At 43.2% G+C, this 140,771-nt stretch overlaps 2 protein-coding genes across 2 annotated transcripts in view; one reads left to right on the top strand and one right to left on the bottom strand.

Annotated features, from left to right (window-relative positions):
- Window positions 1-28,344: 28,344 nt before the first annotated feature.
- angpt4 (angiopoietin 4) lies at window positions 28,345-111,900 on the bottom strand (the record flags this gene model as incomplete). Its single annotated transcript, XM_079510711.1, has 10 exons — window positions 28,345-28,505; window positions 31,721-31,854; window positions 34,250-34,416; window positions 34,579-34,680; window positions 35,610-35,722; window positions 36,022-36,169; window positions 36,722-36,806; window positions 44,140-44,261; window positions 44,864-45,019; window positions 111,481-111,900. 10 exons carry the CDS (start codon window positions 111,898-111,900, stop codon window positions 28,345-28,347), a joined length of 1,608 nt encoding a protein of 535 aa, XP_079366837.1.
- A 23,935-nt stretch (window positions 111,901-135,835) lies between these two features.
- The window catches only part of LOC306929975 (delayed-rectifier potassium channel regulatory subunit KCNS2), a gene marked incomplete at both ends in the record, with an annotated part of 13,940 nt that continues 9,004 nt past the window's right edge, over window positions 135,836-140,771 (top strand). The window contains 3 exons of the mRNA XM_079510710.1: window positions 135,836-136,006; window positions 136,485-136,618; window positions 137,976-138,140. Of these exons, the coding sequence (XP_079366836.1) occupies window positions 135,836-136,006; window positions 136,485-136,618; window positions 137,976-138,140 (470 nt within the window). The remainder of the gene's footprint in view (window positions 136,007-136,484; window positions 136,619-137,975; window positions 138,141-140,771) is intronic.

The raw sequence follows: 140,771 nt of genomic DNA, 5'->3' as shown, positions 1-140,771 counted from the left end.
CACGCCGGTGGCCCGGGCCACCACGACGGTGGCCTGGGCCACCACGCCGGTGGCCTGGGCCACCACGACGGTGGCCTGGACCACCACGCCGGTGGCCTGGGCCACCACGCCGGTGGCCCGGACCACCATTGCTCCATTAACTGCTAATGAATCATGTTCTGTACGGTATAATGGAGTAAAAATGAGAACAAGGCCGCACACACGTAGCCACGAGGCTGTATATTTATTGACAAGAATCCAACGTTTCGACCTAGGAGGTCTTCTTCAGGGAATAATGAATGAATGAATCATTATTCCCTGAAGAAGACCTCCTAGGTCGAAACGTTGGATTCTTGTCAATAAATATACAGCATCGTGGCTACGTGTGTGCGGCCTTTTTCTCATTTTTACTTATTTATTTACTGGCTTAGGCCAGCACCTCACCAACACTGGTGTGCGCCCTTCCCTGTTTTGTCTACCTGTACGGTATAATGTACGCGTATGTGACTCTTGCAGATCAGATTCTTTGTTTCTTTGTTTCTTTGTTTCTTTGTTTCTTTGTTTCTTTGTTTCTTTCTTTGTTTCTTTGTTTCTTTGTTTCTTTCTTTCTTTCTTTCTTTCTCCAGACCGTAGGAGCCATGATGTACACAGGTACCAGAGCCAAGGTGATGACCCCGATGACAAACTGAGGTTATAACAGCCTCCCGGACGATCCACCTTTAATGACAACATAAATAATTTACTTGAAATACTAATTTTAGGCTCATGGGACAACATGACAGGGCAAAACCTTTAAAGTGAGGAATGTGCGTCAATCGAGGGCTCTGAATAGCATCTCCAGTATATTCGTAACTCCAACCTTCCATGCCTTATGAAGCTCAGCTTAATCTCAGCAACTATAGTCTGTTCTCATACGTCTGTGAATGTTGGCTCTAAAGCCTGCCTTACAAAAGTCCCTGGATTGGCTACACCAGAATGCTATGTGTGCAGCGCTAAACAGGATGTGCATGTTATCAACAAGCGTATATGGGGGGCTAGCACAGGTGAGTGATAAGATACTGGCCAGTAGGAGAATGAGGCTGATCATGCTATTGACACTGGGAGCTCTCTCAGCCAGCAAACTAGTGCTATTGACTATATTCACACAGGCAGCGGCCATCTTGCTCTCACGTCATATTTGCGGGTTGGGAGGAAATGCCACCCCGGGTGGCACTTTAAGTATGACTTACTGTAAGTCAAGTGCAAAATGGCCACCATGTGAAATGTGAATATGGTGAATGGGAGTGAAGACACAGGCATCGATCAACGATCACAAGAGCATAGAGAAATATGCAGGGGAGAAAAGTACTGGTAAGCTAGCCTGATGTATATGGAGGATGGAGATGACTGGAGACACCGCTGTAGGGCTCGTCCAAAGATGAACTAGAGAGACAAGCCAAGAAGAAGACATCTCAAGGTAGGAACCTGATTTCTTTGCTGTTGAAGGCTGGTGTGAATCTACAGTGTGCCTGTTGTTGTTGTTGTTGTTGTTGTTGAAGTTTGTGACATGGCTACATGCACATACTAGGCTGTGTATGTTGAAAACAAATCACACCCATGTGAAGTGAGTGGTGCCTTTTATCACGATGATGTATGATGAACATGTATAGACCCACATGGTCTCACATGTGGGTCTATACCAAAGTAACCATGCTGATACCGACTAATAGACACCCAAACACACAATGTCACATGTGAGAGCAGTTAGCACCGCTCAAAAAAGTGTTGTGTTGTGACTTGCCGTTGAAGGTTGTGAGTTAACTTGTAACAGAGTGGCTGTATTGGTTCATATATTAATGGCTTCATGGGAACACCTCTGTATATTCCTCCATGCCATTATTCATCTTTAATTTCTTTCTTTCTTTCTTTCTTTCTTTCTTTCTTATTATTGGAAGCTGCAGCTGATCTCTTGATGTAGTTTAAATCATGTACTGTATTTTCAACAGAGGTTGTTGTTGTTGAGGTAGTCGAAGGTAATTTTTGTTCGCCAGTGAAAAGTAGCCATATGAGCCTTTCGTCTGCTGAGTCAGACAACATTTATTGGTTTGAATACATTTTATTTTATTATATAAAATAAAACTACTGTACTTCTGCTTACACTTGACAGGACAGATTTTCATCCACATAGACAATATATATATATATATGCGTTAAGAGAGGTAGAGGTTTTATATATATATATATATAAAATCTCTACCTCTCTTAACGCATCTTACAATACTACAAACAATGAAAGCAAAGATTAACCACTATATATGTACCTCACTACTCTCTTCATAAAGTGCATCTTTTAAGACCAAAAGAGAAACATATCTTCAATGTAACATACAGAATGTGGCGGCATGTTATAGATTCATACAAAAAAAGAATAACCCGGAACGTCACGTGATACAAAGCACAAGACACAGAGAAATAACTTGTTTCAGAACACAAAGCTTAATTAATACTCCATCGCACAACGGTATGAACAAGGTGTGAATTCATATTTCAAATCACACTTGGCATCATTGAAGGCATTGGTCTCGGATGGAGAAAACATTATCACACACAGATAGCCATTGAATTGCAAATTAATTATAAAATGTATGTGTTAATGTCAGTGGATTTTTTGGTCTCTCTAAAACGTAAAAACACAAGTAATCAATATAACAACAACCTTGTTTATGTCATCATGCGAGAGAAAAAAAATCCATACGACACATTCATGCAAGCACACGTATGCGTACGAGCAAATCCAATCCAGTTCTATCACAAACTGCTGTTACTGTAACAGTAATAGTAGCAATGACTGGATATTTGAAACGTCTGGACAGTTGGAAAAATGAACACATATCGACATTTTTCATCACATTCGTGTTTCATGGCATAGTGTGTGTACTATGATTACTATCTATGTGATGCTTCTTCATTGCCATCGAGGGGATGCAACATTTCTATATGTGGGACTGCATGCCTGTCTGTCTGATTTAGTCATTTCAAATTTGTCCAATAAAAGCTTAAAAATAGTGACGAAAGCAACAAGTGTCAATCAAGGAAAGTGGATGATTCATGCATTGATACTTCACTTTCAAACCCTGCACAATGTTTATCTACTAAAAATTAAATCCGCTTGAAGAATGATTGACCGGCATAATGTCCAAACTGTCCAGCTTCCTTTAGAATGGAAACATCACTGTCCTATAGTGTCCTTGAACATTCCAGTGGTTCTGTTCCACATTCAGTGCAGAAAGGCAGGAGACAGGCCATAGAAGAAACAACTGATAGCACAGTATGCACAACTCATTATGGTTCCCATTTGGTCCGAGTATTGTATAATATTGTTCACAAATGGGGTTCCTAGGGATCTAATGTTTAGAGAAGATTGGTTACAGGCTATCATGGGACCACCATACCATCATCCAAAAAGGACACAGGATCTTACTGTGCAGTATTTCAGAAAGTTGTTACAAGTCCTATACCATCATGGCAGAGTATCAGTGCGTTGTTCTGAAGTCATATGTGCGTCTGTGCCATCATTTCAGTGCTAGAAGCCGTGAGCTTTTGATGTCCTTGTTCAAAATGTTTTCACCCCCATAGCATAGAAATATGGACAAAGGGACCCGTTTCTACAGACCCGTTTTGAACGCTTTGAAAGAATGTCCACGAGTGCCACCAAACCCAGAGTACTATTGGTGTGAAGGGGAGCGAGGGGTGGGTTTTCACTCAGTAGACCCAATCACAAGCACCGAAAAACGCGGCCGGTGTGCAACCACCTTTATTGTATGTGCCACATACTGTACACTGTATAAAACAAAATCACACACGTGTGAAGCGCTCTTATCATCGTACATCATCATGACAGAAAATAGACACGCCTATTTGCTCAGACACTATAAATTCTCCATTGTCAATGGGAATTTGTGTAGGACAAAAATAGACACTAAGCCGATTTGCTCAGACACATATGACGAAAATTCTATATTCATTGTCAATGGGAATTTAATGTTTGTGTAAAACGAAAATCTACACTATAATAGCTGAATATAGGAGGGGCTAGTGCCCCTAGCTGATACTTATTTTGTGTAATTTCTAACCTAATGGCAATAACCTAAAAAGCAGCACGCAGACAAAAATCATCTTGACTACAGAGATAATGTGATGTGCGAGATGTTTGGACAAAATATGTAGGAGTAATATATATAGCACGAGCACACAATAGTTCTCTAAAGTCTATTTTTTGGGGCATCTAACTACTTCCACATACTTTGTGCTAGAAATCTAGGTTAAACTTCAAAATGTTCAGCTTTATGCAGGTATTTGTGCTTGTATTTTTCTTGATGAACATTTTCATTTTGTAAAAGTTTTTGATCTTTCTAGGTTCACACAGAGGTGCTATCTGTGGTTGCTAACAACGTTGCTATAACAACACATTCAAACCTGGACTGTAGGCCTATATCACATACATTGCGGGTTTTCAGCGAGCCCACGCAGTTTCTGTAGGAACTGCTTTTCTAGTTGCAAAATGGGCCTCATGGTGGCGCTGTAACAGGCCGAAGCGAAACATTTGGGGGCAGAGGTTCTGCTCTGACACTCACTCAGGGAGACGGGGCCACGGGGTTAGTTTCACGTCGATCGTGCCAACGGTGCTGGAGATGAGCTGTTGTTAATCTCGGCCTGGCGGAGACAATGAATAAACTCTCTTAATTGATGGTTGATTTTTTGCATCATTGTCTCCACCAGGCCGAAGGCATGGGGAGAGAGTATGTTTTGCACTCCGTCTGTGTGTGTGTGTGTGTGTGTCCGTCGGTCCGTCCTTTCTTCCGTCCGTCCGTTACCAGCTAATCTCCGGCACCATTCCATCCAATCCATGCCAAACTTTGCACGCCCACTCCCTGGATGCCAACGACAAACCTCTGCCCCAAATATTCCTCAACGACCTGTTATAGCGCCACCATGAGGCCGATTTAGGCAAAACACATTTCTGTAGATTACTCGTACACATTTTATCCATACATCACACAATTCGGTATACACTATCTCCATAGTCATGTGATCAACACGGATGTGCACCATTTCCCATCTTCCATCCTGATTGGCTAAGATTGGCTTCCAAAGCTCACATGATTGGTCCGTTTCGAACAAAATGCCACAAATCACAAACGCACGCTCAACAGGGGCGGGTGGAGGCGCGCTCAAATACGGAGCCTGTCAAACAAAGCACTGCGCACAATATTTACATGGAATAGGCTTGCTGATTTCTGTGTCATTTTATTTCACCTTTGTTTTATTGGGAAAAAAATGTTGCTGTCGGGAGGAATCAACTAATATAGAACTAACTTTGCCATTGCGACTTGACAGGAAATTGGGAGAGAGATGGGGAGTGACATGCAGCAAAGGTCATCAGGATCGTACTAATTCAAACCCTTGACACTCTGTCAGGCTGGCATTGCAGCCTAGGGTGCCCGGACCACCACTACTCCATTAACTGCTAATGAATCATGTTCTGTACGGTATAATGGAGTAAAAATGAGAAAAAGGCCGCACACACGTAGCCACGATGCTGTATATTTATTGACAAGAATCCAACGTTTCGACCTAGGAGGTCTTCTTCAGGGAATATTAATAATGATTCATTCATTCATTATTTTCTCATTATTTTCTAATTTTTACTTATTTACTGCCTTAGGCCAGCACCTCACCAACACTGGTGTGCGCCCTTCCTTGTTTTGTCTACCTGTACGAGTGTATGGTATAATGTACGTGTATGTGACTCTTGCAGATCACTTTAATTTCTTTCTTTCTTTCTTTCTTTCTTTCTTTCTTTCTTTCTTTCTTTCTTTCTTTCTTTCTTTCCATGATGTACACAGGTACCAGAGCCAAGGTGATGACCCCGATGACAACAAACTGAGGTTATAACAGCCTCCCGGACGATCCACCTTTAATGACAACATAAATAATTTACTTTAAATACTAATTTTAGGCTCATGGGACAACATGACAGGGCAAAACCTTTAAAGCGAGGGCTCTGAATAGCATCTCCAGTATATTCGTAACTTCAACCTTATGAAGCTCAGCTTATTCTCAGCAACTATAGTCTGTTCTCATACGTCTGTGAATGTTGGCTCTAAAGCCTGCCTTACAAAAGTCCCTGGATTGGCTACACCAGAATGCTATGTGTGCAGCGCTAAACAGGATGTGCATGTTATCAACAAGCGTATATGGGGGGCTAGCACAGGTGAGTGATAAGATACTGGCCAGTAGGAGAATGAGGCTGATCATGCTATTGACACTGGGAGCTCTCTCAGCCAGCAAACTAGTGCTATTGACTATATTCACACAGGCAGCGGCCATCTTGCTCTCACGTCATTACATTACATTACATTACATTACAGTCATTTAGCAGACGCTTTTATCCAAAGCGACTTACAATAAGTGTATTCAACATAGGTAGGGAACAAAAACTACTAATCACCAGAAGTCTTTAGTGCATTTTCTGCAAAAACAAGCAACCAAGAGTATACCTAGCGCTAAGGTAAAAGTGCAATATATCAGCTACCTATTTCCTTAAACAGATGAGACAAAATAGCTAAATCAAATGAGCATGAGCTAAAACAATTAAGTGTATCGACTAAACAAGATCCAATAAACAATACAACAATAGAAAACAAGCGTTCGTACAACTAGTTAACAACAAGTAGGTCAGGCAGAGAGGAAGGGTAGTGTTTCCTGAAGAGGTGGGTTTTCAACCTGCGGCGAAATATGGGCAGTGACTCTGCTGTCCTAACATCAGTGGGAAGTTCATTCCACCACTGTGGGGCCAGAACAGAAAAGAGTCGTGACCGTGTGGATCGGCCAGAAGGACCCTTGAGTGACGAGGCAATCAGTCGCCCCGAGGTGGCAGACCGAAGTGGTCGGGCAGGGGTGTAGGCATCGACCATAGCCCGGAGGTAGGAAGGAGCTGTTCCTTTCACTGCCCTATAGGCTAACACCAGGGTTTTGAACTGGATGCGAGCCGCTACGGGGAGCCAGTGTAGAGAACGGAGAAGGATGGTTGTGTGGGAGAACTTGGGGCGGTTGAACACCGTCATATTTGCGGGTTGGGAGGAAATGCCACCCCGGGTGGCACTTTAAGTATGACTTACTGTAAGTCAAGTGCAAAATGGCCACCATGTGAAATGTGAATATGGTGAATGGGAGTGAAGACACGGGCATCGATCACAAGAGCATAGAGAACTAGAGAAAGTGCCCTTCTGGGCACAGGTCTCCACCAGGAGGATAGGAGTGTGTGTGATGTTTGGCAAAATGTTTAGGAGTAATATAAGTGTGTGTGTGTGTGTGTGTGTGTGTGTGTGTGTGTGTGTGTGTGTGTGTGTGTGTGTGTGTGTGTGTGTGTGTGTGTGCGTGACACGGCTTGGCCTGTTGTAGCGCCACCATGAGGCTGATTTGAAAACTGTCAAGTGGCATTTCTTCCTCAGCCTAGTGGGAATATGCATGCACAGTTTCACCACAATCGGACGCTGCGTTGAGTAGTTGTGGCGATTTGTACAAAACGGGTACAAAGCGGGCTACTCCTGAAAAGTTTAGAAGCCAATCGTAGGCAATGAAGGTGGATTATGAGAAATCAAACAAACCCGTCTTGATCACATGACTATGGAGAGCATGTGTACCGATTTGCGTGAAATTTGGATAACATCTGAAGGAGTAATATTAGAAAATGTGTTTTACATATGTCGGCCTCCTGGTGGCGCTATAAAGAGCAGATGTGAAAAATTCCAGGCAAAGGTTTTTCCTTGGCCTCTAGGGAGTTGGCATACAAAGTTATCCACAAATCCGTGCAGTTGGAGGTAAAAAAACTTTTCGGCCAGTTATAGCGCCACCATGAGGCTGAGTTGAAAATGTTAATGTGGCATTTCTTCCTCGGCCTAGTGGGAATGTGCGTGCGCAATTTCACGGAAATCAGACAATGTGTTCATGATTTGCAGCATTTTGTTTGAAACTGAGCACTCCTGCAAACTTTGGAAGCCAATCTTAGCCACTCAGGATGGAGTCTGAGAAATCTGAAAGACCCGTTTCGTTGAATGGCTCTAGAGAGACTGTGTACCAATTTGCGTGATGTTTGGACAAAATCTGTAGGTGTACTGTCCAAAAACTTGTTTTGCACAAAGCGGCCTCCTGGTGGCGCTATAACAGGCCGTTCTGGAATTTTTGGGGCAGAGGTTCATCGTTGGCATCCAGGGAGTGCGTGTGCAAAATTTGGCATCGACCGGGTTAACGGTGCCGGAGATTAGCTGTTCACAGACGGACGGACACACGGACGGACGGATACACGGACACACGGACGGACGGACGGAGTGCAAAACATACTCTCTCCCCATGCCTTCGGCCTGGTGGAGACAAAGATGCAGGGGAGAAAAGTACTGGTGAGCTAGCCTGATGTATATGGAGGATGGAGATGACTGGAGACACCGCTGTAGGGCTCGTCCAAAGATGAACTAGAGAGACAAGCCAAGAAGAAGACATCTCAAGGTAGGAACCTGATTTCTTTGCTGTTGAAGGCTGGTGTGAATCTACAGTGTGCCTGTTGTTGTTGTTGTTGTTGAAGGTTGTGACATGCATGCACATACTAGGCTGTGTATGTTGAAAACAAATCACACCCATGTGAAGTGAGTGGTGCCTTTTATCACAATGATGTATGATGAACATGTATAGACCCACATGGTCTCACATGTGGGTCTATACCAAAGTAACCATGCTGATACCGACTAATAGACACCCAAACACACAATGTCACATGTGAGAGCAGTTAGCACCGCTCAAAAAAGTGTTGTGTTGTGACTTGCCGTTGAAGGTTGTGAGTTAACTTGTAACAGAGTGGCTGTATTGGTTCATATATTAATGGCTTCATGGGAACACCTCTGTATATTCCTCCACGCCATTATTCATCTTTAATTTCTTTCTTTCTTTCTTTCTTTCTTTCTTTCTTTCTTTCTTATTATTGGAAGCTGCAGCTGATCTCTTGATGTAGTTTAAATCATGTACTGTATTTTCAACAGAGGTTGTTGTTGTTGAGGTAGTCGAAGGTAATTTTTGTTCGCCAGTGAAAAGTAGCCATATGAGCCTTTCGCCTGCTGAGTCAGACAACATTTATTGGTTTGAATACATTTTATTTTATTATACAAAATAAAACTACTGTACTTCTGCTTACACTTGACAGGACAGATTTTCATCCACATAGACAATATATATATATGCGTTAAGAGAGGTAGAGGTTTTATATATATATATATAAAACCTCTACCTCTCTTAACGCATCTTACAATACTACAAACAATGGAAGCAAAGATTAACCACTATATATGTACCTCACTACTCTCTTCATAAAGTGCATCTTTTAAGACCAAAAGAGAAACATATCTTCAATGTAACATACAGAATGTGGCGGCATGTTATAGATTCATACAAAAAAAGAATAACCCGGAACGTCACGTGATACAAAGCGCAAGACACAGAGAAATAACTTGTTTCAGAACACAAAGCTTAATTAATACTCCATCGCACAACGGTATGAACAAGGTGTGAATTCATATTTCAAATCACACTTGGCATCATTGAAGGCATTGGTCTCGGATGGAGAAAACATTATCACACACAGATAGCCATTGAATTGCAAATTAATTATAAAATGTATGTGTTAATGTCAGTGGATTTTTTGGTCTCTCTAAAACGTAAAAACACAAGTAATCAATATAACAACAACCTTGTTTATGTCATGCGAGAGAAAAAAGATCCATACCACACATTCATGCAAGCACACGTATGCGTACGAGCAAATACAATCAGTTCTATCACAAACTGCTGTTACTGTCTGTAACAGTAATAGTAGCAATGACTGGATATTTTAAACGTCTGGACAGTTGGAAAAATGAACACATATCGACATTTTTCATCACATTCGTGTTTCATGGCATAGTGTGTGCACTATGATTACTATCTATGTGATGCTTCTTCATTGCCATCGAGGGGATGCAACATTTCTATATGTGGGACTGCATGCCTGTCTGTCTGATTTAGTCATTTCAAATTTGTCCAATAAAAGCTTAAAAATAGTGACGAAAGCAACAAGTGTCAATCAAGGAAAGTGGATGATTCATGCATTGATACTTCACTTTCAAACCCTGCACAATGTTTATCTACTAAAAATTAAATCCGCTTGAAGAATGATTGACCGGCATAATGTCCAAACTGTCCAGCTTCCTTTAGAATGGAAACATCACTGTCCTATAGTGTCCTTGAACATTCCAGTGGTTCTGTTCCACATTCAGTGCAGAAAGGCAGGAGACAGGCCATAGAAGAAACAACTGATAGCACAGTATGCACAACTCATTATGGTTCCCATTTGGTCCGAGTATTGTATAATATTGTTCACAAATGGGGTTCCTAGGGATCTAATGTTTAGAGAAGATTGGTTACAGGCTATCATGGGACCACCATACCATCATCCAAAAAGGACACAGGATCTTACTGTGCAGTATTTCAGAAAGTTGTTACAAGTCCTATACCATCATGGCAGAGTATCAGTGCGTTGTTCTGAAGTCATATGTGCGTCTGTGCCATCATTTCAGTGCTAGAAGCCGTGAGCTTTTGATGTCCTTGTTCAAAATGTTTTCACCCCCATAGCATAGAAATATGGACAAAGGGACCCGTTTCTACAGACCCGTTTTGAACGCTTTGAAAGAATGTCCACGAGTGCCACCAAACCCAGAGTACTATTGGTGTGAAGGGGAGCGAGGGGTGGGTTTTCACTCAGTAGACCCAATCACAAGCACCGAAAAACGCGGCCGGTGTGCAACCACCTTTATTGTATGTGCCACATACTGTACACTGTATAAAACAAAATCACACACGTGTGAAGCGCTCTTATCATCGTACATCATCATGACAGAAAATAGACACGCCTATTTGCTCAGACACTATAAATTCTCCATTGTCAATGGGAATTTGTGTAGGACAAAAATAGACACTAAGCCGATTTGCTCAGACACATATGACGAAAATTCTATATTCATTGTCAATGGGAATTTAATGTTTGTGTAAAACGAAAATCTACACTATAATAGCTGAATATAGGAGGGGCTAGTGCCCCTAGCTGATACTTATTTTGTGTAATTTCTAACCTAATGGCAATAACCTAAAAAGCAGCACGCAGACAAAAATCATCTTGACTACAGAGATAATGTGATGTGCGAGATGTTTGGACAAAATATGTAGGAGTAATATATATAGCACGAGCACACAATAGTTCTCTAAAGTCTATTTTTTGGGGCATCTAACTACTTCCACATACTTTGTGCTAGAAATCTAGGTTAAACTTCAAAATGTTCAGCTTTATGCAGGTATTTGTGCTTGTATTTTTCTTGATGAACATTTTCATTTTGTAAAAGTTTTTGATCTTTCTAGGTTCACACAGAGGTGCTATCTGTGGTTGCTAACAACGTTGCTATAACAACACATTCAAACCTGGACTGTAGGCCTATATCACATACATTGCGGGTTTTCAGCGAGCCCACGCAGTTTCTGTAGGAACTGCTTTTCTAGTTGCAAAATGGGCCTCATGGTGGCGCTGTAACAGGCCGAAGCGAAACATTTGGGGGCAGAGGTTCTGCTCTGACACTCACTCAGGGAGACGGGGCCACGGGGTTAGTTTCACGTCGATCGTGCCAACGGTGCTGGAGATGAGCTGTTGTTAATCTCGGCCTGGCGGAGACAATGAATAAACTCTCTTAATTGATGGTTGATTTTTTGCATCATTGTCTCCACCAGGCCGAAGGCATGGGGAGAGAGTATGTTTTGCACTCCGTCCGTGTGTGTGTGTGTGTGTGTCCGTCGGTCCGTCCTTTCTTCCGTCCGTCCGTTACCAGCTAATCTCCGGCACCATTCCATCCAATCCATGCCAAACTTTGCACGCCCACTCCCTGGATGCCAACGACAAACCTCTGCCCCAAATATTCCTCAACGACCTGTTATAGCGCCACCATGAGGCCGATTTAGGCAAAACACATTTCTGTAGATTACTCGTACACATTTTATCCATACATCACACAATTCGGTATACACTATCTCCATAGTCATGTGATCAACACGGATCTGCACCATTTCCCATCTTCCATCCTGATTGGCTAAGATTGGCTTCCAAAGCTCACATGATTGGTCCGTTTCGAACAAAATGCCACAAATCACAAACGCACGCTCAACAGGGGCGGGTGGAGGCGCGCTCAAATACGGAGCCTGTCAAACAAAGCACTGCGCACACAGTGGCCTCTCCAATATGGCACAGTGTATGTATCATCTATATGGCAAAGTGCTGATTATCAAAACATAAAACTATAATAGTAAATACTAAACAGTGTGTGCGTCGCAGCTGGTACACAGACCAGAAAAGAGAACACAACAGGAGAGGTGGCATCATTGGCACACAGCGCCAGCAGCAGCAGCACAGCGGCCCGAGCAGTACACAATACAAAATATAACATTAACAATAGTGGCAGTCCCGACCTTCAGAACACAATATAGAAGACATAGGTCTATATATTATCATCACAGCAGCCAGCAGCAGTTTGGCACATCATCAGAATACAATCTGCATTACCTTCCACGTGAACCTTCTCCTCCTCCTTCCCCTCCAACTCGATAACATTCTCATGTTAGTTTGTTACTTATTTTCTGAGCCATGCAAATAAACAACAACCCGCACGGCACTGACCGGAGACGGAGAGGTTCATATGATGTGCCCTGCGCGTAAAGCTAAACCAGAAACAGGAGTCATTGCGTCAGCACGGATGTAGCCTCGGAAAGCCAGACGTTTTATTTCCAGCATGGAGGTGAGGGGGATATCGTTTGGAGATAAAGTTTGCGCGCTTCTGTTACCTCTGACACAGCGCAGTTCAAACTTCAAATTCAGCCAGTCAATAGTGGGACACTACACAGCCACATACACAGCTGCAGTTGGTTTTTAATTAAGGGCGCGTTCTGAACTTCTGAATGCAATGCAAACGAATAGACCAATTATTTGTTTACAAACATTGGGACTGGGCACACGGGTGACAGTGTTGCGCACAGAGAACAGCTGATATACAAGCTCACATCGCATCGCAGATGCGACTGTTGTGAGCGTAGAGGTCTGCGTGCGCGACACCATCGCGGGACGAAGCATAAATTATACTTGATGGGCTGCAGGTGCGCGTGCAGCCGTGCACAAATAGGCTCTGCTGCCGTGTTCATGAGCGCACCTCCCGTTCTTATGACAGCAACTGGAGGTTCTGTTTTGAATTGCTATTATTGTTCAAACACAACAGAAACCAAGGATTGACTTCTGTCCGTGACAATAATCAATGCTACAGTTTGAATTATGTACGCACGCACACAGAGCAAAAAATATGATATGGGGAAAACTTTTTAGTGAATGCCCTAGAACTTCAGACGGATCCAGATCGTATACTGAATAACTGCTAGCTTGCATAACGTCTTCAGACTCAAGTCTAAGATACAGCTCAGATAGAATGTGTGCTCTTTGTATCCTCCAAAGAGGATGATACGATCTCCCACAGGGCGAGGGGGCCACAATGCAACAGCACATGTTACGCATTGGATATAGTCCTTTAATTCCCCTTCGTCTACTCTCAACCTTCTTCCAGGAGAAGGTCTTTAGTCTGAATTTCCACAGATCATTGAAGGTCTGGTTATTGGGGTAGTAAGTTACCACCAAATATGTACAACTCTCCATTGTATGTATGTATGTATGTATGTATGTATGTATGTATGTATGTATGTATGTATGTATGTATGTATGTGTGTATGTGTGTGTGTGTGTGTGTGTGTGTGTGTGTGTGTGTGTGTGTGTGTGTGTGTGTGTGTGTGTGTGTGTGTGTGTATGTATGTATGTATAACACACACACACGCACACAGCGTCTAGCAGAAGCAGATCTCAGGTTATAAGCAAAATACTATTCACTATATGATCCAGTCTGGTTTGGTTCTTTGGTGACTGCTATTGTATGCTGCTATATGACACACCTGAATTCCCATCATCATCATCATCATCATCATCATCATCATCATTTATTTAACTCACGACCATGATCACATGGTTTGGAGCACAGATTCATAAAAGTATACAATCAACAGTATACATTACATTACATGATATACATAGACATATCGAAAGGCTTTCCCTATTTGTACAGTGGAAGAACATTTTTCAGAAAAGCACCCAATTTATAGATTACTTTTTGTTTTTCAGATTTTAGTAATGCAATTAATTTAAACATAGGAAGGGCGAGTAAAAAAATAAATTGTCTGTCTGTCTGTCTGTCTGTCTGTCGTGTAGTCAATTTTATTTATATTGCATATTTCATACAAAATAAAGTAATAAGCAAAAAAGCAAAGAAATTAAACAATTGAAAATACTAATATACAGTACACAACTACACATACACTTAAAAAACTGCCTCCCCCTGGCAAGCCGGGGCACCTGATAGAGGGGAAAGGAACTGGTTGGAATAACGTGTTCCTTCCACACACTATGTCCAACCAGGGAAACTCCCCCCTGTTAGGTGTAAAGGAGCAACTTGGACACTCAGGCATGCAGGAAGCATGAGTTCAAGTCCGTTGCTCTCCCCATGTCCCCCATATATGGGGACTAGGTTGGCGGAGGGTGTGTAGAGCCCAGGATCACATTAGATAATTGACACATAATTGAAAAATGGGTTATAAAATCGTGGGATAAAAAAAAAAAAATGTAATCCCTATATTACATATATACAAAAGCATACACATTACAGTAATAACTCCTACACACACTTAAAATCTAAACAACACAAATCTACACTAGCCTTGTAGCGATTCTAATAAATGCATGGCATGGATATTAAATCTGCCTGGGGCAATATGCTTTGCAAAGGCAGATGAAGGCTGGCTATGCGAGGCTAATCTACACATAACATCACACAACATCAGTGGCAGCCAACCCTACCCACACAGCTCACACAGGATACCACAATGCAGCGCACGCGCACACACACACACACACACACACACACACACACACACACACACACACACACACACACACACACACACACACACACACACACACACACACACACACACACAGATTGAGTAACTGCCGTATATATGAGAAGACAGGAAGGTCTCAAACCTGCCTTTAAAAGATTTAGCAGTTCAAAGCAGATCTCAGGTTATAAGCAAAATACTATTCACTATGATCCAGAGTCAGTAGGATCAGAGTGACTAAATGCACCATTGCCAGATTTATTCTCAGTATACAGTTAGTTAGGAGACCACTCAGACCAGTGTCTGTCTAGTTATTTTGCGGGGCTTTTGCTGAGCTGTCATTGACAGATACAGTGTAGAAAGACATGCAACGGAGAGAACATGGGAGTAACATGCAACAAATGGCCCGACCAGCCACGAGTAAAACTAGGGACTTGTTATCAGGCATTATAATCCGGCAGCCAACAGGCTTCTTTTGTTTAAAGTACAACATTTGGTATAGTAGTCTTTTTTATTGGCCTAAAATATTGTCTATATACATACATTCATGAATCCACTGCTGACCGGCTGTCGATATTGAGCAATTGTTTTATATGGGTTTATATGTGACCCTACCATTAACATCCTAAAAAAATGAATGTCAAACTTTCCTTATGCTTAAACTAGGGGGTTTCGTGCTTCTGAATCCATTCCAAGCATTTGTTTTGCACAAAAAACACTAATTTTGGGCATATTTGGGCAAGTGGCTATGGCTGTTTTTAGCCCCAGAATCATGAAAACCACCTAGTTTGACATGTTACATGCTACTTAAAGCATAATGAAAGTTTGACATTTTTGCCATATATAGGATGTTAATGGTATAGGCCGGGTCACATATAAACCCCTATACAAATTGCTCAATGCTGACAGCTGGTCTGCAAGTGGATTCATGTATGTATGTATATAGACAATATTTTAGGCCAATAAAAAAGACTATATACCAAATTTCCCACTCCGACTGCCGGACTCCGACGCCTTAATATGCACCTGAATCATATGGGAATGGCGGCAGGATTTTGAATGAGATGGTGTTTTCCAACAGTCTTTTTGGGAACTCTCAGCTCTTTTTCTCTCTCTCTTTCTTGCCCACGCCACTCACCTCACCTCTCTCTCACATCACATGTCTCTCGCCTCAGCTCAGGTGTGTTTGACAGAGACAGTGATGTTCACCACATAGTTACTTGTTGACGGTTCAGTAGAATTCAGAGGGTCCTCCCATCTTGTAGGGCAACTTGCAGCAGACCATGTTGGGCTTTGGTTGACTGTACAAACGTCTGCATCAGTGCCATGTCCCTCTTCATCAGAGCTGCGTTGAAAAGCTGTGGTGCTGTAGTGGAGAACGCCACACTGGTTTGTGGGAGCTGTGATGAAAACAGAGGCAATGGGAGTCGCTGTTCCTGCGTCGGCTGTTAGGGGGCGCTGCGGTATCTCCTCATACTCATGAAGGCTCTGAGGAAGCATACAAACTCTTGTCTGAACAGAGAGACTTGACATACAGTATATGATGTGACATCATCATATACATTCAAAACACAGGTCTGACTATAGGCTCCGATAGATTGGGATCCAAACTTGGTTTTCTATAGTGCAAATATTTTGGGCCTCATAAATATGTTATTTAACTTTTTCTTTGTTGTTTTTTAGCCCTTTTCTCCCCAATTTAGTCATAATGCCATTTTTGTGTGTTGTCACTGCTGACAGGTTCTACCCTAACCCTTATGGCATTTGCATGCACGGACGGACGCATGCACACACACGCACGCATGCACGCACACACACACACACACACACACACACACACACACACACACACACACACACACACACACACACACACACACACACACACCTCCCGGTTCATCCTGGCTGCTGCATTCTTTGTGTTTTTTGAAGCCACAGCTCCTGGAACAGAACGCACAACAAGAACAACACATGAGTGACAGAGAGAAAAGAGACAGGGAAGAGAAGAAAAGGGAGAAAACAATTGGAATACAGTACACAAAACTCAAATGGTGCTATATCCTATATTAACATTGTCGTCATGGCATCAGGTGCAATCAAATCAGTCAGCTCCATATTATTATGGGCACAAAAGGTGGGATTCCCATATATGGGCATATATTGATATCATCAGCAATCTGCATTCATGGGCATAAAAGGGACAAGCAGGAAGAACTGCTAGGGTGCTATATACAGTAGTTATAGCTAAAGTATAGTTATAAGCCTGTATGAAAAATGAAATAGTGCTGTGAGTATGTGTACTGTGCGTGCGTGCGTGCGTGCGTGCGTGTGTGCGTGCGTGCGTGCGTGCGTGCACAGATGGAAACTTACGTCTGCAGACGTGTGTTACAGTGGCCACAAGTAACAGCAGTAAACTGGCAGATACAGCTACTATAGCAACGGTCTGCCATACAGCCATAGTCTGGTGATTACTGGTACCTGAAAACACAAACAACAGATATGAAAATGTTGACGTCGACTACATTGCTTGGCACGAGGATGTGGTTGTGGTCAAAAATAGCAGCACTGTGGATGAGAGCAGAGATAACACCTGTTGGCCTGCTGTTTCAACACTGCATCAAATGTTATGACTCACAGTAAGCTGCAGAGATAGGATCCAAAAGGAAGCACGCACATCTTAAGAAATTCTACAGGTGCTGAACAAAAAAATATATATGTACAATAAAAAAGAAGGGTTGTCCGCACACTGTGTATCTGCTCCCAGGAAACTTTATTAAGCAACAACGTTTCGACCCTTACGGGTCTTCGTCAGGTACAATGTTTCGACCCTTACGGGTCTTCGTCAGGTACATCAGGTACCTGATGAAGACCCGTAAGGGTTGAAACGTTGTTGCTTAATAAAGTTTCCTGGGAGCTGATACAGTGTGTGGACAACCCTTCTTTTTCATCACAGTAGGCTGCAAACACAATGCTTTAAACTCCACCATGCACAAAAAGGTTAAAATGTTAAAATTGTTAAAATGTTAAAATTTCAGAACACATACACTTTATGCTTTGTTAACCGGTGTCACCAAAGGGTCTGTACTTAGCCCACTCCATTTTCCCCTCGACACCAAAACTGTATTCTGATAAGTTTGTATATCTGTAGAACGTTAGAACAATGCAAGATCTCCATCTCGATGCAGGGACATCCTAAATTAATTTGTTTTACTTAGGGATTTATTTTGGGATTCTCAATATAAAATAGATTACAATAATGTCTATGGGTGGCAGTGGTTCAGGGGGTAGAGTGGCCGCTTGGGAATCCGAAGGTTCCCTGTTTGATCCTGAACACTGAACCGCTTACTGCTCCCGATGAGCAGGTTGATGAGCAGGTTGATGCCTTGCATGGTTTACTCAGCTGTGAATGGGCCTCTATTCTATGGGGACCTACCACGTGCCACGGGTCAAGGACAAGGTCCGAGAGAGAAGAATGATGTCTGGGCACTGTGTTAGGCACCCGGTATTGGTGGCAAGCAAACTGACACTGTGGCAGCCAACCCAGGGCACAGCCAGGAAGGAAAAGAGGGCCACCACTACTTAAGACTTAAGTGACAGTGGAGCTAACAACACTGCAGAGCTCAAGACCCTGATGCTAGGAGGGTGGAGGGCAGTGATTCAGGAGTCCTGAGTGTTGGCTAGTCTGCAGCACATCATGTGAATGGATGAATATAATGCACATTGTGTTTTATCCTCCATGTTGAGGAAGCTCAAAGTAAATTATTTCACTGTCTACAATGTTGCTACAAGCTGTATACAGTACGTGTGCGTTACAAGAAACATCTAACCCTCTGAACTTTGACGGGACAAAATGCAGGTACACATTGTGATAAGTGATAACATACCTACAGTCAGATGACAGTAGAATTCAGTTCCCTCAGAATCCTCCTCACCACACCAATATGTCCCAGCATCCTCCGCTCTCACATCGCTGATATAGACATCTATCTTTTTTCCTTTTTTCCTATCCACCATTGAGAACCTCCCTTTGGTCATGTTGACATGCTTTGTGTTGTTTAAAACACGGTGACAGTTGAATGCATCTTCTCCTTTACAGATGAATCTCAGCTCCTTTGGGTCATTTCCATATTCACACCAGAAAGACAAAATATGTCCCAAGTCAGCTGACTTTTCAAAGGATGCTACAGCTAGACAAGGTAGAAAGAATGTGACATAGTGATTAACATAAAGCTTTGTAAATTATCACAATGTTACACCATTTGATATATTTGATTATTGTTATTTAATTACAAACAAAGTCCTACTCAGGAATGATACTTGATAAACCCTTCTTATTATTTGTGGGAACTAAATTTGGGAGTTCCTACAACCACTACGTTTTGTTGTTGGATTTTGTGCCATCCGCCACCAAATTATTTCACTCAGTTTCTTCATGGCGCCCGTGTCCAAATAAATCAGAGCTAAAATAGTATAAGCGTTGCTGCTTACTTTGTAGATGGATGTTTTTTATCAGTACGCTGGAGGTGTTGTCAGTCGCCTGTACCCCACACCAGTACAACCCCTTGTCGGTCTTATGCACATTACTGATGCTAAGATTCAGGACATCATTTTTACTTGACAGAGAGAGGCTGCTATGGTTTTTTTTACAATTCTGTACATGGTCTTCTTTACAGATGTACTTGAGGCCGTTTTTAAAGCCATCTGGATAGTGGCAGGTAATGATGGTATTTTTTTCTCTCAGGGCAATTTGATTGGATTTGATTGGTGATGGGCAGGTCTTGTTCTCTGTGAATGAAAAAAGGAGACATTATTTAATTTACAATGTTCCTTATTCTATAACCCCAAATCTGTGTGATCAACATGAAAGCAACTGGATGTAAAACAAATGTTCATGTAATGAGTTATTCAGTGCAATGTTATTGCTCAGTAAAGATTATTGACATAGTTTAGATTTAGATGATGAAGTCTCTTACCATTGTTTATGTCCACTTCCACAATTACTTTTGTTATGTTCAGAGGACAATTACACTCATAGATCCAACTGCCTTTCTGAAGATTTCTGATGGTCACCTGGACATGTTTCTCTTTTGTGTCGTGAAACCACGAGACTGTGTCATTATGTTTCCTCTTTTTGTTTTTACTTTTTAATAAAACACAGGGGTCCTTCATCATATTTTGTCTGCAGAGTTGTAGGCCTACTTCACTAATTGCCTTCTCTGCTTGACAGTAATTGCATGTGAACATGACAGATCCACCAGGACACCCCTTCACCTTGAAGGAAACGCCACAGCCTGCCGTTTAGGATAAGATAAATCAGGGTGTGTTAATGTCCGAACCAGTTCACTCATCATCAGTGATACAACAGCTGGGTTTCATCCCCCTTCAAGAGTAAAGTGACACGAGGGCTTCAGGATATAGCCACTACAGTATTATCCTATTTGTTTCACATCACCCCTGACCATTTATTATTTTCAACTAAAAACATTAAGACTATTGTCTTTACATAGTAAACCTATTCGGTGTATTACACAGTATGTAGGCCAACACAACTACAATTCAAACTTTTAATTAAAGCTAATCCAAATGTACTGTAAATATGTCAGTAGTAATGAATAAACAAAATGATAATACAATGTTTTTCATCTTCATTATCATTATAAACGTTCATCTTCTAACATTTCACTTCATTGCAATTTTGAGAATTGCATAATTTGTGTGCTTCTATGATATTCTACATGATTCCAAGCCTAGTTTTGGTGGCGATAAGTGACACATTTCCCCCAAATGTGTAACCTGCATTTAAAATAAAATTAAACAAATACAAATCAAGATTTGTTTTTATCTGTGATTTTGGATTAATTTAATAATCACATTCAAGTACCCAGTTTTTTTTATTTCCATAATGGATACATTACATGTGTAGTGTTTAGTTAAATTATATTCTTAGTAAAGTGAGAGTAGGTAGGCCTACTAGGTAAGGCTATTTACCTGTCATTGTGTACAGAGTGATGAACAGCAGCAGTCTCATGTTGGCAGGCTGCTGGACTGTGTTGTGTTCCACTGCTTTGGTCCAGCTGTGTCAGTCCTTCTCTGTGCTTCTACTTCTTAAGTTCTGCTGCTTCCTCATCTTCTCTTTTATATCTAAACCCAGCCCTTTCAGAGGTTTCATTTCAGAAAAGGGTTGAGAAGGGGGAAGAAAACGTTACTGTTGATGCAGTACATGCCCTTTTTCTTTTCTCCACCCATTTTAATGAAAGGTCATAAAATGTCTTGTCACTTCACTGGGAGTAGGCAAGGCGGGCTCTTTTGCCCCCCACACACACACACACACCCTGCGCGAGACACACACAGGTGTTTGATTACAAGCAGCTCAATTAATTATAATGTAAAACAGTGATTTGTAATGTAACATTACAGTTCGAGTATTAAAACCATAGATTAAAACTAGTAAAGTTGTCAGGGAGAAGAGTTTTTGTAAAAGGCGTGTCAGGTGAGTTAGCTACCTCTATAGGCTAGCTGCTTTAGCATAAATATTTACATGGAATAGGCTTGCTGATTTCTGTGTAATTTTATTTCACCTTTATTGTTTTATTGGGGAAAAAAGGTTGCTGTCGGGAGGAAACCTCCTAACTCAATTTTTGAGGTTTTTGAATTTGTTTCAGCATAAATCAGTGCCATTGAACACCCCTTTCGTCTGTGTGTTGTTTAGAAAATATTGAACCAATGTAAAGTAGTAAAAAACGCTTTGGACAAAACCTCTTACAGTTCTACATTGGACCCTCAAACTGTCTGCTAAAGCAACTAACTCTACCACCTCTTGCCCCTCATGCAAGTAATTGACAATAGTCACAACACCAACTATAAGGTTTTCTTAATTTCCTGACATTTTTTTATTTTTAATTTCCTGAAAAATGAACATTCTGGAGTTAGGTTAGGTTAGGTTTCTTCCTGACAGCAGAGATATGTTGTATTATACTAGGATTTCATGTTACGTTACGTCATGATGATGTACGATGATAAGAGCGCCCTTCACTTAACACTTTTCGGATATAAAGCGGTTAAATTGATCCCCATTTTGCTGGGGACCCCCTGGAACCCCCCTCAAGGACCCCTGGAGGTCACCAGACCCCACTTTAGGAACCACTGAAGTCGAGGATCTTGTCAGCTTCTATTGTATTCTATCTATATCCTTCAAAAGGTTCTGCTCCCACCTAGTGGGCACTGGGGTGAGTACAGTTGCAGTAGATCAACAGACCAATCTGTCTTTGAACTAGTGTACATAGTGGGACGAGGTCCCCCAGGGTCCGCTCCTTTCTCTCTGCACCAGATCTACAAGCTCACAGCGCATCACATTGACATGTTTTTGAGCTATTTTCAACAAATCTTCACCTGAGAATAGGGATGCTCATTCGGTTTAATTTTTTTTGAATATAGTTATTATTACTATTTCTAATCATAATAGAGAGTGCTTTGTTTGGCCATTGGCCCCTATATATGTCTGTGGTTGAATATCATTCTTTATCAACTAATATAAAACTAACTTTGCCATTGCGACTTGACAGGAAATTGGGAGAGAGATGGGGAGTGACATGCAGCAAAGGATCAGGATCGTACTAATTCAAACCCTTGACACATGTCAGGCTGGCATTGCAGCCTAGGGTGTCCGGACCACCACGCCGGTGGCCTGGGCCACCATGGGCCACCACGACGGTGGCCCGGACCACCACGCCGGTGGCCCGGGCCACCACGCCGGTGGCCTGGGCCACCACGCCGGTGGCCTGGGCCACCACGCCGGTGGCCCGGGCCACCACGCCGGTGGCCTGGGCCACCATGGGCCACCACGCCGGTGGCCTGGGCCACCACGCCGGTGGCCTGGGCCACCACGCCGGTGGCCTGGGCCACCACGCCGGTGGCCCGGGCCACCACACCGGTGGCCTGGGCCGCCATGGGCCACCACGCCGGTGGCCTGGGCCACCACGCCGGTGGCCTGGGCCACCACACCGGTGGCCTGGGCCACCACGCCGGTGGCCTGGGCCACCACGCCGGTGGCCCGGGCCACCACGCCGGTGGCCTGGGCCACCATGGGCCACCACGCCGGTGGCCTGGGCCACCACGCCGGTGGCCTGGGCCACCATGGGCCACCACGCCGGTGGCCTGGGCCACCACGCCGGTGGCCTGGGCCACCACGCCGGTGGCCTGGGCCACCACGCCGGTGGCCTGGACCACCACGACGGTGGCCTGGACCACCACGCCGGTGGCCCGGACCACCATTGCTCCATTAACTGCTAATGAATCATGTTCTGTACGGTATAATGGAGTAAAAATGAGAACAAGGCCGCACACACGTAGCCACGAGGCTGTATATTTATTGACAAGAATCCAACGTTTCGACCTAGGAGGTCTTCTTCAGGGAATAATGAATGAATGAATCATTATTCCCTGAAGAAGACCTCCTAGGTCGAAACGTTGGATTCTTGTCAATAAATATACAGCATCGTGGCTACGTGTGTGCGGCCTTTTTCTCATTTTTACTTATTTATTTACTGCCTTAGGCCAGCACCTCACCAACACTGGTGTGCGCCCTTCCCTGTTTTGTCTACCTGTACGGTATAATGTACGCGTATGTGACTCTTGCAGATCAGATTCTTTGTTTCTTTGTTTCTTTGTTTCTTTGTTTCTTTGTTTCTTTCTTTGTTTCTTTGTTTCTTTGTTTCTTTCTTTCTTTCTTTCTTTCTTTCTTTCTTTCTTTCTTTCTCCAGACCGTAGGAGCCATGATGTACACAGGTACCAGAGCCAAGGTGATGACCCCGATGACAAACTGAGGTTATAACAGCCTCCCGGACGATCCACCTTTAATGACAACATAAATAATTTACTTGAAATACTAATTTTAGGCTCATGGGACAACATGACAGGGCAAAACCTTTAAAGTGAGGAATGTGCGTCAATCGAGGGCTCTGAATAGCATCTCCAGTATATTCGTAACTCCAACCTTCCATGCCTTATGAAGCTCAGCTTAATCTCAGCAACTATAGTCTGTTCTCATACGTCTGTGAATGTTGGCTCTAAAGCCTGCCTTACAAAAGTCCCTGGATTGGCTACACCAGAATGCTATGTGTGCAGCGCTAAACAGGATGTGCATGTTATCAACAAGCGTATATGGGGGGCTAGCACAGGTGAGTGATAAGATACTGGCCAGTAGGAGAATGAGGCTGATCATGCTATTGACACTGGGAGCTCTCTCAGCCAGCAAACTAGTGCTATTGGCTATATTCACACAGGCAGCGGCCATCTTGCTCTCACGTCATATTTGCGGGTTGGGAGGAAATGCCACCCCGGGTGGCACTTTAAGTATGACTTACTGTAAGTCAAGTGCAAAATGGCCACCATGTGAAATGTGAATATGGTGAATGGGAGTGAAGACACAGGCATCGATCAACGATCACAAGAGCATAGAGAAATATGCAGGGGAGAAAAGTACTGGTAAGCTAGCCTGATGTATATGGAGGATGGAGATGACTGGAGACACCGCTGTAGGGCTCGTCCAAAGATGAACTAGAGAGACAAGCCAAGAAGAAGACATCTCAAGGTAGGAACCTGATTTCTTTGCTGTTGAAGGCTGGTGTGAATCTACAGTGTGCCTGTTGTTGTTGTTGTTGTTGTTGAAGTTTGTGACATGGCTACATGCACATACTAGGCTGTGAATGTTGAAAACAAATCACACCCATGTGAAGTGAGTGGTGCCTTTTATCACGATGATGTATGATGAACATGTATAGACCCACATGGTCTCACATGTGGGTCTATAGAGCGTCGCAGTCCCGCCTCCTACCCGGGACCAGGAAATGAAATCCAATGCATTATTCTCATAGACATTTCGTAAAGTATTTATTTAAAGACGGTTACGCCGCGGACAAAGCCAACTCGAGTCGTGACAACTCATGACAACACAAACAATATTTTGGACCAAACAAATAATTAGAAAGAAGAAAAAAACGGCAGGTTACAACACTTTTTTTGTTGTTTTTCTTCTTTCTAATTATTTGTTTGGTCCAAAATATTGTTTGTGTTGTCATGAGTTGTCACGACTCGAGTTGGCTTTGTCCGCGGCGTAACCGTCTTTAAATAAATACTTTACGAAATGTCTATGAGAATAATGCATTGGATTTCATTTCCTGGTCCCGGGTAGGAGGCGGGACTGCGACGCTCTATACCAAAGTAACCATGCTGATACCGACTAATAGACACCCAAACACACAATGTCACATGTGAGAGCAGTTAGCACCGCTCAAAAAAGTGTTGTGTTGTGACTTGCCGTTGAAGGTTGTGAGTTAACTTGTAACAGAGTGGCTGTATTGGTTCATATTAATGGCTTCATGGGAACACCTCTGTATATTCCTCCACGCCATTATTCATATTTAATTTCTTTCTTTCTTTCTTTCTTTCTTTCTTTCTTACTTTCTTTTTTAATGTCTTTCTTTCTTTCTTTCTTTCTTTCTTTCTTTCTTTCTTTCTTATTATTGGAAGCTGCAGCTGATCTCTTGATGTAGTTTAAATCATGTACTGTATTTTCAACAGAGGTTGTTGTTGTTGAGGTAGTCGAAGGTAATCTTTGTTCGCCAGTGAAAAGTAGCCATATGAGCCTTTAGCCCTCGCCTGCTGAGTCAGACAACATTTATTGGTTTGAATACATTTTATTTTATTATACAAAATAAAACTGCTGTACTTCTGCTTACACTTGACAGGACAGATTTTCTTCCACATAGACTATATATATATATATATATATATATATATATATATATATAAAAAAAACTCTACCTCTCTTAACGCATCTTACAATACTACAAACAATGAAAGCAAAGATTAACCACTATATATGTACCTCACTACTCTCTTCATAAAGTGCATCTTTTAAGACCAAAAGAGAAACATATCTTCAATGTAACATACAGAATGTGGCGGCATGTTATAGATTCATACAAAAAAAGAATAACCCGGAATGTCACGTTATACAAAGACACAGAGAAATAACTTGTTTCAGAACACAAAGCTTAATTACTTCTCCATCGCACAACGGTATGAACAAGGTGTGAATTCATATTTCAAATCACACTTGGCATCATTGAAGGCATTGGTCTCGGATGGAGAAAACATTATCACACGCAGATGAGATAGCCATTGAATTGCAAATTAATTATAAAATGTATGTGTTAATGTCAGTGGATTTTTTGGTCTCTCTCAAACGTAAAAACACAAGTAATCAATATAACAACAACCTTGTTTATGTCATCATAAGGGCGGCTGTGGCTCAGGAGGCAGAGCAGGTCGTCCAATGATCCCTGGGTCGGCGGTTCGAATCCCGGCTCCTCCTGTCCACATGTCGAAGTGTCCTTGGGCAAGACACTGAACCCTACATTGCCTCCAATGAGTCGGTCGGTATGAGCTCGCCACCATTGGTGTGTGAATGTGTGAAGTGAGGACGCTGGCGTTGACTGTTCGCCGCTTCACCTCCCAATGTATGAATGAATGAACCATTGTAAAGCGCTTTGAGCACTTGGAAAAGCGCTATAAAAATGCAATTCATTATTATCATGCGAGAGAAAAAAAATCCATACCACACATTCATGCAAGCACACTTATGCGTACGAGCAAATACAAACCAGTTCTATCACAAACTGCTGTTACTGTAACAGTAATAGTAGCAATGACTGGATATTACTGTTACTGTCTGTAACAGTAATAGTAGCAATGACTGGATATTTGAAACGTCTGGACAGATGGAAAAATGAACACATTTCTGTATCGACATTTTTCATCACATTCGTGTTTCATGGCATAGTGTGTGTACTATGATTACTATCTATGTGATGCTTCTTCATTGCCATCGAGGGGATGCAACATTTCTATCTGTGGGACTGCATGCCTGTCTGTCTGATTTAGTCATTTCAAATTTGTCCAATAAAAGCTTAAAAATACACAGTGACGAAAGCAACAAGTGTCAATCAAGGAAAGTGGGTGATTCATGCATTGATACTTCACTTTCAAACCCTGCACAATGTTTATCTACTAAAAATTAAATCCGCTTGAAGAATGATTGACCGGCATAATGTCCAAACTGTCCAGCTTCCTTTAGAATGGAAACATCACTGTCCTATAGTGTCCTTGAACATTCCAGTGGTTCTGTTCCACATTCAGTGCAGAAAGGCAGGAGACAGGCCATAGAAGAAACAACTGATAGCACAGTATGCACAACTCATTATGGTTCCCATTTGGTCCGAGTATTGTATAATATTGTTCACAAATGGGGTTCCTAGGGATCTAATGTTTAGAGAAGATTGGTTACAGGCTATCATGGGACCACCATACCATCATCCAAAAAGGACACAGGATCTGCAGTATTTCAGAAAGTTGTTACAAGTCCTATACCATCATGGCAGAGTATCAGTGCGTTGTTCTGAAGTCATATGTGCGTCTGTGCCATCATTTCAGTGCTAGAAGCCGTGAGCTTTTGATGTCCTTAGTCCTTGTTCAAATTGTTTTCACCCCCATAGCATAGAAATATGGACAAAGGGACTGTCACCCATCGGTTTCTACAGACCCGTTTTGAACGCTTTGAAAGAATGTCCACGAGTGCCACCAAACCCAGAGTACTATTGGTGTGAAGGGGAGCGAGGGGTGGGTCTTCACTCAGTAGACCCAATCACAAGTCCCGAAAGCATTCCCTGCTTTATCATCAAATAAAAAATGAATGGACCATAATTTACAAAAACGCATATAATGCTGTGTGAAAGACTTCAGCAGGAGGAGGATTAGCGCCGCAGTTGCTGGGTCATTAATGACAACTGCAACGCTTTCATTGGCATGGCCTCATTTTCAAGATGGAGTCCTTGCCGCCTCCTGCCCCGTGGCCGTGGAGGTCAGAGCTCATAAGGCTGAGGAGTCCTTGCCGCCTCCTGCCCCGTGGCCGTGGAGGTCAGAGCTCATAAGGCTGATTCACAATTTCGCAAAACCAATGTTGTTGTGTGGCGTGTCGCAACACTTACATTGTGTGACTTGTAATTACAGTATCCACCGTACCAGTGGACTGTGGATGGAAGTCACACGTAGACAGATTAGAACGCTTCCTCGAAGACCATACCATCAGCAGTGTAGTTGGGGGTGTCTTTAGAACTTGTATGGATCGTCAGAGGGCTGTACCATCCCAGAATAAATTGGGTTTTTAATGTTCTGTGTGGGAACTCTTCCAGGGGTGTGCACAGGGCGGAAGCGTAGTTTTCAGAAGTCGTAGGGCCGTAGCATCATGGCAGTGTAGCGCAGAGAGTAACTGGGACCTCGGAAGTGATGCCACTTGATGCCGTTGAGCTTCCTTATGTTGTGGCCCACGGTGTAGTACATGCCGTTCAGGTTGGAGAGGCCGCAAGCGTCGAACCACCAACCTGAGAGAGAGAGGGGGAGGGGGAGGGGGGGAGGATGACAAATTGAAGGGAGGATACGGTAAAGTGGAAAGACTTTTCAAAGTTCTAATGATGAAACCATCTGAAAGGCAATAGCCTGATTATCAGACTCTGAGCAAAGAAGCAGTTCAGTTCAATGTAGTGCTATTTCGGCAGCCTACGGACAGTAGGTTTGGCTCTGTTACTTGCAATAGTCCGGCTTTTCCTTCTTTTAGGCCAGGCGTTTGATGCCCCTATGCCTACTGATAGTGTGTTTGAGCCCAATTAAGTTTAATTTTGTGTTTTCAGCACCCTCTGGTGGACAAATGTGCAGATTTTGGTAAGACGTGTGTGTGTGTGTGTGTGTGTGTGTGTGTGTGTGTGTGTGTGTGTGTGTGTGTGTGTGTGTGTGTGTGTGTGTGTGTGTGTGTGTGTGTGTGTGTGTGTGTGTGTGTGTGTGTGTGTGTGTGTGTGTGTGAGTGAGAGAGAGAGGTTCTCAAAGTGGGGCCTGGCGACCCTCAGGGGTCCTTGAGGAGCTTTCAGGGGTCAGCAAGTTTACAATGGATCGAAATGCGAGTCTGAGAATGTGCAAAAGTAAGGTTACATTATTCTGTACAAGAGTTACAAGTGCATAAATGAACACTGAGGATTGTATGTACTCTGGCCCAGGTCACTCACTGCAAGTCTGTGAATGTTTTGTCTGAAAATGAAGGCGATATGCACACTGTGTCCTTGTATTTCCATACCGGAGAACAGCAGACCACAGTGCACCAACATCGTTTTCCTCATTTTCCCACTTTCTCTCCCTGTACGTCCCTTTGAGTTTAAAGGACTATTATGAGCAGTAGAGGTTCAAGTTTGACCACAGTAATTACATTTAACAGTTGCCATGCTTGATTCGTACAGTACAGTACAGTACAGTACAGTACAGTACAGTACAGTACAGTACAGTACAGTACAGTACAGTACAGTACAGTACAGTACAGTACAGTACAGTACAGTACAGTAAAAGTAACTTCATTAATGATAAAGCTGAGGAAAACAAAAACAATCCTCATGAGCTCTGGAAGCTACTAAACAATCAACTAAGCTATGGTCAGAAACTAAAAACCAGATTTTCGAACATAAACATCAAATCTGACAACACTCTCATCACTGACAACCTTGATGTGGCCAACTACTTGAATATCTTCTTTACAAACATATCAACAACTCTGGTTAACAAACTGCCCTCCCACTCTGGGCTCTTTGGTGTAGAGCACATTACAACCTTCTACAAAAACCTAGGTGTTTGTAAAGACGATTTTAAACTAGTTATGGTAACAACTGATGAGGTAATTAAGAAACTGAGTGCCCTCCAACCCCACAAGGCCACAGGCCATGACAACATTCCCTCCAAATTTCTCAGAGACTCAGCCATCTCTATAGCTCCAATCATCACCCACATAGTAAACCTCTCCATCAAACAGGGACAGGTCCCCCAAGATTTCAAACTGGCCAAAGTAACCCCCTTGCACAAGAAAGGGAGTAAATTAGACCCCGGCAACTACCGCCCTATTTCTATTCTTAGTTCCATCTCGAAAGTGATGGAAAAAATAGTCTATGAACAGGTTGAAAAGTATCTTGCCACTAATAAATTATTGTACGAGTTCCAATCTGGCTTCAGAACATCCCACTCCACTGACACATGCCTCCTCTATTTGAGCGACCACATCAAACAAGAGGTGGACGCTGGCAAATACTGCGGCATGGTCATGCTGGACCTCCAAAAGGCTTTTGACACCGTGAACCACTCCATACTGGTTAACAAGCTAAAAGCAATTGGTTTCGATAGCACATCAGTGAGCTGGATGCAATCCTACCTGGAGGGGAGAGAACAGATGGTGGAAGTGAACGGAACACTGTCCCCCCCCCTCCCAGTGAGCTGTGGCGTTCCACAAGGAAGCATACTAGGGCCTCTACTGTTCCTAATATATGTAAACGACATGACTTCAGCCTGTGACTGCAACTTGTTCCTGTTCGCAGATGACTCAGCACTGCTGGTCTCGGACAGGGACAAACTGCAGGTTGAAAATGCCCTCAGCTCTGAACTCGGTAGAATCTGCACCTGGCTCGCTGATAACAAACTATCTTTACACCTGGGAAAAACTGAATCCATTCTCTTTGGCTCTATTAGTAATCTCAGCAAGGCAAATGGCTTCTTGGTTAGAGTGGGTGACAATGTTATCACACGTAAAGATGAAATTACCTACCTAGGTTCCATCCTGGAGGCTAATCTTTCCGGTGATAAAATGGCCACCAACGTAATCAAAAAAGTCAACCATAGAACAAGATTCCTCTACAGGATCTCCTCACTGGTCAACAAAAACACCTTGAAGACCTTAACAGGAGCCCTTGTACAGGGTTTCTTTGACTATGCATGCACCTCCTGGTACCACAGCACCTCAAAGGCCCTTAAAACCAGGCTCCAGACTTCCCAAAACAAACTGGTCAGGCTCCTACTTGATCTAGCCCCCCGAACCCACCTCACCCCTGCCCACTTCGACAGGCTGGAATGGCTTAGGGTCGACGACAGAGTACAGCATCTTGCAATGGGTCTGGTCCACAAGATTCGATACACCACCAAGATACCCATGTACCTGTCTAGATACTTCCTTAATGTTAACGAAGTCCACACCCACAACACCAGAGGGAGTGCAACGAACCATGTACAACCCAGATTCGGCACAAACAAGGGACTAAATTCTTTTCGCTCCTATGCCACCAAAATGTGGAACGCCCTACCAACTGTCATTAAGACATGCGAATCCCTTGACTCCTTCAAAACCGCTCTCAAAGGGCACCTACGGATGGCTGCAATTCGAAACTGGCCCCCGTAAAATCTGAATCCCCCCCCCCCGCCCCCCCCTTTTTTCCCCTCACTGTATATATTTCTTTTCCCTTTTTACCTCCTTTTTGATGAATTCTTTTTTGATGAATTCCTGTTCTGTCTATAGAAGTGTCTATTTGTACGTCTCTAAATGTTTTGATGATTTGAACATGGTGGACCCTGTTGGAAACAAGTGTAATGCTTAATTGGGTCGTCCACTCACAGTTAACAGCCTTTGTATTGAGTTTGTGCTTGAAATGTACTGTAATTCTGCAAACTGTTAATAAATTCTTCAATCAATCAATCAATCAAAACAGTACAGTACAGTACAGTACAGTACAGTGTTTACCTCCTGTGAGCATTAGAGCACATTTGCAGTGGTCACAGTTGTCGTTGTCTTGGTCTCTGGTGCTGAAGCCAGTGCCATGGGCAGCCAGACTGGTCTGCTTCCCCGCTGTTCCACTGTAGCCTCGCAGATACAACCTGGACACCGCAAGACAGGGAGGACACTGTCATCTTTCACATTCAGTGGATTTGTCTGTTTTACAAGACAACATCTGTATTTGTTTGTTTAGAAAACTGTTACTTTTCAGGAAATATATGTGGGTCCATTGTCCAGGATGGGTAACATATCCATCAACATGATGGGCATAATGTTCTCATGTTTGTGAAAGATGTATATATCAGCGAGATGACGTCTTACATAGTCATTTACTACCCTAAAAAACCTTAAAAGTCCATAGAATTGGCTGGCATATGACGTCATTTCAGAAAGCCATTCATTGGAGGGGCTAGTGCGCCTCAAAAAACATGAAAAGTTGGAAGAGATGGAGATATTGATTGATATTCTGCCAGAAACACGTAGACCAGTGGTTCTCAACCAGAGGTCCGGGGACCACCAGTGGTCCTTGAAGGGATTCCAGGTGGTCCCCAGCTAAAGAGAATTGGTAACCAAATGGACCCTTATGGATCTTTAACTCTTGAGAGTTAAAGTCAAATGAAACCATTTGGTTTCATTTTACGCTCTCAAGAGTTCAATTATTGTTAAACATCTGATCAACGTTTTTGCCTGTTATCTTCTCTCCTACTACCAACATCAACACAGCATGGAATTGTGGACAAAATCTTATCAACAAAATATTCTAGGTTTTGGGTCCGAGAGGCTAAATCTCGTCACATGGTGGTCCGTGGCTCAAATGCCCAATAAAGAATGGGCCTTTGATGTGAAAAAGGTTGAAAACCACTGACGTAGACCAGGGGTTCTCAACGTTTTGATCCGGGGACCCCCAGAAATGCTTTGGCCGTGTCTCCTGGGCCCCGCCCCGCCCCCCTCCCCACCCCAATACAAATTGCCCACTACAATAACCATAATAATAGTGAAAATACATCATGAATAAATACTGGAACCAGATATAATCATTAAGGAAAGTTTATGCATGTACTATGTGTACTATGTAAACTCTTCATTTCTCTTTTCCAGCCATTTAGTTGGAAAAAAAAAATAATAATAATTTGGGGACCCCCTAAAATTATTTGGCGACCCCCCGGGGGGTGGCGACCCACGGGTTGAGAACCCCTGACGTAGACCATAAATCGTCTACACTGTAAAATCCTGAGTACAAATGTAACTGACCCATTTCCATTTGGTTATAGGATTGTATACTGTGCAAATTATTCTGCTCTTGTGATGTGTGTAATTATCTGGACATGACACAGCATATTGTGTAAAGTGCATTAATGTTTTTACGGTAATCCTTTCTAGTGTGGGTTGCTTTATACAAAGGCTGTTTAATCTCAGTGGAGCTACCTACTGTACCTATACTGTAAAGGGCCCGATTAATAAATCAACATGGAAACCATTAGATAATACACAAGTATGAGCTAGAAGTAATTAATCTCTAAACTGTTTTTTATTTTCATTTTGTGTGTGTGTGTGTGTGTGTGTGTGTGTGTGTGTGTGTGTGTGTGTGTGTGTGTGTGTGTGTGTGTGTGTGTGTGTGTGTGTGTGTGTGTGTGTGTGTGTGTGTGTGTGTGTGTGTGTGTGTGTGTGTGTGTGTGTGTGTGTGTCTGGGGCTAACCTGGGGCAAATCGCTGAACCAAGTTTCTTGCACACAGTGCCAAGTAGGCCACATACTGTTAAAACTGTAATTATGCCAATAGTGTTGGGGTTAGGCTGACAGCCGGACACCTTGCCCAAATAACTGAAGTCATATAGGATTATACAGTAGATGACTGATATCATGGAGACCTTACGTCCTTACCACACCTTACTGGACCACAAAAAAGCCTTTGGCTTTTTTTTGGGTGCGTGACGCGTGTCTCACGATCATCCATTTGGCGTTTTTAACCCAGGCATGGTACTGCTGTATACCTCAAAATCATAAATATTGAACCGATGAAAAGTATTAACCTGCATCTTGTGACTAAAATAATAACCACATGGACGTAGTTATGGATCCACTGAACACAAGTTGTTCATTTTCCCCATTTCCTGAAAAGTCACAGTTTTGGACACTCAAGGCTCCTGCTCGATAGCAACGATATGCCCATATATTCTCATAGTGGGGTTCTAGGGACCCCAGGGGTCCTTGAGGGAGTTTCAGGGGGTCACTAGGTTAGATAGGAGTTAAATCAACATAGATTTTACAATATAAATTGGGGTTCCAGAGATATTAAATGGGGGCCCATAGACTAATGCATGTCAAACTTGGAGTCCTTGAAATTAAAATGGTTGAGAATCACTGCTAGAGCCATAAAATTCTTCTCTTATCATATCTTTTCAAATGGAGGTCCGTGGGCTATAATAAATGTCAATTGGGGGTCCTTGCCATGAAAAGGTTTGCGAACCACTGGTCTAAATATCCCAATGACAGTATACCGGTACTGCTGTCTCTCGCTGGCCAGGCTGAAGCGGTCGAAGTGGGAGTGGGCGTTGTTTCCCTCCCAGTCCCTCAGCTCCACCCGCAGAGAATACTGGCCCTGGACGCTCAGCTGGTACAGCAGTTCGTTACCCAGCCAGTGTTCACCGGACGCATCCCCAAAACCCTGCAGGACGGACGGAGGTTACATTTATACTTCGGTTTTCCTGTTTCGACTTTGACATAAAAAAAGAGAGGAAAAAACAATTTTTGTTTTAATTATTTTTTTTAAAGCTATTGACAAAGAGACACAGAGAGAGGACATGAGAGACAGAAGATGGATGCCCACCATCTTGTATTCCATCCAGGACCTCTGGAAGTCCACGCTGCCATTGACTCGTCGTTGGAACACCGTCCATCCACCCCCAGCTGTCTCCATGTCACAGTACACCTTCATATTATAGGACACACACTTATAGACGTAAGACCATATATATTAATATGAATAATTTGTTCCCCCACAATTCCACAGCTCTGCGTTTTGGACTATGACTGTGCCTTTTTAGCTAAGCCACATGATAATTTCTGCATACGGATGGTAGGCCTATGACATTTTTATAATGCAGCCCTTTCTTTCTACTTTCACGCAAGTAGAAAGTAAAACAACAAGTGTTAAATTGAGCGGTAATTCAAAATGTACCTATTATTTTAGAATGGACGTTTTCCTTTTTGCACAAGTGGGCAAGACCTGTGTGCAAGTAGAACATGACTTGTCCGACGGGCCAAGTGCTTCTGAGACCTTATTGTCAACCCCTGGACATATACAGAGATCGGAGGAGCGCATGCGTCCCCAGCGGCCATCGTTCCCAATCGGTCTATCTAGGTAGGGTTAATTGAGGACGTTTCTTTGGTTGTGGACTCCGCAGGGGTGTCGAATGTGTGGAATTCATCAAGGGAAGATTATGTCAAACTAAATCAGGGTAAGTGGTCCAGGAATTGTGTTAACCCATTCAGGCCTGACGTCGAAAATTAAAAAAAAAAAGTTTTCTAAATCATGACAATTTTCGGAAAGATTTGAGGCACATTTTAACGATTTTTCAAAAATAGCAGACCTACAAGTTCATAGCGCGCCACTCGGTGGCGCGCTATGAGCTTGTAGATCTGCTATTTTTCAATAGCTAAATTATAACAATGTTTAAAACACCAAAAGGGGTTCCCGCCCCAAAATGGGTTAATGGTTAATGTGGTTAAACGCTAACGTGACATGGATGCGTTCCAGGTCTCAATGGATTAAGACATAAAATAGCATCTATTTAAATGAAATGATGATCACCTGTGTGTACAAGGGAACATGTAGCTCGATGGTATACAGTACAGTACCTGTATGGGCTCTGTCATGTTTCCTATGTAGATGTGGTACAGACCACTGAGGGAGTGTCCTGCCTTGTACGCCTCCGCACAGTCCCTCCACCTCTGGCCCCCAACCGGAGGCCCTGCACGCACGCACGCACGCACGCACGCATACATGCACACACACACACACACACACACACACACACACACACAAACATGTAAAAATGACATTCTGTATGAGTGTATGTGGCTTGGCTTTATGCATAAAAGTGTGTTTATCTGCATGCACGCATGTCTGTGCATGCATGTGTGTGTGTGTGCGTGTGCGTGTGCGTGTGCGTGTGCGTGCGTGCGTGTGTGCGTGCGTGCGTGCGTGCGTGTGTGCGTGCGTGCGTGCGTGCGTGCGTGCGTGCGTGCGTGCGTGCGTGGACATCCTTACCTGTCGTGCTAGCCACCATAGTGATCAGAGTGTTAACAGACTCCATGAGCTGAGCCTGCTGTCTCTGCAGTGCAGTGTTGTTGCTGCTGGCTGCTCTCAGCTGTCTCTCCAATGACTCAATGGCCGCCATCTGAGTCCTCACAAGAGTCTAAATACAAAGCGCCACCTTTAGTAGTTAACCTGAGGCCGATTCACTTAGTAACATGCTGTGAGCTTGTAAATCTGCTGTTTTTGAATAGCCAAGGCTAAAATCTAAAATGACAGATGCTTTCCCGGTTTTAATTTGTTAAATTCCACCATTTAATAATTTATTGGCACGTATAACCCTTTATTCTTATAGCACCATGTCATTGCATGTCATTGCCTGTATCTCCGTTGTCAATGTTTTATTTTTTCACAAGTTAAGTTGTACAAGAGTGTCCTGCAGCGGAAATAGCAGAACTACAATCTCACAACGGGACCTGTTGTGAGCTTGTAGTTCTGCTATTTATCTTACACTACAACATTTTTGAATGTGAAAGTGGAGGTGAGGGTTTTTATAAACAATGAACTAATGAAAAGTATTAACAAGAGCTTGTGACTAAATAATAACTACATTTGACAATGTTTCCTGACAGCGACGATATAAAACATTTTAAACATCAGTTACTGATGGTGAAAAGCGCATGTTTCTTTCTCTGACTAATGTGTCCTTTAGTACCTGTAGTCTGCTCTTCTCCTCTCTCATGTCCTCCAGCTCTCCTCTCTGTTGAGACTCCAAGATCTGGACCTTACTCTCAAGATTACTGAGAGAGAGAGAGAGAGAGAGAGAGAGAGAGAGAGAGAGAGAGATAGGGAATCAAACAAACGAGTGGGGTGACATTAAAATAATCGTTTAATTAAACTTAAATAGCCCAGTTCTAGTTACTGCTCTTAAATGACAGTACAGAAATCAGGCTGTATCTGTGCCTTTGAGGCCCCAAATTTACAGCCATTTTAAACCAAAAACACTTTTGTTCTGGAACTGGTTCCATTCTAGATTCTTGGAACCTTGGTGCTTTCACAGAACCGGCGGCCATTTCTTGGCCGAACCAATTCAATTCAACACTCTGAACTGGTTTAATATTAGACGGGAAAAAATAAGTGCTTCAACCCCAGTTAAAATTATACAAAATATTTTCAGATGGGTGTCTGCAGTCAACTACACAAATGAACAGCCTGGTCTTTATTCCTGCCAGTACAGACAGACATTGGCCTTGGTTATCTCCTCAGCTGAACTAAACACAGCTGAAAATAGACTTTGAGCCTAGGTTGAATCAACAAGCAGGGAGCCAAACAAATGAAACCTGATCAGAACATGAGAGGAGTCTTCAGAGGAACACGGGAGACAGTGAAGCTGGCTGTGAACGTAGACAGAGGAGTGCAGTAGTGGTGCTTGAAGATGGTATATCACATTGGCTGTTTATTAATATCCAGAGCGCAATGAATGGACTGTTATTGGGAAGAATGTTCCAGTTCCCGAGGACAGAGAAGACATCAGATGTCTTCTCTGTCCTATTAGCTATTAGCTGACAGACTTGTACTTGAGATCACATGATCTTACCGTTCTGTACTGGTTCTCAAACATTTTCATGTCAATTCCTGTCAATTCAATTCAATTCAATTCAATTCAATTCAATTCAAGTGTCAAATCACAACAAGTTGTCTCAAGACACTTTACAACCAACAAAGATCCACCCAGAGCAAGCAATATTGCGATAATGGTAACGAAAAACTCCCCTTTAGGAAGAAACGTCAGCCATCTACCTCGACCATGTCGGGGGAGAAGGGGGGGGGGGGGGGGGGGGGAATAGGAAGAAAGAATAGAAGAGAGATAGACAGGGTGGGCTTCATGGAGGGGCCTGGTCCACATCTGGTCCAGGTCGTGCACTGTGAGGCCGGGTCCACGGTCACACTTCTGGTGGGCTCCATGAAGTGGTCAATGACCACCAAGTTAATGTGTACAGTATTTAGCCGCGGACCCCCATCTGATAAGATTTTGTGACAGGGACCCCTGTACCAGATTTGTGTAAAAATATATACAGTATATTAAAAAAGTCGAGATGTTTTGAAAATAGCATATCTACAAGCTCACAACGCGTGTTGCAATGCGATGACGGGTGGCCTAGTGTAGCCTAGTTTTGACGCAGTAATGGGATGTTATTCATTTATTTTTCATTTTTGAGGTCCTTAAATTGTCACTTTAGAAATGTGCAGATACCCTAGTCTGGCATGTTCACACTAATATTTCTTTCTTTGTCCTGGCAGATTTATCTGGTTTCCAGGCTACAAATACACTATACTGAATGTTGGTTTGTTTACTGTTGAGTGAAACAATGTTGCTCATTAATTAAGCAAGTACATTTTTCAATTAAAGTACATTTTTCCTGCCTTGACTACAAACATGGAAATGTTATTACAGAACCAAACAAAACATTATCTTATATTCTAACTAGAATATCATGTTGCGTGCGTGCATGCGTGTGTGCGTGCGTGCATGTGTGTGACTGTGTGTGTGTGTGACTGTGTGACTGTGTGACTGTGTGTGTGCGTGCGTACGTGCGTGCGTGCGTGCGTGCGTGCGTGCGTGCGTGGGTGTGTGGGTGCGGTTATTTACTCCAGTCAGAAACACAGTATCGGCTCCTGGTTGTGATCACTTCAACATGGTGAACTCTATATGAACAAGGAAACATAAATTGAGTCTCTGTTCCCAGGGAACTGTTTTCATAATACAGAGTTATGGGGAGTCAATGACGCTTATGGTGCTGTGGCTTAGAAAGGAAGGACTTCTCTGTGCATGTGTCTCTGTGCATGTGTGTGTGTGTGTGTGTGTGTGTGTGTGTGTGTGTGTGTGTGTGTGTGTGTGTGTGTGTGTGTGTGTGTGTGTGTGTGTGTGTGTGTGTGTGTGTGTGTGTGTGTGTGTGTGCGTGCATGCATGTGCGTGTGTAGAGTATACACAGTATAGATGTGTACAGTATGAATGTCCTTGTACTGTATGACACGCATTAACGCACATGTGTAACTAAACCGCAGCTTCCCTACAATAAAACTGTTAAGTCTTCTTCTCTGGAAAGAATCAAACAAAGATCAAAACTAGAAAAAGTGCCCTTCTGGGCACAGGTCTCCACCAAGAGGATAGGAGTGTGTGTGATGTTTGGCAAAATGTTTAGGAGTAATATACATGACTACAGAGATCATGTGTATGGATTTACGTGAGATTTAAAACAATGTGTTTTGCAGAAATCATGGTGGCGCTATAACCGGAAGATGTGGAGGGATGCAGGGAAAATGTTTTTCCATGGCCTCTAGGGAGTGTGCATACAAGTTGTATACAGATCGATGCAGTTATAGGTAAAAAGTTTTTACCTATAACTTTATCGATCTGTATACAACTTAGGAATTGCCCTGTTATAGCGCCACCGTGAGGCTGATTTGGAAAAGAATTTGTGGCATGTCGTCCTCAGTCTATAGTGGAAATGTGTGTGTAGAATTTCACAGAAATTGCACACTGTGTTTGTGATTTGTGGCATTTTGTTCGAAACGGACCAATCATGTGAGCTTTGGAAGCCAATCTTAGCCAATCAGGATGGAAGATGGGAAATGGTGCAGATCCGTGTTGATCACATGACTATGGAGATAGTGTGTACCGAATTGTGTGATGTATGGTTAAATTGTGTACGAGTAATCTACAGAAATGTGTTTTGCCTAAATCGGCCTCATGGTGGCGCTATAACAGGCCGTTGAGGAATATTTGGGGCAGAGGTTCGTCGTTGGCATCCAGGGAGTGTGTGTGCAAAGTTTGGCATGGATCGGGCCAACGGACGGACGGACGGACGGACGCACGCACACACGCACACACACACACACACACACACACACACACACACACACACACACACACACACACACACACACACACACAGTCACACACACACACGGACGGAGTGCAAAACATACTCTCTCCCCATGCCTTCGACCTGGTGGAGACAATGAGTCCATTTCAGTTTTGGCCTAAAACACTGAAAATAATTAATATATCTCCTACTGTATTTCTCATAGCTCATAGCCTGGTTGCTCTGTCTCTGTGGAGTCAGGTGTAGTAGCCTACATGCTCTCAAAAACAACATTGTTGTTGGCTAGAAGGCCCTAGTTCTACAGTAGTTGGGAATGGGCGTCCTGAAAAGAACAATGGTTGTTGCTACTGTTCTGCCATGGCTTGCTTTTGTGCATTGTTCTTCACACCAATGATTTAAGGGCTTTCCTTAACTGCCTAAGAGAAGTCAGTGGGACAAGGAAGGAGTATTCCATGTCATGACACTTTAGTGCTCCCAAAGAAGAGAACTGGACAAGATTGGATTCCTCTTTCTGCACAGGATCATTTGCTTACACTCGCTGGGCTTGAAGGTGACCTTCCAAGCATCAGCCCACTTTCAGATGTGTTTTTGTTGCTGCACAAAAGCAGTTGTGCCAGATCTGGCCGAATGTGCCCTTTATATCAATCTCACACGTGTGTAACAATTCACACGTTCACCACATGTTGCTCCACGTCTGAGACAGAACTGTGAGGAGGACAGCTGTGCTGTGATTTCTTCAGAATCCGTGTTGGATTGGATTTACGGTCATGGCGGAGGACATGGTAAATGTTTATGAACAGCGGACAGTCAGCAGGGATATGGGACAGTACTTAGATTGATCTGACTTTGAGTCCCTATTATGGACTGGGACCACTCTAGCAGTTTTCCATTGTTCTGGGAACATGCCACGAAAGAAAATGAGTTAATGAGTTGAAAGAGACGGCTGATGGGACAGGACAGGGCACTGGAGATGAGGTTGGAAGAGACGGCTGATGGGACAGGTCAGGGCACTGGAGATGAGGTTGGAAGAGACGGCTGATGGGACAGGACAGGGCACTGGAGATGAGGTTGGAAGAGACGGCTGATGGGACAGGACAGGGCACTGGAGATGAGGTTGGAAGAGACGGCTGATGGGACACGACAGGGCACTGGAGATGAGGTTGGAAGAGACGTCTGATGGGACAGGTCAGCTAGGGCACTGGAGATGAGGTTGCACAAATACATCAGGCAATCAACACTTCTCCACAGACGTTTGGAAGAAGATGTTGGCCTTTTCACTAGCTGTGACGCAACACTTACAGTTTCACCCTTGTTATGGGGTTTGAACTACAAACAGTAATAGAATGTAAATGTAATATATTATTAATATTAATATTAATATTTTTTACAAAGCTGTGATATTGTTGTTAACAAATACTTCATTTACAGCCTAAACAATAAACACACTTTACCACAACATGCAGTGATACAAGGACAAGTGGACAAACAGATGTTATGAAATAGCCTCACTCTACTTGAGAGGTCAAAGCAATTTCTTTAATGGGTCTTTTAGGAAAATCAAGAATTTATGAAGTAGACTTATAGGCTGCTGCTCTTGGGGGCCAATCATCTACTCTGGCGCATTATCTGGTTCCCTCATGACAAATGCATCTGTCCTGAGTTCCTGAGTTTGTCATTGAGAAACACGCCAAAGATACATCCACTGCAGTGGTTTTCAACCAGTGGTCCGGGGACCACCAGTGGTCCTTGAGGGGGTTCCAGGTGGTCCCCCAGCTAAACGATGGAGAGTAATCAAATGGACCCTTATAGATCTTTAACTCTTGAAAACATAAAATGAAACCAAATGGACCCGTACGGGTCCATTTGGTTTCATTTTAAGCTCTCAAGAGTTACATTATTGTTAAACATCTGCATTACTTAATTTACAAGAAGTCTACACAATTAGAGAATGTAGAAGAATTGTTATTATGATCAACGACAACAAAATATTCTTTCGTTTTGTGTCTGAGAGGCTAAATGCAGAATAAATAAATAATGGGCCTTGAAATGAAAAGGGTTGAAAACCACTGATCTACTGTATAGAGAGCTGTTAGTGTATCGTACGCACGCACGCACGCACGCACGCACGCACGCACGCACGCACGCACGCACGCACGCACGCACGCACACACACACACACACTATTCAGTTCTTTCACAATCTGGAAAGACTAACTCCTGGCCTTTACATGTATACTATAGACATGGCCACATGCAAACAAGCACACACACATGTGCAACGATAACATGGTCATATTTTTTCTCAATTACACTGTCTTTACTCTTCACACTCGACACTGCACTCCCTTGGGGTACCTGCCATATAGACGCCAAATGTGAAGACGATTGGTTGGAAGGTTCTCATGTGACTGTCACACCCAGTGTCACACTCGCGTGCGTGCGTCAGTCACGTGCGCTCCCCCGCTGGGAAATGACTAAATTAATGGTCTAAATCTACCCCGGTAGGGGGAGTCACAGTCTACTCGCAATGTAGGTTACTAAAACATGAGACCATTTATAATTTATAAACAGACTAGAAAATGTCCTCTGGACATATTGCTGTGGTTAATAGAGAGAATAGAGATTGAGAAGCTGGGTAAATGTCACACTGAGACAGCCACCCTACTCCAGGGAAATGACAGAAAACGGTCAAGTGCATTGTGAAAGGCTGTGTGTGGGCCCTATTTTGACTTAACTTAAGACCTAGAGGCGTGGTCAATGCTATTTGGCTGTGTGCGTATAAATGGTTTCATTTCAAGTATTGGTATCAATTCAAATGTAAAATTAATGTTTTGAAAATAGCAAATCTACAAGCAACGCACTATATTCTTGTAGATCGTCTATTTCCAAATGGCCGAAATGTATATACAGTAGGGCTGAAGTGGTTAATGTATGCTTTGTAATAATAATAAAAATCTGCAAAGTAACTAGTAACTAAAGTTTTCAAATAATTGTAGTGGACTATAAAGTATCTCTGAGATGTAGTGGAGTAGAAGTAAAAGTACTGAAAATGAACGACTTCAGCACCCAGCAGGCACAGCACATCCCCCAGTCGTCAGACTATAATCATGGCTTGTGCATGTTGTTTATTATTGTAAGATTTTGGATTGCCATGGGCACACTTCCCAGACATTGCTCCTGCTTTGACGTATAGCAAATGTTGGTCCTCTTGCTTTTTAGTTTATTAGCAAACGTATTCGTTTTTATATATTAGCCACTATTGGTTGCGTTATTAGACGCTCCTGTTCCCCTTTGAGCTTCTTTGTTAGTGGGTACTGTATTTATGAATGTTATATGACTGTCCTGATAATTGTCTTGTAATTATTGTTAGTCTGAAAGGAAGGAGGCTCTTGTGTAACAACTATTTGTCCATGTGCCCGTGCAAAGTAATCATGTTTAAAAGTTTTCACCAACTCACACAACCGCCCCCTCCAAATATTTCACCATTTGGAAGACTTACTGTGTTTCGTCCGTAAAAGTAAGCTTTGAGAAGACGTGCACAAAGATGGAAGAAATGAGCGCAGAATGCTCCATCCATATCCGTCAGCACACACCCCAGGTGCAGGAGTGAGGTGCATTGTTGAAAGACAAACACCAGTGTGGACAAACACACGTGGACAAACACACACACACGCACACACACATACCCTTATCCTGCCTTCTCATTCTGTCTCACTCCATCTCTCTCTCACAGCCTTTCAAACTCTGTGTTTCTGTCTGTATTTTATCGCTCGCTATAAACAGAGCATGTTGGATAATGACTGACTCCACACGTTGTGCCACGCACGGCTTCATGTGACCTCGCCTCACCATGACAAATTCCCCAAAATATTGTGATTCCAGATATTGACATTTCTCACAGCTGTGGACGTACATATTTTCCATCGCCACTAATGACTGCTTTGTTTCATGTAAAATGTCTCTCTCCAGTCGTGAAATTTCAGATAAGAAAGCAACTTTTATTTTGACAGAGGTGCAAGCATGTCAGGCAAGAGGCCTGTGTAATCGCCACTCATCTTTCTTCTCAGTGCTCAAGTTTGTTGAAATTATTCCAGTCCATCCAGGGCCTTATATCAGTAAAAGTTGCGACACTGTGTTTGAGTTTGACATTTACAAGACACGAGGGTCTAAAAGGCATTTTTCACTTAATATGGGCTTCACGGCTACACCTTACGTAGTAAAAGAAAACAATATTATGGACTTTATACCTGTTCTTGTCTCTCAGCCGGCCGATCTCAGAGGTCTGCAGTAACAGTTCCTTCTCCAGTTTGTTGGTGGAAAGAGAGTTCTCCAGCAGCTGGATTTCTATCCTTGATGTGTGGTTCAACACCTGATGAATGAAAACGGAACTAGCATTGCACTGTAACAGAGCTCGCTTCAAGAATGTCCTTGTGTGTGAGAAGTTTGGTTTGCTCTCATTCACTTTCATCCATTCAGACTCACTCATTCACTCACTCCTATCCTCACTCCTTCACTTAGGCTCTCAATACTTCACCCTTACCCCCCCCCCCCCCCCCCCTCGTGTCTATGTTCTGTAGTATGACAGCAGGTAATTCCCATTCATTCATCTATTCATTCACTCACCCATATACATCTATTCTTCCACACTCAATTTTCAATTTCAATTCAATTCAAAGGGCTTTATTGGCATGAGAAAACATACGTTTACATTGCCAAAGCAAGAAGTGCAACACCCACTCACTCACTCACTCACTCACTCACTCACTCACTCACTCACTCACTCACTCACGCCCATAATTCCGACTCCGGAATACTCCGACTATGTGGCTTTGCGTGCGGTTAGGGGGTTAGGGTTTGGGGATCTGGTAGGGTTAGTAATGGACTAATCAAGGACTAACGGAGTAACGGACTAACGGGATGTCGTCCCAGAGCCATGTTACCCTCTTCCTCTCCCTCTGTGTTCCATCTCACCTGGGCCTCCACCACGTTGAGCTTGCGTGTCTGCTCGGCAGTGTGTGACAGCAGGTTGGTTCCTATCTCCAGCATGGTGGCTGTCTGGTTGTGGACTGCGTGGCTTTGATAGGGAGACATCTCTGGCCGTATGCTCTTCTGAACGAAGCTCTCCAGCTGTGGAGCACAAAGGATTGTACGTGTTGAGTTACTTAGCGTATATCTTCATTTACAGCTACAGGCCATAACTTAAAGATGGGTTTTGTATGTGTCTATCCCAATATTTTCCAAAAGATTGTAATGGGTATACTTTTACTTTTGTACTTTAAGCATATTTTGATACTTTGGTACATTTGCTCAAGTACATTTTGATTACCGGACTTTTACTTGTAACAGAGTGTTTCTACTTTGCAGTATTGATACTTTTACTTAAGTAAAGACATTAAGTACCTTTTCGATCACAACAAAGACTCACTGTAGCACACTCTTCCCATAGGGTAAATCCTACCCACGCTGTCTGTAAAATTAATTAAATTGAGCCCACAAATCGTCCAGTTTACGTGTAGGCCCAGTCAGCCAGTCTCTGGGGTTTGTCTAGTCAGTGTCATTGCCATAACCCCACTTACACTGTGTCCCAAGTGGCCAAAATCAAATGCACTCATCCTTAAACATCTCACATGTTCCAGAATATATACTGTAGTATGCCTATGCTGGTCGCATTTACTATGAAATCGTAAATCTTTTGTCCGTCAGTCAGTCAGTCAGTCAGTCAGTCAGTCAGTCAGTGTATCACTCAAAATCCCCATACATGGGGAAAGCCCCCCTATATGGTGCCCAGGTCTCGTGACATCACGTGACATCATCAGTGATGTAGATCCCAGATGTCATAGTAAATGCGACCTGCTGTCGCAATTAAGCCCATATAGATCCCTGATGTCATCAATATTGGCCAGCAACTCTACATCTGACCTCAAACTCTTAGATCTCCATATGGATATATGTCAGAACCTGTTCGATGTCTCCCTTTTGACTAATACCAGTCCATTTAAACTCTAGACAGGCCTGCCCCAAAGATATTAGTGCCTGGCAGCCGGTGAAAACTAGAGTTCTTAACAGGCCCGAAAATGATGGCCCGGCCCTACCTGGGCCCTCATCAAACCCTGTACACTCAACATACTGCCACCCTTAGATCTCCATATATGGAGCTGACCTGTTCTGACATTCCATATGTTGATTTGACCTCATCAAACCCTGTACACTCAAGACACGCTCCATATATGGCCAGTACAGAATTCATTCCATATGTTGATCTGACCCCCCATTCCAAAGTGTCAGCGGTCGCCCAGCAGTCTGCTGTAACCCAAGCAGATGCTTCTTGCCCCCAGGCGTCCTACTGGTATACAGTAATATGTTTGTACAATTAAGACTAAACTTGTCTCATATGGGTCAATGGTTCCATTAAAGCAGAGGTTCTCAAAATGGGGTCCGGGGTAAGATATCGTTGCTGTCTGGAGGAAACCTCATAACTCAATCTTTGAAGTTTTTGATTTTTTTTCCATAAATCAGCACTATTGATTTACTGTGTGCTGTCTGTGTGTTGTTACGAAAAGATTGAACCAATGGAATGTATTCAAAAACGCATTGGACAAAACCTCTTAACTCCATTGGACCCTCAAACTGTCTGCTAAAACAGCTAGCTCCACCACCTCTCTCCTTCTCATGCAAGTAATTGACAATATCTAAACTGAACTTTGATGAGGCACAGAGGCAGTATTTGCATCGTTTAAAAAATATAAGGCTTTATTAATTTCCTTACAAATGTATATTTTTCATTTCCTGAAAAATGAACATTTTAGTTATGAGTTATGAGGTTTCCTCCGGACAGCAGAGATTGTCACAGCTTTATTGTCACATCACAGGTTTACAGAAGTAAAGCTGTGCATCGTTCCCATCGTATTGTTATTTCGTAGAAGTAAGAAAGGGAAGAAGAAAGGGAGATCAAACAAGAAAAAACAAAATACAAAATATCTACAAGCTCACAACAAGATGTCGCAATGAGAACCGTATTTTATTTATTCTTTTTCCAACGATCTGCTTATTGAAGTTTACAAGAAAGACATGGTGAAAGTGTTAAACCAGACATTCAGATCTTCTTTTTTTTTGTTGCTTTTTAAAAAAAGATTGGGGGTCCTTGACAAGAAAATGTTTTAGAACTACGGAACAAACCCCACTCCAGTCCACAGATAATGAAATCAAGTTCGTTCAAACATCAAGGTCTGGTATATACTGTATGAAGTAAAGTCCCATTACGGTCAATCTCTGGGAATATCAGTTGTGCCAAGTCACACTGCCAGGCCTTGACCTTCTGCCCCTGGCAAATAAATAATCCATCCATCAATGCCCTCTTTCCTTCCTCTCTTCCTTCCTTCTTTCCTTTCTTCCTTCCTTCTTTCCTGTGTTTCTTGAGATATCAGGGCCTACGCAGGAAGTTTGTAAATAGACCCATATATTCCAACATATTTGACATGCACACAGGAGGACAGTTTATAGTGATTGGACCATTGGATGTAAAACGCATGTACAACAAATGTATGTAAAATAAAAACGTTTTTACACACAATGTGCACGGTGCAGTGACGTACGTGCATGTGCACATGCATGAATGAATAGTTTATTGCTTTACCATTATCAATGTATAACCAACATTTGAAGTGAACAGACCTCCTGACCTGTCTAGTTGAGTAAGTAGCATTATTCTGTATTTTAGCAAACTGCTGTTAGTGTAACTCTAAGTGCTTTTGTATTAGTAGTATATTATTAGCTTGTGTAGTAGCCAGTAGTTTATAGTTGTATTGTTTGTGTTGAAACAGTAGGCTAGTAGACTAGTTTAATTAGTTTCACCCTGTAATAGGCCACTTGATAAGTAGTATAGGCCACTTGATTTCCTTGGGAAGTGTGAAGTGAGTGCTTTAGCCAGCACAACTCAAGGGTTAAGTAGCCAGGCTGGGAGTATTCTCTTCAGTGTATAACCAACATTTGAAGTGAACAGACCTCCTGACCTGTCTAGTTGAGTAAGTAGCATTATTCTGTATTTTAGCAAACTGCTGTTAGTGTAACTCTAAGTGCTTTTGTATTAGTAGTATATTATTAGCTTGTGTAGTAGCCAGTAGTTTATAGTTGTATTGTTTGTGTTGAAACAGTAGGCTAGTAGACTAGTTTAATTAGTTTCACCCTGTAATAGGCCACTTGATAAGTAGTATAGGCCACTTGATTTCCTTGGGAAGTGTGAAGTGAGTGCTTTAGCCAGCACTCCTGGCAGACGATTAGCAATCAGTTGGATTGGCCTTATACCACCAGGTGAAAGCGTCAGCTGTTAAGCGGCGTCCAGCAAACGAAGGCCAGGCGAACAAAGGCGACAGGCGACTTTGTCAAAGTCCGACTTCGTCACTGAACGACAAGCTGTAGCATTGATTAGTGACATATATAGTAGTGTGATAGATATAGTAGTGTATTGTAGTATATGTTTAGTGATCTACAATGTGTTTTCTTCCTATTCCTGTCCTCTCTTCTTCCTGGCGGTCGCACAAACACTGGGTTACACCCAGATGTCGCGGCACAACTAATCTCATCTATCCTACTCTTTCAACTCACGTCGAGCAAGTGGTAACGGGAGGGCTTTGGAATTGCCACTCGGCTGTGGTGGAAGGCAAATCTGCTTTCATCTCAGCTTACGCATCCTTGCTCTCCCTTAACTTTCTTGCTCTGACTGAGACCTGGATCAGACCAGAAAACACTGCTACGCCCGCGGCTCTGTCAGATGTGTACGCTTTCTCTCACACTCCCAGAGCCGTGCGGACAGGTGGTGGGGTTGGTCTGCTCATTTCCAGAAAATGGAAATACTCCCCTGTTTCACTGTCACTATTCTCTCCTACCTCATTTGAATTTCATGTGGTCACTGTTTCTCATCCAGTCAAGCTCACCATTGCAGCTGTTTATCGCCCACCGGGCCCTGCTGGTGGCTTCCTGGAGGAGCTGGACCATCTAGTCTCCCACTTCCCTGTCGATGGCTCTGGATTCATCCTTCTGGGTGACTTCAACCTCCCGACTGAGAAGCAGCTAGACCCACTACTTTCGTTTCTCGCCGCCTTTGACCTAGTTCTTTCCCCATCTCCTCCTACCCATGAGGCGGGCAACCAACTGGACCTGATCTTCACCAGAGGCTGCTCTATTGCTAACCTGTCTGTCACTCCTCTTTCCAGTGAAAAGGGTAAGAAACTCTCTGATCACTACTTCATGTCCTACTCTCTCTCTCTCTCCTCTCCCCCCTCACAGCCCCTCCCTACCCACATGATTTCCTCACGTCACAATCTTCGCTCACTTTCCTCCACTGATCTTTCCTCTTCTGTTCTCTCTGCTCTCCCTGCCCCTGAATCCTTTGCTCTTCTATCCCCTGATACCGCCACAGATCTTCTTTTCTCTACTCTATCCTCTTCTCTCGACCATCTCTGTCCCCTCACCACCAGGCCTGCACGCCAAACTCCACCTGCCCCCTGGTTGTCGGACTCAGTGCGGACTGAGAGACGGAGCCTGAGAGCGGCTGAGCGCAAATGGAGAAAGGGCAACCTCCCGGAGGACCTTCTCACCTTCCAATCTCTCATTTCTACTTTTTCCTCCTCTCTATCAGCTGCTAAAGCTGCTTTTTTCTGCACTAAAATTCAGGCTTCTGCTTCCAACCCTAAAAAACTCTTTGAAACTTTCTCCTCTCTCCTACAACCACCACCCCCTCCTCCCTCCTCGTCCCTCCTCCCTGACGATTTCGCCAACTTCTTTGACAAGAAGGTGAACGATATCCGATCCTCCTTCCCTCCTCCCCCGGCTGGTGCCCTGCGCACTGCCCACACCCGTCTGCCTGCCACCCCCCCCTCTCTACCTTCATCTACTCCTCTTCCCCCCCCCATCCCCTCTCTATCCCACTTCTCTCCCCTCTCCCCTAACGAGGTCCTTCTCCTTGTTACCTCTAGTCGCCCCACCTCATGCTCTCTGGACCCGGTCCCAACCACTCTGTTGCAGTCTATTGCACCTGAACTTCTTCCCTTCTTAACCCACCTTATTAACACCTCTCTGACATCTGGCTACTTTCCCTCTACTTTCAAGACTGCCAGAGTCACCCCCCTCCTGAAGAAACCGACACTTGACCCCTCTGAGATCAAGAACTACAGACCGGTTTCCCTTCTATCCTTCCTATCTAAAACTCTCGAACGTGCTGTCTTTAAACAACTGTCCTCCTATCTCCACCAGAACAACCTCCTGGACTCCAACCAGTCTGGTTTCAAAGTGGGTCACTCGACAGAGACTGCCCTGCTGGCAGTGACGGAGTCGCTCCATGCCGCTAGAGCGAACTCTCTCTCCTCCGTCCTGATACTCCTGGACCTGTCTGCAGCGTTCGACACGGTGAACCATCAGATCCTCCTCTCCACCCTCGAGGGGATGGGTGTCTCAGGCTCTGCACTCTCCCTGTTTGCATCCTACCTGACGGGTCGCTCCTACCAGGTGATGCTGAGAGGGTCTGTGTCAGAACCACACAGGCTCACAACTGGGGTTCCCCAAGGCTCGGTTCTGGGTCCTCTTCTTTTCTCTCTCTACACTACATCTCTGGGTGCTGTCATCCACTCCCATGGCTTTTCCTACCACTGCTATGCCGATGACACCCAGCTGATCCTCTCATTCCCCCCCTCTGATACCCAAGTGGAGGCACGCATTGCTGCTTGTCTGGCTGACATCTCGGCGTGGATGTCGACAAACCACCTGAAGCTCAACCTGGACAAGACCGAGCTGATGTTCCTCCCGGGGAAGGGCTGTCCGCACCGAGACATGGCCATCACCATTGATAATGCTGTGGTGACCTCAACTCGGACTGCGAAAAATCTGGGTGTGACCCTGGACGATCAACTGACGTTCTCGGCAAACATCGCATCAGTGACAAGGTCCTGCAGATTCCTCCTCTACAACATCAGGAGGATTCGCCCCTTCCTCACGGAGAAGGCAGCCCAGGTGCTCATCCAGGCTCTCGTCATCTCCCGCCTGGACTACTGCAACTCCCTCCTTGCTGGTGCTCCGGCATCTGCCATCAGACCTCTGGAGCTTGTTCAGAAAGCTGCGGCTCGTCTGGTGTTCAACCGCCCCAAGTTCTCCCACACAACCATCCTTCTCCGTTCTCTACACTGGCTCCCCGTAGCGGCCCGCATCCAGTTCAAAACCCTGGTGTTAGCCTATAGGGCAGTGAAAGGAACAGCTCCTTCCTATCTCCGGGCTATGGTCGATGCCTACACCCCTGCCCGACCACTTCGGTCTGCCACCTCGGGGCGACTGATTGCCTCGTCACTCAAGGGTCCTTCTGGCCGATCCACACGGTCACGACTCTTTTCTGTTCTGGCCCCACAGTGGTGGAATGAACTCCCCACTGATGTTAGGACAGCAGAGTCACTGCCCATATTTCGCCGCAGGTTGAAAACCCACCTCTTCAGGAAACACTACCCTTCCTCTCTGCCTGACCTACTTGTTGTTAACTAGTTGTACGAACGTTTGTTTTCTATTGTTGTATTGTTTATTGGATCTTGTTTAGTCGATACACTTAATTGTTTTAGCTCATGCTCATTTGATTTAGCTATTTTGCCTCATCCGGTTAAGGAAATAGGTAGCTGATATATTGCACTTTTACCTTAGCGCTAGGTATACTCTTGGTTGCTTGTTTTTGCAGAAAATGCACTAAAGACTTCTGGTGATTAGTAGTTTTTGTTCCCTACCTATGTTGAATACACTTATTGTAAGTCGCTTTGGATAAAAGCGTCTGCTAAATGACTGTAATGTAATGTAATGTAATGAATACTAGATATACTATATTACTTCCGTTTGGTTTACAGATACAGATGTGACACTGAACAGGTGTAGGCTGAAGCTGGGGCTTATTGCGAACGCAGTGAGCATTTACTATGAGACCCAGCAGATCATGTCTGTCTGTGTGTGTGTCCGTGTGTCACGCTGTAACACCACGCGCCCGCCACCAGAGGGCGCAGCTGTATCACACACAAAAACACACACACACACATATGCACGCACACACGCACGCACGTGCATCGCATGCACGTGCATCGCACGCACGCAAAAAAAAACTTAAAAAACTTAAAATAAATTTAAAAAGAATAAAAAAGAATAAAATAAATAAATAAAATAAAATAAAAATTAAGAGGAAAAAAAAGCTCTGTGTGTGTATGTGTATGTGTGTCAGACTGCCACAACAGCTGCGTTCGCTTCACGCGTCTTACTTGTTATGTCTACCCTTTTAGAAGAGTAACTTCAAATAAATCCCTCCTACCCCCTTTGTATCAAATGTGTGTGCAAACTGTGCATGCGCACAGTACACACACACACACACACACACACACACACACACACACACACACACACACACACACACACACACACACACACACACACACACACACACACACACACACACACACACACATGCACAAAACGTGTACTGTGGTTCTGTAGCTATACTGATTTTGTATCCACTATTGCAAGTTAATGTGGCGCTATATAACAGCTACAATGTCTGAAAGCAGTATTTTGACAGTAAGCTACCCTGTTGGAGCTACAGTCATGGAATGATGTCCATATATATGCTGCATCTGGTTAGTCATATGGACCTTTAACCATTAGATTGTCCATTAATTGTACGTTTACAGTAAAACAGCTTAGAATGGCATGAGACATGAGTCAAAATGTTCCTCATTAGAGGCTCATTAAACCAGAGAACACTAGAGGTGCCAATTAAGACATGCCAAGACATGCTTGACTTGCTGCAGGGAGGGGCTAAAGGTCCTTTAAGGACGCACAGAGTCGGGTATTGCCATTGATATTAGCCTCGTTCTCAGCCTTTTCTCATCTACGAGGAGAAAAGCCTGGTCACGACCTTATGCAGAGAGTAAAAGGGTGGGACTTCCGTCGTATTTAGTTTCCCCGGGAACTATCTTTTTCAATCAATCACACAACACTTGTTTCATGCGTGGGGGATGTAAAGAGATTTGTAAAGCCTGTAAACGTAATTTCCTTGGACGGTTCTTCCACTAAAATCCGGTACTTCTGTTCAGACACTCAACCAGCTGGTCTTGCCCGGCACATGTTGTGCACTGGTGTCGTGGTGAGTGCACTGGTGTCGTGGTGAGTGCACTGGTGTCGTGGTGAGTGCACTGGTGTCGTGGTGAGTGCACTGGTGTCGTGATGAGTGCAGAGCCACTGGTGTCGTGGTGAGTGCAGAGCCACTGGTGTCGTGGTGAGTGCACTGGTGTCGTGATGAGTGCAGAGCCACTGGTGTTGTGGTGAGTGCAGAGCCACTGGTGTCGTGGTGAGTGCAGAGCCAGCTGGGTCATGGTGTTGTGGGGAGTGCAGAGCCAGCTGGGTCATGGTGTCCTGGTGAGTGCAGAGCCAGCTGGGTCATGGTGTCCTGGTGAGTGCAGAGCCAGCTGGGTCATGGTGTCGTGGTGAGTGCAGAGCCAGCTGGGTCATGGTGTCGTGGTGAGTGCAGAGCCAGCTGGGTCATGGTGTCGTGGTGAGTGCAGAGCCAGCTGGGTCATGGTGTCCTGGTGAGTGCAGAGCCAGCTGGGTCATGGTGTCGTGGTGAGTGCAGAGCCAGCTGGGTCATGGTGTCCTGGTGAGTGCAGAGCCAGCTGGGTCATGGTGTCCTGGTGAGTGCAGAGCCAGCTGGGTCATGGTGTCCTGGTGAGTGCAGAGCCAGCTGGGTCATGGTGTCCTGGTGAGTGCAGAGCCAGCTGGGTCATGGTGTCCTGGTGAGTGCAGAGCCAGCTGGGTCCTTGACGGCATTTATAGTCCTGCAGCCCTATTTTATATTTCGGGTATACTGTAGCAGTAAATAGCAGATATACAGTACAAGCTCACAATACATTGTAGATGTACAGACTCTACAGAGCACATGTAAAACCGTCAGTGTCAATTTGTATATGTGTAACTCTGAGAGTAAGAGCTAAAAGATTGTAACCAAGTGGAACCATTGCAGGACCCTTTACAGTTCCATTTTGGATCCATTTGTCTCATAGGTAAATGTACTGATTTTACAGTGTACTGTATGTAGTACAGCAGATCTACGTATCTGAATCTGTAGTATTTGGTTTTATTTCAAAGTCCCGCTTCGGCGACACAGAGAGAATTGGTGTATTGAATTGGTGAATTGAGTACTCCTTTCATTGACTTTTATTTAGAACATTTTTATTGTATTTCATGATATAACTCATAAACCCTGTGTTGACATGAATAGCGCCTCCTGGGGGACTCATCCAGTCTAGTCAGCCTGACCTTCTGCTCGTTAGAACAACCAAAGTAATGACATCAGCCTCACACAATCCCCTCCTAGGACCACCGTTCTGTCAAAAAGTCTTCATTGCTCTCTGTCCAAAGGTCACAGAGGATGATGTAAGACACATCCAGCGTTGATGGGAGAGTTGGACCAGACGCAAGAGAAGTTCACTACTGATGCTTTCTTACAACGGTGATGATTTCAACCTCCTGGGCGTGAGACAAAAGGGTCCAGAAAGGGTCAGCCAGTGGGCAGAACAAGCACAGTAAAATGCACAGTGTGTGTACGAAATGTGTGTAATGTGTGAAACAGACTCAAGATGGTGAGGAGAACATTTTGCTGGCTTCGATGCTGAATGCCATGGAGGGCCCTGAACAGCATGACCAATGTATGGAACTCCAACCTCCCCCGTAAAATCAAACTCAGCTTCTTCCATGCAACGGTAAATAGTCTGTACTTATACGGTAGTGAATGCTGAACCATGCATGAAGCCAATCCTGAAGTCTCTAGACAGGTGCTACACCAGAATGTTACATGCAGTACTTAACATCAGCAAGCGTGTACACACGGCCAAAGACATCAAGAATTGCCAGCCAGCAAATTGGTGCTGTGGGAACCAACACATGGGCATCGATCAAGAGGATGTCCCACATTAACATGCGTGGATGTACTCAAGAAAGACACAGTGCAAAGTACCAACGAACTGGCCAGATGTATATGGAGAACCGGGATGACTGGAAGCGACGATGGAGAGCCCGTCTGAGGATGACCAAGAAAGAGAGGTTGGCTGTGAGGTTTTCTCAGTGGTGGAAGAAGTACTCTGATGTTTAGTCAAAGTGTTTTTTATTTGTATACATGTGAAATCCATCCTCTGCATTTACCATATGTTATAAACTAGGAGCAGTGAGCAGCCATTGTGCGTGTTCACTGTTCAGGGACAAATTAGGGGTTAAGAGTCTTGCTCAGGGACACACGTTGACAAATTGCTGGCCTGGCCTGAAATAGTACCTGGGACAACCAGGGGCTCTGGCTCCCCAGGTGGGCTCACTAAGCACTCAGCTATGACCAAAGGCTAAAAATACAACACCAAAATACAGTGGGAGCGTGTGTTTCTGCATGGTAAACACACCAACACTATTCCACATTACGATGACTGCTGGAATAGAGAGAAATGATGGGTAAACTAAAAATATATTATTTTGTTATGTAAAAAACACAGGGCAAAGTTGCGTACTATGCCTTTAACAAAAAACATCTCTCGTCAACCCTTTGTATCATTCATTTCCCAAAGAAGCCATATCAGTTCATATACTTTAAATATACTGTACCAGTGGACCAACATCTCTCTCTCTCTCTCCGTCTATCTCTACACCCCTCCCTGTGTTCCGCAGGTCATCACTGGCACCGAGACAGCTGGCAAATAATGTCCATTTCAACTCTCATTCTCTCTTTCCCCCATGACCCCCCCCCCAGCCCCTACCCTCCACTCCACCCCAGGGTATTGGTGCCAGTGAGAAAGACAGGCAGTTGATAAATATATCAGAGGACCAAACAAACAGCTTGTCCCATGGGGGAGGGGGAGGCCCGGTCGCTGAGCAGGCTGTTTGATTTGTGGGGCGCTGGATAGGGAGAAAAAAAGAACGTCAGGCCAACAAGTGAGCCTCAATGACTCTCCTGTAAGGGGCTGAACCCACCCACCCATTGGGATTGATTTTGACAGCAAATTTTGATTTAGTTTAGTCTTTTGAATATAATTTTATTTAGTTCTCATCATATTTCAGTCATCTGAAAAGTTTTAGTTTGAATATAAGATTTTAGACTACTGTAAATTAGATTTTGTCTTGATGGCGTCGGAATGCTTGATTTTACACTTGGTTGCAGGCTGAAAATAGCAGATCTACAAGCTCAAAACGCATGCATGTTGTGAGCTTGTAGATCTGCAACACCCGAGCACAACCATGCATGAAATGACTTGCCTTTTGGTTCTACTGGATCTCTTCTCCAGTACATTTTAGTCTAGTTTTTGACTAAATTGTTTTAGTTTTAGTCTTAGTCAGCATGGCTTAGATTTTAAAGAAGGTAGTCAACATTTTTCGTTAACATATAAGCACCCCACTTCGAGTGTCGTAGACATACGTGTACGTGTCACTTGGCACAGCGAAAGGGTTGTCCTGATCGGATCGGGAGATCGGAAATCGGCTCTGATCTAATGATTTTCAAAAGATCGGAATCGGGAGAAAAGTTCGGATTTTTAATTGTCTAATGTAAATCTCAAAGAAAGATGTATAAGCAATGAGATTTAGTAAAAAACTGTTGTGTATGCTAGTTGTTTTCCTTCTGGTCCCAGTCAGAGATCATCAAACAAAGACTAGTCACACTCAGAGAGGTGAAAGACACCTATGATGGGATAGGTGTCTGTAGTACTCTCTCTGAATGAGAGAGATACTCTTTAAGAGTTTTAACTTAACTGTATTCACTCTAATTAACCAATACATAATTTTGCTATGATTACATGCTTTCATAGAAAGAAAAAAAACATTATGACAGTCATTCTAATAAAAGTATAGTCACATTTTGCCTTTCAATAATTGAAAGGCAACACAACAGACTACACTAGAGTCACATACATTAGGATATTTGCTATTGTGATATGGCATATATAAAAATATAAAGATCGGATCGGGAAAGATCGGTATCGGTCGGTATGTCTCAAAATAAAATGATCGGAATCGGATCGGGAGCAAAAAAACGTGATCGGGACATCCCTAGCCTCAGCGTCAAGGTAAGTTACTTTACAACACTGGTCAATAGTTTTATGGACTAGTCTTCCAGGTGATGCTAGTGATGTCAAAGGAAAGGCTTGTTTTAACACTGACACTTAAACTTTATATACTCAACACTCAACACATACAATAACATCTTAGTTCACATGCTAGTTTGATGGTTGGCGGACCTTGCTACTTTGTCTATTTAATTTTAAATACTAAATACTAATACTTTGTCAGGTGAAACCTGACTAATGAAAGCTCATGAAATGTAGATGACTTAGTCATCATAGTAGCGACCTCCTCGTGATTGGTTGCCCATCATAGTAGCGATGTCCTGATTGGCTGCTGCTGGCCAAAGAGACAGCAAGCAACGGCAAATATCTCTGCCAGCCACGCAGGCTGCAAACAGTGCAGAGCAAAGCAGCAGAGCAGATCACACTCACGGGGAAGAGCTCACCCTGAGTCCCCGACACGGCGCATACTACAGTTATTTGACACGTTTGCAATGTTCAAACGTCACTCGCTATAAACAGCGCAGTGCAGCCAAGGTGGGGGGGTGCGTGGCACGGTGGCAGACAGACAGCTCACAGCTAATGTTATGAGCTAACTGCAGCAGCAACAAAGCCACAACAAAACACAATGATTGAACCACGAACAGAACGTCGGAAACGAATGCAAATGGCCGTGAGGTTCTGACACAGAAACATACACGTTACGGGGGGGAGAAAAAAATAACACAACAGAGACAGCGCTTCTTTCACCTGACAAATATTACTATGTAATCTTCTGCTCACTGTGCAAAGTCCACTGTAGCCTGGCCCAGCCAGCGTGCTTTCTGGTCTAGTGGGGCGGGCGCGCATGGAGCAAGTGCTGGAGAAATATTGGTTCACCGATCAGAGCCCCCGCGCCCCTGCCCCACTCCGCCCATCCCCTCCCTGGTAGAAAACAGCGGAGAAAACCGACGTCACTATATTGAGAGTGACGCCCCTCTGCACTGTAGTTCACTCCCACTCCTAGACCAGGAAATGTCTCACGTTCCCCCAGGCTTTCATTTTTTGAGCCGTAGCGAACGAAAATAAAAGCCTGGGTACCGAGGCTAAGTCCACTGTGACTATAGACTAGAGGCAGAGGAAGCCTACACAGGGCAAAGACCTTACCTTTATGTTTTTTAGCTTTTATAGTCCCTCTCAGTTGTAAATATTTAGATTGTTCTACTTGCTCTCCCCTCTTATTTTCTTTTCTCTTTCTGAATACAACAAAAACTATGGAGCTTACACAAAAACTATTCACCCACTTCTTAACACCTGTAAACCTGTAATGTGATATCATTTTGATTGTAATTCATTAGCTTAAGAAGAAATACAAATACAGCACCGTGATAATAGAAAGTAGCTTTTATAGGTGATATCTCTCTGGACCGGTTGGTACATAAACTTTAGTGCTCCTGACATGCAGCACACTTTATTATAAAGTAAATCCTCAGTAATAATGTAACTGTCTGATGATTATACTTCAAATGTTTATATTTCTCACATGGGTTAGAAAATGAAGTTTAGATTCAGGTACATTCATAGATATCACAAATACCATAAATCTTGACTGTCATCCTAATGGAGCCAAGTTTTCTCTCTCCATCTCTCTCTGCTGTTCATAATTCCATATCTCTAGTGAAGAAAATGTAGTCTATTAAAGTGTTATGATTTTGCAAGCCAAGGACTTGTCACCTGCTATCTTTTTGAAGTACCATAATTGTGTTTACTTTTGTAGGGTCAATGGTTTTCACAAATGGTCAATGTCTCACTTTGGAACCAAACCATTCATCATTTTGTTCAACATGCCTTTGTTCTCTGAAGCTCTTGACACAGTGATAACAGTTTAAAACGTGGGCTGGCAAATCTCCAACCATTTATGACCAATAGTCCTACAAATTAACTTTGTTATCCACGTTGATATTATTTCTATTGGCCAAAAACTCTCCGTACTGTAGGCGATATTTCCCATTTCCACTACTTGCTTGCAGTAAGTAAATGAGTCCATGTATCGTTGCCATTAGTCTGAGCTCATTCAGATTAAACGTTCAGATTAAGTGTGTATTGCGCCATTCACTTGGAAAATGATTTAATGCAGTTTAATGGAAGATGCAAATCTAGCAGCCACAAATATGGATGCCCTATTGGTTTGTATAATTACGTAGAAAAACTGTGCAGGGCAACCTGAAACATGCAGGTCTTGAAAATTGCATGATTCATTCAGAAAACGATTAAACAATGTTGTCAAGATGGCAATCTCGCTGATGCCCTTTTGGAATGGATCTTGCATATGGAAGCAAATTGCACCATGTGCATAGGGTGGAGGGGTAAAACACAAACACAGTAACACTGTGACGCAGCAAGGAGTTAATCAGATAATGGGAACAAGAGAAGGTAGCTGGCCAACACTGCTTCATTTCCTCCCCCGCCACGGTCCAATTTCTCTGCTGCTGGAGCGATAGAACGTGACGATAGACACAGCTTCCACCTGGCTGGTATTGGTAGAGCTAGTGCTTCTCAAAGTGGGGTCTGGGGGACCTCCGGGGGTCCTTGAAGGAAGGGGCTCTAGGGGGTCCTCAGCCAAATGAGTTAATATAGCCTCACAATCAGTTTATTTTATACTTCGGATTGAGAGAGAGAGAGAGATAGAGAGAGAGACAGAGAGACAGAGAGAGAGAGGGAGGGCGGGGGAAAGAGAAGGGTACGGAGACGGAAGGAGAGTGATTCTCTTTAGTACAGGTTGTTGAGGTCCCATATTGTTAGCCTGTGTGTGTGTGTGTGTGTGTGTGTGTGTGTGTGTGTGTGTGTGTGTGTGTGTGTGTGTGTGTGTGTGTGTGTGTGTGTGTGTGCGTGCGTGCGTGCGTGCGTGCGTGCGTGCGTGCGTGCGTGCGAGAGAAATTGAGATTAATTGAAATAAACAAGAAACCCCAAGTTCAGCAGGTTCTTTTTTCAGTGTATTTCTTTTTTGTTTTTTTCTCGGGTCCCCTGGGACACAATGTGCTGACTCTTTAATTGACCCTTGCTTCCTGCCGTTGGATTACAACTACACACACACACACACACACACACACACACACACACACACACACACACACACACACACACACACACACACACACACACACACACACACAATATGGGACCTTAACAACACGATTATAAGTATACAAAATAAGCTCCAATTGATGTACACTCAAACACATACTATACTGCATTCATGAACGCACGCACGCAACAGACACACGTGCACTTAAAAATATACCCCCCCCCCCAATTAATACAGATAAACTGCATGCACATGCGTCTTCACAATAAGATATACGCTTTCTGTACAAATACACACGTACTACCTTCACATTAAGAGCTCATCTAAATTTACTGTACACACATGCTTGAAATAAAACAGAAGTGGTGTACACACACACTGACACAACTTCAAATGTACACTACACACACACACACAGACACATACACGCACACATTATGTATCAGAGCCCACGTACGGTCTACTTGGGTGAGGCTAAATCAAACCACATGTTAGCTTTTCTCCACGATCTGGCCTTCAGCCAGTCCCCCCTTCGGCAACTGAGATGGGACTGAGACTGGGACCGACCGGGGTGACCAAACAAACCAGGATGAAATGAGCGACACTCATGGAAGTGGCTGATAATGATCTCGAGTAGAAAGTGCCCTGCAGGTCACTGCATCGTGTCTGGATGAGAACTGGAGCTTAAAGACATCATGAAATTGCTTTTTTTTGTATAGTTTTTAAGTGAAAACAGAGGCGTGTTGTGCCTCAACCAATCAAAGTAGCAACCAGTACTAGCAACCGACTGTATCGTCCCCTCAGGCTATGGGATTGATGAGACACGTCAGGAGAGACATATATAGGCATATAGGCAGTGCTGGTTGAGGCACGTTTATTGCCGGTTGTTCACGTTAAATGTTTTCAGATACATATTTTAGTGTACTGTTTAAGTTTAAATTAGTGCACTGTAAGGCCGTCGTCTTGAATTATATTTACAGATTAGCAGAACTAACAGCGTCTCTGTAATTAAAAACACCTGCGTTTTGAGGAACATGGGCTATGGGGAATCATGAAATGAAATCATGATTCATATTTGCTGATATAATAACACAGCACATTTGCGTTTGACAGGAAGTATTTCCTTTTTGACTTTTGGGGATTAACCATGGATTTTTTGGCATCTGTTAAGAATATCCTCATTATAAGCACTGATATGCTCTAAATGTATTGTTTTCATTTCATTAGGTCTTTAAAGAGACTCAATGTCTTTACTTGGAGTTGAGTAATATTTGACCAGGAGTATCTATACTTTGACTCAAGTAGTATTGTAGTACTCGAGTCCTTGACTCATCATGAGTCCGTCTCGAGTCGACATTTTCATTTACTTGGACTTGGACTTGACTCGGTCTCGGACCAAGGGACTTTGGACTCTACCCCCACAGAGTTCACTCGAGTCACTACAAAACAATGAAATAAATGTATAATACCCATATTATGAGGAGCCCATTCACTTTAACATTATAAGAGAGCTGTCTGGCACGTATAGACAGCTACAGTATCTTGTTACGTAACGGAGTGCAGCTGACACACCTGCCTGCTCTCGCAGTGTTATCTTTACCTATCAAATGAGAAAAAATAAAATAAAATCTGGTCTCGACTCGGTCTCGCCTCCCGTCGTTCTCGGTCTCGACTTAGCCCTCAGCGTGTTTTCCGAGAATAAAATAAAGATTGAAATGAAAGCTGTTGCTCCCAGTCGCTTTGTCTCACCCCTGCCGGCGTGAGCGCAGGATTACAGTGAATTTTCATTAGTTCCATGTGGAGTTAAGTTCATTCGGTACCTCTGATGCTGCGTTGACAGTAAACAATGGCGAGAGAAAGAGTGAGAATTCCTTCTCTTTCAAGACTGGGAAACTATCCTGAGAACTCATTTTCAGCCCTGATAATTTTCACTTGCACCTGTCCATGTTGTCATTATGCATGATGAGTGACACGCATAGAAGGGGGGAAATGGCGTAGTTGCATCTCTCACAGGCCTATAGTTTCATATCATCTCTTGGAAAGAATCCAATGTCGTTATTATTTAGTCACAAGCTATTAGAGCATCCTAGGATGTGTCTTTCATTCGCTAATACTATTCATTGGTTAAGGATTTAGCAGCTATCAGGGCACACTGCTATCTTATTCAGTTTGCACTCGCAGAGGAAACTCAGAGCACCATCTCCACAAACTCAGGGTCGTACAGAGAGAGACCACTGGAGGGCATCAGGGCCGGATTTAGCCAGCCCCACTCAGGTGGGCAGACAGAATTGTAAGGGGGGCGACTCCGCCGGCGCGGGTGGGGTGTCAAACCCACATTGGGTGGGCAGGACGCACGTTTGGGTGGGCTATGCCCACCCCTGCCCCCCCCTAGAACCGGCCCTGGAGGGCATGTGCTCAAACCTCATCAAAAGGGCACGTCGGCAATATTCGTAAACAGCATACAACAGGTTCGGTGCATGGCAAGGTCACTTTGGGCATGCAAGTGCTCAAGCACTCCACACCCCACACCCCACTCTCTCACTGTGGCGCAAGCATTTCCTTATACTATTTAGGCAGCGCATGATTGCGTGCCCTAGGTGGGGTCGCAATGTGCGCACACTTGCTTCTATTATAAACTAACCCATGGCTCCCGACATGTGTGGCAGGCTACAACTAACCTGTGGCAGGTTAAAACTAACCCGTGGCTTCCTGTGAGGTTATAGGTTTAGGGTTGGGTTTTGGGTAGGGTGTCGGACTCATGACTGTAGGACTGTAGGACCAAACACATGCACCTTGGCAAGTGTGCGTTGCCATACTTTCATCATGTGTTTCTTATTCCCAACCATGGACGATGTGTCATCTGTTGCCATTGCCACACTGACAGCATATGCCTCCAGTCTGTGCAGAGCCTCCATGAGGCTAGGCAACACATTGTTGGCCATGGTGGTGTCATGCATGGGCACCATCTCCACAAAGTCCTCCTCTTTGACGTTCAAGATGCATCAACGCCTCAATTAAAACTTCCCCATTGAACTAAGTCAGTCTCTTCTCATGGCACACCAGCTCGGCTGCCATTAGCCGGCATGGTTTGATGAATTCCCCATTTGACCATGTCTTTGATGAGGCAGCCATTTGTTGTCAATATTATAGCTGGTCATGACAGCTTCATTATGAGTCCCTCGGCTTTTGGTGAACACTGATTGCTGGTTTATTTTGTATTTATTTATTTTCCAGCCCGGCTTCAAACTCGTTTAACTCTTTCGAGTCATCTTGTGTACTTTTCTACATGTGACATCTCACAGTGTTAGTGTTAGTGCTTACCAGAGTACTTATACTGTTTGTGTGTACTGTCTATCGATATAAGTGGGGCCAGGGGCTATTCTAAGTTCCTGAAAGATTGGGGCTTAGCTGAATTCCCATGAGTGGCTGACTGTCCGGGGCCCTTGTGGTGTTCAGTGCAGGGCTGGTGTGCAGGCTGGTAGCTACTTTATACACAGCCTATACACATGGGTATGTACTGTACTATAGGCTATAAAAGACTGGACTGCATGCATCTACACTCTTCAAAAACAACTTCATACTAGAAAAAGTGCCCTTCTGGGCACAGGTCTCCACCAGGAGGATAGGACTGTGTGAGATGTTTGGCAAAATGTTTAGGAGTAATATAAACATGTTTTTTTGTTTTAGTTTTTTGCAACAATTTTCTTAATTTTGTTGAGGAAATGCAGAGTGCCTGGTGGCACTATAATAGGCCAATGTGAAAAGGGTGCCATTTCTTCATACGCCTTTAATGGCAATTGGATGATTTGAGGCATTTTGTTCCAAAAATGTGTTTTGCAAAAATCAACCTGTTGGTGGCGCTATAACAGGCCAATGTGAAAAGGGTTCCTCAGCCTAGTAATAAAATGTGTGAAAGATTTCACGTAAATTGCATGCTGCGTTCATGATTTGAGGCTTTTGTTCAAAACGGGGCAATCTTGCAAACTGTGAAAGCCAATTATAGCCAATTAGGATGGAATATGAAATATCGGACAGATCCGACTTGAGCACATGACCATAGAGATACTGTGTAACGATTTGTGAGATTTTTGGACAGAATCTGGAGGAGTAATATCAAAAAATGTGTTTTACAAAAGTCGGCCTCCTGGTGGCGCTATAAAAGGCAGATGCGGAAAATGCAGGTCAAAGATTTGTCCTTGGCCTCTAGGGAGTGTGCATGCAATGTTTCACGCAGATCGGTGCAGTTTTAGGTAAAATTTTTGAAAAGCTGCCTCATGGTGGCGCTATAACAGGCCGTTCTGGAAAATGTGGGGCAGAGGTTCATCGTTGGCATCCAGGGAGTGTGTGTGCAAAGTTTGGCATCGACGGGGTTAACGGTGCCTGAGATTAGCTGTACACAGACGGACGGAAGGACGGACACACACACGGACGGAATGCAAAACATACTCTCTCCCCATGCCTTCGGCCTGGTGGAGACAATAATGGTCCGTGACACAGGTGCGTAGTTAAATATGAACAATATTACCAAAAAAGGAATGGAATCCGTCCCTCCCACGAGTAGTCATATATCTAATCCAATGTAATTAACTGTAAGACAGTTGCCATGCTGTGTGCACATTTCCCAGTTGTAGATTTGATGAATCGTTCATGTTAAAAACAAGAATTCCAATCATTGTACCAATTACAGAATAGAAAAGGTGATTCTGATTATAGCCATCATACTCGTTTGTTTTTTACATTTCTAGACAATTGTTAATTTTTTGGAATTTTGATACCAAACAGAAGTATTCCTAAAGCAAGTAACTTCAGGAGTTATATACTTCGACTCAAGCAAGTTTGGGATGGACTTTGAACACCACTAACTATTGTTGTGTGTTGGTTGTCTGGACCACCGTTGTGTCCCTGGGGTTTCCACAGTGTGTCTGCGGCACTGACCTCAAGTCAACACCGCATGGTTTCGACACAACCAGGGCAACCAAAGCATCTTGATTCAATAGGATTTTATATAAAACACATTTCTTTACTCAGCACTTCTTCACAGTCACTCAGCGCCTTTATGTTGGCTGCGTATAGCTCCGTCTCTTAAAATGACAAACGCTGATTTACGCAACTGTAACCTTTTACGCCATTTATTTCTGTCCTTCACGTTGTCATTCCCTCTCTTTCCCGTTTCCCGCTAATCTCTGGCACTGTCGGAGCGGTCGGTGTGAAACTTTGCACGCACACTCCCTGGAGCAGCACCTCTGCCCTGCATTTTTCATAGTGTAACCAGGGGACCGATTTTCGCGAAATACATGTTCTCATATTTCTCCTACATATTCCATCCCGATTGGCTAAGATTGTTTCCAAAGTCCCATACTGTTGGGTGGGCCGTTCATATTACAGTTCAGGTATGAAGTCGCGGACCGCATAAAATTCTTCCCCAGGCTGCATTTGGCCCGCGGGCCACACTTTGGACACACCTGCACGAGGCCAACGAAGAAATTCCACCCTACCACACACCATTTTGTCTTCCAAATTTTTCAAATCTCCTCACCTTTTGACCAATAACTTTTGAACTTTAGGTCATACAATCCACATGTTTCCCCTGGATTCCTTGGATCATAACGCTATAGAACGTACGTTTGTGCCAGTTTACATTTTCCTTTTTGAAACTACTACTACAGATTTTGTCCAAGTCTAGTAGTCAAGTAGGCTATATGGGGTCATATGATCAATTCCAATTGACTATGCCTTCCAAAGTTTGCGGGTGCCAGTGGGTAGGCAACTCGGCCTGGGCGGAGACCTTTGCTCCGAGGAGCCCACTTTTGTAGTTGTTACTGTATACTGTATGTCAAGGAGAATTCTTGCTAACTCCAGAATATGAATGCTGGGGTTCAAGTGGTTTAAGATGTTAATGATAATAATAATAAAATAAACTTTACACGCCTGAATACAAGAAGAGAAAAATGGCATGTAGTTCTTGCAGGGTGCTGTATGTACTGTATCTTTGGACAAGTGCAGATGTTTTGGGTGAATTCATGAGGTGTCCAGCAGAACTAGCACCACGAGCCAACAGCCACAGGATTAGCTTGTGAACCTCTGCTCCACTTGACACAAGAATCTCTGCATGGTGCACATGCTTCTCTCTCTCTCTCTCTTTCTCTCCCCCCCCCCCACCCCCCCCCCCCCCCCCCCGACCCCCTGCTCTCTGTCGTCTGTCTCTTTCTCGCTTTTCACTATACTGGCTCTCACTCCCTCTCTTTCTGTCTCTTGTCACTTGTTTCACTGCAAAATGGTCTGTTCTCTCTCTCTCTCTTTGGCTCTTGCTCCCTGTCTTTCTATATAGTTTCTTTCAATTGCTCTCATTGGCTGTTGCATCCTCTCGTTCTCTCTCTCCATTTCTCTCTTTCTGTTTTATCTCCATCTGTCTGTCATGGGTCTCTCTCTCTCTCACACACTGACACTCTCTCTCTCTCTCTCTCTCTCTCTCTCTCTCTCTCTCTCTCTCTCTCTCTCTCTCTCTCTCTCTCTCTCTCTTTCTTGTCTGTTATTTGCCCTCTCTTTCTGTTTTCTCTCTTTAGCTTTGGCAGTGTGTTGTTTGTCTTTTATTGGCCTGCACCCTTTTTCTTCTCCCCCTATTCACCCTCTCAGCTTCTCCCTCTCTCTGGCTCTACCCTTCTCTGTCTATCTGTCACACTCTTCTCTGTGGTCATGTCCATCTCCCTGCACTGCCTGCGGTGTCACCCTCGTTGAACTCAGACAGAAAGTCCTTCAGGTGGTTCACTTATTGAATGATTCATTTCCTCATGAAACAACAATAAATTCTGGTATGTAGGCGGGCTTCCTTAACCACGTACTGTAAACCATATAGACTTAATTGAGCGGGGTCCCTCAGGGGTCTGTATGTGGTCCCCTATTCTTTTCACCTCTACACCAAATATCTTTGCTTACTGTAAAATAGTCATCTGCAAGCTCACAATGACATGATGTATACATGTGTCTGTGCGTGTGCGTGTGCGTGTGTGTGTGTGTGTGTGTGTGTGTGTGTGTGTGTGTGTGTGTGTGTGTGTGTGTGTGTGTGTGTGTGTGTGTGTGTGTGTGTGTGTGCGCGTGCGTGCGTGTTACCCTCTGCATTGAACCCTTCCTAATCATATAGGAACATTGGACAGAAAAATAGAAAACAAGCACATCTCAGCCTTGCCAAAACATCACATATTTCTATGTGTGTTTTAAATAAACTTGTGATTTATTAGTGTTAGAGTGGACAGACACAGGAAGTTGAGGGAACACAGTCAAATCCTTAGTGTTAATTCAACTTGAGACTATACAACTGGAACCAAAATGATTGACTTGATAGTCAAGTTGGTGAAGATAATGATGATAACACGTGACACAGGTCACTGTATGTATACCTGTCAATATGTTCCATACTTCGGTCTCATTTCGACATCACACTTGCGTCTTCTTGGCTACAGTATATTCACCACAGTTGGTTTCGTAATTCGTATCCAAACTAACCTGCTGAGTGATATCTAAAAACCATCGAGACTCGTGTTGCATTCCACGCTTATTGAATTTCCTCTGAGTTTGACGTTTCATGTGTTCCCTAAGAGCCGATTCCTGCCCTGTATCTTTCTGTACACACCAGCTCAGTCAGCTACATAAAACAAGTCGGCTCAGCTGATAATTCCTCGCATACCATGCTTACTTGATTTCCTCTGAACTTAAACTTAATATTTAAGCTTGTCACATAGTTTCCTTTCTGCTGAGTAATGTAAACAGTGGAAGCAGCCTCAAAGCAACCGCTTCCCCGCAAATAAAAGGGTTGATCTGGTTATTATTGTTGAACTTATGAGTTCATCAGGATGGTAAATGACGTACAGACTATGTCACGTGACGTGATGTTGTGTTTGTTCACCTATCAAGTGTATTTCTCAGCATATAGCTGCTCTGTTAGGCTAGCAGGGTTTTTAAACCAGTTCAATGTCAAGGACCCCCAAAATGATATATTTGGCAGTGAACCATCATCTGAATATATACTTTGTGCCAGGGAACCCTAAACAAGATTGTGTTGTTAAAATATTCAAATGCGGGGGCATGGTGGCACAGTCGGTAGTCCTGTCGCCTCACAGCTAGAAGGTCCTGGGTTCGTCTGAACTGCCCACAGCCCTCCCATGAGACACAGACTGAGTAGAAAAGAATTGCGCTATTTTTTCATGATTATTAGTGAGGACCTATAATATGAAGATGTTGAAAAGTGGTGAAGTGGTCCTTTATTAAATACTTCAATCAATCAATCAATCAATCAATCAATCAATCAATCAATCAATCAATTTACAATTTAGGCATTTAGCAGACACTCTTAATCTAGAGCGATTTACAGTAAGCAAGAACAACACATGGTAATACATCAAATACAACATCTATAATGTTTCTGTTTTTAACACATCGTCCTGACAGGTGCTGATAAAACCACAGCGGACGGTGTGAGAGTTTATCTTGGAGAACAGAAATCTTGAAATTGAAAAACTGATGTCTGAAACTGGACTTGAGGAAGAGTTCAACAACGTTGATCTCTCTCCCTCTCAGTCTCTTGTTAGCCAATTTCAGGTCTGTAAAAAGGGGAAACTTTGCAGATTTTTAAACTAAATCCCATTGTTCTGGTGTGAGGAGTTTATACAGTATACTCTCAGTCTCCGTCGACCCTTATCCATGCATTCATCACCTCCTGCCTAGACTACTGTAATAGAGTTCTGGACAGAGTGCACTATGTGTTGAACTCATGCAGCTGCTGGTTCTCAGTCACTCATACCAAGCCTATAGGCAGTGCATCACCCCCACCCCTGAAGAATACCAACCAACTCGGCGGGTTGTACAGCAGGCGGAACTGCTCAGGCTGGCATTCCTAAACGTTAGCTTATGTATGATTCATGATAACTACTTTTTTTATGTATGTGATGTATTGCCAAGCTTTTTGTTCTTGCTTAATGTAAATCGCTCTGGATTAAGAGTGTCTGCTAAATGCCTAAATTGTAAAATTGTAAATTGTTACCAATACCTAAATAAACTGCTTAAACGGTTAAACCTAAACATATTCCTAACCTTAACCTCAGTAAAACGGTGCCAAAATCTAACCCTATTCCTAAACTTAACCCCAGTAAAACTATGAGTAACCCTAAACTTATTTCTAACCTTATTCTCAGTAAAACCTATACAAGAATACAAGAACCGCCCCACTAAGCGGTCGGTGTGAGGTCGGCAGAAAAATAACGAGCGTGTTCTAAGGTGAGCATTTCCGGGTACCACCCTGACCTCCTACACTGACTTCTGGTTAAGTTCCACATCACCTACAAACTGCTCCTCCTCACCTATCGGACCTCCTCCATGAACATACCCGGTTGCGGAACCTGCGGTCTTAACTTGGTTCCCCTCTCTGTCCATCGCACCAGCAGGCCAACCTAGAGCCTTCAGTGTAGCAGCCCCGCCCCCTACCCTCTCCCCATGGAGATATGCCAGGCGTCGACACCAGACTCTTTCAAGTCTGTTCTGAAGAGACACTTGTTCGACACAGGTTTTTGGCAGCTAGTTTGTTTATCTGTCGATGTAAAGAGTCCTTGGGTCTCTTGAAAGGCTCTTCTAAGTTATTATTAGTTAACGTTTTTGGGGGAAAAAAATACTAGACTAAACTATTTACGCGGAAGGTGATGTCATTTTGCTTCATTTTATGTTCAATGTTGATAGAATTATTAAGGATTATTACGTTTTGTAAATGTTGTCCTATTAACCAATTGCCTAGTGTGAAACATGCATGGATAGGGGAGGGGGCGAGCAGCACATTTTAAAGTGGGAGGTCGTTTCCACACATCTAGGAGCAGCTTGAGGAGGGCAAATCAACATGCACGTTGTGCATATCATCCGGTAGCCTCACTGTAAGTCTCAATGAATCTTCATAAAGCACATATTAGTTGTTTATTTACTGTAGTCAATGGAGCTTTAACCTGACCTGAGGCTGATAAAAAAATGACAGTTTTCTGGAAAACATATGTTGCTATCAGTGGTTCTCAAAATATTTTGTTCCGGGGACCCCCAGAAGCAAAGATTTGTGTTACAAATGTTGTCTTTAAAATATGTATAGCTATAACTAAAAAAGACATTGCATGGATGCACCTGGGACGTATCCTCAGTGATGTATCCTGAGGTCAACAGGGTTTCGGGTCTACCAACATCATACCCCTCACTCAGGCGACCCAGTCGGGGTGATCAAGTCCCGACTTACGTCCCAGTAGTACCCTCAAGCAGATCACTAGAGGACCACCAGGACCTGTGTGTTGCACCAGAGTCCCAGCACCAGACACTTCATTCAGGAGTGGTGGGCAATGGTTCCGCAGACTCCACCTGAGTGAGAAGGTGGTGCTGCGGGCTCCGCTTGCTGACTTGTTATATTCAAAGATTTGCACGAATTTTCACAATTAAAAGAAAAATAGCAGAACTACAAACTCATAGCGTGGGTGGGATTAATTGTAAACAAAAAAGATGAAAAAAGAATCGGAGTCATCCAGACTACATAATGTAGACAAATACAATAAATAGACTTTCTGTTTCACACTGACTGACACCGCATGGCGCTGCTGTGTTGTTTTCTCTCTAATCCTGCCTGGAGCCCTGCAGTTGTTTGTTTTTGGTGTAATGTGATGTACTGTGAACACTGTACACTGTATGCAACAAAACAAAACTTTGCCTCTAAATACTGTGTAATAATGTCAAACTAATGTGCTGTTTTGTCACACACAGTACTGTGTGTGACATCTACTGAAAACATGAACTGTACGTCTACACACAGTTATTACCAGTAAGACGCTTAAGGGGCGAGAAGCGACCTCGCCCTTTACGTGTGCACACATCCGCCTCGTTGACGGCAGACTGCTGGGCGAGCGCTGGCGCTTTGGCATGGGGGGTCAGATCAACCTTCTGTACTGGCCATATAAGGAGCATGTTTTGAGTGTACAGGGTTTAATGAGGTCAGATCAACATATGGAACGTCAGAACAGGTCAGCTCCTTATATGGAGATCTAAGGGTGGTAGCGGGGACATTCTCTTGAGTGTACACTAATAACTTTGGGGAAGGCCCATCTAGAGTTTGAATGGACAGGTATCAGTCAAAAGGGAGACATCGAAGAGGATGGATGGATGGGGAAGGATCAACATATGGAATGTCAGAACAGGTTCAGACATATATCCAATCCATATATGGAGATCTAAGGGTTTGATGTTTGAGGTCAGATGTGGAGTTGCTGGCCAATATTGATGACATCAGGGATCTACATATGGGCTTAATTGCGACAGCAGATCGCATTTACTATGACATCAGATGTCATGAGACCTGGGCACCATATATGGGGGCTTTTCCATGTATGGGGATGGGGATTTTGAGTGATACACTGACGGGAATTGCACGTTTTCATTTCACTTGTAGAATGCGCCACTTTGTGTCATGCTATCGAGCTTGTTGAACTGCTATTTCGAAAAAATCATGAAAATGTGTGCAAATCTTTGAATATATATATTTTAAAGCAAACATTTTAAAATCAAATGTTTGCTTCTGGGGGTCCCTGGAACAACATATTTTGAGAACTTCACCAAACATTTTGTAGGTCCTTGACATATAGCGAAATAGGTTTTTCAGAATATTGATATTCAATACAGTACTATAGTTATCTCTTATTAACACTCTACCATACCTGGTTGAAATAAAGTTACAAATCATATCAGAATTATTATATATTTTGTCACACTGACTGGCATGGTGTGGCATTTTTATTTTGCTACCATATGGGCGAGAAAACAGGAAAAGTACTGTACTGGAGACAAAATGTACCGTGACAAATAAAACAACCTTTATCTTTAAAATTCATTTAAAATAGATAGAGGCCATAAATAGAGGCCATAAATTTCAGAATGAAAAAATAAAGCATTTTTAATCCAAATGCGTACCACGTTGCAATTACACACTTTGATGGTAAAGCTTAAATGTACTCTTCTGACCTGCATACTATCTCCAGCCTACATAATGGAACTGACAAATCATTCCAGAATAGACGCTGTCACGCTGACTGGCACGGCAGGGTGTTGTGTTATTTTCTGTTACTTCCTACAGAGGCCCGGTTGGGCCCTGTGCTTGTTTTGGGGCCCTGTGGGCGACGCAGTGGAAAACTTCATTGAATAACATTCACTTTTACCCTCTTTAACAAACCGCCACATGTTTATGTTGGGTGGTGTGGGTACATTGTCACCCCATCAAACATCATTGTGAAGGTTTATTCCATATGCAGTAACTATGGTAATAATAGGCTTAATGATTAAACTGTGATACTTTAAGCTCCAGGACCTTGAGGACCTAGTCTCTTTGCCCTAATTTGTACACTCTCAGAGTTAAATTACCCAAACAAAACCAGACTTTATTATCAATCAATATAATAAGAAATGAATATAATGAATATAACAATAATCTATACTTCATCTATACTGTACTTTCATGTTACTGCCTCGCAGCCATTTAAATGTCCCATCTGTTTGGTACTTTGGTGGCTTAGATTTTTTGAAATACCGTAGGAAAGACAATTGTGTGAAACAGAAGGAGTGGGAAGCTGCAGTATTGTAATTGACAGGAGGCCCACAAGAAGGTTCTGAATCCCAAAGGCATTATGGCTTCATTGTATCTCATGTTGTTGTATATTGTCTTGTCAATACATGATAATTGCTTACCCTTCCTAAGTTAGGGTGCCCCAACTTCATAGTGGAACCCACCTATTATAAGTTTGTCCCTGACTGTGAGGTTCAATCTGGTTCATGCTAATCCCTGAAGAGGACCTCAGCTGGTCGAAACACCGGCTCGTCAATAAATGTAATGTATTGCATCGTGGCTACGAGTCATGCAGCCTCTTCCTTCATCTCTAATTCTTCTGAATCCCAGAAAATTATCTGCTAAGATACTGTACAGGCTATGCGCGTCGGGGGCCCAGTAAATACACAGGCCCCTGGGCCTCTAAACGGACCCACAAGGATCCATGATGGTTCCAACAAAACTGTACACGCACGCACGCACGCACGCACGCACGCACGCATATTATACAGATTCATATGTCTGTGGGCTGACATGGCTATATGTGTCACTGACCAACATATTCCACTATAATGAGCCGACATCTGCTGTGTGTCAGACAGTCACTGTGCACGTATGAATGCTCAGCTGTGTGTGTGTGTGTGTGTGTGCGTGTGCGTGTGCGTGTGCGCGTGCGCGTGCGCGTGCGTGCGTGCGTGCGTTTGATTGAGAGAGACTGATGATTTCTGCGGTGCTGTGTGTGTGCGTGTGCGTGTGTGTGTGTGTGTGTGTGTGTGGTGTATGGTCGCTACACCCCCGCAAACTAGCCACGACAAATATCTCACTCATCTCACAACAATCAGGACCAGATGGCCTAAGTCAACACATATGTACGTGCGTGTGCGTGTGCGTGTGCGTGTGCGTGTGCTTGTGCGTGTGCGTGTGCGTGTGCTTGTGCGTGTGCGTGCGCACACGTTGTGATGTTTTAGAATGTCATTTAGAAACCCACCAGGGATGAAAAAAAATCACCAAAGGCATGGATTTAAAGATAACCCCACCTCCATGTTCATGTGGCTCATCAGCAACTACACTGGTTTGGTTACCTGAAGAAGTTCAGAGTAGTGCCATGCATCCATTCTGAAGAAGTTCAGAGTAGTGCCCTGCATCCATTCTGAAGAAGTTCAGAGTAGTGCCCTGCATCCATTCTGAAGGAGTTCAGAGTAGTGCCCTGCATCCACATTCTGAAGAAGTTCAGAGTAGTGCCCTGCATCCATTCTGAAGAAGTTCAGAGTAGTGCCCTGCATCCACATTCTGAAGAAGTTCAGAGTAGTGCCATGCATCCATTCTGAAGAAGTTCAGAGTAGTGCCCTGCATCCATTCTGAAGAAGTTCAGAGTAGTGCCCTGCATCCATTCTGAAGAAGTTCAGAGTAGTGCCCTGCATCCATTCTCAAGAAGTTCAGAGTAGTGCCCTGCATCCATTCTGAAGAAGTTCAGAGTAGTGCCCTGCATCCATTCTGAAGAAGTTCAGAGTAGTGCCCTGCATCCATTCTGAAGAAGTCCAGAGTAGTGCCCTGCATCCACATTCTGAAGAAGTTCAGAGTAGTGCCCTGCATCCACATTCTGAAGAAGTTCAGAGTAGTGCCCTGCATCCACATTCTGAAGAAGTTCAGAGTAGTGCCCCTGCATCCACATTCTGAAGAAATTCAGAGTAGTGTCCTGCATCCACATTCTGAAGAAGTTCAGAGTAGTGCCCCTGCATCCACATTCTGAAGAAATTCAGAGTAGTGCCCTGCATCCACATTCTGAAGAAGTTCAGAGTAGTGCCCTGCATCCACATTCTGAAGAAGTTCAGAGTAGTGCCATGCATCCACATTCTGAAGAAGTTCAGAGTAGTGCCCTGCATCCATTCTGAAGAAGTTCAGAGTAGTGCCCTGCATCCACATTCTGAAGAAGATCAGAGTAGTGCCCTGCATCCATTCTGAAGAAGTTCAGAGTAGTGCCCTGCATCCATTCTGAAGAAGTTCAGAGTAGTGCCCTGCATCCACATTCTGAAGAAGTTCAGAGTAGTGCCCTGCATCCATTCTGAAGAAGTTCAGAGTAGTGCCCTGCATCCATTCTGAAGAAGTTCAGAGTAGTGCCCTGCATCCACATTCTGAAGAAGTTCAGAGTAGTGCCCTGCATCCACATTCTGAAGAAGTTCAGAGTAGTGCCCTGCATCCATTCTGAAGAAGTTCAGAGTAGTGCCCTGTATCCATTCTGAAGAAGTTCAGAGTAGTGCCCTGCATCCATTCTGAAGAAGTTCAGAGTAGTGCCCTGCATCCATTCTGAAGAAGTTCAGAGTAGTGCCCTGTATCCATTCTGAAGAAGTTCAGAGTAGTGCCCTGCATCCACATTCTGAAGAAGTTCAGAGTAGTGTCCCTGCATCCACATTCTGAAGAAGTTCAGAGTAGTGTCCCTGCATCCACATTCTGAAGAAGTTCAGAGTAGTGCCCTGCATCCACATTCTGAAGAAATTCAGAGTACACACTTATCTACAACAGCTCCGTGGACAGCTGATGTAGATGTCAGGATGTGTTACTGTCAGGTACCACCACCGCCCACAAACAGAAACACCTACACCGGGTGGTACGGACGGTCGGCCGAGCACATTATTGGAGGTGCGCTTTCCTTCCCTAAGTTCCCTAACTGTACAAGAAGAGATGTGCAGTCCAATCCAATCCACTTCATTAAAGCACATTTAAAACAACAGTGTTGAACCAAAGTACACCCTGTACCAAAATAAAGGAAAGAAAAATACTAAAATACCAAGAGCAAAACAACAACACTGTATAATAAGGGCAACATAAGAAAAGAACGCCAAGGAGTACAAAACCTTTGTCTGTGATTTAAACACAGGCAAGGTTTGGGATGGAAGATCGTTCCACTGCGTGGGCGCTACAGCGCCTACAACAATCTCCCATGTGTGTGTCTGTGTGTGTGTGTGTGTGTGTGTGTGTGTGTGTGTGTGTGTGTGTGTGTGTGTGTGTGTGTGTGTGCGCAGACGCACGTGCACACACATGTGCACGCACGCACGCACGCACGCACGCATACAATTTCCCATGCTAACGTGCACAGGATCTCACATGTGTGCTTACACAGACACTTGGTTACATGCATACACGGACACACACACACACACACACACACACACACACACACACACACACACACACACACACACACACACACACACACACACCCATTGCACACATTTATAAGACACTGCATATGAAGTCAATATCAGACTAATTGATTGTACTAATAATAAACCACAAAATGTCCTAACCCTCTTAGTTACTGGTAACGTTTGTCTAATTCTGAGAAAATGTACTTTGTAAATATTTCCAGACATTTCTCCGCTCTGACAAATGTCTTATTCTGTTCTCTAAACATGTTTTATGTCCAAGATTTGTCCACAGAGCTCCATCTGAAAATATTCAATATTCTTTCATGTTTTGGGGGAAAATAGCAGATATATAAGCTCATTAATGCATAACATCAAGTGTGAGCTTGTATATCAGTTATTTTCAAATAGCTGATGTATATAGAGTTAAAGTGGTTAACTGATTTAGATATTATATTAACACATTTTGCTGGTTATCCCCTTCAAGGAACCCTGTCACTTTGAGACTGTTGTACCCATTGCACCCATTATAGTAGTCAGAGCCTGTTTGTCTGTGTCCCTTTTATGAGATCACTGTATCTGTCCGATGCAGTTGCCAATAATTGGGCATAACATCAGATCAGCGGTTGTGTACAACTGCCTGTCCGACCGGCTCCACACTGGGCACCGCGCTCCCATGGACCCTCAGCGATGCACGACCCAGTTTGAAGTCAGTCAGTCAGGTGGTTCTCGAGTTACGTCAACTAGCTGTCTCACATGCACGCATGCATATATGCCCAGATTTAGCACATTTGTAGTCGGATCATGTCCTCTAGCGATTCTCTCACCTTGAGAGAATGATGTTGATTTATACTTTGTTGTACAACAGTTGATGCGCCGCATTGTCAGCTTGTAGATCACCTATTTTCTGTGTTCGACACAGCATTAATTAGAGCATAAGATTTTCTCTAGCAGAAAGACAGTTTGTCAAGAATTGGCATCCACTTCACCTCTATCTTGACACAAATCTTGTACCACTTCCTTTATTAGAGTGATCCATCGTGTTGTTGTTTTTTTATGTTCAGGCTTTCAAGATTGATTATGTTTTTTGTCTATCTATGTTGTAATTGTAAACTAAAAACACATTTGAACTAGAAATCCCTTTGTAAGAGAGCGCAGTTGGACAGGAAATTAATAATGCATTTTACTGGGGGACTTAGTTTACTACTATGAATGGGTTTTATTACTGCCTATTCAAGTCACAACAAAATCATTGATGTGCACATTTTCTAGATCATACAGCAAGAAATGCATTTCAATTGGAAATGAATGTAGCATTTCATAGCATTTGGGGCACATAGCTTTTTACTGATATTGTATAATGTACTGAATTGATTGATATTCCGGCGTAATTACAACTATTACATTGCTTTTATTAATACTGTCTTATAGTATCTGATTCATGTTCTCTAATGCAGTGGTTCAAAGGGGGTTCTGGGGACCCCCAGAGGTCCTTGGGGAGGTTCCAGGGGGTCCTCAGCCAAATTAGCTACTATAAAATCAAAATCAGTTCAACCACTTCAACCCTACTGTATACAGTACATCATCTGTTTTAAAATAGACAGTCACAACAAGACAGTCATATTGCATTGTGAGTCAGTTTGTAGATGTTTTAAGGAAAAGGGAAAAAAATATCAAAAACATTTACAAACAAGAAATGATGACATGTCATATTATTACCAGCTGCTTTTATATTTGCGGCGGTGGTGGTTCACAGTTAAATATAGTGTGTGACACTGCTATCGCAGCTGACCGCAGTGCAGCCTGGGTACACGGAGACTCGACATGAATCACGATACATTATTTGATTAGATAATAAGATGAACCTTGTGTTTCTGTGGAGAAGTGTCATTAAAGTCAACGTGCTCTACCACCTTTGCATGAAAGGATTGCAGCACTGGTAAAATCCAACCACACTTGTGTTAGTTCGACATGCTGCCGTTTTCGCTACTAGCCTACATTCGTCTCCGACTCTCCGTCTCGCTTGAAGTTTGCATGCATACTACTGATCCAAGACCAGTGGGCGTATCCACCCCACACACTCATATAGGTGGGGTGCCGTCACCACAGCCACTTGCAATGCATGGTCAGACACAGCTCCACAGCGGAGCCAAATTGAAGACCCCATTGCCCAGAGGCCGCTTTTCCGTCCCATTGGCTAGAAGCAGCCAATCAGGAGTAGGGATTCAGTACACTAGCTGATGACGATGTCGCGTACAACATTCTGAAGGCTTTCATTAACCAGCTGGCAAGCAGCTGGTAAAAAAATGAATTAGTTCTGAAACACAAATAGGACAAGTTGCGCCACAGGGGGCTAATTCAAAGACAAACATAAAAGTCAGGTTTGGCGAGTATAAAAGAGGTACCAGAGTTTAAACCGTGCACAGCATATATATTGAGTGATGATTTAATTCTGGGTCTGTAAATCATCCTGAAATGTTCATACTATCAGAGTAAAATCAGGATTTGACTGTGTTAAGTGAATTTAACGAGCTTGGATAAGACCATTCAGGGCATTAAGTAACATACATAGTGAAAGCATCAATAATATGAAACAGATGAAAGAATGGGGAGGGTTCCTGTCACAGGCTAATAATAAGACATTTATGTAGTACTTGTTGGATATGGTTTGCATTATCCATAGTTTCCAACAGTTTTCAACAGTTTTCTGAAAAATGTATGTTGCTATATAATCAGTGGTGTTTTGTTCAAACATGAAAACTTGACTCCAGTGACAGGAAATACATTTCATAGAAGCGTCTGCAATGCAAAACTGCATGAATTACAGGATAGATTCATGATGAGCTCGACTCGTCATATTGACATTGAACCTACCCTTGACCAACCTAGGGCATTAAATTAAGGTATGTCTCAAAAGGCAAAAGCCTACAGTGTGAGATTCGTACAAGGACATAGCATTACACTGCGCTGACACCAGCAGCGACAACAAGCAACAAAGAGGCCGCAAGTCATTAATTTCCAATGGTCAAAAACAGACCCATAACAAGTTAACAACTGACGCAAGGCTACAAGTATTATTCCCATCCCAAACGGGAGGTTATCGCTGGAGGCAAACCATCCAAGTCATATTTAAAAGCAAGAATGATCATGTCACCACCCCATCATCGACCCGAATGTGCTGCCAAAATGCATCATTACAGTCACTGTATTGTGAGTAATCTTTAGCTGCTGAAAGACAAGGACCTAACCTTACCGTATGTACATGTTGTAGGCATGTATCTATTACCAATGACAATAAATAAAGCGGTTGTTTAAGTATTAGTGACAGATGCGGGGAGAAGTGGTTCTGTTTTAACAGATGGTGTCTATACACTGTGGAGTCATCGCTACAGTGTGTCTATGGAATAGAGTTGGTTGATAGAAAGTGAGAGAGAGAGAGAGAGAGAGAGAAGAGAGAGAGAGAGAGAGAGAGAGAGAGACACTAACAGACTAGAGCAGGGGTCAGTGTGCCATATCATAAGTTTAATTATGACACCACATCAAAATAAAGTATTTCCAACTGATTTTGAGTGTCCATAAAAAACATTTCTTTCTTTCTTTCTTTCTTTTTGAATGATCAATAACCGTCCCAGGTCCCATCTCCCAGACTCCCTCCCCAGAGTACTGTAGCTAGAATTATGTGCGGGATGTAATTTGCTTACAGATGTGAGGGGACTTATTTTAATTTATTATTTTATAATCTCTTCTCTCACACACTTGTGCCAGTGTTCCCCCTCCCCTGTGCCAATGTTGACTACCGACAGAGGCATTGATTAACAAATATGTTTGCATCTTAAAATAATAGCCTAAAATGCATTCGCAGTATAATAATAAAAGATAAAAATCTAGATCAGAAGCAGATATTTTGAGGAGCAGAAGTCCATGCGGGCAAAAACACACAAATTTACATTTAGGGAGGGACAGAGAGTAGACTTTTCATGGATATCCTGTATCATATTTGAATAGAAGCAAATGTAAAATACATCAGGAGCTTGTGGGTGGCTTCAAAAGTTGAATAATGGTAGGGAAAAACCTATAAGCCAATCAATCTGGAGTTTCATTCCTGTCAGACCGCTACATATTGTGCAATTTGTAGTAGGCCTACATGTTGTATTAATTGATCCATTTGTAACCTCTATGTTTGTAACACAAATGGATACAAATGGATAAATGAACATTGAGGATTTTCACTGTGTATGCGGTCCCATAAGAAACCTAATCTTGTCACGTGAATATGACTGTTTGCTTTCCCTGCTGACAGAGTTCAGATGCTGCCATACCAGGCCAAACATTGTTACAACATCAAACTTTAAATGTCACACAGTAGGCTACTCTCTCTGCAATAATAAACATTAATTTCTGCCATGTTGCAAGCATTGCAAGTTGTGTTCAACATGTCACCTACACAAAATGCCACTGAAAGACCACAAAGTACGTTTGCTTACCAGTTCCTGTCATGCATTCAAGATGTTTGAATGGTACACAATGAACTAAGAAAACAATAATTGTAATTAACTGTGTGTTTGGCTGGAGAGCCGTGCCACATGTCCTTCCCCCTGCCCTCATTTGACTGACTGCAGTGTACGCTGTCTGAAATAAAATACAAAGTAAACTGCCACAAAATAACAACAAACTAAACAACGGCAATGAGTGCCAACAAACATACATAAAAATACTGTGTTTGCAACTTTCTAAGCGCCTCTTGACATGGTATTTAAATCAAAGTAACCAATAGCCTTAACAAGCTCAGTTGCCTTGTGGTTGGAGTGTCTGCTCTGAGATTGGGAGGTCAGGGTCCTATAGAGCGTCGCAGTCCCGCCTCCTACCCTGGACCAGGAAATGAAACCCAATGCATTATTCTCATAGACATTTCTTAAAGTATTTATTTAAAGACGGTTACGCCGCGGACAAAGCCAACTCGAGTCGTGACAACTCATGACAACACAAACAATATTTTGGACCAAACAAATAATTAGAAAGAAGAAAAAAACGGCAGGTTACAACACTTTTTTTGTTGTTTTTCTTCTTTGTAATTATTTGTTTGGTCCAAAATATTGTTTGTGTTGTCATGAGTTGTCACGACTCGAGTTGGCTTTGTCCGCGGCGTAACCGTCTTTAAATAAATACTTTAAGAAATGTCTATGAGAATAATGCATTGGGTTTCATTTCCTGATCCATGGTAGGAGGCGGGACTGCGACGCTCTATTGAATATCGTTGCTGTCGGGAGGAAACCACCTAACTACATTTTTGAGGTTTTTAATTTCTTATGCATAAATCAGTCTTCTGCATAAATCAGTGCTATTGAACACCCTTTACGTCTGTGTGTTGTATGGCTACCAGTAAGACGCGAAGCGACCTCGCCCCAAAGGCCGAAAAGCGACCTCGCCCGCCCCAAAGGGCGAGGTCGCGTGCACGCAACCGCCTGGGTGGCGGCAGACTGCTGGGCGAGCACTGGCGCTTTGGCATGGGGGGTCAGATCAACATGGAATGTCAGAGCAGGTCTCTTTCTAGGGTAAAATATTTAACCTTGAAATTCAGAATCGACTTTGTGGGAATCAACCGAGTCTGTCTGGTTGCAATAGTAACTATTTACAACCGCAACCATACATGAGAAAATGATGGGGAAAACTGTAAATTGTAACATTAAGTTAATGAAGTCTTGATCTCCAGAAAAACCCGTAAACTGGAGCTCAAAAGCTTTAGTTCTTACAGGTGAATAGACTTCAAAACCAAGACTCTATTATCTATACTATGACAGGACTCTGTCAAACCTATCTCTGCATATTTTGAAAGGAACTTAACCCGGAGCACCACTGGTGACTGTTAACCCACCACCACTCGTCATAAATCACCTTCAAACGGGCAAAAATGGAAGATGTCAAATTGTTTTCATTAGGGTGTGAGAGAGAAACGGAAGAGAAAGGACAATGAGGAGAGGAGAGGAGAGGAGAGGAGAGGAGAGGAGAGGAGAGGAGAGGAGAGGAGAGGAGAGGAGAGAGTTCTGGGTTCACCCTTTCAGTGACGATAAAAAGGGAATGTTTTGAACCTCTTGGTGGCTGTAGCTCTTGGCCACGCTCCAGGGATTGTAGTGTGCGTGTGCGTGTGCGTGTGCGTGTGCGCGCGTGTGTGCGTGTGCGCGCGCGCGCGCGTGTGTGTGTGTGTGTGTGTGTGTGTGTGTGTGTGTGTGTGTGTGTGTGTGTGTGTGTGTGTGTGTGTGTGTGTGTGTGAAAGACAAACATTGTGTAAGTGAACGACAGTTTGTGTTGCGCGTGTGGAGAGAAACAAATGTGTACACATCTGAAATGTATGTGTGTGTATGTGCAACGTACTGTACGTGTATGGCTAGTTATGCAAAGCGTGCGTGTATGGTTTTTGCATGTAAAAGCAACATTTTAATTTGTCATTGTGTGAGAAAGTGTGTGTGGGTGTGTGTGTGTGTGATTGTGTGTGCGTGCGTGCGTGCGTGCGTGCATGTGTGCGTGCGTGCGTGCGTGCGTGCGTGCGTGCGTGCGTGCGTGCGTGCGTGCGTGCGTGCGTGCGTGCGTGTATTTATGTAAGCGCGTGGGTTGAGAGAGAGGGTGGGGGGGACAGGAGGGTACAGAGGAATAAGGAGGAACTTGCAGCCTACAGGGATCTGTGTGGATGTGGGCAGTTCTGGCACTGCTCCACTTGTCACTGGGAATCTGTCCCTCCATTCTTCGTTCTCTCCTTCCTTCTTTCTGTTCATCACTCCATCCACCCCCCCCCCCCCCCCCCCGCCTCCCTATGTCCAAATGATACACTGTTCAAGCTCTCCTACAGTATAGTCATATATGTTTTCCCACATTGCCTGCCTGCCTGACTGCCTGCCTGCCTGCATGAACAACACCCTTCATCCACTTTTCCCATCCATCCACCTTTGTTTGTTTGTTTGAATGTTTAGGATGTATGCTTCTTTCTTTCTTTCTTTCTTTCTTTCTTTCTTTCTTTCTTTCTTTACTTTCATCATACCAGCCTCACAGAGATAAATGAGTCCTGAGCACGCACGCACGCACGCACACACACAGAGCTGATAACAGGCTGTCTGTTCTGCAAACTAATGCTGTGGCCTTTTGGCATTGGGATAAATCTCACTTCCACTGTCTGTCTCTTCCCTCCGTCTCAGTATCCATCATGTAATGGAGCGTGGTTCAACATGTGGCCACAGGCCGTGATGATGGCTCTGAGAAAAATGGGATATTTGTCACGGAGGTATTCTGGGGACATTTCTATCTTATCTTCATCATGCCTGTGTCAGTGGAGGCATAACAGCTGTTTGGGTCGTCTGGCCCTCCCAAAACTTGTGAAAGGAATGCCTCGAGGCAGTGGTTCTCAAAGTGGGGCCCGGGGCAGTCTCTGCTCCAGTATGACATGGTGAGGGGGGCACTATTTGTATATAGTAAAACAATATGTACATAAAACTTAAACTGAGGGGCAGAATTTGCAACTGAGGGTGCCAGGCCCCCTCTGGCACCCCTGTGGCTCCGGGCCTGGTCCGGGGACATGCACCCTATGGGTCATTGTGGTTTCAGGGGGGTTCAGGGGGTCCCCACTCCCAGCTAATTGAGTTAATACAGCATCAAAAAGAGTTTAACCACTTGAACCCTATATGCACTTTCTATTTGAAAATAGCCTATATCTACAAGCTATTTGCTATATTTGCATTTCCATCAAATGTCTTGCTCCACTTTGTCTCCCAGTGAGTGGAATCTGTAATGCACACCAGCCATATTGGCAAGAATTTAGGCATGCTTTCTTACGGAGAGGGAGAGATTTAAATTTCTGCCAAGCAGCAAGCTAAATGTTTCGAATAATTAGATTTACAGTAGGACAAATTTACACAACTGCAAAGACGAGACGGAAGCGGGGGGAGGCGGTCTAGTGGACATGGGCCCTGATTGGTGCACCACAACTTTGGGGGCAGGGCAATCCAATCACAACCAAGCGAGACCATTCCAAATCTATTTTATTTATTTGCACTGGCAGATTCATCTGGTTTCCAGGCTACATCAGATCTAGCCCCGGATTGTTTTCCTGGTCCTGACTGTATGACGGAAGTCGGAAGCATTCGAAAATTGTGCGAGGCAACAGAACACTAAATGGAACAGTCTTTATTAACACCTGTGAAGGAAGTAAGGAAGCAACCCAATTTCTTTCTAATATAGCTGCTGTGCTGCTGGACAAAGGAGCTGATGTTAATCACCTTCCTTGGTCTGAGCAGAAGGAAGCACATAGGAACCTCCTAGGAACCACCTATAGGAACATATGTGTAAATCGGTTGCCAGGAGACCTGCCAGCTGTGTCCAATCAAAAAACAATTAACCATGCAAAGAAGGACGTTCATGAGCCGTGAGAGAACTTCAAAGTTCAACTTTTTCTTTACCGCCTCTGAACCTTGATTGATTGATTGATTTTATTTGACAATTTCATCATGAAAACAAAAGTATAGGATAACACAATAAAAGCCCATTTTGGTTCCTTTGGTGGAAGATGGGAAGGGGAAAGGATGACTCACTTTGTCAGGAATGACAAAATGAGTTACACAATCACATATCGGGCAGAGTCTTTGTAGGCTATGTTCCAATACATGTATGTTTTTTGAAGAGTGTCATGCAAAAATAGCCAATCTACAAGCTCACAATGCATCGTATCACGACACGTGACCTTGTAAACAGTATGTGTCATATGTTTTTCCACCTGTCTGTCTGTCTGTCTGTCTGTCTATCTAGTCGTTTGTCGATTATACAACTTATGGTTCAAGAGTTATATACTAAAACGCGAAGTGACCTGTTATAGCGCCACCATGAGGCTAATTTCTTTTTTTTAAACATTTGGGGTGGAGGGTCTTCCTTGGGCTACTGGGAGTGTGCATGTAAAGTTTCACATCGGTATTAGCTGTCCACAGTAGGACAAATACAGACACACAGACAGGGGTGAAAACATAATCTCCACCCAGCCTTTTGGCGAGGAACAATGGCATTAAGTTCAAGTAAAAAAATATATAGAATCCCTTAGTTAAGACCAGAAGCTTAACTACAGTAGGAGCATATTTTGCTTCAGAGGAACATGATGGGACAGAAGGTTTGCCAATACTATGGTTCTCCGTAAGGGCTATGTGAGAAAGAAAAAAGGTTTTCCCCTCGGTTTATATTTGGGCTCTGAGTTGAAGTTCTGAGTATCTGGGTCCCCGGAGGGAAATCTCAAATCTGACTGTTTTGAAGTTGCTGTGCAGTTTGATGAGGAGAGATTCCTTGAGCCATGCATGTGGGCACTGGGCAGTCTCACACAGTACGAATCCTTGAGCCATGCATGTGGGCCCTGGGCAGTCTCACACAGTACCAATCCATAGTGATAAGTGAACTCAGAGAGCATGCAAATGGACCCTTTAAATGAACTGTTTGCCTTAGAGCTCTATGCATCTATATCTGTATCAGAACTGTACTGTAGCAGTGGTTCCCAAACACTGGTTGACTTGGGACCCATTCGTGGCTCACAGACACATTTTTATGGGTCACTTTATATTTTGTTTCCTTTATGTTATTATAATAATTATTCATTATTGTAGAGGTTTCTTAATGTTTCTTATGATCTTATTATTAAGTAATTTCATTAATAAATATAATAAAAATCTAAGAATTCCATAAATTAGAAAACAAATATTTAAGAAATTATGAAAATAGCCGATCAACAAGCTCACAATTGTAGATCTGCTGTTTTCACTAGTTTGGGTCCCAGGCAGACGTCTAATTTCTCTTTTGGGTCTCAGGCTAAAAGGTTTGGGTATCTATCATTCTTCACATATCCTGTAGCCTGTATTAGCCCTGGTCAAAGGGAGTGATATAGAAAGACAGAGAGGCTGTATCAGCCCACGGGCAAAAACACAGTTTCTGCAGGATAGTATGTGTTGTGTATGTTATGCATCATGTTTGAGAGCGAGTAGCATATTGTTGTTGGGTGTTGTAGTGTAGTGCGTGTGTATGTGTGTATAGGCCAGGGTCTTTCTGTTTATTGCATCTGTCTGTAAAATGAGGGGAAAGACTGATAACCATGATGGAGATACTGTAGTGAAAATGTGCTGAAGCCAGCGATGGTTTTGTCATTTGCAGAGCCCCTGTTGTGTTGGAGTCAGAACATGGACATTCAATACCACGCTTCACACACCAGACAAAAGGTGGGGTTCTGCAGAGGCTTCCCACACAGAGAATAGGCTTTCAACATCATAAAACTGCCATTGTTTACATACTGTACGTATAGCGAAAATGCTTTTTACCCCTTGGACTTTTTTTCTCCCCAATTATACGTTATGCCAATTCAGTCAGACAACTCTTAGAATGAATTTAGAATATATATTTATTGAGCATAATTGAGCATAGATATTATGAAGCATAGTTTGGCGTCCCTATTCATCCCCTGTAACATTAACATTTTAGTTAAGTTATAAGCCAAATAGAATTACAGGGAATGAATTAAAACCCCCCCAGGGGAAACAGAGCCTACAGGTGGATGCTGGGGAGGTGGTGGGATTTGCAAAACTTCATGAGCAGCAGATTAGCAGCAAGCAAGGGCAGGGAGGCAGCAGCAAGGCCCGCGACGCACGTCCGCACAACAGGAGAGAAGCCAGGAATGAGCAGGTAGGTAGAGAAGTTTAAATAGCTGCTCTGATCAGGCAAAGAGTGCATGTGACTAGTCACCTAATCAGGTAGGCAGCTCTCTTGAGTTGTCTGCCTGAACTAGCCACGCTGGCTGCGCATCATTTGATTCCTCCCCACATGTCTGTGTTGTATCCTATTGCTTCACCTGCCTGTGAGGAGCCCCCACCGGGAGGACGTAGAGCCTTCGACCTACTGTATACTCCTCCCACCCAACACTCCCTGCTGACAGGTGCCGCCCCAGCCTGTTTTGGGCGTTGCTTCGCGGCGCATTTCGCACTTGTGGATCTTTTGATACTTTTGTGTGACGCTGTAGTATATGATCAAGTAATGTGCCAATTTATGAAAATAGACACAAAAAGTTTAACTATGGACATAGGCGGTTTCTGGTCAACAGCAACGATATGGTTGCTACTGCATGCACTTGTGTGAGAGAGATTATGAATGTTTGTACTATTGTGTGGGGTCAACATCTTGCTAAAGGCCTATAAACGTACTGTGTGTGTGTGTGTGTGTGTGTGTGTGTGTGTGTGTGTGTGTGTGTGTGTGTGTGTGTGTGTGTGTGTGTGTGTGTGTGTGTGTGTGTGTGTGTGTGTGTGTGTGTGTGTGTGTGTGTGTGTGTGTGTGTGTGGTATTTGCGTAACATAAACTGCCATCTAAGTGTAACTTTACTTATGGCCATAAAACATAGCCATCAAACCCTGTGGAGTAGGAGCAGCAGATTTATGGGCCGTTTGGAGACTAATGTTATACGTAACGTACAGTAGGTCCGCGTTTGACAAAGGACACATGTTGATCTACTCTCCGTGTAAAAGAAACACAATCCGTGAATTCACCAAACACGACATAAATAATGTGCCGGATGGATAAGGTGAACCTGCAGTGAATTTGATATAGTGGCGACCCAGAAGGACAGTGGTTTAGACCCCTGGGTCGGCTGGCTTCCTGGAGAAATCTGGAGCTGTGCTCAGCGACTGAAATGTAGAAAACGATCAATATATTGTTCTGGCTAAGATTTGTTTTACTGGTAATTGAATATAGTTTAAGTGATTAAATAAATTGCAAGATGAATAGGTAACCCTTAACATACTGTACTCTCCATATTCCTTGTTTGATCTTAATCCAGAGACATCTGGAATAAGAAAGGTCTTTCATATCTGATGCTATCATACTTTTACAAAATGGACAGAAATCATGTCAGATGTGAACACACAGATTGAGCAGAAATTAAACAGGCTTACTGCAATTCACATTATCAGGGTAGGGTGTTTACACTACCATTGTTGCCTTAATGGTGGTATGCACATAAATACAAAATGAACGTTCTGTCAATCTCATAGACAACAGCACTTCAGAAGTCAACACAGTGTTCTCAGTGTCCACTTGACACTTACCAGTAAACTCAAAGGGACTTTGAGGAGTGTCTCAAAGTCCCTTAGAGACACGTGGGGTCAGGGGTCAGGGGTCCTTGTTGGGGTTCCAGCGGGTCCCCAGCTAATTGAGTTAATATAGTATCAAAATCTGTTCAACCACTTCAAACCTATACACAGTAAATTGACTATTTGAAAGTACAAGCTAGTGAGATACAAGCTTGTGGATCTGCTATTTTCAAAACATCTTGGAAGAAAAATGCAAACATCTGTTTCAAACACTATTTTTAACAAAACAAATCTTGTATTGGGGAGGTCCCTTGCACAAAATGTTTTCTGATGGGGTTCTGCGGCCAAATCCATATTCATTTGGGGGTCGTTGACATGGAAAAGTTTGCGAATCACTTCTGCACTGTACTGTATGTCCATCTCATTACTGTACTGTACAGTATGTCCAACAAGCCTCCATCCAGAGACTCCCTGCTCTGTTTGTTGCTCTTCAAGGAGACAATATTCATTGCGAGAGAGTCCCACAAGCAAGTCAACAATCTTTCTGTCATACACAGAAAAAACATTTAACAAAACACTTTTCCCGCCCAGACTCGCCACTTTATAAACCATCCAACTCCCCTAGTTTGCTTGTTTGTACAATCTCAGAGGCAAAATCTGTTTTGCCACACATATTCTTTAACCTTCACTTTGTGTGGTTATAAGTACATCACAGAGGTTTCCAATTCAAACAGCTGGTCAGCAAAACCACTGTCAGTTGTTTGAATGCACAAACTGTTGTTTTGCACGGGTTTGTTTGTGCTATGGTTCATCAGGGCAAACCATGCGGAAAAAACACTAGTTTCTCCACAACACAACAACATAATTGTATTGAAAATCAGTTACAACTCTGAGGATGGTGTAATGACAGTTTGTAATGACAAACTGTCGTTAACATTGCCATGGCAATGATTGGTCTGTTTCCCTTAAAGAAACTCTCTCTGTCTCTATGGGAAACTCTTGAGAAAACACAGTTCATAATTATTTTATCTGCTATGACTTGTTGTAATCACATTGAGGTTATGCACTTATTAACAACATCAATATTTGTTTGTTGGGGTTCATCCACACATACCCAATGAGGCTTTAACCACTTAAACCCTATACTTGGCAGATCGTAGTCCCTCAGGGCTCTATACCAGTGTCCTTTCTGTTTTGTCTGTCTGATGATTGACAAGCTCACAACACATCGCAACTTAATTGTCAATCGGTTTCCTGCGAAAGTTTCCAAGCAAGGAGCGCACACCAATAGTGGGGAGGTGCTCATAGAAGTGGTTAAACATAATGTGCTGAATGTTGACCGTGCTGCCTATAATGTTAAATGTCTGTTACAAGTAAAAGGCTGGTGCCGTGTCCTTGTTCCGACGCCGCATTACTAACCCTATTCCTAATCCTAACCCAAACGCAACGCCACGTAGTCCGAGTAATGGGATGTCGGAATTATGGGCAGTACCCAAAAGGCCTCTATTCATAATTACTTAGGCTACAAAATGAACGGCACCAAAAGATTCTTAAAGTACCAAAGTAAAAGTACCATCAAATGCATCAGATCGCTTTGCCAGCTTAGAGTAGAGTAGAGTAGAGTAGAGATTTTCTAATGGTCGATAGTTGATCTAAAATGGTTATTGCATGTTTTATAATCATAATCTAAATCAGAAACTTACTAACGTCGTTTTCAAATAACTGTACTTAAAAAGTAGGCTACAGTAGGCTATTTCCCTCATGTGACCATGGATAATCTGGACATAAAGTACCTCACATTATACTAGTAAAGTACTGTATTTGAGTATATGTACTTACTTTCCACCTCTGCGTGCATATTTTAACCATATGCACAGTCTCATATATGCATTCAGTATGATGATGCATATATGGTTTGAGCATACCATTCGAACATACATGGGTTTGAAAACGTGCTTTGGCAATCTGTCATTTTGCATGTTGCTTTCTCTTTGTTTGCCTTCTGTTTGTTTGCATACAAAACACACTAAAGACACACTAAATTCCCCCCAGCAACAAAGAGCTCAAATTGCTCCTTTTCAATGTTGTCGCGTAATTACACGGAGGTGGCAGGGGGTTAAGAGCAGATGTGATTGTGCCAGTAGATTCCAGCGCGATTAATTATGTGTTATCATAAAATTGGGGGATTGGGCTGGAAGTGGATTTTTCTGTGTTTTCTTAGCAATTCAGATGCTGCTGGCTCACCCTAAACTCTCCCAAACTGGGCCAACAAGAGCTTTGACCCAGTCGCTCTGAGCGAAGGAGCAACGCAGGGGCAAAAAGAAGAGAGATTCCTCTTTCACCAGCTAGCATAAACAAACAGTGCATGGCTAAAAGTAGAGTAGGGGGGAGTACAGTGTGTTATAATAAGGGTCTTGTACTCAAGAAATAAAATCCCAAATACTCACTGTCATGTTTTAGAACATTTTCTGTAGTTTATGAAATACGTTCAGGCTTCATACAGCTCACAGTCATCACTATCATACCTACCAATATTGCGCGTATACCAGACACTATGTGGACCTACCAACTTATTTTGCACCTTATGCTTAACCTCATGTACCTCATGGGGCGACTGTGGCTCAAGAGGTAGAGCAGGTCGTCCAATGATCCATGGGTCGGCGGTTCGAATCCCGGCTCCTCCTGTCTACATGTCGAAGTGTCCTTGGGCAAGACACTGGACCCCAAATTGCTCCCGATGTGCTGGTTGGTACCTTGCATGGCTTCCGCCGCAATCGGTGTATGAATGAGTGTGTGAATGTAATGCACAATCTATGTAAAGCGCCTTGGATAAAGGCTCTATATAAATGCACCATTTACCATTTATGTACAGTACATACATGTGTGTGTGTGTGTGTGTGTGTGTGTGTGTGTGCATGCGTGCGTGCTTTCTTTCCTGTGCTCTCTGAGAGTTTCGTTTAAATTAAGTTTCATGGATAGTTCTGTGTTGTATTTCTGACTCAATGAGAGGTCGGTGACCCCTCATCCCTCTGTTTCCCTTCTTCTAGAAAGACACTCCTGACCTCCTAACCAACAACTATCTGTATTGTCTCCAAAGTCAATACCTCCTCCCAGCTCAGAGTGAAACCCCTCAGAACCCTGCAGCACAAGAGCACACTATAAACGCCTCGGGTTGTCAGGAATAGGGGGGGTCTCTCTCTCTCTCTCTCTCTCTCTCTCTCTCTCTCTCTCTCTCTCCCTCTCACACACACTCACACACACGCACACACGTGCACACACGTGCACACACGCACGCGCGCACACACACACACACACACACACACACACACACACACACACACACACACACACACACACACACACACACGTGTGTAACGTGTATGTTTGTGTGTCACAATCTCGCGCTTCGCGGCCGTTTGCGTGTGCTGTGTGTGCTGTCTCCATTGTGTTCTCCCCCCCCCCCCCCATATTAGTATGATTATTATTTTAGTAACGTGTATGCAGTCGCGTTTGGTTTGAAGTTATATCGAGTGACAGTGTGTTAGTCTGCAGTCTGTGTGGCTGCCAGGGATATATGCCTCTCCCCTTGGGCCCTTCCCATTGCCCAGAGGCCGCTTTGCCGTCCCATTGGCTAGAAGCAGCCAATCACAAGGTTGTTGTTACCAGAAATAAGATAACCAACCTCCAAAAACCAGGCAAGCAACTGTGGGAAAAAACAATCCAGGTTTTGCTGGAGTCGACTAGGTCGTGACCTATGGTCGTGACCTATGGTCGTGACTGGTCGCGTACATTTCACCTGACAAAAAGTGACTCATCATTACTCACTTAGTTGCATTTCTAGAGTGATATTTAGTATTATAGATAGATATTGACTTAATGCTGAACTGTAGCTTTCTGTATTTGGCTACATTTATTACATTTTATTCCATTTAAATGCAGATTTAAACATATTTTATACAGAAACTGTCTTTACTGGCAGAGGCTGCTGGTGAGACCAGAATGTGTTCTGCAGTTGAGCACAATAAACTACGACAAAATCAACAGTCAATATGTCAACTAAAAGCAACTTTTCCTTGAAAGTTAAGCTCAACATCATTTTTGGAACTTTCACAACCTATAAGCTTATGTGGTATGCCTCAGACTGTACCCCACAAGTACACACGACAATAGAAGGCATATTGTTGAGCTGTCTAAAGCTAGCAGGTAACCACTCAGCGGTGGGAGGTAATGGGATTCACGTTTGCTTGCACCAAATGTTTCTCTGCTGGGGGTACAGCACTGGGACTATGTGTCGCCAGTGGTGGACACAGTACTCAACCTCAGTACTTGAGTCAAAGTCCCCTTTTAGGGGCTTAGATAAAAACAAATGTAGAAATGTCAGTTTTTTAGATTTTTGGAAGGTCTGAGGGGGAACGGAGAAGGATTATGATCAGTTCATACATTGTATAGTAGTAGTATAGTATTGTATAGTGCCAATCTTGCAGCAGCGGTGTTGGTTGTGTAAAATAAAAGTAGTCAAATATACCACAAGTGATCAGTGCTTTTTTCAGAACCCGCACCCTGGACAAATGAAGGGTGTGTATAGGCCTATGTGACAAGTGCAGTCTATACAGCCAGCCAGGTCACCATGCAGAGAAAATAGTCTAACTGTACGTTTCGCAGAAGTGTTCAGTGACAACGTAACAACGTTGCATATAGCCTATATAGCAACAGTATGCTACAGTATATAGGACACTCTCAACATCAACAACAGTGTTTCATGTCTTAGAAAAATGAATAGTTAATGTGAACTGCAGTGTATACTGGATGAAAACTCCACATAACATTTACTTTGGATCAGAGAGGAGTGAGGAGCTCTAGAAAGCACTAAATGTTTATCACCAGACCTTCTGAGAAAATGTGCTGCTGGAGTAATGACCCAAAATACTGTATGCGTTCCTATCCCAGTGTGTGTGTGTGTGTGTGTGTGTGTGTGTGTGTGTGTGTGTGTGTGTGTGTGTGTGTGTGTGTGTGTGTGTGTGTGTGTGTGTGTGTGACTGTGTGTGTGTGTGTGTGTGTGTGTGTGTGTGTGTGTGTGTGTGTGTGTGTGTGTGTGTGTGTGTGTGTGTGTGTGCGCGCGCGTGCGTGTGCGTGCGTGCGTGTGCATGCGCGTGCCTGCGTGCCTGCGTTCCTTGTGCGTGCATGTGTTCCTGCGTGCGTGCGTGCATGCGTTCCTGCGTGCATGCGTGCATGCGTGCGCGCGTGTGTGTCCATGTCTTTCTGGTAGAGACACCATCTGTTTGATTCTAACACTTATTGCACAACAATATAATTGTGAAGCTCTTCTATAGGCCTACAGTCTCTGGGATAGAATGGAAAAGAACAGCATGCCTTAGAATGAGTCAGCAAAGAATGGAATGGAAAGGACCGGACCTGAATAGTATAAGACATGTGAATCCCTTGACTCCTTCAAAATCGCTCTCAAAGGACACCTACGGACGGCTGCAATTTGAAATCTGAATTACCGGTACCCACCCACTCCTTTTTCTCCTCACTGTATATGTTTTTTCCCTTTTTACCTCCTTTATGATGATTCCTGTTTTTGGCTATATAGAAGTGTTTATTTTTTATTTGTACGGCTCTAAATTAATAGAATAGAATAGAATAGAATAGAATAGAATAGAATAGAATAGAATAGAATAGTGAATAATGGTTACCATGCTCAAAATTCCTTGAATCTTTAAAATGGAATAAATAAAGAGGATATCATTTCCAGAGGGATCTCATTTTCCCAACCACCAATTAGCTCTTCGCTAAGTCCCACCCAAGCCCGTTGTTGGCCAATACCACGTTAGCGACGGTTACTAAGGTAGGATACTGGTCACGCTTGCAATGCTGGTCAAAATGTTTAAGCAGGGTCAATAAATATATTTGCTGTACAGCATGTGTGGACCTCAGAAAGAGGGTTTGTTTTCTTACCTTGTTATGAGCAAACTAGTCCGTTCCATGAATTATTTCGCTCCGTTGTGCAGTTTAATAGTACATATTAGAAATAAAAATAGGCTCTCATTGACTTCCATTGTAACGGGGGAACAGCTCTCAAAGTCACTCTTTTAGAACACTAAGCTGATTCTGACCGTTTATGACATCAGGAAAACTCATGCGGTTTTATTTTTAATAAAAAATGTCAACGTTGCCTTGTTTTTGTTTTGACTTCAGTGTTGCCACATTGTGTGAGAGAAATAAGCCAACCCACCTCCAAAAACAAGCCAACTCTTAAAGCCAAATCAAGAAAAACAAGCCAAAACTAGAAAAAGTGCCCTTCTGGGCACAGGTCTCCACCAGGAGGATATGACTGTGTGTGATGTTGGCAAAATGTTTAGGAGTAATATAAACATGTTTTTTGTTTGTTTGTTTTTTGCAACAATTTTCTTCATTTTGTTGAGGAAATGCAGAGCCAGATCACTCATAGCATCTCTGAGGATAGAATTCTGGATGAGCAGGACATGTGCAGCATTTTGAACGAAACAGGCCACTCCTGAAAACCTTGGAAGGCAATGTTAGCCAATCAGTGTAGAATCTGAGAAATCCAACAGACTCGTCTTGATCACATGACTACAGAGATCGTGTGTACCGATTTGCGTGAGTTTTTGGATTAAATCTGTGCGACTAACATAAGCAATGTGTTTAGCAGAAATCGGCCTCATGGTGGCGCTATAACCGGCAGATGTGGAGGGATGAAGGGAAAATGTTTTTCTATGGCCTCTAGGGAGTGCGCATACAAGTTGTATACAGATTGATGCAGTTATAGCTAAAAACAGGAATTGGCCTGTTATAGCGCCACCATGAGGCTGATTTGGAAAATAATGTCGTCCTCGGCCTAGTGGAAATGTGCGTGTATAATTTCACGGAAATTGCACACTGTTTTTGTGATTTGTGGCATTTTGTTCTAAACGGACCATTCATGTGAGCTTTGGAAGCCAATATTAGCCAATCAGGATGGAAGATGGGAAATGGTGCAAATCCGTGTTGATCACATGACTATGTAGATAGTGTATACCGAATTGTGTGATGTATGGATAAAATGTGTACGGGTAATCTACAGAAATGTGTTTTGCCTAAATCGGCCTCATGGTGGCGCTATAACAGGCCGTTGAGGAATATTTGGGGCAGAGGTTCATCGTTGGCATCCATGGAGTGTGTGTGCACAGTTTGGCATGGATCGGGCCAACGGTACCAGAGATTAGCTGATAACGGACGGACGGAAGGACGGACGGACGGACGGACGGAAGGAAGGACACACACACGGACGGAGTGCAAAACATACTCTCTCCCCATGCCTTCGGCCTGGTGGAGACAACAAACACAATAATATGACCATATATAATCATAATAAAAAGATTGTATTCATTTATCATTATAAATACTATGTAGGCCTATGTCTATGATAATTCATGTTTTGGTAATGTATTACATACACTAATTATTAGCCTTAAGCCAAAAGTAGCGGGAAATAAGCAGACCTGGCAACCCTGACAAGTTTGTGTGGAAAGAAGTTCCGGTTTGCCTTCAAAACGATCTGATTGGTCCAAATCTGTACACCCACTTCTGAAGTAGCCTCGGTCGCAGCCTTCCATCCAGGCCGTTGGATGTAAACAAATGTATTTGATCTCGTCCACTTGTCGCAAACACCATACACAATTTTGAGGGAGACACTTTAGGAGAAATGTCTGGGACTGCAGCTGGGTGAATCTCAAACAGCATGGCGACTTGTTTACAAACGAGAGTTGGGAACACCAAAATCGCTTCACTGTATATCTCCAACCAAAATAGTTACTTTATAAATCTATCAAAAGACGAAAATAAAACGGATTGAGTTTTCCTGATGTCATAAACTGTCAGAATCAGCTTTTGTTGTGTTCGCTTATGTGCTAACTGACTGACTTTGAGAGCTGTTTCCCCGTTAAAATTTAAGTCTATGAGAGCCAGGTATTTGACCAGCATGCAAGCGTGACCAGTATCCTACCTTAGTAACCGTCGCTAACGTGGTATTGGCCAACAACGGGCTTGGGTGGGACTTAGCGAAGAGTGAATTGCAGAAGGTAACAGCCAATCTGAGAACCCATCGTCAAAACATAAAGGACAAACAGCTCCCTCTTTTCCTTTGACGTTAGTCAACAGTCTGCCTCGAGAGAGGCAGACAAACATTGTCACTTTTTATTTCTGTCAGGTAGTGTTCCCACTTCCCACATTATTATCTTCTGACACGGATCTGCTGGATCATCATGAACTCTGAACCTCTAATGAACTGAAAGAATGACAATCAGGGAAATTATTATTTTTATATATTTCTTTTTTTTTGTGCAAGGCCTCGTAGGACACTGGAAACAAGTGGATAACGATGGATACTATCAGAATGAACAGCTATTCAACACTTACAGTATTTTAACAAATAAATATCACTTATACACTGCCTTAAACTAGCTCCAGCTGACATTTGAGACAGAATGTGTTACTAGCAGCTGTTAATGGAACCTGCCAAACAACACATGCACGCACACACACACACACACACACACACACACACACACACACACACACACACACACACACACACACACACACACACACACACACACACACAATCCCGCACGCACGCACGCACGCACACACACACGCACGCTGTACCACACACACAATTCAGGTTAGCTAATGACTGTTTATTAGCATGCCCAGCATTATGCTTCATTGTCTAATGTGACCAAATGAGGCCCATTATTTACAGCACATCAGTAGATTGTGTTCATGAAGTTCAATCATTCAGTGACTGGCTGACCAGACAGACACAAATAAACACGTAGCAACACACGTCACTAGATGAAGATAAGTATCCACTAGCCATTATGAGAATTGATTATATGGTGTGTGTGTATGCGTGTGTGTGTGTGCGTGCGTGCGTGCGTGCGTGCGTGCGTGCGTGCGTGCGTGCGTGCGTCAGATGGTGTTTTACTGTTAAATTACAGGTCTTTACCACAATAACACAGCAGGTCCATTATTCCACATAGTGATCAAATCTCCATGTATTTAGTTGTCAGCATTAGGCTATATAAATGCTTTCACATTCTACAATTGTCCCCAATTGTGATTAAATATCTTCATATCATTGTTGATGTTGGCTCTCCATCTATGCTTGGTTAAAGGGGCTTCCCAGACTAGCTATATTGGCTTCTCAATTCACTTTGACTTTGATATATGGGTTAAATTGCACAAAAATCTCCCTCTATATCTTTGATTAAATGTCACAGAGAGATCTGTTTATTGGAGTAAAGTAGAGAGGAGAGACATACAGCACAGCACAGAAGCAATGTGTTAGGTTTACTTATTTCACAACGCAAACAGAGTAAGGCTGCACTAGACTAGAGCGTTGCAGTCCCGCCCCCTTTCATGACGACAAGAGACCCAGAAGTGAATTCTCCGTTCATTTTCCCCATAGGCTTTTCAAAAAGTATTTATTTAAAGACGTTTACACTGTGGACAAAGCCAACTGGAGTTGTGACAAATCATAACAACAAACACAATATTTTGGGCCGAACAAATAATTACAAAAAAGAAAAACAACACAAAAAATGTGTTGTAACCTGCCGTTTTTTTCTTCTTTCTAATTATTTTTTCGGCCCAAAAAATTGTGTTTGTTGTCATGATTTGTCACAACTCCAGTTGGCTTTGTATACGAGGCTTAAAAGGTCTTTAAATAAATACTTTTTGAAATGTCTATGGGGAAAATGAACGGGGAATTATTTCCTGGGTCCTCGTAGGGCGTGGGACTGCGACGCTCTATACTCCATTCCAACAAGGACTTTGGTCGGCATCATCAGGGCTTGCAGAAGACTCCAAACAAAGTTCTTCACCCATTTTCAACCAAATTAGTAGAACAGAAAGAAAGGCTGTAGTTTGTATTAGCTTTGAATCTCCTTGAACGATGTTTCTGAACTGCCCATATAGCCCACCAATGAGACACAGAGTGAGTATGGTCTAAAGGCCTATTCATTCATACTCCAGTTTTAGGTGATAACGTGACCACCAAAAACTACAACATGATGTCACATTGCGGTGATAACTGATAAGCGACAGCGACTCACCGCTCACCCACGGTGGTCACTGTAACACCTAAAATTGGAGTATGAATAGGCCTTTATAAGTCACTGTAATGATGTAATTCTGTTCTTATTGACCTACAGCAGACGCACAAACAAACGGATGTACAAGCTCACAAGGCGACGCGACACCATCGTGCAGTGGAGTATGAATCGGGTTTTAAATGTCATTACTGTATATTGTATTGCACGCACGCACGCACGCACACACACACGCATGCACGCACGCACGCACGCACGCACGCACGCACGCACGCACGCACGCACGCACGCACGCACGCACGCACGCACGCACGCACGCACGCACTCACACAGTATAAATCAGGTTTTAAATGTCATGCACTGTTTATTACAATCATAATGTATAATACATGTAACCATATTGTGCAGGAGAGGTTTAGAAGCCTAGAGGCTTAATAGAGAACTTCTCCTTTTTTTAAATCAGACATATAAATGGATAATCATATTATACAAAATTGTATAGAAACATTTTCACATGCACACATACATGCATGCATGCACGCACGGTCCCACGCACGGACACGCACGGACGCACAGCCACAAACCTGATTACATGCTTAATTTGCAGCTAATCTATCTGATATTGGCTCATGTTTTTGCACGCACGCACGCACGCACGCACGCACGCACGCACGCACGCACGCACGCACGCACGCACGCACGCACGCACGCACGCACGCACGCACACACACACACACACACACACACACACACACACACACATGTACACACACACACACACACCACTATTAGTACTACTACTGTAACCGCATGTCTCTCAGAGGTAGTAATGGGAAAGTTGTGATCATTGTGTTGTGTTATTGTTTGTGGGTTTGTTGCCAACTGAGGTTCCCTGGGAAAGAGTAATTGACAAATGAACCCTCTGTGCATGCTCACCAATGGGAAATACAACAGCTGATTAGAGTGGGATGTATGTGCATGTGCATGTGCAAGTGTGCTCTCTCTCTCTCGCACGTGCATGCGCACGCGCACGCGCATGCACGTGCGCATGTGTGTGTGTGTGTGTGTGTGTGTGCGTGTGCGTGTGCGTGTGCGTGTGCGTGTGCGTGTGCGTGCGTGTGTGTGTGTGTGTGTGTGTGCCTACGCGCGCTCGCATGCGGTAAGTAAAACAATTGGTCTAAATATGAGCGAGACGATGAACAGCCTCAGGCTGGTGAGTCCGAGAAATTATTAGACATGATGCAGCACAGAAACTCTTTCAACTGGTTTTGTTTCATAAATATGTTGGTAACAACAACATGTCAAAAGTCCTAAGAAATCCCAGTGATGGAACATATTGAAAAATGCTAAATTAGGTGATAGTACCATTAACAAACTATAAGTTTTATACATTTTTCATGATTCAGAATATACATTGCAAGCATTTGTTTTGCTTCATTGCACGAATAATTTCTGAATAATTTCTTAACAGCGATTAACTATTTACATCCCTACCACAACTACAATTCCAAGTGCTTGTCAGGGTGGGGGGTCCCCAGTTCAAATATGATTATTTTTGGGGGGATCGCTGCCTGCTAAAGTTTGGGACGTTTGGGAACAGTTGATCTAATGAACAACACCGTAACTGTTTTCATTGCAAAACATAGTTGACTTTGAAAGTCCAGCAATGATCCATGAAGGAAACCATGTTTACAAGGGTGGGAACTTGTTTACAGCTGAGTAACTGCTGCCACACCTTGTTTGCAGTCCTTGAAAATCAGTTAAAATAAATTAATGAAATTGGGGTAAGTCACAGATTTCAGCTTTAAAGGAACCAACAACGTGGTTGTGTGTTTATATCAAGGAGCATGTGTGCACGACGTATGTGCCGTTATGTGCATGCATTCTTGGTGCATGTGTGCAAGTGTGTATTATGCTTCTTCAATGTGCTTGTGCACAAGTGTGTGTACGTCCGTGCGTGCGTGCGTGCGTGCGTGCGTGCGTGCGTGCGTGCGTGCGTGTGTGTACGCACGTGTGTACGTCTCGCACGCACGCACGCACGTCTCAGAGATGAGACATCAGACAGCTGCTGGGAGCAGCAGAAGTGTCGCTGGTCTCTGTGAAGTAGTAGTGTAGAATTGTTCCATTATCACTGTCTGTCTGTCTGTCTGTCTGTCTGTCTGTCTGTCTGTCTGTCTGTCTGTCTGTCTGTCTGTCTGTCTGTCTGTCTGTCTGTCTGTCTGTCTGTCTGTCTGTCTGTCTGTCTGTCTGTCTGTCTGTCTGTCTGTCTGACACAAGCCTCTCTAACTCTAGTCTCTCTCTCTCTCTCTCTGATGGTGTCTTTTTCATGGTCCAATAGGAGACAACTCTTTCCTCTCTCTATCTCTCTCCTGTTTGCACGCACGCACGCACGCACGCACGCACACACGCACGTACGTACACACGAACGCACTATCTCTCCTCTCTTACAGTGATATAGTTGAGAAGCCTTTCCTCTCTCTCTCTCTCTCTCTCTCTCTCTCTCTCTCTCCTTTATCTGTGTGGATAACAGTGAGCATGATGGAGTGAAGTCTCAGTGCTTTGTTGTTCTGGATTCTTGCGGTACTTAATCTGTGATTAGTTCCTTTTTTGTCTTCTGACTCTTAACCTCAAAGGTGACAATTCTTCCTCTCTGTCTCCTCCTTGAAGCTCTTTGTCTGTCTCGCCTGTTTTTATCTCGCCCTCCCTCTCTCTCTCCCTCTCTCTCTCTCTCTCTCTCTCTCTCTCTCTCTCAGTGTTGGAGTACGTGTCATGGACATCATGTCAAAAGTAAAGTAAGGCAACTGTCTGTGTGAGTACAATGGGTATACTTTTTCAATGGGTATCCCTCTTTCTCTCTCTCTCACTTTCTCTCTCATCTCTGCCCCCTTTGTTTCTTTGTGTCATCTCTCAAGTGAAGTGCTCCAAGTGCTTCAAGTGGTGAATAACAGTGTCCCTGCACCGTGTATTAGAGATGCAGTTTCAAAAAACTAACACTAAAAAGAAAGAAAAAAGATCTTGCCTCTCGTGCGGCTGCACAATTCATCCAGCGTGATCATAAATAATGATTTTATGGGTCACAACAATGTAATTGTGAAACTTGACAATGAATTCAAACATCTTATTTGGTCAGCTGTTGCACCTTGCCCTTTTATCCTCACCAAAGTTTAACATAACCAGAATATTGCACAACCCATCATCATATCCCCTCCAGGCTCACAGAGGAACCATAAACTGATCACAGAGGCCATGCATTGCACACCATTCTGAGCAGCAACAAAGGCATATAAGCAACTTATCTACAGTATAATCTCAATTATCAGAATGATAATGTTTGTAGTTGTGCAATCGTCCACTCTTTGACAACTATTCTCAGCTATAAAATGTGTCAATAAGGCATTTTGGAATCATCTGGAATCATGTTATGTATCTGATCAGTAGTCGTGTCAACAACAGAATGTGGAGGGGTGTTGTCCATTTAGCATAGCTTTTGACTGCTTAGTTGTGTTTTGTTTTTGTTTTTTTGTGTCTTTTTCTTTCATGTAAGTCATGTGTATTTTGTATTCCTTTATTGAAAAATCATTAAAACACTTTGATGTAAAAAAACCAAACAGTTGAACTATTTTAGACTTACAGTAGGCCCACATTTGTCTCTTAGCCTACCTAATTGGGCCTACATAGAATATTAGCTCCAGAGTTGCTAGCATCTTGCTGCTACATATACCAAACATCAAGCTACACTAATCCGAGAGGATGGCCATGGAGTTAAGTCAGCTTTGCTCTGGGTCTCACAGCACACACAAGCTCAGAATGACTCCACATTTTACACAAAGATTATGCAAATTATGCGAAGGATGATAGCTGCTTTCCTCACCGTTAATGCACTTGCACAATCTACAGTTAATATAAAACTCCATGACACGTATTGCGCAACATTTCAACCGAAAGTACTGTGATGCAAAATACATCACTTCCTGTTACTAAATTACTTTCATTGTATTGTATTTATTTAGTATTTCCTAGGCTGCATTTTGCATGTTGTGTGCATGATTCAGTCTTGTAAAAAGCCCATTTGTACTCGAGAAAGACCGGGCACTCTGAACACATTGACTGCACCTGTGTGCGCAAGCAGTGCAGCCAATTAAAGCATGGACAGGTGTTTGACATTGAGGAGTGTTGTGTTGTCCTATATGCTTAATTCTGAAGACCTTTTAGTCAAAACGTGAATCACGCAATAAAGCTTTTGACTGTCCGTGAGCCAGTACGCCACCGTGTGCATGGTCCTGCACCTGTACCCTCCAGTCGATGGTCCTGCCCCTATACCCTCCAGTCGATGGTCCTGCACCTATACCCTCCAGTCAATGGTCCTGCCCCTATACCCTCCAGTCAATGGTCCTGCACCTATACCCTCCAGTCAATGGTCCTGCCCCTATACCCTCCAGTCAATGGTCCTGCCCCTATACCCTCCAGTCAATGGTCCTGCCCCTATACCCTCCAGTCAATGGTCCTGCCCCTATACCCTCCAGTCAATGGTCCTGCCCCTATACCCTCCAGTCGATGGTCCTGCACCTATACCCTCCAGTCCATGGTCCTGCCCCTATACCCTCCAGTCAATGGTCCTCCACCTATACCCTCCAGTCGATGGACCTGCACCTATACCCTCCAGTCGATGGTCCTGCACCTATACCCTCCAGTCCTCCATGGTCCTCCACCTATACCCTGATTACCCTCCAGTCGATGTGCCAGCTCTATTCTCCTAATACAGGACAGTGTACACAATGGAATGGTTGGTAGGAGACTACTACTACTACCATTCCAAGTTCTTTGAGGCCTGGCGCACCTTACCAGTAGGATGACTCGAGTTTATCCTGCTTTGTCTCTCCTCTCACAAGGCCTTTGTCAATGAGCCTTTTCCCCATGATTGGGAATATCTCCCAACATCACTAACATGAACAGTGTGGGGTTTGTATGGTTGAGGCCCCTGGAAGGGAAGCGTTTACACCCAGAGGGGAGAAAGAGTTTGTACAGCTAGGGCCTGTGTAAAAGTTTTAAACAAAGATAAAGTGAGAGGCCATACAGGGACTCCTCACAGGGCCCATCTGGGGGTGGGTGTGAAGGTTAAGCCAGCTTGGAAAGTCTTACATAAACCACCATTGACAAAAGGAGCAGGCGACTTTTGTTATCATTCCATCAGTCAGTGATATCTGTCCATTCTGCCAAAGGGAAAGCATATTTCATTGCTGTGTACTGTGCATGAGCACAAGGCTCATATGATCCCACACTTGATTTATAGTGCAATTTCAATAAATCATAAAAACTATTGATGTGTGTGTTGTATGATGCGTGCGATGTGCGTGCGATGTGCATGCGTGTGTCACTGTGTTCACTCCAATACATTACATCATCATCAACTTGAAGGTCAAATATCAAGGTTGGTGCGATGACCTATTAAAGAGCTAATGAGGAATAGCAAATTTGGGCTGTTAGCAATATAAAGATCCAGCTCTACTTCCACATTCACGCTGTTTTAACATAATTCAGCACTGCAATGTGACGTTCTGTTCTCTCTGGCAACTTGTTCATTTTCCCTGATCCTTTACCTTATTATCTTCTCTTACGTTCCCCCATATGCCTCCATCTTTCTCCCCCTGCTTACCGTTCTCTCCCCCTTTTTTCCTCTCCAGTTTGTGAAGGAAGCATTTTCCCCTGCCACCACTCTGTCTCTCTCTCTCTCTCTCTCTCTCCCTCCCCCTCTCCCTCCCCCCCTCTCTCTCTGCCACCACTCTCTCTCTCTCTCTCTCTCTCTCTCTCTCTCTCTCTCTCTCTGTGTGTGTCTCTGGGAGGTTTCGTTTGAAGTGTGTGCAGCAGCAGTCAGAGATGCCGTGCGTTGATAACAGGGCAGTAATCAGCAGCAGTGATATGGAAGGACGACCTGGCTCCCACTAGAAAGGAAAGCCCGTGAAGCCAAGGAGGTCCATTTTGTTTGCTCTTTTACGAGGCAGTTAAAACCCCCGCAAAGCAGAGCCGACAACCCAGCCGCATGCAGTCACATAGCAGCTGCAGCGTTACCAAAAATAACTCATCTACAAGTTGCACGTGGCATGACTAGCAAATTCAAGTTTGTTTTCTTTAAAACCCACTTTTTCCTCAGATTCTTCAGATTCCATTCCGATTGGCTTCAGCCATATATTGCCTGTTATTTTCAGGGATTTTCAGCATGATTTCTCAAACTAATCTATGGTCATTAGGTTTCATGACATTCATTTTCATTTCTTTTAATTTTTCGTTTCTCTTTTAGGTTTTAGGACCTCAATTTCACCCAAAAAACCTGAACTTTGAACATTCAGTGGATTTTCTGTGGTCTGGAGTTTTCTCTGGGGTTTGGGAGCCTTTTGAGCTGCAATGAAAACAAGCAAAACAGTGAAAACAGTGACATCACAATCCCTTTAAAGTCCTCTTAACCACGTGAACTCTAGCTTAAGGCATTAACCACTTAAACTCTCTCTAAACCTCTCTCTAGACCTGAGTTGAAACTTATTTCACCAAATCTCTTCTTTTACGATTTATTTTTAAATTTCACTAGGGGATAAGTCCCTTGAATTGCAGCAACTCCTTTTCAAGGGGGATGCTGGGTTCAAGTAGTTATTCGCTCATGTCATCCACCACATAACATACGTAGTAACGCAGCGATACTGCTGTCACTCGTGTCACTATCCAGCGTGTTTGACCAAATCATATCAAAGCCGAATCCCATTAAAAGGACACGGCTTATGGCATCATAAACCAGCAGCGACTCAGGCTGCATGCTACAGTGCTTTTTTATGATGCAATTAAACACACGCCCTTAACACATGCCCCCCTGAGCTCACCACAACGCAAAGCTAAACAGAGAGAAAACCATTCCCAAAACATTCCCAGCACTTCCTCCCATGGCCGTTAATGATTCCTGATCATTGTTCCCAGCAGGGAAATAAACGGAGAGAAAACTCAGTGACTAGAACGTATGAACGTGTTCCCTGTGGAACAATGAACGTTGCATGTAAAAACAGATTGAGGAATTCAGGGCATTACCAAAAGCACTGCATTACCATATTGCCCACAGTGATTCAGTGTCTTATGCCAGGGGTTCTCAACCCGTGGGTCGCGACCCCTCGGGGGGTCGCCAAATTATTTTGGGGGGTCCCCAAAATATTTTTTAAAAAAAAAAGAAAAAAAAATATTTTCACGATTTTTCAAAAATAGCAGACCTACAAGTTCATAGCGCGCCACTCGGTGGCGCGCTATGAGCTTGTAGATCTGCTATTTTTAAATAGCTAAATTATAACAATGCTTAAAACACCAAAAGGGGTTCCCGCCCAAAATGGTTTAAGGTTATTGTAGCAGTCAATTTATATTGGGGGTCGGGAGGGGGCGGGGCGGGGGTCCCGAGACATTGCCAAAGCATTTCCGGGGGTCCCCGGCCAAAAACGTTGAGAACCCCTGTCTTATGTCATGAGTACATTTACCGGTCCGTATTTTCATAAGAACACATTCTCTCTCCCGACTCTCAATGCTTGGTCGGGACATTTTGGTTCCGATATTGCCGCTGAGGACACCCTTGATGACAACGAGAGATGATAACTGTTCCCCACCCTATGCAAATTGAACGGTGCTGAGTCAGAAGAAGCTTTTAAACAGCTTCAAACAAATCTTCTATTCTTGAATTTTAAAGAATGAACTTGACTCTCCTCTTCCAGAGGGAGACAGCCCCCTCGTTCCTCATACAAACTCATTTAGGTACCTATACATTTGAACCTTGAGTATCCTGTTTTCTTGTAAAAGGGTAAAACTGTATTAAACTATGCAGGACTTCTACAGTATCCATCTAAAAATAAAGTAAAGCTTTGCTATTATCGTTGAAGATTTTTGCGAGAAGATATGAGAGAGTGCAGGGTCTTCCTCCTTAAAGTATAGTAGAAGGCTGTAGACAACATTGCATTGCATGTTTCCATCACTGTTACAGTAAGCAGCACTGTGAAATATAACATGCTATACAAATAATGTACACTTTATAACAAAAAAACTAACATTTCTAACTTTTGCACTGACAATTCTTTAAAATGACACAATTAGCGCCCAATTGCATATAAATGGGAGAATGGAGAGGGTGTTTGTTTTTGGAGTGCAGTCCTGAGTAGGAGATAATGGGCCATCGTTTGGCTGTTGCTATTAACTGTTATTAGTGCTGTCACCGCCATCGGCTTAGCGGTCGTTTGATGTATGAATGTAAAGGATGAGGGAGCCCCGATGTTTCTACAACTGGGTCAACTTTTTTGTCAATACTTTTGCCTTTATTTCAACGTGATGTGGTCTACTGTGTATGATATTAAACATGCTTTTGTACTATACTATTTTAATCACTTAGCTAGCAGACATGCGTATCCAGAGTTACACAAGGGCAAGCTTGTAAGCTTCAGTTCCTGATATACCAGTGAAATTGTCTAAATCAGCCACAATAGCATGCATTCTACTTTTATTGGTTTATATTATTCTCAAAATATTACAGTATCTGGAAGGAAAGTAGGAAGTGCAGGATAGTGTACAGAGAACGGGGCTAGCTAAGAAGTAGCCTGAGCTAATGTGTTAGGTTTCTGGTCTAGAGAGGCAGGTCGCGGCAGAGATTTGCGCACACCCTGATTGGATCTTACCGATCTGTCAGTCACCCCTCCTCTCCCCCCCAGTGCAGCGCTACGTCACATCATTTGGAGCAACGCCCACCCGGAAGGGTTGACTCCCACTTCTAGCCCAGAGCGGCCATTGTGTTCCTCAAGGCTTTCATTTTTTGTGCTGACGTAAATGAAAGCCTGGTACAGAGGCTAGCTAAGAAGAGGTGGGACAGAGGTGGGTTTGACAATATGTCGTTCAACAGGATCTTAGAGAATGAGAGGATTCCTGAGGAATGGATGAGAGGTGTGCTGGTGCCGAATTTTAAGAACAAGGGTGACGTACAGAGTTGTGGAAACTACAGAGGAATAAAGCTGATGAGCCATACAATGAAGTTATGGGAAAGAGTAGTGGAAGCTAGACTAAGGGCAGAGGTAAGCATTTTTGAGCAGCAGTATGGTTTGATGCCAAGGAAGAGTATACTACAGATGCAATATTTGCTTTGAGGATGTTGACAGAGAAGTTCAGAGAAGGTCAGAAGGAGCTGCATTGTGTTTTTGTAGATCTGGAGAAAGCGATAGGGTGCCAAGAGAGGAACTGTGGTATTGTATGAGGGGCTGTGGGGTGGGACATTTGGTATATAGTTTTTTGTATTGGCCTAAAATATTGTCTATACATACATTCATGAATCCACTTGCTGACCGGCTGTCGGTATTGAGCATTTTTTTTAATTAGTTATATTGACATATAAGGCTTCATAATTTTCATTATGCTTTAAGTAGCATGTGACATGTCAAACTAGGGGGTTTTCATGATTCTGAATCCATTCCAAGCATTAGTTTTGCACAAAAACCACTCCTTGGGCTAAAAACGGCCATTGCAATCATCACAAATGTGACGAGGTCAGCACATTTTGGGGAATTTGGGCAAGTGGCTGTGGCCGTTTTTAGAGTGTTTATTGTGCAAAACTAATCCTTGAAATGGATTTAGAGTCATGAAAACCCCCTATAGGTGACATGCACATGCTACATAAAGCATCATGAAAATTTGAAAATCTTGCCTTATATAGGATGTTAATGGTATGGTCACATACAGTATAAACCGCTATTAAAAAAGCTGGAGGTAGCAGAGACTAAAATGTTGAGGTTCTCTCTGGGAGTTCCTGGATAGGATCAGGAACGAGTACATCAGAGGGACAGCGCATGTCATGTTTTGGAGATAAAGCCAGAGAGGCCAGACTGAGATGGTTTGGACACGTACAGAGGAGGGATAGTGAGTATATCGGTAGAAGGATGTTGAGGTTGGAACTGTCAGGCAGGAGGCCTAGACAGAGGAAGACCAAAGAGTTTATGGATGTAGTGAAAGAGGACATGAAGTTAGTTGGTGTGAGAGAAGAGGAGGCAAAGGACAGCGTGAGATGGAGGCAGATGATTCGCTGTGGCGACCCCTGAAGGGAAAAGCCGAAAGGAAAAGAATGGCATACATTATGGCAAACATGTATACTTTAATAACATAAATATGCTAATAATAGGCTACCTCGCTACCTGATAGCCATTATAAAAGTGCAGCTTTTTTTTAAAACCATTTCAAACAATGATTCACCAATTGCTTGCTCAGCTAGCTGGTGAATGTTTAGGAATGTGTGTTTGATTGGCTGTCAAACAGCATTCAACAAGCACAGATCCTGCAGACGATAATTTTAAAGTTATGTGGTGGTTTTATTATTAATTTGTATTTTATCTGATAATGTGATATTCAAGTACTTTAACTCATTCCATGTCTGTCCTCTCCTCTCCCTGCCTCTCACAACTCTCTATTCTCTCACTCAATTTGTTCTCTTCCCCCTCTCTCTCACTCTCATGGAGTGTCAGGGAAATAGGCGCGGTTCATTTGAAGTCAGTCATTTGGCAGAAAACTAAACAACCTCTGTTAACTGCCTCACTTACTGCAGTTTACAGAGACACTTCCTTAAAGAGAGTCTCCATGTATGTGTCTATGTATGTGTGTACATGTGTGTGTGTGTGTGTGTGTGTGTGTGTGTGTGTGTGTGTGTGTGTGTGTGTGTGTGTGTGTGTGTGTGTGTGTGTGTGTGTGTGTGTGTGTGTGTGTAAAGCAATGCACTTAGAGCTTGTATACCTGCTACATTTGCTAATTGAATCCTGAAAAGTAACAAGTTTTGACATACAGTATGAGGTTTCCACCCAACAGAGATGTTATGCAACTCTAAAGGCTTTCTATGAATCAGGTGCAAGTATAACGTGAGAAATGAGCATAAAGCTAAGAACATTTTTACGAACCCTGGCAAACACAAGGCGCAGATTTGCTTTAAAAAGGTCAGAGGGAAGATGTATTTGGCTTTTAACTTACCGGTAATTGAATTAAATCTGAGTGAATTTGAAAAAAAGCATGTGTTGATGTTGGGGCAGTGGGGGGGCCAACAGAGAACATAACGATGACAACATCATGACAACAAGGTCCTGTCCCGCATGCATGCACATATCAGTGAGTTGTACATCAAAGCCTGTTTGATGTCATCAATGCTGTTGAGCAATCAAACCGCTAACTAAGTCACTGGGCTGAAGTACAATCAGAAGACTGAGAGCCAGAATCATTTATACTGTGAAGAAGTTTGTACAGTATGCTCTCTCTCTCTCTCTCTCTCTCTCTCTCTCTCTCTCTCTCTCTCTTTCGCACGCACGCACGCACGCACGCACGCACGCACGCACGCACGCACGCACGCACGCACGCACGCACGCACGCACGCACGCACACACACACACACACACACCATACCCATCGTCCACCTGCTAAATTCCCAATGGTCTAATCTCACTGAAACGCCGTTCTGACTCCTGATTGCAGTCTTTCAAAGTTATTTAATCCCTCATTCGTCTTTCTCTCTTCATACAGCCAAGAGGAGGGGAAAAAAAGGACTTCCCATGTCGGATCGACTTTGGTGGGCAGCAGAAATAATTAAATTCTTACGCGGTCCATTTGCATTGGAATGCATTCGGAACTGTATAATGTATCAGTGAAATCTAATCTCATAAAAGTCATTAATACTTCAGCCATCACAGAGTCCAAATTTGCAGTCATTTCCCCCTGTTTGTTAAGGATGAAATGACTGCAGGCCATGTCTTTAGCTACTGATGGCTTACATTAGTGTCAGAGTCAGAAAATCATTACCACTGGTATGCAGTTCATATGAGGAAAACATTAGACACTTTACTGCACATTTCTAAAAACGGAATCATCATTCAAGCTTGACTGCATCTCTCATTTGTCTGCCACATGCGAATAATGATGATGAATGCTAAGTTGAAGCTGGCCGATTCCTTCTCAAAATGTTTTGCTTTTCCTAATTGGATTTCATAGACTCACATCACCTGCTGAGAAACACCACTCCACTGGGTTCTGTGTATTGTCTGGTAGCGAAGTGAGTGAATGCTTAAATGACAGCAGCTGAAGAAAGCGTTTTGTATATGGGCGCATTGGGCGGACCAGTTTGAAAGCATTTATTTCACTGCAGCCAGTGTCACTAGATCTCCACAGCCCAGCCCATGTGAACTGAATAACTGTATTGTTAGCACATGTTGAGGCATTTAGCCGATTCCCTGGAATGAAGGCTGAAACTGAATGTGTTTATAATAATAGTCAACAACAACAAAGCGTTAACCGTCGTCAGCACATCTACTGGGGTAAGTACAGTATAAGCTGCATTCTCTTCCTGATACTTTAGGCAGGACACGACATACACCTATTGACTGACTCAGTGTTTAAGGATCCAACTAAAACAAAACAAGTTTGAATCTAATCCTGTTTAGGAACTGGAAAAAAAAGAGATAAAGGGAACAACTGACACAATAAAATAAAATTGAGTATTATCAAGTGATAAATGTGAGTTAATCATCTACCGAGGAGGAACTTACTTTACTGGAATGCAATTAAGTGTATCCTGCATGGGTGCATCCCATTCATGACCTCACTCAGAGTCCTTACCAAGTCTTAATACCTTACCACACACAGCTGCTCCAACACATGACTGCACACATAACAGTACAGAAATCACACACAAACGCACACACACACACGCATGCATACGCGAGTCCGCGCACGCACGCACGCACGCGCACGCACGCACGCACGCACGCACGCACGCACGCACGCACGCACGCACGCACGCACGCACTCATGCACACACGCACGGCACGCACGCACACACGTACGCACACACACGACTACCACCAACAGTGCACAGGAGATCAAAACAGTACCTCCATGATATTGACACAGGCATGAATGCCACAGCCACACGCACACAATATTTCCACAATGCTGACAAAACACTGTGGATTCTACCGCAGACAACCACCACACCCACACATGACACTATCATACTTTGCTTCTTAGATAAAGCCGCACATTGTTTCTATTTGGCCTACATCACATCAGTGATTCTCAAAGTGCAGTCTGGGGACAGCTTCCAGGGAGTCCCCAGCTAAATTTGTATACAATACCACTTTATCTATACTTTGGCCATTAAAAAATTGCAGATCTACAGTACAAGCTCACAGTGCGTCACTGTGAGCTTGCTGCTATTTTTGAAACATTCTGAAAAATATTGAATAATGTTTGAATAATTTAGAAAAAACATTTTTTTTCACACAAACCTTGAAAATGTTTGGAAACTCTTGAATAATTCTGATCTTTTTTAAACACAAATATTCTATTCTGGGGGTCCCCTGGGGAAGTCCGTGGCCGAATACATATCAACTTACAGGTCCTTGACCTGAAAACGTTTGAGAACCACTGGGTCAACCATGGTCTCTGTCCCTACCTTGTGCAGCCACTGCGTGTTGTTCTCCATGGCGGTCTCCAGGTTCTGCAGCTTCTGAGCAGACCACTCGCTGTCCAGGGTGGGTGGTGGCGCGTCCCTCTGCACCACGCTGGGGCCCCGGGGCCCGCCACCGCCGCCGTACGGCCCCGCCACCGGCCCTCCCGCACTGCATCCATCCAGCTCCGGGAGGATGAAGGTGTAGCTGCACTGGCCATTCTGGACGCGGTGGAGCCTCCTTCGCTTCTCCGCGCCTCCTCCTCCTCCTCTTCTCTGGCTTCGTCCAACTCCTCCTCCTCCTCCTCCTGCAGCTCTCTGCTCTCCACTCGAAACACCTGCTGCCTCGGTGAGATCTGACAGAGTCCCGACGAGGAGGAGAACCAGGAGCAGAAGAAACCCGTTGCTGACTTGAAAGCGTGTCATGGTTCTTTGTCTGAGACGTCCTTCGCAGAGGTTCGGGTAGAAGTTAATTTACTCACTCTGACCCTAATTCACATTTGGGTGAATTAGGGGAGCTCAGAGTGACGCAGGAGGCAGTGTTGATATACTGTGTTTTTTTTGCAGTTCAATCCACAGTCTCTGGGACGCTCTGCTGAGTTTCAGGCTCTCCTGAATGGAGAGCGATCTCCCTCTTCCAATGAAAGTCAGACCTGGGCAGAAACACCTGCCAGTCTGCAACACCGGTGGTCTTGCGCTGAAATGACTCTCCCCTGTGCCCTCCCTCACTCTCATGTACAGAGGACAAACATTTTACCTCTGGTAGGGACGGTGAGAGAGAGAGAGAGACGATGGTATGTTTTCTTCCTGAATCTCGTAGTTCCTTCGAACTGTATAATTCTTGGATGGGGTCCCTGTGCTCTTTGTAGAGTTCCCTCTGAAGTCCCTCTGGTCCTAATTGCAGACACGCTGCGACACCAGAGTGCAGACGCACTTTGGATGGCTGAGTTGGTCGGTGAGAGACAGAAGCAGCAGATGTGGAAGGGAGACAGAGAGATAGATGGAGCAGAGAGAATATGAGAGAGGGAGACAGAGGTAAAGGGCTATTCTGATGTCCAATATATCCCGCAAAGTGAAGAAGTCAAAGAAATAAAACAAAACAAAAATAAATAAATACATGTGATAAAAATGTGACAGAATGAAATTGAATTTGATCAGGAATTAAGAAAAGTGTAAATCCCCCCCAAAGAAATGTGCCTCTTGGTCTTCAAACGTCCAGAGAAGGAGGGAAGAGTGAGTCAATGAGTGAAATTAGTAGAGGAGAGGAGTGCGCGTTCGTTTTTTCCCCTTCCATCCTGCACTGGTGGCTCCAGTTTCAGAAGTGGCCAAGGAGAAATGCTTCGGCCCCCTTCTTATCTGAGGGGGGCCGGCGGAGAGAGGGAGGAATTAGAGGGTGTGTGTGTGTGTGTGTGTGTGTGTGTGTGTGTGTGTGTGTGTGTGTGTGTGTGTGTGTGTGTGTGTGTGTGTGTGTGTGTGTGTGTGTGGGGGGGGGGGGGGGGGGGGTGATCAGAGGGAGGTCCATTAGAACACTGTGTGGGCTGAGAAGAAAAGAGAAAGACAGAAGGAAACCAGCAAGGAGTGACGAGGGAAGGAAAGGAATTGGGTGGAATTAGAAAGAGTGAGAGTTGAGCTAAATGAGATGACCATGGGGAGACAAAGGTTAGGAAGGGAGACAGATGGAGTCAGAGTCATGAGAAAAGGAGGGAGACGAGTCAGTAGAAAAGATCGGCAGAGCCACAACGACAGAGTGAGATATAGGCTGACTGGGACAAAAGACAGACAGACAGAGAGAAAGTGACAGATTGAGGAAATTCAAATGCAGCGATTTTCAACCTGAATTCCATCAATCATTGACTGTGAGGAAGACATAATAATGTATGAAAAGCTAACAGAGAGAGAGAGAGAGAGAGAGAGAGAGAGATAGAGAGTCATGTGTGTCTGGTGTCCTGGCTGCTGTTTGTGTTCAGAAGCCTTGTATGGTCATTATTCTCTCTACTGATGTATTCTCCACCACAATGAAACCACAGCAAAACAATAGTAGTTTATATTTTAATAGTATTGATTGGTTTGTAGCCATGTATTCTCTCCATCAGATGCAATTGGTATCCCGACCCCGGCGACCCGAAGAGATGGGGAGAACGTCTGTTACTAAACAAGCTCAGAATAATAGAGATCATTTAACACTTATTTTAACAATCAAACCTTTAGCTTTCATATAAAGAACATTTAGCATAATAGAACCTAACTAGTATTGTATATCTAAATAACAGACTAACTAGTGTCTATCTAAATAACATTACAATAAATCTCTATAAGAGAATACCAGCACTCACTGTCCTTTTAAGGCACTTTTATTTCTACATTTAAGTTGGTATGAGATATACTGCGTACTGATTACTTATTGTATAGGTCTAAAGTTAGCTTTTCCAGACCGTGCACCCGGTAAGAAAGCTCAGTAATATTGAAACTAGTTGGAGTTGTGCTCGCACCGTTGATGTAAAGATATATCCAAAGAACATAACTGGCATACAGTTGGGTGCCACCGATATTGTCCCTTATTATTTGACCCATTTAGGCCTGACCTCAAAATAAATATTTTCACGATTTTTCAAAAATAGCAGACCTACAAGCTCGTAGCGCGCCACTCGGTGGCGCGCTATGAGCTTGTAGATCTGCTATTTTTCAATAGCTAAATTATAACATAATGTTTAAAACACCAAAAGGGGTTCCCGCCCAAAATGGGTTAACTGTCCTTTTGCGCAGATCACGCAAACCTCAGCAAAAAGAAAAGGTCAATATCGATGGCCTCCAACTGTACATCTAAATCAGTGTTTTTCAACCAGCAGTCCGGGGACCACCAGTGGTCCTTGGGGGGGGTTCCAGGTGGTCCTCAGCTAAATGATGGAGAGTTGGTAACCAAATAGAACCTTATTAGATCTTTAACTCTTGATAGTGTAAAATGAAAGACGGGTCCATTTGGTTTCATTTTACGCCCTCAAGAGTAAAATTGTTGTTAAACACCTGCATTAGGCTACTTAATTTACAAGAAGTCTACACTACACAATTAGATCATGTAAAATTGTTCTTATTTTGATCAATGTCTGCCGTCTCTTTCCGCACGCTCGGTCGAATCCGCTGCTTTCCTATGGTACCACAGCAATGCAGCATGGAATTGTGGACAAAATCTTACCCAACGACAACAAAAACGTCTTTCGTTTTGGGTCTGCAGGGCTAAACGTCATCAAATGGTGGTCCGTGGCTTAAATGCAGAATAAACAATGGGCCTTGATCTGAAAAAGGTTGAAAACCACTGATCTAAATCAGGGGTTCTCAACGTTTTTGGCCGGGGACCCCCGGAAATGCTTTGGCAATGTCTCGGGACCCCCGCCCCGCCCCCTCCCAACCCCCAATATAAATTGACTGCTACAATAACCTTAAACCATTTTGGGCCGGAACCCCTTTTGGTGTTTTAAGCATTGTTATAATTTAGCTATTGAAAAATAGCAGATCTACAAGCTCATAGCGCGCCACCGAGTGGCGCGCTACGAGCTTGTAGGTCTGCTATTTTTGAAAAATCGTGAAAATAAAATTTAAAAAATATATTTTTTTTTCCTTTTTTTTTGGAAAATAATTTGGGGACCCCCTAAAATAATTTGGCGACCCCCCGAGGGGTCGCGACCCACGGGTTGAGAACCCCTGATCTAAATCATACTAATGGTACTGTAAGGACACCAGCAATGTTGTGTGAAGGTATTCAGTATCATCTTCTCATCTACTTATTTTGTTTGGGTACAACACACAGCCATATTTGTATCCCATTTTAGCATGACCTTGTGTCTTGTGTTACTCTGAAGTCAGAGGATACGTCTTCATTTTGGCGGGGGCCCTGGGCCAGTAACTTAATGTCAGTGGAGGGATGTCATGTGGGAGAGCAGGGAGGTTACAGAGGGAACGTTTCTGGACCGACGGCAGACCATTCTCATGGGAACTGCTGTAGACACGACACACTGAGAGCACAGAGCTACACAGGATAGAATGGGCACACAGAACCAAAACATATACAAATGCCCTATAATAAAAATGTGATTTGTATTTGTATTAAATGATCTAAAACCGAATACACCATCAAGTCTAATATATATACACCAGTAAATGCTGGTAATGTTAAATGTATTACTGTATGTATATGTAATGGATATCAAAGTGTCATGATGTACAGTACATCAGAGATTCACTATCCAAGGAAAATGTCAGTCAGATGCTATTGCATTGAAAATAAGGCTAATAATTTACAAAGAAAGGTTTGGCTAATCATTAAATATTGTGTGTAATTACTTAGTAAATTTGTAAATTGGACCTGAGTTGGCTCTGTACTTGGATCGCTTTTTCCCATCAACCCCCCAAATCTCTTTGCCAAAAAGAGTTGATCTGCAAAGCTCACAATCCAGCAAGTTATAAGCTTGTAGATCACCCATTTTTTCCTCGTGCGGTTAGGGTTTGGGGAAGGGTTAGTAATGTTGGTTTATTGGGACGTCGGACTAATGCTACGCAGTACGCTACGCACCCTTTTTGGCTAATGTTTCGGAATATGGATGCTGCAGGTTCAAGTGGTTAATGGTGTATACTGTAAATCCTGCTACAGTACTTGCATTAGCACTTATTGCAGTTGAGGAAAAAAAGCAACGTCACTGATTTTCCTGTTCAGTCTTTCATGGCTGGTGTCAGGAGCCACAAAAAAGCACAAATAGAACTAATCTAAAACGTCGCTCATGCAGCTAATGAAATCACAGGGCAAGCGAGGAGCGTGTGCAGGCTCATTCGGTGGTCTGTGGGGGGGCCTTTCCAGGTCCTGCCATTTCCTCTGTTGGGACAGAGGCTGTTGAACAAGGAAATGAACTCCCATTATCTGCTCACAAGTGTACGCCGTCAAAATCCTTAGTTTTAATTCAACTCCAGGAGCACACAAATGTTTGTACAATTTAACTCAGAGAGAGAGAGAGATAGACCATTTAGGTTTCATTTGTACACTCTCTGAGGATTTTCCTGAGATGCATCAGAATGTAGTAGCTATAAATGAGTGTCTTAATTATACAGTAGGGTCTTTCTAGATTTTCTTGCCGGTATTTGGTGAATTGGAGGGCACAGCCCTTTCACCTCACTCTGTGGGAAAGGACAGACTGGACGGATGTAGATGACTTTTTTGTTTTCTTTTAGTTTTTATTCCAGGATTTGATTTCAGCACTACTATATCTTTCCCTCATTCTGTCTCTTACCTCAGATGACCTCTATTTTTTCCATGTCTTCTCTGTCTGCATATAGCTCTCTCTTTTTGTCTGTCTCTCTTTCGGTCGAAGTGCTAACAGTGTCTAAAAGTAGGCTATCCAATGGGAAATGCAGCAGCTGATTAGAATGAGACAGAAGTGAGCTTGTCGATCAGCTATTTTCGCTACTTTTGCGTGCCACTGTCATATGATGCAGTATAGTATATTCATCTACACAAATACAGAAACGTTGAAATATGGAGATAAAGGTTTCTGCTCAACAGCAATGGAATTATATAACAATCCATCCTATAGATTTCAAGATATCGTCTCTGTCGGGTGGAAACCTCATATGTCCAAAACGGTTTCAGGATTAAAATTCCAAAATAGCAAAAGTAGCAGATCTACAACATCTAAAAAAAACACGGCACAAAGCTTTCAGATCTGCTACTTTTGATGCTTTTATGTGACACAGTCACTATATTGACTAGTATGATCTAGTATGGCAGTATAAACCATTAAAGGAGGTTTCCACCGCGCGTCCGCGCCTGACAACAGCGCTATGTAAGTTTTCAATTGTTGGACCGATCGGCCGACTGACCGACGGACATTGCCGTCCACAGAGCTCAGTGAGGTGTGTGTTCTGGATAAGGATCAAGGTTGTGGACTCATCTTGTCTCTGACGTGTGCAGAGTGCTGACGGACGGGGTCGCGACCCTTCTCGCAAGCGCCTAATTCTCAACACCTGCACAAACACACACGCTGGGACGTAACCTGAGAACCGTCTACTCATTCACAAAAAGGAGCATGAGAGAGGTGTGTGTGTGTGTGTGTGTGTGTGTGTGTGTGTGTGTGTGTGTGTGTGTGTGTGTGTGTGAACAAACTGCTACATGGATAAGTGGATGGTGTCAGACGAGTGATGGATGGATGGATGGATGGACGGACGGACGGACGGACGGACGGACGGACGGACGGACGGACGGACTGATTAAGTCAGCTTACAAAGGGTGAAAAGGAGGTAAATGTATTTTCAGGAGAATATTCAATGAATTAAGATTGCCAATCAATTTACACACATAGCTATAGGATGCCGAGTGACTATCATTTATTTTCTGAAACAATACAGTATAAGTGATGTTAATTGAGTCAGTCCCTCCCCCTGATTGGGGTCCTGTTCATTTATTGTATCAAAATTGATACATTGATTAGGGTGTACAAATGGAACCAATACATTCATTTGGTTAATAAATGTTGTATCCTCTCAGAGTTAAATTAACACTGATGTAGGCCTACTGTGTGTGAACCATGCGCTACAAACAATAAATTAGATAATGTAAGATATACAATATAAGCATGTCTTGTAAACAGAGAAACTTGGAATGCAAAGTGATATCACTGTTTTATTTGATACTGAGTGTTTGTGTATGGCCCACAGGGTTAGCTCAGGACACATAGGATTAGGATACATAATATAACCAGGGGCGGCATTGAGCGTGGGGGGTGGCATTAGCTGAATGGTTAGCAAGCCCGCCCGGGGAGCCGGAGGTCCCAGGCTTGATTCCAGGCCCCAGCGATGTGTCGAAGTGTCCCATGAGCAAGACACCTAACCTCCAACTGCTCCCCCCTCTACGCTCCCCTGTGGGCAGCACTCAGCTATAGGTGAAACTGAAGTTTTCAGTTTTTCAGTTCAAAAACCTTTTATAGGCCGTTGCACATTCCCCTCGTGTGCACTGTTATCCACGTTGTTTTGGTGACTAACTATAGTTGTTAGGGCTCAAGGAATGTGACTGAATCAGTCCAATTACCATCAGTTATTAATTTATTTCCAAATCCAAGATGGCAGTTTGAAATTTTGACCTTCATTGATGACAAATCCACTGAGAAACGGACCTCCGCTCTCCACGGTCATGGAACTTCTGGACATTATGACCCAACTATTATGCTACATATTTTTGAGTGGTGCAAACCACTCCAACAACCAGCTTTGTCTGTATGTTTGTGTACCTGTATACCTACGTGTCCGTGCAAAGGTGAGCATGGTTACTATGGTTAGTGTGTGACGTCACTGACCTTGCACCACTCAGTTCACACAGGTGTGATTTTTTTCTCTCCTTGCTCTCCCTACCTCTCCACTCTCCTTCTTTTATTTTCTCTTGCGAAAAAACAATAAAAATGACATAGCTTGCACAAAAACAAATTCCACCCATTTGTATACAGCTGTAAACCTGTGATATGACAAAAGGTGATTCTGATTCAAAGATTTATTTTATTTTATTTACCAAAATGGTGTATTCAACTATCATCCCAGACATCCCAGATTGTATTTCATCATATCAGATTATAGGGCACAAGGGTAAATTCCATCTGTCAAGAAGAGTCCCACTGTTCATCATGTACTTATCTTTGAAGATATATACAAGATTCTCCAAAGGCTTCTATCGTTGCAGTTTCCGTCATGTTTGTTGACGTTATCTGCCTTTCAGTGAAGATAAAATATTAAACAGATAATCTGTCATGTCGCACAAAACATCTGTGTTGCACCGAGCGTCTCAATAAACGGCGTAGAGTCTGTGGTTTGAAGCTATTTGAAAGAAATCAGTAACACTAGCCATATCATTTAAAGCAGGGGTTCTCAACCCGTGGGTCGCGACCCCTCGGGGGGTCGCCAAATTATTTTGGGGGGTCCCCAAAATATTTTCAAAAAAAACAAAAAAAAGGATTTGTTTTTAAATTTTATTTTCACGATTTTTCAAAAATAGCAGACCTACAAGTTCATAGCGCGCCACTCGGTGGCGCGCTATGAGCTTGTAGATCTGCTATTTTTCAATAGCTAAATTATAACAATGCTTAAAACATCAAAAGGGGTTCCCACCCAAAATGGTTTAAGGTTATTGTAGCAGTCAATTTATATTGGGGGTCGGGAGGGGGCGGGGCGGGGCGGGGGTCCCGAGACATTGCCAAAGCATTTCCGGGGGTCCCCGGCCAAAAACGTTGAGAACCCCTGATTTAAAGAGTCCAACGCTGCATATGATTGAAACAGATTAAGTCTATGAGAAATTATACTTAATCATTTTAGTTAAATATTTAATTTCCCCATCATTGTTTAAAATGAGAGCTATATTTTAAGATATAACAACCATGTTTGTAATCCTTGAGTCGATGCGATATACTGTATGATGCAAGTGCGGACTAGCCAACTCGGGAATCGCTGCCCTCCACATCTCCATGTCTAGCATTGAGGTCTTAAGGCTCCATTTTCGTCACCGCTAAACCCCTTATCCCTAAACTTCTTTGCCTTTTTTTTTTTTTTTACTATTTTGCTAAACATTTTTGAATAGTTAAAATGGCCAGTCTACAAGCTCACAACGTGTCAATGTAGATTGGCTAGTTGAACTATTCAAAAATGTTTTTCAAAATAGTAAAAAAAAGGCAAAGAAGTTTAGGGATAAGGGGTTTAGCGGTGACGAAAATGGAGCCCTTAATCTCTGCAGCTCCGCTGTTGTGCTGCAGTGCGTCTACGACAGCCCCGGGTCGGCTCCAACAGTATCAGTTTGCTCCCCATCACCATCGGCAGAGTGCCTGACATAGTGCCCTAGCTGCTCCGTAGAAAAATAAAGTTCTGCGTTCACATTTTACTTGAGTAAAAGTTCAAAGGTATTTTCAAGTAAAAGTACAGCTAAATGTATAGCTAAAAATCAAAAATGGAATGAAAATGCACTAAATGTACTGAGTTATTTTCCACCACGGTGTACCCGGTAAGTGCACCAGAGTGACCAGCGGTCAGGAGTCAACAGTCAGTACCAGGTCTTAAAGGGGCATTCCACTCATTTTCAACATTCTACTATGTCATTAATATACCGTAGAGCTGTTGTGTGGAAATAATAAAAAGGTCCCCCCATTCTGTGTTTCCTAGAACTGGAGGTCTGGAAAAAAATCATTAACATGGTGAAACACATCTTGATGATGTCATCAAGATGTGTTTCACCATGTTAATGATTTTTTTCATACTTACAGTTCTAGGAAACACAGAATGGGGGGACTTTTTTATTATTTCCACACAACAGCTCTAAGGTATATTAATGACATAGTAAAATATTGAAAATGAGTGGAATGCCCCTTTAAGGTCCCTGCACGCAGCACACTGGACGCTTTTTTTAGCAGCGTTTTTCCGTCGGTTTTCCGAAAAACGTGTCCAGTGTGCAACCACCTTTACTGTACATTTCTCATTATGGGGGCCAAGCTTGGTTGTGGAGCCTGATAGCTACAGACATAAAGGACTGCTTTGCAGTGCAGCCATGGAGGGTTGAGCTATAGTTCTCCTAATCCTCACTATCTCATTATGCTTCTCCCCTCTGAAACCACTGTGTTGATGATGTTAACCACCCAACAGACCATGGGGAAAAAGTGTATACTGCGGTATTACAGGGATTACATTGAAGAGGGTTCCAATAGGAATCACCCACGATCAAGAGCTTTTAAAAAATATATATATTCATATTACATATGAAATCGCTTACATGAGATAATTGTTTTTGGAAAGCATACAGATGAATACAAGTTTCCTGCACTCTAAGTTAAACCTATTAATGTGTTTGTCCTAACTGACCTAACCTTCTCCCATAGTGCTTACACCACAGTGAAGATGAAAGAGTAGACAGATAAGACCAGAAAGGGGAGTAAAACACATCTTCAGAATTCTTCACAGTTAGAAAAGAAAATGAACTGCACCTCCGCAGAGGTTTTAACTTATGAGGTCACCTTCCATTAGTGGCAGCTGTTTGTACAATGCTATTATCTTAATTATGAAACTATCAGGAGAAGAGTAATATGGAACTGATAGAGCAGCTATGAACAGTGGCGTGCACAGACATTTAGAGGGGCAGGTGCTCAAGTGGAAAAAAGGGCACTTTGTGCAGCGTGTGGAACCGGCCGGTTGCCTTAATAGTGTGAGATTTATAGATTGTGGGGCCTAAATAATATATTAGAAGGTTTTTATCAAGAATTGATCAATGTTACCATGGTCCACATACTGTACAGTGTAACAAAAAAAAGTGTTTGTTTTTTTTCCCGAAAGGGCACATTGCCAAAAGGGCAGGGGGTGCTCTAGCACCCCCTAGTGTCTATCTGTGCACGCCACTGGCTATGAATGTTGGGTAACATAATATTAGACCATACTGCTACTGCACAAAAGAAAGGAGATTGTTTAAATCTTTTTTGGCCAGCATTAATGACAGCATTTGTAATGTGAAATACAGTTTTGATAACTCAACCGAGTGCAAGGATTCATTTATAATGGGAGGGATATTTCGCTGCATTAGTCATGATTGTGTTTATATTGTAGCATTACTATCTTATGAAATGTAATACAAACATGATAAGAAGAACTGGGTCACATAACAAATTAGTGACATGAACTCAGATCAAAGGATCACAATCCAACATTATACAACAGGTCGTTTCGAGGAAGCAATCTGATTGGTTGAAACAGCTTTATAGCCGTGCTTAAACCACGATATTGGAATACCTAATAAAAACAAAGAAATCACCTGCTCTGTTCTCCCAGAGCGCAGCAGACTCGGTGGCTAGGCTAGCTCGTTTCTTGGGACATTTGTGGTCGTAGTGGCTACATCTGTCATTTCAAAAATATGATTTTTTAGTGAATATTTTTGTTTTAAGTGTTTAAACACTTAAAACAAAAATATTACACGAGAGGGTGTTCTTTCATTAATGCACTTCTGCACTAGGGGTGGGACGATATGGGTACCTCACGATACGATATATATTGCGATATTAGGCCCTCGATAACGATAATATCACGATATTCGATATATTGCGATATTTGCGATATATCGATATATTGTATGAAATTTCATCAACGATATATCACGATATCTGCAACTACAAAATACTTGGAACTGAAAAAACGATGATATATCATCATCACTGGTGTCAGTGGACTTGTCCACTGCTGGGGAAATGCATTCTGCATTTTGTATTCCCACAAAGCTGTTTGGACAAATCACCATCCAGTAATTCAGTACTTCTGGTTGCTGTGGAATCTGAGAGTGGGATTTGCTTTATTTTAGCTGTCATTTCCTCCTTTTCTAAACATGTTGTTCATCATTATGAACAACATTTTTTTTCCCGATATCGATATTTTAATAATCGATATCGATTATTTATCGCGGGAGGACGTGTCGATATATATCGCAATATCGATATTTCAGCACACCCCTATTCTGCACATCATCAATGCACTTATGCTCTGCATTTCGGCATCGCAGGTGTGCATTAATGACGATGAAGAACACCCTCTCGTGTAATATTGCTTGTCAGGAACATTGCAACTTGGGATTGCATCGCCCATCTGTTTATACAATACTTATTGTCAGAGTACCCGTTGTACTGCGCACTGTGCCCTGTGCGGTACCCAATATCATACAAGCGATAGACATAATATGGAGAATGGAGATACGGGGAACCCTGATGTTATCAGAAACTGCCGATATCGGGATTTGTGCCTACCTGTAGTTATATTTACAGGTAGGCCTTGTGGTGTTTCATTATATATTCAAAGAAACTATTTCTCTTCGATGTTTATTATTTCAAACACAATATAACATTTCTCAATTTCTCAATTGTCAACTATGAAAGTTGTTTCGTCCGACAAATTTGATCTCATCCAATCGAGAACAAAGGAGAGGTGCTATCAGACCAATCAGCTGCTGAATTCAGACTGTGCTCTTGACAGTTATGATGAAGTGGAACCTCGTAGGGAGGCCATCCTGTTGCCAGCGGTTACCGACAGGCTTTTAAGCCCTAAAGTAAACACACTATAACTCCCCAGACTTCGTGGTAACATTAACCCTCATTTATCAAAAGAGTGAAGCGGTTAACACTCCCCAAAGCACCACAGGAGCCATATAAGATGGTGGCCTCTACTTGAAGTCTGATACACTTGCTGTGGTTGCAAAGCTTCCAGACGTCAACGTGCATTCTGTCAGTTTGGAAAAAGAGGCAAAGTGAAGCATGGAGGCAAGCATGGGGAGTTAATGTTTGGTGCTCAGTATCTGAAGAGACGAACGTTGTGGAAACTAACTTTACCTCATTATTTTATATTTCTAAAATGTAATGGATCTAGTTTGGGAAAGTATTGTTTTGTCAACTAAGGGACATGTACTGTACCACGATTTATTCAAATTTAAAGTTATGGTTGTTTTCTTCTCTGTAATTTACATAATAAGCTAAAACAAATTGAAAGTATTTGTATTGTACGATGTTCGATTGTATGATGAGGTACAGGCCAAAACAACATGTTTATAGCACCACAACGAGGCAGATGAAAAAAAGAAAAAAGTGCAGTGGAGGTTAATTCTTCCTTGGCCTACTGGGAGTGTGCATGCAAAGGTTCAGAGATTAGTTGTACACAAAGACAGACGCACGGACAGACGCACGAACGGACAGACAGACTGGCGGGGGGTGAAATGTTAATCTCCGCATTTAGCCTACTATATAAAAACGAATACACTATACATTAGGAAATTATTAAGAAGCTGAACTTTTGATGATCCCACATGAGGGATTTAGCATAGGCCTATTGTGTACAAGGATATTATATACAGTATGAGTGTGCGTGCATGCGTGTGTGTGAGAGTTTATAGATTGCCTATATTTGGTGAAGACATTTTTGTGTTGAGGGAAAAATGAGCGGATCTAAGTTGACCTGGGTCAACTATAAGTATAGCCTATACTGCAGGGTATAAAGTGGTTAATAGTAAATCACAACCAAGTTCTTTTTTTTATACAGCAATCATCAACATGCATAGAGAGACACTCAGGGTCCATTTTACACAAATGGTAAATGGTAAATGGTGCATTTATATAGCGCCTTTATCCAAGGCGCTTTACATAGATTGTGCATTACATTCACCCATTCACACACACATTCATACACCGATTGCAGCGGAAGCCATGCAAGGTACCAACCAGCACATCGGGAGCAATTTGGGGTTCAGTGTCTTGCCCAAGGACACTTCGACATGTAGACAGGAGGAGCCGGGATTCGAACCGCCGACCCATGGATCATTGGACGACCTGCTCTACCTCCTGAGCCACAGCCGCCCCACAAATGAGATGTGTGTATTATGTTTGTGTCTGCATGTGCAGATGTGTACTGGGGACTATACTACACACTGTGTGTGTGTGTGTGTGTGTGTGTGTATATGGCAAAGAATAAAATAAAAACATCAACACATAAAGTGGAAATATAGTGGGTGATGCGTTTTGGCCAGAGCCTTCATCTGAGTATAGGTTAGGATGGCTGTAGTATACTGTATGTCTGCAAAAAATGTTTGCGTCTGTGTAATGCCCCCCCCCCCCTCTAAAAGAAAAGAATAAAATATAAAATAAATAAAACATTTGGAGAAAAGGGAATACTGTTTTAATTAAATAGCAAAAATGTCTGATCTACAAGCTCACAATGCATCACATTCCAACATATTGTGAGCTTGTAGATCAGCTATTTGCGCAATTTGTCATGTACGACAAAGGCTTAAGTAATACAACAACAACAACCGCTACATAAAATATCTGCCTTATCTGTGTTTGCATTTACAGATTGCTCCGGCATTTAGACTAGTAAAAAGAAAATCATGCATGCACACACACTCAGCCATTGTTCTGTGTTGCACTTGGAGCGAGTGACGTATGTTATAAAACATAAGACCACAGCATTGGCCAAAAAACATTAGTACTGTGTGAAATAAAGCGGCCTTCCCAGTGTACACAGCCAAAGATATCCACCGAGCATTTATAGGAATGATTATCTGTATTATTAGTTATGAAAGATGGCTTTTAAAAGTGGGGGTTTTCAACGCAATTGACCTGATCTCATCATCTGTGTTTTGAGGTCAGAGTGAGGGTTGTTGCCGTTACTATGAAGCTTTATTTATTTAACCTTATGTTAACTTGGCCGTACCATGCATCAAAATCTAAACTGGACCTGGTACAAAATAGCAGATCATATCACTGAGAAAGACGTGCAGATGTTGTTTACATAGCGCCACAGTAGTAGAGAAACACCAAACAACGCTATTGAATGCAAAATAGAGTCAAAGGCCAACAGTTGGAGCAGTTGAAATTCACCTGAGTGAAAACTATAGTTTCTGTCTATCTGACCACATGTGTTGAGAGAGTGTTTCCATTGACTATGAGGATTAACCCACTAGTGGTGGGGCTCTGATGGGCTGTAAGGATTGCTGTCTGTTGTTTGTCTGTCAGCCCGCTAATTTTTTTTTTGGCTCATTCCAAATAACATATCTCAAACACTATACTGTCTGGATTGCCACGGAATTAGCTGTGGACCTTCCTGCTCCACCAAGAATGAACCTACCAACTTTGTGACCCCATATGGCCTTTCCCGCTGTACCGCCAGCATGCAGGACAAGATTTCCACCTGCACACAACATATCTCAACATGTTGTGGGCAGTTTGCCTCATGTATGTATGAGGAGTATGAGGGGCACATGCGTTGGTCCGACGTACTAACAGTCCCACATGCAACAGTCCGTCATGAGTGGCCGGTTAAGACAAGTGGCCGGTTAACCCTAAACCACACGCTTACGCGTGTGGTTTAGGGTTAGGTTAAGGTTTGGGGTATAGGGTGTCGGACTATTGCGTGTCGGACTGTAAATACGTCGGACCAAAAATATGAGTATGAACCCTAACCACATGACTGACCCAGTGACCTTTCCTCTAGCACCACTCTTAGGCCAAAAGTGTTTGTTTAACTTTTGTTTTTAGGCCGAATCTACAAATGCCTTTGTGTAGTTCTCACACTTATCCATGCCAAGGTCCCCCAAAATGATATTTATTTGGCCGCGGACCCCCCATCTGAAATGTGTTTGTGCCAACTAAGGACCCCCCAGAAGACTTTCAAGAATTTTCAAGTGTTCAAAAATAGCAGATGTTCAAGCTCGCAACACGCTGTGAGCTTGTAGATCTGCTATTCTTGAATAGCCAACTAAAATGACACAGAAGCTTTCCCGGTTTTGACACGTAAGTATTTATTTCTGAAATTATAATTATTCAATTTGACTATATATATATATATATATAGTGTCCATCCACCAGTGAATATAGACAGAGCAGCTTTCACTTGTAGTGTAGAGTAATGTTTGACCAGGAGTATCTACAGTATACTGTACTTTGACTGAAGTACTGGAGTTGACTCCACCACTGGTGAGAAGTTGAACATATCTCACAACATCAAGATTTTACTCCTTGTTGCAAGAACATGCATTCACCACTAGATGGAGACAATGCAACACATGTTCTCAACTCTGGACCTGAGGAGTCCGAAATACTAAGCTACTTTGTGTGTGCATATGATTCTTTGTTGTTGTTTTTGAGTGGTGTAAACCACTCCTACAACTGGCTTTGTTAGTTTACATGTCTGTCTGTCTGTTCGTACCAAAAAATGAGCATGGTTGCTATGGTCACCCAGTTCACACGGGTGTGATTCCATTACGTCACCAGAGATTTCGACCCAGGACTATTCGACCAACCGCAAATTCGAGTCCGTTCGACCCGTTTTTACCGGGTCGAATTATCTTTACTTTACTTTACTTTATTTGTTTATTTAGACAGGACAGAGCATATTAATGAACGTCACATGAACGTGTATTCAAATCACAGCATACAATCAATAAAGGCATTACCACTCATATATGATGCCTAATTCTCCATATTCAAGATTTAAGATGGGGAACATATACAGTTGGAGGGGGGTACAGCATTGTGTAAACAGAGCTATGTTACATTGTGTCGTTCTATATGGGAGAATAAAATGAGTGCAAGAATAATTGTCAGACAACACAGAGCTGCTGCTAATGTGTAGACTGAACGTCACTTTATGACTGAATGACAAAATATAGTGTATTCAAATCACAGCATACAATCAATAAAGGCATTACCATTATAGCTATAACTTTTCTTATATATCATACTTTTATACTTCATGTGATTATTCACAAAACCCCACTAGCAAAAAACGTCATACTCTGCTATGGGGATGAGGATGGTGGCTGCTAGCCTTAGGAATGTGATCGTTGATGGCCTGTGTCTCTGTGTCTCTTTAGCCTCCATTAGCTTTGTAATTGTTTGGTAAATAAAAACACCAACACAATAATTGTTTGGTAAATCAATGTACATATTATTATTATTATGTCTCTGTCTCTCTCTCTCTCTCTATGTCTCTCTCTGTCTCTCTCTCTCGCGGTCCGGGTCGAAAAGTCAGGTCCAAGCGGGTCGAGAGCGGGTCGAATGGTCCGGGTCGAATAGTCCTGGGTCGAAATCTCTGGTGACCGTGTCCGTCCACAGCCGATCAGTCTATATAAGACCTTACACCACTCCGTTCACACGGGTGTGATTTTTCATTAATAAATAGGTATTTTCACATAAAATCCATATGAAATGCATGGACATTAAATGATCTAATGCATCAATGATGGGTTTTAAATTAAGTCAAATTATTGAAACAACCAGCTTTTTTGTGAAATTTTAAGTTTTCAATAGGCTACTCAATTATAGGATATATAGACAGTTTCGAAATACTTTTTCTTAAAAAATATATTTATATATATATTATTTTGCAACCCATTTTTTTCACCCAGTGTCATCTAATGTAATCCTGGGCGCTATACACTTCCTCTGCCAACCTGGGGAGGGCAGTGGACTGACCTCATGCTTCCTTCTATGCATGAGGAGTCCAAGCTGCTTCTTTTCACCTGACAGGGGAGAGTTTCCCCGGCCGGACGTAGCGCGTGGAAGGAACACGTTATACGGTTATACCAACCAGTTCCTTTCCCCTCCATCAGTCGCCCCGGCTGACCAGGGGGAGGTAGTTTAGAGACCAGGATTCGAAATACTTTTTCATAGACCCTGCTGGCAACGCCATTCGGCCCATTTGGTTAAAAACTATCATTTAGCTGGGGACCCCCTGGAACTGACCCCACTTTGAGAGCCACTGCCTTAGCTGATAGTAGAATGCCTTACAAACAGTCATAAAAAATACTCCTGTCCATTAGTCCTTACCTCCTTCAAGAACGCTAAAAAGTGCACCTGGCTATACCGGTATCTGCAATCATTCATAACTGGTCCCTGTAAAAGTATACAATCTTATCACCAGAAATGAAAATAGGCTAAATAAATGAAGTATTCAATCAATCAAAATCAAAATAATCCCCCAGAAGTTTCTCGTCCCCCCTAATGGGGAACTGGGGCCGCAGGGCCCCCTGACCACTTGGGAATCTCGTTGAATCACCACTGATTCTACATGGTGCGTCAAGGCCAAGGCTGGTTTATTGGTACAATCAAGCGCAGGTGTGGTTAATTAGGATGAGACAACACGATCTTTTACTGACTTTGTGCTGTGCTCAGATTAAAAATGTCCCTGCATTGTTTTGCCTTAATATTCTTTTACTGAAAGTGACAGCCAGGCCTGCTTTGTTAACTGCAGTGAGACATTTGGACATCTGTTTTGTTGTTGAGCTAACGAGCACACATAAACAATGTAATCTACCGGTAATTTGTTAAGTAGGCCTCGGGACTTTGTCACGGAATCGACAGTCAAGTCAAGTAGGCTATAGCACGTGGTTCTCAAAGTGGTCCGTGAGGCGCGATGGGACCCTCAACAAGGGTCCTTGTCCTTGAGGCCAGGTCCCAGCTAAATGTGTTAATATAGCTAGAAATAAGTTTAACCAATTTAACACAAAATAGCCTAGGCCTATTCACTATTAAGAGAGAGAGAGAGAGAGGGGGGGGAGAGAAAGAGAGAGAGTGAGAGAGATTCTTCAGATTAAATTCTTATATTGGAGGTTCCTGGCCCACATAGTAGGCCTATGCTAATTTGAGGGTCCTTTGTTTGAGAACCACGTTATCATGGGAATGGGATCGTAGAGTTAGAGTTATGTATGGGATGATTTGGGATCCCTCATCCGGACCATCCCTGCCTGCCGGAGTAACTGCCGGAGAGAGCCGGAGCCCGGAATGTGCCGATCTGTTTCTCCATCGTGTTGTGGTGAGACACGCGCGGAGCGGAGGAGACTGTCTAGTGTCTACAGAACTGAACTGAACTGGAGACTCATTCAAATAAATCACCTGATGAAGGAAGGAACGAACTATCTTTCTACCTCTGACATCACTTTGACACTTTATCCCGCTAGGCTTCAGATTTCAATACGATTGTTTCCAGTGTTTCTGTAGCAATTCTACTTTCTGCGTTGGTAAAAAAAAGACAAAGATACAACTTTGTCTACCATGGGGTGATTGAAGAAGCTGATTCTGCAGCTATTTAAAAAGGAAAACATTCCTGAGCGTCTGGAGACATTTGCAGGTGAGGCTCTTTACATTTCATTATTAGGCTTAATCTTATATGCTTTAATCAGTTTACACACTATTCATTTTGATTCTGCAGAGGCAGTTATGCGCACAAATCTCACACACATATGCAACTCACATAAAATGTGAGTTATAATGCCTGCTTTATAGAATAGCATAATAATATAATACATTATAATATATACACTATATTGTCTTTACAGGACGTTCACATTTGATGTAGGCTACATTAATTATTTTGAGCCCATGTTTATTTGCTATTATTGCAGGACATTACTTTTAATTACTTGTCTACAAATCTGTATACAGGGATATTGGACTGGACAGCTTTATCTTTATCTTGCCCTGGGATTTTAAGCTGCAAGTGCTTCTGTTGAATTATAGATCAACTTTATTTCTGTATATGGAAACCCCCATGGGAGCATTGCAGACAGCATGGATGGACCCTGAAGAGAGAGAGAAAGAGAGAGAGAGAGAGAGGGGGGGGGGGGGGGGTGGCTATATAGCTAATCGTGTGTGTGTGTGTGTGTGTGTGTGTGTGTGTGTGTGTGTGTGTGTGTGTGTGTGTGTGTGTGTGTGTGTGTGCGCGCGCTTCATCTCTCTCTCAGCTAAGGGGTCATATTGCCCTGAAAAACGTTGAAGACCCCTGCTATATTATGTCAGTAGTAGTCAACATTTAATACAAAATACAATTTAGGCATTTAGCAGACGCTCTAAATCCAGAGCGACTACTGTAAGCAAGAACAATTAAAACATGGTAATACAACAAATACAATTGTCTAGTTAGTTCTAGTCTAGTAGTCTATGTAGGCCTATAGCATTTCATGTCAAAGACCCCCAAATGAATATGTAGCTATTGGCTGCAGACCCTCACAACTGAACATAATTTGTGCCATGTTTCAAAACATTATTCCACAAGTTCATATTTATGAACTTGATGGGGTTAGCTGGGAATTGTTTTTGGTGTTAAACTATAAAGTAATATAATATCAACTATTGATCCTATACTATCTATCCAGGGTCATGTTAACTAGCTACTATTGATTTTGATTTGCTAATGCACCCACTCACAAAATGATTACCTATATTATATGCCTTCTCATGTTTCTCTGTGCGTACATTTTACCCTACTCTATAAATAGTTAGGAGAGACAAAATTAACCACTTGAACCCCAGCATCCGTATTGTGGCAAAAGCTTTCGCAGAAAATAGCAGATCGACAAGCTCACAGCGAGTTGTGAGCTTGTTATTTTCAGCGAAAGATTATACAATAACAAAACAGAAAATACACTAGTATGGATCCCTGAGGGACTCGCCATAATCATATGGGGTTGGAAGTGGTTAAACAGAGAGGGATAACAAACAAATGTTTGTCTTCAGTCTGTGTGTAATCCCAGGTTGTCTTGTGTATGTGTGGGAGTCATGCAGATTCTTTGGAATTTGATGACTGCACTTTATTTACTGATTATACCTTCTAGGGGCAATTAACTAAAAAATATTTAGAACCAATAACTGACGAGGGGCAGGGTTTCTTTATATATTTTTCCATTAGCAACCTTTGAATGGTGTGACTGTCCCTGAAGGCTGCTACAACTGAACCTCAGACTCAGAGTTCAGTTTTGTGTCATTAAAAAAGAGAGAGAATGAGTAAACCTGCCACCCCCCAACTCTTAATAACAGGTACTGTTATGCTGCATTCACACTGGCAGATACACAAGATTCAAAGGCACACAGCATATTTGTAGCTTCGTATCTTTGTACAGTAGCTGAAGTTGACACCAGCTCAATGTTTTTGTAGCTGTTGTAGCTTTTGTTGCAGTTACAAACGTACAACAAATGTATCTTTGTATCTTCACCTCGCTGGGTTCTATTGAAAAAGAATGGTAGCCTGTATCGTATTGTAGCAGCCAACATGGCATTCCACAAGGGACAGGGCCCTTAGCAACAGCACTGTCACAGGAATGCATTTATCAATTTGCCATCACCTCCTTAGTCCTCAAACATGCGTGCGCGCGCACACACACACACACACACACACACACACACACACACACACACACACACATACATACACACACACACACACACATACACACACACACACACACACACACACACACACACACATGCACGCATGCACGGCTACTCAAATGTCACAGGTTGTTATAAGTGCTTCAGCTTCCAAACAAATTGTTGACAAACTCACTGATGCACCCATTCTGTGGTTGTAGGCGTACGCAGGCATAAAGAAATCCAATGTGCACAGGCAGAAATCATTTTGCTTTGCTTTAATAGAAAATAAAGTGCATATATGACATTCTTTCTGTTCTCTTGGCTCACATTCTTTCTGTTCTCTGTGCTGCTGGTAAAAACCGTGTTTCCACGTAGGTGCATAATTTCCCCCCCACACCTGTCCATAATTAAAGCCTAGGCCTGGGAGGCGTGCCCGTCTGTGCCCAAACAATAATTCAATTAGCCAACAATCAAAATATTAAGGCTAAATAATAACAGAAATAATAATCAGAAAATACAACTGTGAAATGGCTTCTACACAGGTGTTTATAGGCCTCATTAGTCAGGAGGTGCACACTGCACTCCACCAAGGGTGAGTAGAGGGCCAGCCTGTAACTGTATGGGAAACACTATTATTATGTCAATTAAAACCAGAAGTACTTTTGTATAGGTTAAATGCCAAAGGTTTAGTTTGGTTTAGGTTTAGTTTAAAAATATTATGCCCATATTTTGTACAAAAGCAATATTGTGTTTACTTCAGTTCTAACAACAGTATATAACAACAGTATATATGGGCAGTATTATGCGTGTCTTAAGTACCAGGCATTATCAATGACATTTGGCCACTCAGAATAGCCAAACGGCATTGACCACGCCTCCAGGTCTTAAGTTAAGTCATAAGACCTGGTACTTAAGACACGCATAATACTGCCCTTAATGGTCAAACACGGGAGGGATAATGTTAAGATGTAAAATGTATAATCATTTTGACTTTGTCAGACAGCGGTAGGCCTACAGAACAACATGTCATGTTGACCATGGGACAGGTCTTTTGACCAAATTTTGTAAACCACTGTACCCTGCAGACTCCATTTTAGTTGATATAGATTCTGATTTAGTCATGGGGGACACACAACTCACGAATGGTTAATTAAGGCGTTTACAGTATGCCACATTTTAATGTTTGAGAGGATAATATCTGTGCCAGACCTCTATAGTGCACAGGCTTTGAATTAGAATTTTAGAAGGAAGTAGGTACAGTTGGAGGCCATCGATATTGTCCTTTTATTTTTGCTGAGGTTTGCGTGATCAGCACAAAAGGACAGTTTACCCATTTTGGGCGGGAACCCCTTTTGGTGTTTTAAACATTATGTTATAATTTAGCTATTGAAAAATAGCAGATCTACAAGCTCATAGCGCGCCACCGAGTGGTGCGCTACGAGCTTGTAGGTCTGCTATTTTTGAAAAATCGTGAAAATATTTATTTCAGAAAACTGGAGGATTTAGAAGGATTTTTTAAAATTTTGAGGTCAGGCCTAAATGGGTCAAATGATAAGGGACAATATCGGTGGCACCCAACTGTATAGCCTATTTCGATGTGTTCTGTGCACAGGGAACTGACAAGGAAGCCTCTTTGAGAGAAGAGAAGTGGAGGCATGCTGACATGGTGAAAGATTTTCCATGTTCGTATGAAAAGTTTTTCTTTTGTTCATGTTCAAGCCCCTGGCTGATACAGGCACAGGCTCTTCTTATGCTGAGAGTTAGAGCATCATGACATTCAGCCCAGGACGTATTGAGTGATTGAATCAATGAAACAGGACTGTGCAAAAGCTAATGGATGACATTGGGGAATTGAACTTTCACTGGAGTGAAAATATCTTTAACCGCTTCAATCCGGGAAAGCATCTGTCAACTTGTAACGCCGGCCCGCCACTGCAGCTATTGGGTGTCCGCCAGGGAATTTTCCTTTTTTAATTCACTTTCTTTTGCCAGCTACGTATATATTCGTACCCCCCCCCCATGGGACGTTATCTGCCAGCTACGTATACCCTTTACAGTTTACACCATACATATATGAATCGGTTTAGCCGAATATCTGGTTATAACATTGGTCAAGGTTGCTAGGCAACGCCTCCATCACCCCGAGCCCCCATTTACCTCCAGTCAAAGTAGGGTTTTCTATGCCTCGTATCTCTGAAACTACGTGCGCTGTCCGTGGTTTTGGCGATCCACCCGAGGTTCCGATGTGATTTGTGATTTTGTCTTGTATCGCCCCCGACATGTTAACGTTTCTGGCGAAAGGTAAACAGCATGAGCTAACGCTAATAATAGCCGATAATAGCCTGGAGACCACCATTGTAACAATGGTGGTGGTCTCCAGGCCGGGAAACCGGAAATTAAGATGACTAAACATAGTCAAAAACCCCTTGCAGGGTTTACCTACACTCTGCTGCCACCTAATGGCACAGAAATAATTAATGAAGGGTACTCCATTGCTGACGGTTGTGTTTGGATGGCGTCTGGACGCCGTCACCAATTCGCCCCAGTTCATTTTTTGATGCCGAACAACCGCAACACGACGCACCGGTGACGCACTCAGTGGAGTGCGTTGCCGGAGCAGTTGCATTGTGTGCTATTTTCATTTGTACATTTTGAAAACTTGTGAAATGGGACATTCGGCATAAGGAGTACTCATTTACTTTTGTTACTTTGTTACAATGCAGTGCAAGAAATTAATCAAAGTATTCGGCTTTGATTTAAAAACTGAGATTTTCAGCATATTACCTGAAGTTTAAAATCTAAAAACAAGTAGTTAATAACACAGCAGGAGGTTAGAAATGTAGTTACTATGACCATATTTGAAGATGTGAGAGAAAGGCCGGGACCGACACAGGGAGACATCCACAGACTGCAGTAGGTCTAATCGTGTTAAATCCACGTCGGCACAGCAGCACCTGTCTATGAGACCAGAGGCCATTTCCTTCACAGCCTGCAATTACAGCCTCTAATGTTGCTAAATTACATTACAGTCACACTTTACCTGCGGTGAAACACAACTTAGAGCTCTGAAAAGGGATACCTCTGCTTCCTGCTTCACTGAGGTTTCCCTAAGCAATATGAACTCATGTTACTCTACCGTTAAAGTTAAACCCATTCAATCCAGGAAAGTATCTGTGTCATTTTAGATGTCTACCACTTCAACCATGATTTTATACTATGGCTATTCAAAAATAGCAGATATACAAGCTCATAGTGTAGCATGGCACAAATATGAGCTTGTAGATCTGCTATTTTTGAAAAATCCTGAAAATGTGTGTAAATCTTTGAATACAGTATTGTTTAACAAAACAAAATTCCCATGTCCCTGGAACAAAATGAGATGGGGGTCTGTGGCCAATTACCGGTACGTACATAGTTAGGATTTAGAAGACATTTGTAGAATCTACATCAGGTCTTAATGGGATAAAATCGATAGAGTGAACAGCTAATATATAGAGAAAGGGAGAGATAGGAGAGCGCAACCTGGAGTTAAGTAAACCGTGTTAAAATAAATGGCGTGTATGGAGGCTAGTATTTGTCAATTCATTCACTATTATATGAATTATAATTTGCAGTGAATCACCACAACCCCTTTTTCTTTAAACCTCTCAATCATGTTTCAATCACTTTGCAATCATCATTAGATCATCATGGTGAAGGAGAGGCTCCCCCAGTGGGCGTGCCAGGGCCCTGAGGAGAGCCTGGTTCATGTGAACGTAGGTGGTCTGAAGAGGAGTCTCTGCTCCAGCACTCTGAAGAAGTTCCCTGACACCAGGCTGGGAAAACTGCTGGCCTGCGACTCTGAGGAGGACATACTGCAGGTTTAGACATTACTCAACATTACATTTACGACTTGACTTAAGTCCCTCAATTTAATGTTAATTTAATGTGGCGTTTTCACTCCACATTAAATATAGTCTTTGTCAGTGTCGGATGTCCAAAACTGTTACTTTTCAGGATTCACATTCAAAAACATAGAAAGTAGCAGCTCTACAAGCTCAAAATGTGCCGATTTGCGTTTCGCACCACGTTTCAAACTTGTATATCTACTCATGGATTATTCTTCTCAGTCGCCACAACTGATTTCAGTCATTTGGGTTCCATAGAAGCCAGTATGTCTTGGAAGCATGTGCTCAGCAAACTGTTTCATGAATCACACATTAGATAATCAAACATTTTCAGTCTTTTTTTATTGCCTGGCCCCGACAGCAACGATATCCAAACATTCGACTATGGCGCGCTGTGTAGACAGTACTTCGAACATTACCATTAATAAAACAAATCAATCTTTTGTTGTAGGTGTGTGATGACTATGATGTTCAGCAGAAGGAGTTTTACTTTGATAGGAATCCTGGTTTGTTCCCCTACGTGCTCCACTTCTATCAGACTGGAAAACTGCACATCATGGACGAGCTGTGTGTCTTTTCCTTTAGGTATAACAATCATCTGTCTGTCTCTGACTTTGTCTGTTAATTTGTCTGTGGTGTACTGTGTTGTCGGTGGCGTGGCATTGTTCCGAAGGCGCATTATTCCGACGTTGCGTTAGTCTGACTCGCCCCATTACTAATCCTATCCCTAACCACACGCAAAGCCATACCTTACTGTAGTGGTTCTCAGGGTCCCCACATGATTTATGGGGGGAGGGGGGTCCCCAGATGACAGTGAAGTGCCAATTTAAGGACTTTTAAGTCCTTTTCAATACAAACTAGAAAAAGTGCCCTTCTGGGCACAGGTCTCCACCAGGAGGATAGGACTGTGTGAGATGTTTGGCAAAATGTTTAAGATTAATATAAACATGTTTTTGAGGCATTTTGTTCCAAAAATGTGTTTTGCAAAAATCAACCTGTTGGTGGCGCTATAACAGGTCAATGTGAAAAGGGTGGGATATATTCCTCAGCCTAGTAAGAAAATGTGTGAAAGATTTCACGTAAATTGCATGCTGCGTTCATGATTTGAGGCTTTTGTTCAAAACGGGGCAATCTTGCAAACTGTGAAAGCTAATTATAGCCAATTAGGATGGAATATGAAATATCGGACAGATCCGACTTGAGCACATGACCATAGAGATAGTGTGTAACGATTTGTGAGATTTTTGGACAGAATCTGGAGGAGTAATATCAAAAAATGTGTTTTACAAAAGTCGGCCTCCTGGTGGCGCTATAAAAGGCAGATGCGGAAAATGCAGGTCAACGGTTTGTCCTTGGCCTCTAGGGAGTGTGCATGCAACGTTTCACGCAGATCGGTGCAGTTTTAGGTAAAATTTTGAAAAGCTGCCTCATGGTGGCGCTATAACAGGCCGTTCTGGAAAATGTGGGGCAGAGGTTCATCGTTGGCATCCAGGGAGTGTGTGTGCAAAGTTTGGCATCGACCGGGTTAACGGTGCCGGAGATTAGCTGGTAACAGACGGACGGAAGGAAGGACGGACGCACACACACACACACACACACACACACAAACACGGACGGAGTGCAAAACATACTCTCTCCCCATGCCTTCGGCCTGGTGGAGACAACTATAAGAACTAATCAAAAATTGGCCAGATTGTCATATAATATAAAACAGAGACAAATGTTGAAAATAGCTATAATCTCACAATGCCTCGCACTGCGAGCCGTTGTGAGTTTGTAGATATGTAGATTTTCACAATATTTCAAACAAAATGTAATGCCTCAATTCCTACAATTTGAAGTGCACACAAAATTAACATATCTTTGTGAGTATAGAATGGATAAAGAAATGAACACATCTTTGTGAATACACAATGGATTATTTTGTCTTCTCCACATCCAGCCAGGAGATCGAGTATTGGGGCATCAATGAGTTCTTCTTGGACACCTGCTGCAGTTACCGTTACCATGACCGCAAGCTGGAGAGCAACCGCCATCGCAGCTGGGACGACGAGAGCGAGGTCAGCAGCATCGACACCTCGGTGGACGAGATAAATGACCTGAACAGGTAAAAGAAAAAGAAAAGGAAAATGCAAACCCTGCCCGCACAAACATCTGTTATTCTCAGTTATCTATAGGTTACGAAGGTAAACCCGCTTAATTAAATAAACAAGCAAGGAAACTCGCTTCAGTTACGGATATACAGTATGACCCATTATGACATTTCCGTGACCGAGACCTTTTTGACACAATGTTCATCCCTTCCCACCACACATGATCTCAGGCATTGTCAGCCGAAACAAAATATGGCACACAAGCAGCCACTTGGTGATTAGGAGACATGACTGTTCCATAACTTGCTCATGTACTGTACGTGTACGTTAATTGACCCTTTATCAAGTCCCGCCCGTGGTTGTGCCCCTCTTCGCACCCATTGGTTGCCGTTTCGTGGTTGGACAAAAATCCTCTCTCTCCATCCACTACCATTGAAATAAGGTGTTTTTCAGTTGGTTCGTATTGATATTCTGTGCATTAAATTTTTATTTTAAACTTGGTGTCAGTAAAGGAACATCACAGGTGCAGCATGGTGACTGGGCATATCATGTTTGTTTTTAGTTTTTTCCAAAAATGACATTTTGGCAAATTCAACATAAACTAGAAAAGAATAAGCGATAAGGCAGGACCAAGCAGGAAGGCAATAAGCAATAAGAATAATATGCACAATAAGAAATAGAAACATGGAAGAGTGAACTTGTGAAAAAAAAGACCATGTAATTGTGACAGGGTCAGTTTTAATTGTGTGTGTGTGTGTGTGTGTGTGTGTGTGTGTGGGGGGGGGGGGGGGGGGGGGGGGGGGCAGCATTCTTGAAGACTCATACTCATGACTCAAGACTCATGTTGTATTGTTAACAGCAAAATCATTCAAGAAGGAAATAAGCAAATCTACTTTGAGTATCAACGCATAAGTACTCAAACAGATCCACATGTGTAACACCCGGGAATCGAACTCGGGCCTCCTGCATGAAAGTCCAACATCTTAACCACTAGACCAAAGGGATATCCCTCTAGACTGGGAGAGATGTTAGACTTTTGAGGCCATCAGGCAGAGGCTCTGAGCCACTGCTACACTCACCCCCCTTGACCTCCCACGGGGAAACCCGATCCGGGTCACGGCACCAATGTAACGAACGGCTACAGTTGGAGGCCATCGATATTGTCCTTTTCTTTTTGCTGAGGTTTGCGTGATCTGCGCAAAAGGACAGTTAACCCATTTTGGGCGGGAACCCCTTTTGGTGTTTTAAACATTGTTATAATTTAGCTATTGAAAAATAGCAGATCTACAAGCTCATAGCACGCCACCGAGTGGCGCGCTACGAGCTTGTAGGTCTGCTATTTTTGAAAAATCGTGAAAATATTTATTTCAGAAAACTGGAGGATTTTTAAAAATGTTGAGGTCAGGCCTAAATGGGTCAAATGATAAGGGACAATATCGGTGGCACCCAACTGTACATGGTCTAGTGGTTAAGTTGTTGGACTTTCACGCGGGAGGCCCGAGACCGCCAGGCCCGAGACCGCCAGGCCGGCCCGGGCAGTGTGTTCAGTTCTGTTCTTGGAACCTTCCCTCCAGGCCGGCCCGGGCAGTGTGTTCAGTTCTGTTCTTGGAACCTTCCCTCCAGGCCGGCCCGGGCAGTGTGTTCAGTTCTGTTCTTGGAACCTTCCCTCCAGGCCGGCCCGGGCAGTGTGTTCAGTTCTGTTCTTGGAACCTTCCCTCCAGGCCGGCCCGGGCAGTGTGTTCAGTTCTGTTCTTGGAACCTTCCCTCCAGGCCGGCCCGGGCAGTGTGTTCAGTTCTGTTCTTGGAACCTTCCCTCCAGGCCGGCCCGGGCAGTGTGTTCAGTTCTTTTCTTGGAACCTTCCCTCCAGGCCGGCCCGGGCAGTGTGTTCAGTTCTTTTCTTGGAACCTTCCCTGCATGCAGCTCCACTTTCGTGAAAATCTGCCCTTTGACCTGGACCTTGACTCACGTTACGTCCCCTATGGACGGGGCCGATTACAATACTCTGTCATGAAAAGCTAAAATTAACCGAAAATACAGTATATCGAAACTGACATTTAAAACCTACATCTGACTTAATGTATCTCATGTATGTTAATCGCCCGAGAGCAGGTTTTTTCAAAATAGCTTTATTTTCTTATATTATTTCTGTTCAGCTAGCGGCTTCGGATGTTATCAAATGATTTAATCTCCGTCATCAGCCCTTATCAACACCATGCAATGAAGCCATTATGGACATTTCCTACATATTGACGTTGTTGACAGCCACTGTCCGACTACTAACCCTATTACTAACCATAACTGAAGGTATTACCACAATGTATTGTGGTAATACCAGAAACCTAACCGGCTTGTACTTCAAGAAAAGTCTACAATTTATTGTGGAAATACCAGAATCCTAACCTCAGTTCTAACGCCTACGTAAGTCCCCTAACCTCATATCAGTCTGAATTTAGCAGTAATTTCACTTCCGCATTTCGTAGTCGTAGGCAGTATGTGGAAATGTCCATATTGCCTCCATTGCATGGTCCTGATAAGAACATATAGTAGGAGGTCGGGAGTGGCTTATTGTCGGTATCAGCTGGTAACACGTGGGAGTCTGTCCCCGTAACAATGTGCTAGCTAGACCCCTGGGAGATGGATTGCT

This window comes from Electrona antarctica (assembly GCF_951216825.1).
Source record: "Electrona antarctica genome assembly, chromosome: 9".
NCBI classification, from domain to species: domain Eukaryota; kingdom Metazoa; phylum Chordata; class Actinopteri; order Myctophiformes; family Myctophidae; genus Electrona; species Electrona antarctica.
The sequence above is the reverse complement of the archived record's forward strand: the minus strand, read 5'-3'. Positions and strand labels throughout refer to the sequence as shown.